Source organism: Magnolia sinica, chromosome 1 (assembly GCF_029962835.1).
Source record: "Magnolia sinica isolate HGM2019 chromosome 1, MsV1, whole genome shotgun sequence".
Classification (NCBI taxonomy): Eukaryota; Viridiplantae; Streptophyta; class Magnoliopsida; order Magnoliales; family Magnoliaceae; genus Magnolia; species Magnolia sinica.
Genome location: NC_080573.1, coordinates 127,815,053 through 127,959,231, shown reverse-complemented (window position 1 = coordinate 127,959,231; position 144,179 = coordinate 127,815,053). Strand labels below are relative to the sequence as shown.

Below are 144,179 nucleotides of genomic sequence, written 5' to 3'. Positions count from 1 at the left end.
AGAGGTATTAAGGCGAGAAAGGTGATCGGCCACAACGTTTTCTACTCCCTTTTTATCTTTAATCTCCAAATCAAATTCTTGGAGTAGAAGAATCCATCGTATCAAGCGGGGCTTAAAATCATTCTTAGAAAGAAGATACTTCAGTGCCGCATGATCTGTATAGATAATGATCTTAGATCCGATCAGGTAGGACCTAAATTTGTCCAAGGCGAACACTACGGCTAAGAGTTCCTTTTCCGTAGTTGAGTAGTTCACTTGGGCAGGATTTAGAGTCCTACTCGCGTAATGAATGACGTAGGGCCTCTTATCTTTTCTCTGGCCTAGGACCACCCCAAGAGCATAATCAGAAGCGTCGCACATAAGCTCAAAAGGAAGGCTCCAGTCGGGTGGCTGCATGATAGGTGCAGTGGTTAACATGCCCTTAAGATTGGTGAAAGCTTCCTGGCATTGCTCAGTCCACTTGTATGGAGCATCCTTTTGAAGAAGATTACATAAAGGACGAGAGAGGAGACTAAGTCCTTTATGAATCGCCTGTAAAATCCTGCGTGTCCTAGGAAGGATCACACGTCTCTGATGTTCTTGGGTGGAGGTAGGTTAGAGATAAGATCGATTTTTGCCTTATCTACCTCGATTCCTTTGGATGAGATGATATGCCCAAGGACAATTCCCTTCTGAACCATGAAATGGCACTTCTCCCAATTAAGTACCAAGTTCTTTTCTTCACATCTCTTCAACACACATTTAAGACTTTCCAAGGACTTACTGAAAGATGGACCGTAAACAGAGAAATCGTCTATGAAGACCTCTAGATATTGCCCCACCATATCAGAAAAGATACTGAGCATACATCGCTGAAAGGTGGCAGGGGCATTACATAGTCCGAATGGCATCCTTCGATAGGCAAAGGTGCCATAGGGACATGTAAATGTGGTCTTTTCCTGGTCTTCAGGGGCTATCTCTATCTGGTTGTAGCCCGAATATCCGTCAAGGAAACTGTAATAGGAATGACCAGCTAACCTTTCCAGGATTTGATCAATGAATGGTAAAGAAAAGTGGTCTTTTCTCGTGACGGTATTTAACTTCCTGTAGTCAATGCACATTCTCCAACCAGTAGTGACTCTAGTTGGCACGAGTTCATTATTAGCATTGGCTATGATGGTGATTCCGGACTTCTTAGGGACCACTTGAGTTGGGCTCACCCATTGACTATCAGATATAGGGTATATGATACCCACGTCCAATAGTTTAAGAACCTCGGCCTTAACCACTTCCTTCATGTTTGGATTTAGTCTACGTTGTGGTTGCCAAGCGGTTTTTGCATTATCCTCAAGATATATGCGGTGAGTACAAATCGAGGGATCGATTCTCTTGAGATCCGCTATCGTCCATCCCAGGGCTCCTTTATGCTCAATGAGAGTAGATATGAGCATACTCTCCTGTTCTTTCTCCAGGTGGGCAGAGATCACCACCGGGTATGTCTCATCTTGACCTAAATAGGCATATTTCAAATCAGAGGGCAAAGGTTTTAGGTCAAGCTTCGGCGGCTTGAGGTTAGATGGTAGAGGCACTACATCGGTTTGTGGTAATTCTTCAAATTGTGGCCTCCACCGGTTACCTTCAAGTACCGGTGCAGTATCAAGCAAAGCGCACGTCTCCCTAAGCATGTCATCATCAAAATCATAGGAGTGGGCCAGGTATGTCTCTAGATGGTCGGAGGATAAGGTCAGAGGTGTCGTATCTTCCACAAAAGAGTCAATCATGTTAATGTCGTGGAAATCGTCATCATCCTCTGCGTTGCTGCCATTATTGAAAAAAATGTTTGACTCCAATGTCAAATTTTCAAAAGACATAGTCATGACACCATTCCTGCAATTGATAATTGCATTTGACGTGGCAAGGAATGGGCGACTAAGAATGACAGGAATCTGAGTGCTCATGTTATTGATGGGTTCGGTGTCCAGGATGATAAAATCTACAGGGTAGTAAAATCTATCAACTTGGACCAACACATCCTCGATTATCCCTCTTGGTACACGAACAGAGCGATCAGCAAGTTGTAGTGTGGTCAGGGTGGGTTTTATCTCACCCAAATCTAACTGTTTGTATACCGAGTAGGGAATCAGATTTACGCTCGCTCCTAAGTCAAGAAGTGCGTGATCAATTCGATGGTTCCCGATTACACATGATATGGTTGGGCTACCGGGATCCTTAAATTTCTGCGGCACGTCTTACTTCAGGATGGCACTCACTTTCTCAGTCAAGAAGATTTTCTTTTAAATAATTTTTCATCTTTTGGTCGTGCATAAGTCTTTCAGAAATTTGGCATATGAAGGAATCTGTTTCACGACATCAAGTAGAGGAATGTTAACTTTCACTTATTTCAACACCTCTAGGATATCCTGAGAGTTAGAGAGAGTTTTGGTGAAACCAACCGTTGGGGGAACGGAGCAACTGGCTTCTCTAGAAGTTCCGGTTCTAATTTTTGTGGGGCATCACTGGATCCATCATTGTTGTCCTCTTCTGGTTCTTAAGGCTTTTCGGGCCTAACCGGAAGAGTTTTATCAATGATCTTTCCACTCCTAAAAGTGGTGATGGATTTAGAGTGCCCCATCTGATTTGAAGAGCTGGGATCATTAATCTCGTACTGCGGTTTAGGATTGGGGAGAGGTTGTGCAGGAAGCATCCTCTTTTCTATAACCGTCATACGAGAATCTATCTTTTGCATAAAATCTGTAATTCCCCGCATTGCCTGAGCCAGCTCTTGAATGGAATTTTGAACCGGTTCCTCTTGAGGTTTCACTTGATTTGGATTTTGATTGAAGAAACCTGGAGGAGTAGCCGTTTGTCCATTCCTCCAACTAAAGTTTGGATGATTTTTCCAGCCAGGATTGTATGTATTGGAGTTAGGTCCAATAAAAGGTCTTTGATAGTTGTTTACAGCATTAGCTTGTTCATTCAACACTCCTCGAAAGGCGGGTATTGTAGGACAATTTTCAGTTGTATGAATGTTGCAATCACAGATGCCGCAAACAATTTCATTAACCTTATCCTTCTTTCTTTCCATGGCCTCAACTTTCCTTATGAGCGTAGTCACTTTACACTTGAGATCATCCTCTTCTTTCAAGAGATATAATCCACCTTTCTCCTTTAATTGAGTCGGCCTAAACGTGGTGTTCGCCATTGGGTAATAGTCCCATGATTGTGTTTTTTCAGCAAGACTATCGAGGTAATCCCATACCTCGTCAACATCTTTATTAATGAACTCTCCATTACACATTGTCTCGACCATTTAGCGCATGGAAGATGTTAGTCCATCGTAGAAAAAATTTGTAATGCGCCACGTTTCAAATCCGTGTTGTGGGCATGAACTGACCAAATCTTTGAACCTTTCTCAACATTGGAAGAATGTCCATCTTCCTTTTAGGCAAAGTTCATGATCGCTTTTCTGAGGGTAATCGTTTTATGATGTGGGAAGAATTTTTTTATGAATTCCCTCTGCATGTCGTTCCATGTGCCAATGGATCTAGGACGCAGTGAATGTAACCACGTCTTAGCTTTCTCTTTTAAGGAAAAAGGAAAGAGTTTCAGCCTAATTGTATCCTCAGATACATTAGGAAAACATAATGTAGCTATAATCTCATCGAACTCTTTCAAGTGTAAATATGGACTTTCTGATTCAAGTCCATGGAATTTGGGAAGGAGTTGAATAACTCCTGGCTTAATGTCCATTTGTCCTGTGTTTTTAGGAAAAATCATGCATGAGGGCGTACTCACTCCCGCCGGTTGTAGATAATCTCATAAAGTACAAGGCGGGAGTGCCTGTTGCACCTCATTCTCCTCTTGGGTATCCTCCACCCTGGGTGGAAGTAGAGGAGGTTGGTCTTCAGCCATAACTTCAGTTAACTCAGGGGATTTCGAGCGGTGTCTAGTCCTGCGATGGATAGTCAACCCCTCAACCAATCCTCCTTCAGTCAAGAGACGTCGAGTGTTGTCACGGGCCCACTTGGGCATGAAACACTCACAGCCCTCAATCAAATTTAAAGCCTAATCCTAAAAAAGGAAAAGAAAATCTAAAAAGAATGAGAGAGAGAGTTGGAAAGAAATTACCAAATTGAAGCCCCTAAGCTAAGGACTAATTTAAGAACTTATGTCAGGATCCTACAAAACAGGAAAACAGGTTAAGTTCTAAAAATAGAATAAAATAAAATAAAAACTTTTAGCCTAAAGTAAGTAAAATCTTAATCCTAACCTAATTCTAAAACTAATTAATTCCAGAAAAACGTAGCCGTCAATCCCCGGCAACGGCACCAAAAACTTGTTCACTCCCCAAGTATAGGGTTGTGATGTAGTAATAAACTCGGTAAGACCAAGGTCGAATCCACAGGGACTGATACCTGTACGTTATCTGAAACCAAGTAGAACTAGAACTAGACTAAGATGTGATCTAAACCAAATAGAATTTAAGGAATAATTGTGGAATAATTATCTAAAACTTAAGAAAATTCAGAGGAAGGAAACTAGGGATTCAGAGGATCCACTTGTAGAGATCAGGGAGATCTTATGCCTGCATCAAGGATTATGGAATTCAAACTGAACTTACTTGATCTGGTTTTCAAGAGATGAAAGGTATATGAATTAGAATGGATTCCATCATCTAACCATGCCCAGGAGACAAAGTCAACAACAGAATTATACTAATTTCCAACCAATCAGATGATTATGAAGGTTAGAAAGGGTACCGCCATCCAACCATGCCCAGGAGACGATGGTGAACAACAGGGCCTCCTGACGTCATAAACATCAAAAGGGAAAAAGAAATATTCAAAACCATTGCAAACCCATTGTAATTTCAATCACAACAGACCATTAAAGACTAAGAAAATATTCCTTCAATAATCAATACAAATCAACTTCAGTTCATGAATTTAAATGAAAAGTAGGAAATAATATCTCCCATCTCGCTACAGGCTTCACCTCTTAGCCCTAGCTAAGAGGTTTAGCCACACATGAATGGGCTGAACAAAGCCAAAGATAATAGAAAAAAGAGAAAGAAAAGAACAAGAGGGAAAGGAAAAATAACCAGCTTCCCTTCCTCCTTTCCACGCTGCCTCACTCTCTCTCTCACGTTCCCGTTTTTCTCCTTCTAATGCTTTCTCCACACGTCTCCAGCAGAACTCCTCCTTGAATGCATTGGAAGGTTTGGATCATCGAATCAGATGATGAAGATGGCCCACTGAATTTGTTGGTGCAGACGCTGCGGAAACAGAGTTTCGTTTCTTGTTCTTTGAAATAGCGGTCTAGTGTGCTGCGAACGCGCACACCCATATGCACGCTCGTACTGGTGTAGGGTCTACAGTGATGTTCATCCACTCCGTCCGTCCATTTTCTCATCTCATTTCAACGGTTGAAACCAAATTTGAAACATATCCGGATAGCAGGTGGGCCCCAGATCAGTAAATTGTGGGCTGATCTGTCCGTTGGGCCACTTCCAGAGGGATCCAATGGATGAAATTTTACGTGTACGGTTAATTCATGGTCCTCAGTCCACGTATGAAGTTTTGACTTGATCAGATGGTGAGAACCCTATGATCTTGTATTCTGGACGTCTTTTAGGCCTGTTTAAGATGAGTAGTTGGACTTTCTTTGAACTCTGACGTGTAAATCCTCGATCGTGGTCCCATGGGGCCCCGTCCAATGTCTTGGTGATGCCTGAGCTTTAAATCCATGCTTTTAGCATCCTTTCCAGTCCGTGCTCGTGAATACGCCCTGCAATCACAAACATGATTAAATCATGCCGTTAAACAATACTATGTTTGTAAATCCTGGCAAAAACTGGGGTCTGATATGCAATATTTGACCCTCAACAACAACATCTCATAATAAACATACAGATGATGCGTATGGGCATGTATATGATGCTATGTTGTCACATACTTATAATCGGTATCAACAATCGGCACCGATAATCGGTTTATATAGTCGGCCTCGACAATCGGAATCGGCCTCGATAATCAGAATTGGCCTGGATAATTGGAATCAGCCTTGACAATCTGAATCGGCCTCGCTAATTAGAATCGACCTCAACAATCAAAATCGACCTCGACAATCGGAATCGGCCTCGATAATCAAAATCGACCTCAATAATCAAAATCGACCTCGATAATCGGAATCGGCCTTGATAAAGGGCCTAAGAGAAGGTCACAATGTGGACATTTAACCATCATTGCCCATCAATGTGGACATTTAACCATCATTGCTCCCAAAGAGTAACCCACATAGAGCCAAACATACAGTGGGCCCATGGCCTCACACAATGGCCCAATATACATTACCATGGGCCTCTCTCAAGGGCCTAATACACCGCACCAATGGGCCTCATATATATCAAGTGGGATGCATCAATGGGCTACACCAATGGGCCTCATATACATCAAGTGGGCCGCATCAACGGGCCGCACCAATAGGTCTAATATACATCAAATGGGCCACATCAACGGGCCGCACCAATGGACCTCATATATATCAATTGGGCCGCATCAACAGGTTGCATCAATGGTCCTCATATACATTAAGTGGGCAGCATAAACGGGCCACACCAATGGGCCTAATATATATCAAATGGGCCACATCAACGAGCTCCACCAATGGGCCTCATATATATCAAGTGGGCCGCATCAACGGGTTGCACCAATGGGCCTCATATACATCAAATGGGTCGCATCAACGGGCCGCACCAATGGGCCTAATATATATCCAATGGGCCACATCAACGAGCCGCACCAATGGACCTCATATATATCATGTGAGCCGCATCAATGGGCTGCACCAATGGGCCTCATATACATCAAGTGGGTCGCATCAATGGGCCGCACCAATGGGCCTAATATACATCAAATGGGCAACATCAACAAGCCACACCTATGAGACTTGTATCCTAGACCATACCATTCTGTAGGCTTCCACGGTCCTCCCGATCGAATTCCAGCGACTCACGATCTGTTATCGACGTTTGCACGTGATCCTGAGTCGTGTCCCATATATCAGAGTCGGCTCAACTCGAAACTTGTACCCTTGTGATCGCGCCATCGTCACGATTTTGAGTCGCGTCTCGCACGTCGAGGCGATACCCAGGCCAGGAGATGTGGGCCCACGTTCAGTTCAAGGAAAACATCGCTCATTGCAAAACCCAAGAGAATGTCTCATCAATCATATCAATCAATCAAGTACCATATCACATCATGTCAAGTACAACACCATCTCCAAAGTCAACTCTCTCTTACAACCCATCCCTTACATGTCAAGTACACATCACCCATCTCTCTCTCTCTTTCTCTTTACATCCCATCCTATCTCTCTCTCATTTTCTCCATTTTCAAGCAAACCCCAAGCAACCCAACGTCCAAGCAAGAGAGCTCCATGAGAGGAGCTTTAGTGTGGCCCACTTCCTACCTTCTCATCTCCCATCTCAACCCTTCATTTTTCATCATCTTCCATCAAGATTGAAGCCAAGGAGTTCGGCGTTTCATTGGACCAAGAAGGAGGCCAATAGGTGGGTGATCCACCGTTGATTTCAATTCTTAGGGCCCACTTGATATGGGACCCACTTGATGTATACATTGTATAATTGAGGGGCCCATAGTGATGGCGTCCCTCCATCTCACCATTTTTCTCTCTCTCTCTCTCCCTTGTATGAATGATGGAGTGTGTGTGTGGCCCACCATGAAGTATATATTTCATCCATGTCGTCCATCTTCGTGGGACCCACCTGATGGAAGTGTTGTACGGAAGGAAGGAAAAACACAATTATCAGCTCTTTCTTAAGCTAGTGGGTCCCACCCACACGTGGGACCCACCTTATATAATGTATGTGTTTTATCCACACCGTCCATCAGGGACGGTGGGATCCCACTGTGGATTACATCCAACACGCTGGACTAATATCGGGTATAAGATTATATATATATCATGCCTGTGAGGTGGCCCCACGTGGGACCCACCAGATGTTTATGTGTGTGTGTGTGTGTATATATATTGTTGTGGGGCCACACCACGTGGGGACCCACCAGATTTTGGAGATGATGTTGATTAGACGGTTTTGATTACCTGATATCAGTCTTTGAAGTTGGACGGCTGACCATTTACCTTTATTCATCATTTTGGTGGACAACAGTTGGATGGTTGGGATCTACCCTCTAGCGGTAGCACGCGGCTGGCCCACCAACACAACAACCATATAGCTGCTGTCTTGACGTCACCTGTTGAGGTGGACCCCACATGCGATGTGTTTCATACCGTCCATCCCTCTGACGTGATGGGCCACGTGCGTGGACCCCTCCCTGATGTTCGTGTTCTGGATCCACACCGCCCAAAGGTGGTGTCCATCATGATGTATGTCTTATCCACGCTGCCAGTAGCTGTGGACCCCACGTGTATATGTGTTGCACCCACGTTGTCAGCAGCTGTGGGGCATACCTGATGTATATGTTCTATCTCACCGTCCATTCACCATCCAATGCTTGGACGGTGCTAATTTGTTGGACCATCTTTGGGTGGTGCTGTGGAACGCACTATGCGGTATTTATTTCATCCACACCATCCATAAGACGGTGCTATACAGTGTTTGGGCGGTACTGCAAACCCACCTTGATTGCATGTATTTTAATTCACACCGCCCATCTGGACGATGTGCTGTGTGGCGTGCACCATGATGTATGTATATCCACATCGTTCATTGCTAGATGTGGGCCCCACCATGTGTATCTGGGTCATCTAGACCGTCCAGATCATGGAGCCTACCTTAATGGATGTGTTTCATTCCATGTCGTCCATCCCTGAGACATGTGACCCACCTGATGTATGCATTCTATTTCCACGCTATCCATTATGATTGTATTTGGGCCTGTGATGAGGCCCATTAGTGTGGCCCGTGGATGCGGTCCACTTGATACATATGAGGCCCAATGGTGCGGCCCATTGATGCGGCCCACTCGTTATATATGAGGCCCATATTTGCAACCTAATGTGATACATATGGCCCATGTTCGAGGCCCAATATGATGTATACCCGACCCATATGATGGGGCCCACCTACATGAATCTGAGGCCCCTTGTGATGTATTTTCGGCCCATATGTGCAGCCCATTGAGTTGTATATGTGGCTCAGGAGTGAGGCCCAGTGTGATGTATATGAGGCCCAGATGGCTAGGCTCGATGTGATGTGTGAGAGGCCCATGCGATGCGGCCCACTTGATGTGTATATATAGCCCTTATGTGAGGCCACGAGCCCACTATATGTTTAGCCCCTATGTGGGCTACTCCTTAGGAGCAATGTTGGTTAAATGTCAACATTAATGGGCAATGATGGTTAAATGTCCTCATTGTGACCTTCCCTTAGGCCGATTGTCGAGGTCGATTCCGATTATCGAGGCCGATGCTAATTATCGAGGCCGATTGTCGAGGCCGATTATCGATTATTGGTGTCCGTTATTAATACTGATTATGAGTATGTGACAGCATAGCATCATGATACATACCCATACGCATCATCTGCATGTTTGTTATAAGAAATGATTGACCATTGTATATGTTATAGTGCCAGTTGTTTACGGGACTCCCTGATAGGCAGAGTTGCCCCACATGCGCATGTGGTATACGCAAGTTTGATGCATGACTGGATGGTATGACTCATGCATCTCGCATTTTGTGATATGACCACCATACGCCCTAGCGACATCAGGGTCGTAGCCTTCACAGGCATACCATGGATGGCCAGATGAGACACTGAAAATCTGTTCTACATGGGGTGCTATAGATATCCCTGGGTGAAAGTCTCAGAACTCTCTTGGTTCCAAAGGTTGCTCCAACGTCTAAACCTAGTAAATGCATGAGCTCATGAGGGCCGTATACTGTTAGGCCACTTCTCCCACTATGTCGTGGTCAGTTGTAAGGGGGTACGGCCTTACCTGTCCGAGAGGAGGGGTTAATGCTAGGCTGAGTCTAACCAGCTCGAGGAATAGGTCCACTATTTACGAGTCGGGCCCGATATTGGCAGGCGAATAGTGAGGTCTCTTCCACCAACCTTGTTGCGCGCGATGGGGCAACAATCTGGTTTGGAGTGTAATAGACCCCAGTGATTCCCCAGAAAGGAACCATACTGATATGTGGACTTATTGAGCAGGAATTACATACTCATTCATTCATTCATTCACTATCCACTCGGGCTGGTGGCACGCAACTATTTGTTACGTATACCTTTGCATCCCAGGATTTTGGTTGGGCACGAGACTAACCTAAGATCAGGAGTTTACCACATTGAGTCTGACTATCCAAATTTAGGTATGTGACTGGTTTGGATAGAAGTCCCTTATGATGGACCCCGTAGCCTGCGATACTGCGTACTATCATCCCGACCTCACACTCCAGCTTGGTCATTTCATTCGCATCACATATTGCATTCGTAGGCATATGGCATTTTAGGTTGTTATGTGTTCTGTACTTATATGGCCTAGACAGACTTAGCAGGATTTACATATTGCATTGTACCATCGGCATCTGATATTTGGATCTCTATGACTCCTCATTTGCATAGCTAATCTGTATTGCGTACTCTGATATTATATGACTCGTGGACTTGTTAGTATTTTCGCTTACTCTATTATCATATGATTCATGATCTTGCCAGTATTTTCGACATTGTATGATTATAGCATTGCTGAATACTTGGCACTTATCTTGTGCACACACTTTCACCACCCTCTAAGCTTTCTATAAGCTTATGCACGATAAATGCGTGCAGGTAGCATTAGGTTACAACAGTGTTGAGCTTGGAGCGTGCAGCTGTCTTCTAGAGCTTTGATTTTTTATATATGTATTTCCTTTTCAGCACTGTATTCAACTGTTTATATTAGTGGATATGTGATGATGATGTTGGCTTTGTGATTTGGGTAAACTTATGGTTATGCTTATTACGAGGTAAATGTACATTAGAAAATCCTCCTTTTAGGATCCCAAGATTGGAATCTGGCGTATGGACGCTGGGAGCCGAGTGGGGTACTACGGAGGCTGTCGGCACCAGATTCGGCGATCAGGAATTTTGTAAGCCCGATTTTCGAGTTTGGGGTGTGACAGCACCAATGGGCCTAATATATATCACATGGGCCATCAAGTGGGACGCATCAACAAGCTGCACCAATGGGCCTCATATACATCAAGTGGGTCGCATCAACGGGCTGCACCAATGGGCCTAATATACATCAAATGGGCCACATCAACGGGCCGCACCAATGGGCCTCATATATATCAAGTGGGCCGCATCACATGGGCTGCACCATTTACACCATTCATTTATATTAGAGATCATTTTAGAGCGTTATCCCAAAAATGAATCATAACGGAAGATTGTCTGGACCATACCGCAAATAATGATGGAGATAATAATTTCCACCCTTTAAAATTCTCAGGGCCCACCATAACGTTATTTTCCATCCAATATATTCATATGGTCATAAAGACCTGAATTAAGAGGAAAAACAAATATCATATTGATCCATAACTTCGATGCTCCCAAAAAGGATTTCAATGGTGGATGTTCAATCTCCACTGATTTTTTTATTATTTTTTTTAAAGCGTGGTCCACCTAATAGACATATTTGTTCTCCAATGGATTACAATGGTAGACGTTCAAACCCACAGAACTTACTATCAGATTACAGCAGCTATTCCTGCTGGGGTCCACGGATGGATGACCCAGATTAAAGACAGATGGGCGGCATGGGATGAAACACATGTATCATGCGGGACCCGCAAAAATTCTGACGATAAAAAAGGTGGACGGCTGGATGATCAGATACATCTAAGCTCGGGTCCACGTCCACCTGGACAGATGGACGGAATGGATATAGAATAAATACATCAAGGTGGGTCCATCCCACACATGCAACACATGTGGGGTGGGCCCCACACAACTAAACTGGATGGACGACGTGTATAAAGCACTTATATCACGATGGGTCACACGTAGCTTGTTGATGTCATCTAAATAGCTGGTGTGAGTTACACCAGCCAATCATCGTCCATACTAGGTGGGTCCCACGTAGGGCCCATCATCATATAAAATATAATATTATATTTTAATAATTATTATTATTGTTATTATTATAATAAAAAAGGGGGAGGGAGGTTTTCTTTCCATCCAGCATCACCAGCTACATGGGGTCCAACAATCTCAGCTGTTAGAAGCTCCATGGCTACACGTCCATTAAGGTGGGGTCCACATACACGTGGCCACCAGCTATATATGACAAGGTGGCCCCACACCAAGGTGCTGAATGACATGGATTCACACGTGCACCATGGTGGCCCACGGACGGCCTAGATAGAATACATGAACCATACATCACAATGGCGGCCACAATACTTGGAAGGGGAGAGAGAGAGAGAGAGAGAGAGAGAGAGAGACGTGAAGGGGAGGGACCCCGCCACAATTGGGCCCTCCCTATACGATGCATACATCAAGAGGGTCCCACAAAAAGTGGGCCCTTTAAAAAAATCAAAATCAACGGTGGATCCCCCACACGTGGCCTCCTTCTTTTGCTCTTTAGACTCCTATGCTCCTTGTCTTTGATCTTGATGGAGGTTGATGAAGAATGGAGGGTTGAGATGGGAGATGAGAGGGTAGGAAAGTGGGCCACACTTGGCTTTAGGAAAGCTTGGACGTTGGGTGCTTTCTCTTGGGAGTGGGAGAATTGTTAGAGAATGTGTGTGTGTGTGAGAGAGAGAGAGAGAGGGGGGAGAGAGAGAGAGAGAGAGAGAGAGAGAGAGAGAGAGGAATGATGGATTGATAAGGAATGGTGGAATGTGTGTTGTAAGGAATAGGGATAGGAAAGTATGGGTTTGGTTGAAATTATGGTAAAAGAGGAATGGGTAGGGAGGGAGAGAGTTGACTAGGGAAAAAGAGGGAATGGGTGCTTGTATTTGTGATAGAGTGAGGTGGTATGGGGATATGAATGATGTACTTGATTGATGTGACAGATCGTAGAGATTCTCTTGAAATTCATAATGAGCGCCGTTTCTTCGGAATGAACGCGGGCCCGCATCTCGTGGTCTGCGTATCGGATCGGCACGCGAGATGCGGCGACGGCGCGGTTGCAAGGGTACAAGTTTCGAGTCAAGTCGACTCCAATATGCATAACTCAGCTTAGGATCACGCGCAAACGTCGAATACAGGTTAAGGGTTGCCAGAATTCGACCGGAAGGACCACGGAAGCCTACGGAACAATACGGGTTAGGATATAGGTCTCACACTAGGCCTCAAGATATAATAGTAGAGAAGGTATTATTTTCACTTTATTCTACTAATAATAGCAATTTTATTCATCAGGGCAGTTGTACCCAAAAGAAAAGGCCCTTTCTTTTCTTTTCTTTTTCCTTTTTCTTTTTTTTTTTTTTTTTTTTTGACAAATGATCAGCCTCTGCCCTTCAGTACTGTAAGCTTGCTATACATTCTTTCCCTCCAGATCACATGCATGGGACATCTGAGTTGTGGATCACATGGTGTAAATTGATTTTGGGTCAGATCGTCTGCAGTAAATTGATTTGAATGGTTTGGCCCACCTGGCTTGTAGAACCTGCTTTTTGCACCAGATGATCTTGGTGGGAAAGAAGGCACAGTACCGTGAGTTTGTGACGCCCTTGGTAGTACGTAAACATTTCTCCATGAGAAGAAGGGGCAATTTTGGAATAATGGGTGTAATCTGGATGGAAAACGATGGAGCGGGCACGTCCGACATTTTTCAATTAACCTAATTTACACAAGTTGTAACGTGATGAGGTCGATTATGGCGGATAATATTCTGAATTCACGGAACTCTCTAGACCCTCTTTATATAGATTTCCCATTTTCATAAGTATGAAAATAGAAATAATTTCTAATAAATTTGAAATAAATTGGCTGATGATAAATAAAAAATGAAATTACAATACTTTAAATAGTGAACTCAAACTTAATACGGAGATTTAGACTCAACTATAAATAGTAAACTTACTATTTATAGAGTGTCACCATTACTATTGGACTTCATGATTTTCAACCAAAAATAATAAGTATCTAATTTAGCCTAACTACGTTATTCTCCAATTCAAAGTATCAAAAGTTATAATTGAATTAAAACTTACTATTTATAGTAAAAATAAAAATAAAATGGAATTTCAACCGTCAATATAATAAAATCTCGCAAATCTGGCATGGGCAGGGTTGGTTAGCTAAATTAGCTTTTCCAGCCCCATATATGATATGTCAAAAAACTTATTTTGATTTGTGAGATGCAACTGTTATAAGGTTCCGATGGTCCTGATCACTTCAACCTCTGATCGGGCCTTCTCTGTTCCATCTTTGCTATGTATATCATTGTGGGACTCACAGAGCACTGCCCAGTAGCACATCCCTACTTCAGCATGCAATCTGCGTCCCTCGTTTAGATGGGCCACACATGGGAGAAGAATGGATAATTTCTTCCACCTCTATACATGGTTTTTCCTGTGTTCGCAGGTGGAGCACACCATGGTTAAAAAGTCCGGAGGTTCATCCCCATATGCGATTTTGAGTGGCCGACGATTAAATAGTCAGGTTGAGAAGATGTTTCACGCCGTTGATTTATTTAAGTGGAATGTAATCCATTGAAAATTTTCTTCAACGAATTGATGTTTAAACTATAAGGATGATCACACCCTTGATCCATAGCTCTAGTGGTACACTGAGTGAAATATACCTCGTGTTGGTCCTGGTATCTACGCTGGGGTGGCTAACATTGATGTGTGAACTGACATTGGGGTGTACTAACAAGCTAACAAATAAAAAAAACACTATTTAAGGATGATCAGAATCATCAATTTAACTTCTCATGCCCCATTTGATATAGCATACGTAATATGGACGGCTCTTATCATCTAGGCTTCTTTGCGAGTGGACCCAGTAGGTGTCCTGAGAAATGAAACACGTAAAACAAACTCCGCTTCTAGAAACCATTATCTTTCAAAGAGGGACCGTGTTTAAATTGACTGGATAATCTCCGGCTGGGGCCCCCATCAGTTCCCTTGCCACGACATTCCACATCAGCATTACATCATGTCCTTATAGACTGTAAGAGTTATATCAGCTCTCAGGGGCATGGTTACCTGGTTACAGAATTCCCTTAACGGTAACCCTAAGCTCTGTAGGGCAAACAAGATTTCTGTATTATCCACTCCGTCTATATATTTCTCTAGCTAATTTTAGGACATGAACTCAAACATCAGATAAATCTAACATTTAAGTGGGCCACGCTATAATAAATAATAGAGATAAAAATATTCACCATTTCAACTTTCATACCGCCTGCCTTAGTGTTTATGCCATCCAGTCCGTTCACAAGTCATTCATATTGGATGAACGTAAAGGACAAATCTGCCATCCATTCGGGTCACAAATCATTCACATCGTATGAAGGGGAAATACAAATATCGCCTGTTCCAAAACTTGTCCCAAAAGAAGGTTTCAATATTTGGCCTTAAATAGCCACTATTTTCAAATAGTGTGGCCCACTTAAATTTTGGATCTTTCTTAAATAAACAGGCCCCACTGTGATGTATGTGTTATATTCACACAGGTTTTTTTGCTAGATTATTTTAGGACTTGAGCTAAAACATGAAAAAATTTTAAAATTCAAGTAAACCATATCACAAGAAATAGCGGGGATTGAACGCATATCATTAAAAACTTCTTAAGGCCCCGGCAGTTTTGGATCAAGCTGATAGTGGTTTTCCATTCATCCCAGTCCGTGTGACCTTGTCAATAGGTTAAAATTGAAAGTAACATGATGGTGGGGCCCACCGAACTTTGCCCCGTCAGCATGGTATGTACATAGGTGCCGATTCCTACCCTAAGCAATTTGAGTCATGTTGACGTCACACATGCATCAAAGTGGCCCCCAGACCCAGAGATCGGAAGCGGATTACGTGGTGTGCCACGCACCGGCGACCTCAGCGGTGTGTTGACGTCATTAATACGTGGACATATCATGACTTATGTGTTATATCCAAACCGTTCGTCCATTTGGTGAGATCATTTTAAGGTTTGAGCGGAAAAATGAGGCAGATATAAATCTCAAATGGACCACACCACATACTGCTGGGTATTGAACATCTACCATTGAAAACTTCTTAGCGTCACAGAATATTTTGATTATTCTGATATTTTTTTTCCCTTCATCCAGATCTGTGTGACCTTATGAACAGGTTGGATGGAAAATAAATATCATGGTGGACCCAAGAAAGTTTCAACGGTGGGAATCACTATCCGCACTGCTTTTTGTGGTGTGGTTTGCTTGAACTTTTGACCAGTCTTATTTTCAGGTTCATGTCCTAAAATGACATGGTGTGGTTTGCTTGGACTTTTGACCAGCCTCATTTTTGGGTCCATGGCCTAAAATGATATCAAAAAATGAACTGTTGGTGTGGATATAACAAACACATGGCCTAAAATGATATGGTGTGGTTTGTTTGGACTTTTGACCAGCCTCATTTTTGGGTCCATGGCCTAAAATGATATCAAAAAATGAACCGATGGTGTAGATATAACAAATACATCATGGTGGGGCCACAGAACTTGGTGACGTCAACACACCACTGAAGTCGGTGGTGTGTGGCACACCACCCAATCCGCTTCACCGGAGATCCATTGCTTTCTGGAGGAATTTTAGGATGATACAGTAAGCCATGGCCTACCATCACCAATAGGCGAGGCATAATCGGCGTACAGCATACGTGGATTTTTGACAAGTGGAGCCCATAGTACGGTAGCTCCACCATAGATTATAAAAACAAAACAAAAAAAAATGTCCCTTTTAGATCGGAAATTTCCAATGGCCAAACGTGAACGGTTGTTGTATCTCTTTCGACATTTTTGATCTTGCCACAGGTCCCATCCAATGAAACATCTTTGATCTTGCACGCTTGTGCCACTTACGCACGTGTATCGCACATCAGTAAAAGGGAATAACCAACTGGGAATAGTCACAGTACTAAATCAACCCACAGCTATATCTCACTGTGGTTAAAATTTTATTGGGATCAGCTCTTATTTGGACGATGATGGGGAGTGGGCCCCACAAAACCCTACCAAGGATTATCTACGCTTTTTCTCATCTAAAACAAAAGAGAAATGACTCTAGAACATATTCCTTCCGCGGCACATGGCTAGGCCCACCGGCATAAAATCATCCGTTTGTTTTGTTTGAAATGTGGGTAGCCTTTGATCTACACCACCAATGAATGTCTCTACTTTCTTTTTACTTTTTTTCTTTTTAAATGAACTGAAAGTAGGCGCCACCAACTCTCTTGGGCTTCAGGCCAGGCCTAAATTCCTAAAAATGACTGGGCTTTCCCACCAAACCTAACTAAATGCATACCAAACGCACCCAAATGCAGGTTCAGGCCTGGGTTCTTAGCTCACATCATGGGTAGAACCGGTGGATTTTTAACAAAAAGGCAGTGGAATTTAAATGTTATTTTCATAAATCTATCTTATATCTAGGATACCCATCTTTGATAAGATCATATTTTTAATTCTCTAAAATCAAGATGAATGGTCCAGATTGTACCTTTGCACAATTGAAATTGCAATGAAATTTTCCTGTTAGTCGACGTCGATCCTCTATCCTAAGAGGTATCCCTCCGATTTGTCTTAATGAGAGGACGGAGCCGTCGTCAATTCTTATAGTAGCAGCCAATGTTTGACCTACACCATGGATGAGAGAAGATAGTAAAAAGGAGGAGAGAAGATTTCTCTCTCCCTCTAAGGTGAACTCAAAGAGGGGATCCCAAGGGCTTTTTTATTGGCTCCTTTGTAATATAGAATCTAGATATTAAGGAGGAAGCAGGGATTGCACCACCCTACAAACTTTTTAAGTATTTTAGAAAGTTTGTCCATCCACCTTTTTTGTATATGTACTTATGCTCTAATCCTTCAACTATCGTGACAATCCTTCAAAGATCTATATTATATGTTGATCAAATAGTAGACTATCATATTATCATTAAGTCCTATGAAAATATCTTTAACAATTAAAATAAAACTTTAACTATTGAAAATTTTTATAAAATCACTTTAAACTTTTTTAAATGTTAGACCCAATTATAAAATCACTTAATGAGTCTTTGATCTAGTAGATTTAATCATGAGCATGTCCTTAAGTTAAATAGGTAATTTCTTATTAACCCATGCAAGAATCAATGAGCTATAGTAGAAGTGCCCAACTACATTCACTTTTAATAGCCTTGCATTGGCCTTCATAAAGAGAGCCAAAGCAATCCAACTAAGATTATCATCCCTTACATACACTTATGTCTAAAGATTAACCATCTTTTTATATAACACAAAGCCTAATGATATTCTAAACTAATGGGTTCCAAACAAGTGACTTGAACTCAATTCACCAATGTAAGTTTTCAATTCAAATGTTTAATAAAATCAAGTATCCATGACACACTTGCACTTCCATTTGGGATAAATGTGAAGGTATACTGATACCAAGTCGGCCATCAATGGTGGAGTTTGTCCATTATGAACTAAGTTGCCTCTTCACATGGTATGACCATATACTTCCCATAGTATGATATTCATAGATATGTCTCAAGTACCTATAATGATCGTGGCACAAAATGGTAATGAGATCCACGGACCACAACTCTCCCAATTCAACAACCTTTATTTCTAATCTCAAATTTTCAAAGATACCTAGAGGAGTCACTCTTCACATAATCTATACTCATGTTTGTTTAAGGTGACACAATATATTTGCTAAGACATTATTTTGTCTACAATGGACACATGGTCATCTATGGTTGAAATCATCATCATCGCATCCACATGAGTGTGCTACACCCAAACGAGCCTAATGTCTCACCCATGCGTGTGCTAAAAAAAATTCCAATGAAGTAACGTTGGTGATATACTACCTAATTTTTCATTTGAATTGGTTTTAGTTACACTCGGATTAATAGGTTGAATTAGTTATTTTCAGATTGAGTGGTTTTTCTGAGGCCTGCGTAAGCAGGATGAAGGTGGGCCAAGCTGGTCCAGGCCCAGCTCCAACCAGCTAGCTCTGAGCAGGATCTGGTCTGAGGCAAAGTCCCACATGATTGGCTAGCTGCGTTTTACTAGAACTGATTAGCCTAGACATGGGCTTGATGATCATAAAGGTTAGCCCAACCAGACCCCAAACCAGATTGGGGATAAGTCAACCCAATTCAGCCAGGTTGGAGGTGATTCATTGTGTCAAATAGGATGGGGTCTGACCAAGTCCGAGTTGATTCGGACTAGTTCCACCGGAACTCGTCTGAGTTTAAAATCATGGCTGGGTCCCACTTGGGCTTGCTTGTAGTTTCTAGGCCAGGCCTTGACCTAGTTGCTTAGATAGTGGGCTGGGTGTGACCTGGGCAGTCTAGTTTGCTCATGGGGTGCTATGGACAAACCTCAGCCCGGCTCGGAATAGCCCATGTACACTGGAGGATCTTCGTGACATATGAGATGAGTTCGGCACACCACAATGGGCACTCAAACCCACGACCTCGGCACACCACAATGGGCACTCAAACCCACGACCTCTACTGTAACACACCCTTTGGTAACTGAACATTAATTCACATCCACACACACCACAACGGGCACTTGAACCCATAACCTCTACAATAATGGGCACCACAGCGAGCACCCCCACACATAGAGCTGGGCATGGGACAAGTCGACTCGGCAAACTCAGACTTGCTCAGACCGAACTCGACCTAAACCGAGTGAGTGAGTCGATCCAAACTGAGTAGACTTCACCCAATCCGAACTCAAACCGAGTCGAGTCCGGGTCATCTAGGAACTCGACTCGACCCGAAATCTAACTCGGTACTGACTTGACCCGAAATCCAACTCAGTACTTACTCGACTCGATCCAAAACCTGACTCGACTCAAATTTAGATAGTATATATATTTTAAAAAATCTAAATCTAATCTAACCTACCCACTGCACTCGACCTAAACTCTCTCACTCCATCCTCCTCCTCTCCCGAGCCTAACAGCCACCCACCACCACCAAACTTGAGCCCTCCGACCGACTCAGTGCTGACTTGACCCGACTCGTCCCTATGATCGGGTCGGACTCGATCAGTTCGGGTTAGTCCAGGCCAGACCCAGACTCAAATTAGGTTGAGCATGTTAGACTCAGTACCGAGTCAGGTTGAGGGTCAGGTCTACTCAAAACTAGGTCAAGTCGGGTCAGCCATAACTCAGTCCAACACGCACACTCTACAAGAATTCATTAGCATGAATCAACAAGAGGTAATTGAACATTATTGCTACTAATGCAAGTGATTAAAAGCTCCCTTTGGTTCCATCATCTTGTAAGCAATGCACCTATCCAAATAAACGATGCTGCCATTGATCATCTAGGACATGGCCACCCATCCTGGCGAATCCCACTATGGCCATGATCACAAGCATTGGATTTGAAACACGCGTAAAGCGGGCTGTTATTGTTCCTGTAGAATCCCTTCCCTGGCAGAAATTGCTTCAAACGGAGTATTAAGGACCATGTAGTGTCTCTCGATATCATGTTCACTGTATTTTATATATATATATATATATATATATATATATATATAGAGAGAGAGAGAGAGAGAGAGAGAGAGAGAGAGAGAGAGTCTTTTGAGATTTACTCTCCTCTGTTTTGAGTTTGACAGTTCTAAAGGCATTTCCTATCTGAAAGCCTAGAATGTGCTATCCCTTATAAATGACTGTTGTATAAAGGAATCCATTGTAGCTTGCAGTATCCCTTTTCGAAAATAGGTGGATCCCCTCACCACGTGGGCTAACACGAGTAAGACCGTCTATTGTTCTTTGATTTCAAATTGTGGCCCACCTAATCAGCAGGATGGCCTGATTTCTGTGTGAGGTGGCATCAGGGTCTGGCCTACATCTTCTGGTACTCATGTTCTAAACAAGTGAGCATGTTGGCAGGAAAAATGATCAGGTACCAGAAATTGTAGTACCTTGCAGAATCCACTTCTGGCCAAAGAAAGATCAATAATCTGCACTCGCTGTTAAAAAAAAAAACAAAAAAACAAAACAAAACAAAACCTCCAATCAAGCAATTAAGATCCTACCATTGGTGTGATTCGTGACCTTGGCCTGTCCACGGTTGCAATGGGCGCCATAAATGTTGGGTGGGCCATTGGACTAAGTTCCAGTCATGCAAAACGGTTAGCGGGCTGGTCTTGAACCAGAAAAGAGGCTCATTCAAGTAAATGGGCTGGGTTTGAACACTACCATACTGACCCATCTATATGCAATAATGATGAGCCGGGCCACATGATATTATCAGGCCCAATTCCAAGGCTAATGATTATTATAACAAGGGTCGTAAATGTTTAGTCCAGTTCTTGGGTTTGGAAAGTTCTGCCCAAGTCAATAGGAACCCTTAGATAAGGGGTTTAGATCACCAAACTATGGGCCCATCTGTGGGAAGCATGAACTGGGCTTGTAAGGACACTTAGTCTGTCCAAATCGTACCGTAAATGGTACGATTTTTCTGATTTTAAAATATACATATAAAAAAACAAATGAAAAAATATAAATAAGAAAAGATTAAAAATTCATTAATCATCCATTTACCTTCAACTTGTACCGAAAAAGTAATACATATCACCGTATTATCAACTTAGAAAATGTAAATGGTATATGTATCATTATCTTAAAGGATTTTTGTCTTTTTTTCTTTGTTTTCTTTTGTTGTCTTTTGAAAAATTTATCTTATAAAATATATAAGAATTCTTTAATAATTTTGTTCTTTTATACCTTTCTTAGTTGTAGAATCGTGTGCATTTCAATTTTGCTGTGAATAGTATTTTGATTTCTTTGTTTTGGGTTCTTGAATATCAAAATCTCCTCTTGCCTCTCTCCCTCTCTCTAAATTGAAAAATTGAGGATATATCCATTAGGAGAGACCTTTTTCATGTTTTATAAGTAGAATAGTACAAAGAAAGGAAAATAAAATTAAAAAATATGAATTTTGAATTTTTTTAAATAATTTTTGGGCCCATTTATGCAATATACGATTATCATACGATTCGATACAATTATCGTACGATTATTTGGAATTTGTGATTTGGGTGTATGATTCAAATGGCACACCCATACGATATGATGATTCATATCGCAAATTGTACTATTCTAATAACACTGGGTCCATCCTTGATTTAGGATGATGATATACATCTCATTCTCAAGTTTCTGGTTTGTATAATATTATGAGCTACTTCTACCCAAGAATGTAGGCGGTATTCGTGGGATGAATCAAAGAAACACATGGAAACCTCTAGTTTTAAACTCCATAGTGGTGGGCCCGTTATTCAATGATCCAGACCATTGATTCGATGCGCCACCATAGATGGACCATAGGATACAGCCATCCAACCCTTGGTCCCCTCTTAGATTGAACATGGGTTGTCCCTGTATTTGTACTTAGGAATCCTTGGCCCTAATACATATATTATGTATAAGTGGAAATGGGGCTCCGTGACTTGTTCATATGTCCACCCATCATGGATAGAGTATGACCCCAAAAATGTTCATTATCTAGCACCACCCATTCATCGTGGGTTCTATTGTGTCGATTCAATCAAACACGAGTGATCAAGGGCATGTATTTAGATTTCATGTGTAATTATGATGCGTGAGCATGCTAGAATCTACTCAAGTCAATGTCATTGAACTGATGGTGTTCCCCCCCGTTGAGTCAGACTGATTAGAGACTAGATGCAGTAATCTAGTGTAATACCTCTAACTTTCAATACTCAAGTATTGAAAGTTCTCGAGTGTTACCATGAAATTTAATTTAATATATACATGTGTATATCACCAATTTAGCTTATCATAAACTTAAATCTATTCTCTAATCTGAATCTGACCATTGGGAATAATTTTCATCCATAAATCAAGTCATCCGACCATTGATTTTTAAGACATGATCATCATAAATCTAAGTATTTTTACTTTTCCATCATAACCAACCGTTCAGTCCACTAATCATCGATAACTAAAGATATCTTACGGTCCACTTTGAGTTTGGACCATCCGATCATACTAAACTAACTACCTAATCTCTACATCCGCTCATACACGTATCGAATCGAGAAGTTGATCCGTTCATCTTGTTCACCAACATGAATATGCTTAACCCACCATCAAAACTACAATACGAGAAATCTACATATGTGAACAAGTTACTTAAATCTAACGGTATACATGTTTTACCTCTTGATCACTCCAAAAACCCATTTTGTGTTCATTCATTTACAAACCTGACTCTAATGACCTGAGATTTTGGTGTACACGCATACATCTGCATGCATGCACACTTGCATTCATCTAAGCATTCACGCATAATCTTTTCATTTATTCATGCAGACATGCGTCCATAAAGTGTGTAAGTTGTGATATGTGTGAATTATTAATTTAGTGGATTAATAATTGAATGGCTTTAGTGTATATATGTATATGCATACATTTACTATATTTAGTCATACACTTAAGATCAATCATTTATTCATTGACCAGCTTAAATCTAACCATAAAACATATACTAAATCCAACCATTCATATGCCGTATAGAGTATGCGATCACCCACTCATCTATCCATTTTTTTAAGATTGTAATTTAATCATTTAAGCCGTTTATCTGAAGATTCACGTATATGATCAATTAAAAATGCATTTTACACATATCTATGTATGAAAGCAACCATACATTAACGTGTATATCAGATTAGAATCTTAATTGTTTGGTTATTTTACCTATATTTTATCATTTAATTATACATCATACCTGGATCCACCAATTGGGTCATCTAAAAATCAAACAAAAATCACTATGATGATTCTCACATTTCTCCAGATAAACTTACTGGAGTACTTCTTACATTAAAATATGATTTAATAAGTTTTAGAGGCCCACAAGTCATATACATATTTTGGTAATAAACTCATAATTTTAAAAGAGTTATAAAACCATGCATGTATCCATACATACAATCGTAAATCCGACGCCCCATATCTTGCAAACGGGTAACTCATTTATAAAATCAATCGTACATCGACTTCTCTGCTCATTGAGGTACCACATGGTCCACTTAAATCTTATTTTCAATACATCACAACCATCCATTCATGTACAGTATAACTCTCTAATGTGACATGTCCTAAACATGTGTAGCATACCCATTTAAATTTTAACATTGTAAAGGGTTAATAACTTGTATTAAATATTATTAATTTTTAATCAGATATAAATATATATTAATTAGTATTAAAATAATTATCACGTGAATATTAGAAATGAAAAAGCATGTGAAAATCATCAGGGGTCACTAATCTAGACCACCCATTACAATGACCAACCCAATAATTTCAAATTGTATAAGTTTTATTACAAGATCAGTCAACCATATATTAATTGGCTTAAACCAACAAAATAAAACCGTTAAATCCATACACAAATCAACATCGTTAAAAGAACTTCTTAATTCGTCATCCACCACCAAAATTCATCCATCAATTTGATCCATCAACCCACCGACCTAATCAACCATCCATTGTACATTAATCACTTTACATATATGTCCATGTATACACTGCTCACACATGCACAACTATGCACATGCATAACCATGCACCACATGTATAATCATGCACATGCACAACCACGCAACACATACATCACTTCCTATCTACAGGTGATGTAATTTTTATAATAAATTAAACTAAATGGTGAGATGCAATTGAAAGGTTACGTTTTATTTTGTTTATTATTATTTTTTTTCACATGCGTATTACGTCTAATGGGACTCCCTAATATAAATAGAGTCATGGATGTAGTCATATACGCATGAGAATGGAAAGTGTGAGAAAAAATAATACAAAAATAAATAAATGAGATGAAAAAAAAAAAAGTTTGGTGAAAATTTTATCAAGGTGGGTGATCCATCTCTAACTAGAAATTTTTATAGTTATTATTATTAAATTTTTTTAATTTTTTATCATTATAGTTAATTGCTTTTGCATTGAATTTTGCAAGAAATTATTATTTATTGTTGATATTTTTATTCATGAAATATTTGGAGAAAAAAATGTTTAATAAAATTAGAGTAAAAAAATATATAAACTAAATTTCTAAACTACCGAGTTTAATACAAAATAATTTTAAAGTATTATAATTATATAGGAATTAAATTTATTTTTTTAAAATCCAAGTTACATTTTAAATTAATTTATTTTGACGTAAATATGTAGGTTGACTCAAGTTATTAATTTTAGAATTTTTTTAGAAATAGTATACCAAAATAATTCATACTAATTAAAATAATGATATGTATAATATAATGTAAAATTTAATAACAACTAAAATTCAAATTTAATAATTTAGTATAACTTATTGGAATTAAATATAAATTGAGTACAATTTTAATTTGGGAATACTGATATACAATTAACTAATCTAAGTTTAAATTTAATTTAAAATTGATTAACTTACTTGTTCATTGGTAATTTAATTAGGTTATGAATTTTAGGATTTATAAAATTAATGTCGATTAGGTAAATTTAAATTTCAAATTTAATTCTAAATAAACAAAAAATAATAATTATTAATTTAAAATTTGACATTTGATAAATTAAATTTTAAATATTCTTCTTCCAAATTAAAAGTCATGGTTATCACTGCTAAAGATCAATTGATTCTTTAACTTATTAATCAAGTTCATGATCCTGATGACAAAACCAAATATATCAAACAAGCCCTTGATTAAGCTTAACAACCGAAGTAAATCGAGAAAATTCTCGCGACAAATCAATGCCTTTCCAAAAAATTGTTGCTAATACATCTATGCATGATGTATATTAGCTTAAAATTACTAAAATCTAAATCATACATTAATTTATTTGGATTTAGAGTTTAGCAAAGATTACTTTTAAGAGTTCCTATGCTTTGCTTATTTATAATTTTATAAAGAAAATTTTTATTTGAATTTAAATAAAATTTAATTTTAATAAATTAATTATTAACTTATATTAAAAAATAATAATTTATAATTTATAATTTAGGATTTTAATGTAATTAAAATAATTACTGAGTTAGTAGTCATTGAACTTTGCAACGACTTATATGCATAATTTGATAATAACGAAGAATATGTGATGTAAGTATGTAGTTTGTAACTAATCTGAAGTAAGTTGCATATTTAATTATTTCAATTTGAATGGATGGTGGTTACTCATATTGTGTACATATTTATTTTTAATTAAAAATAAAGGTTGGAATACGAATGTGCTACCCTGGGGATGTCCCTAAAAGGCATAAATAAGTAGGGCGATTGTGTCTCTTTGGTAAAAGTTCCTAAAACTAGCAAGTAAGGCGATTGTGTCCCTTGTGTGGAAGACCCTAAAGCCAGCAAGTAGGGCGATTGGGTCTCTTGGGTGAGAAACCTTAGAACCCACTAGATCCTTTCGAGTCATTTGTGTATAACGTATGAGTACAATTGTGTATGCGGACATATGCTAGAGGTACAACTGGAGCAGTAGTTTGATCAATTAACGTATGAATGAGTCCCTCACCTCAAGGTACCGGTGCATCGGTTTTAATGCAACATGACCATCCACTTGGGTACGGTGTTGTAAGAGATGATGGTTATTTAATTTTGTTATTTATGAAATTCATGAAAAGTTTAACATTCGAAGCATCTTTACAATTCCAGTATTGCATTTATTTCTTCTTTTAAGATTCGGTACTTTAATTCATGTTTTAAACATTAAATATATTATTTTCATTATTTATACATTTTTTATAGTTATACAAATTTTAGATTTGGTTGGATACGATCCCATGAGGTGTTATGCTCACCCCCACATTAACAGTATTTCAGGGTTCAGAGATTAGTCAGGGGCGAAGTAAATCGACGATCTAACCGTATGTTTGGTTGTAGTGATATTTTTATTTATGTTAGAAAAAAATTGTATAGTGAAAAAAATCAAAAGTGAGTCTAAACATTGTATTTGATGAATATTTGATTTATTATAATGTTATTTTTATTAAACTTGTAGTTGTGAATATTTAAAAAATTTGAATCATAACTTAAGATTCGGAGTCAGGTCTGGCCAACTTAGGCACCGAATTTCGGAGCATGACACTGATCATACATCCACTTACATACATTGTCAGAGTACTAACCATCATGTTTTTATATTTTTGACATGTTATCTGACCATCCATCATGTAGTTTGATATATGTATCTCGCCTTAATTAATAATAATTTTAACTTATTTGGTAAATAAATCTTTATTTGTAATTATTTATATATAAATTATTTTGTAAGAATTGCTTAGAAACATACATATTAATATGTATAATCATTAGATTTCTTAAAACTCTCATATCAGCAATAATTACGTAAATATCATTAACCTAAATCCTTGAATTGTAAATCATATGTTTCTCATAATCCGTTTGATGTGAAATTTTATACAACACGTATGTATTATAAATTAACCATACACGTTAAATTTAAGCTCTTAGATCATTATAAAATTAGCCGAATTGATAAATAAGCCCCATAACTGTTGATTTTGGTGTCAATCGAGTATGGAAAGTTCCTGGATAGTCGTAGTAGGATATTTCATTTCATATGAACGACTTAGATTGCCCATCATATGGACCAACTGTGGAATGTGAGAACCCCACCTTAGTTGGCTTTTCCTTAAGCGCGAAGTTAACCATTTTAGGCTTACCAACTCTTTCTATATCTTGACCTTCCGATTAACTCACTTTATATCGTTAATCACAACTCAAATTTGTACCACACTTTGGCCTCATACAAATACGAGATCATACAAAATTTAGGCTTTGATATATGTTCGTACACCGTTGAATGTTAACCGCCTTAAAGCTAATTCCTTTATTTTGACGCATCAGGTGAAATTTCAGATTTAGACTTTTTCCACTATCGATCAACCACCAATTTTTTTTTTCAATCGTTTGTCTATCCTAACTAAACATTTCTTCCAAATTTAGGTCATGATCATTAAGCGTGGACCGTTAATTGAGATCAAGTCCGTTTTGGCACCCACTATGAGAATTTTCAAGACAAGTCAATCTAAATTTCAAATCACTAGGAAAATCACATACTCTCACCATATTCGACGACCCGACACCGTGAATGAATTATATATAAATAAAGATCGGTAGAAAAGAAAATTTTAACAAACACAATTCAAGTGGGATGTGACACACCCCTGTCACGCCTAGAGGTGTACATGAACCGAGCTAGCTCGGTTAGCTCGCTCAACTTGACTCGAAAAAGCTCGATTCGACTCGGTTCGAAGCTGAGTTTGAGCCGAGTCGAGCCGATTTTTTGAGCTCGAAAATGAGTTCGAGCTGGCCCCAGCTCAACTCGACTCGGATCGAACCTAGCTCGAATTAAACTAGGATCGAACCAGTTCAATGACTCAGTTACTTTGATACTAATGTTGCTCACCAAGTGTTCGAGGAAATGACTCAAAGAAGTGTGGCCGGTGCAAGGAAGATATGTATATGAAACCAACACCCTTTTTTTTCTTGATTTTTATGTTGCTTAGAAGGTGTTTGATCAAATACCTGTAAAACCATTACCGCTGTCTCAAATACAGTGAGATTTTGAAGGTGCAGTCCAAGTGCTTTTGAAAATGTAGCAATGGCGAACTTGGCTCGAACTAGCCCAAGCTATTGACTGAACCGAGCTGAGCTGGCCAGTCAGGCTCGAGGACCGAGCCAAGCTGAGTTCGAGCTGAGGTTAGCTAGTGGCCAAGCTGAGTCAAGCTGAGGTCAACTCGACTCGATTCGACTCGATGTACACCCCTAGTCACGCCAACTCCACTTACAAAATGATACGGATTGCGTCCTACCCTCGCGGGTCTCCAGCCGGGAACAGGTAGGAGCTGTGAGTGGCCACCTTAATGTATAGGTCTTATCCACACCATCCATCCATTTTTTCGTATCACTTTAGAGTATAACCTAAAAATGAGGCAAATCTAAGGCTTAAGTGGACCACACTATAGGAAGCAGCTGTGATAATGATTCTCACCGTTGAAACTTTTTAAAGGCCCACCATGATGTTAATTTTCCATCTAACCTATTCATAAAGTTATATAGACCTGGATGAAGAGAAAACACAAATATCAACTCCATTTAAAACCTATGTGGCCCCCAAGAAGTTTTCAACGGTAAGAATTTAATCCCCATTGTGTAGTCCACTTGAGCCTTGGATTTGACTCATTTCTGAGACTATACGCTAAAATGATACGAAAAAAACGGATGGACGATGTGGAAAAGACCCATACATCACGGTGGCCACTTAAAGCTCATGCACATTTCTAGCTGGAGACGGGCGAGGGTAGGACGTAATCCACGTCCCTTATAAAAGGGGGCATGTGCCCCTTCTCTACTCACAAACCTACGCACACCCACCTTCCCAAACGTCCAAGGAAGAGAGAGAGAGAGAGAGAGAGAGAGAGAGAGAGAGACGTCAAGCCTAGATGCACATTCCTTCTCTTCCATCTCCATACGTGTATTGTCTCTCTTTTGTTCGAGTGATATTGTGATTTAGGTAGAATCCTTCCTACATTGAGATCTACCTATAGTTTGCATCTAGGGCTAAACTAGTGATTCTTTTAAGCTTACACTAATTCGAATTGATTTATATATTATTTGTCTTATTTTTTCATGCTTTCATTTTATTGTCATTTTTCATACAATTGATTGAGACCGTTATGAATTATTTATTCTTGTAAGAATTATGGTTAAGATATGATTTGATTGATAGACCGTTATGAACAAATCATATTACGTAATTCATCTGATACATATGTTGTACCGTCTCGAGGTGTTCACGTAAATCAACAGTAGTGTTGGACACGTCGATAAATCTTTGTAGTAATAGGATGCGGAGCGAGCCAGATTTCTATAAATTATATTCCATAATGTGGTGGTCACTATGTATGATGCGCTACACACACTATGCTATACATGTATTAATGTAGATTGATTGCACAAATCTATACCATTTGTAGTGGTGGAGTACGAGATGTATCGCAACTTTTACTTTGTTATTTTGAGAAATTACTTGAATTACATTAATCTTAAAGGATAACCATCACTATATGTATGACCTTGACCCTCTCTAATCATATAAATGATGCATAGGTTGAAGATATGAGTGATGCATGATCTTCCTCTGAATGACTATGAGTGACGTGGGATTATATTGTTGATGCTCTCATTTTAGTTTATCTTTATTTATGTTTCATACTGCAAATTTGAATATTTGTAATACGCTCCCACTTGAGTGAGCATTAAATAATTAGTTAAACTTTTATAATTAAAATGGAATAAGATTTATAATATGCTCGGTTTCATTCTTATGATTAGATACCTTTGTGAATGTAAGTGGATGTGATCTAAAAATAATAATGTACAATATTGAATATTCAATTATTACATTATTAACACTCAGAATTATCGGGCACGAGTATAAACTCAGGCCGTGAAAATTCGGGGCGCTACATCCAGTTATCCTCTCAACCACCGGTTGTGATCAGCGTTCACACGATTTATGAAAGGGTGAGGTTTAGCTCTTCTGAATGAATTCTTTTTGCCTTGTATCAATGGATGAACTTATTATTTTAATAGTACTTTGGCTTAATAGTTCTTAAAAGAATAGATATGAATAAATAAATAAAATAAGGTTAAACAATATCAATTTCATTAATATTTGGATATATGGCCCATTATAAATGACAAAGTATCAAATAACCAAAGACTTTAAAAAAAAAAACAAATAAATGCTTGAATTGTCTATCGGAACAGACAATCAAAGTGGATGGTCAGCAGAATGTGACCGGATTACTATAATCACCTAAATTGGAACTATAGTAGGAGCCACTAGGTAGTATCGATCTATACTAGAACTAAGCTAGGTTATACTAAGAAAGATAGGCTATGATAATAAAGATAAATTGAAAAGTATATATATACCTGTGTTTGGCGTAGGGCTCCGTGCTCTTCTTTGTGTTATCCTTTTATAAACTTATGAGATGCAGTGACCTTGCATAGTCTTCAGCATCATGAAGGATTAGGACGATCGGTGTGGAAATCTTCTTATTTTTTCACGTTAGCATAGTTTATTACGAGCGGTCATGTGTACAAGAGATATACTCTCGTGTCTTTAGATTGTGCATGAGGGTGTGTCTAGCCGGACCGATCCCATGGGATTTGGTGGGATGGGATCAATTTTAAGGTAATGATGATGGTGTCAGTGGATTGTCTCATGATCCATGGGATTGCTTATATCCCTCGGAAGTTCACCGGGTCTGTTTGGCACGCCCCGCTTATCCTGGGATTTTACCGTCCAATCCATTCAACCAAGGGATAGGATCACTGTTAAGGTAATGATGGTGATGTTAGTGGATTGTCAGTGGATTGTCTTAAGATCCATGGGATTGCTCATATCCCTGGACAAGTGCATCGGATCTGTTTGGCTCGTCATGCCGATCCCAGGATATTGCCGATCCGATCCCTCCTAATCCCACCTAATCCCACATCCAGCGCCCGGCCAAACACGCCCTTAACGAAGTCATCTCGTCTTTGGATTTCCGCATTAGTAAGTTGTCGTGGTCCTTACATCACTTAACTTTGTCATTTCATGAAGAGTTAATTTTGACAGGATTATAATATTTAATGCTAAATAAAGATATAATTTATTATGATCTTGGCATTTAATGTTGTGAGAGATATGGTTTAACGAGACATTTTCTTATTGGAGAGAGTAATTTTGATAAAACTATAGCATTTAATAATGTCCCACGTGCACATTTTTAACTTTTCTTGAAGTCATTTACATCATATATGATATGATTGTCACTTGGCGTCTCCCAGACCGTTTGATTTGAATGCGCAAGATCAGGTGTAAGCAATGCTCTCGGTACACGCGTAAAATTTTGTCTATCATCAAGTCAACACGTGGCGAAATTTTATTTGATCACGTAGCTATGGCAAAAACAAATGCAAACAATTTCCTTCATATCAACTGACAAGATTCCAAAATGGTAGGCCCTCAACGTACAGGTTAATGCAGAGGGGTGAACACGGTTTGGCTAGTGACGCGGCCAGTAAATCTGTGCTCTGTAAGCCACGCCATGATATATGCGTGCCGCCAACTTATTTTCCAGATCATTCTATAGCATGAGCCAAAAATCCACATAGGTCCAAATTTAAAGTGGACAACATCACACATATTGATTGAAGGCCCACCGTTAAAAGCTTTTTGGCCACGGAAGTTTATTAATTTTTAACCTTCATCCCGGTCTGTATGACCTAATACATAGATTGGGTGTTAAATAAACATTAAAGTGGGCCTAAAGAAGATTTTAACGTAGACATTCAATCACCACTGTTTTATGTGGTGCGGTCCACCTGAGATTTAATCTGCCTCATTTTTTAATCAACCAATATAATAATGCGAAAAACTGGATGGACGGCTGTATAAAACAAATACACCATGGTGGCCCCCACAGCACCGACCAGTATTCACCTGGCTACTGGCAGTGTCAGTAGCCAAACCATGTCCCAGCAGGACTGACGTTTTGTTGGATAAAGACGGACAAAAAATTTTGATACTCTGCAGACCGTGGTTGATGATACTCAGGCACTCAGAACTTACTAAAGAATTGTAAATGTGGAATGCAAATAATTCATATGGAACCGTCCAAATTATGTGATCCACTTTAGATGTATTATAAACTGAAATTTAAACTTATTTGACTATCTAACTAACAGATTGTTGGAATTTATTGGACGGTTAAAAATGAAAAATATCCAATGGTTTTATGTCAACAGATAAGTTTCAACCAATCTGATTTTCTAACCGTAACCTATGGACGGTGGGGTCCACAAAAGTTTTGGATCAAGCTGATATCTGTGTTTTTCCTTAGTCCAGGTGTGCGTGACTAAATAAGTTCAAATAAACAGTACGGTATACCTTAGGAACTTTTTAACGGCGGGCGTTCAAAGATCACTAATTACTGTGGTATGGTTCACTTGTGATTTGAACCTGCTTCATTTTTGGCAAATGCCATAGAATGATACGGAACTACTGATCGACGACGTGGATAAACAATACAGAAATCAAGGTGTGCCATACGGCCAGGGAAACACGGGAAAGGATTGGCTACTCCCCCTGACACCAGCCAAATGGCTGATGGTCGGTGCTCTGTGCGCCCCACCATGATGTATGTGTTTCATCCATGCCGTTCATCTATTTTTAAAGAATATTCTACAGTACGAAACAAAAAATGAGATATGTACCGATCTCAAGTGGACCACGTTACAGGAAAAAGTGTTGAATGAGTGTCGATCATTAAAAAAAATTTGGTCGCCATAAAAGTTTTGGATCAAGCTGATTTTTGTTTTTTCCCTTCATCTGGGCCTGTATGACCAAATCAGCAGATTGGATGTCAAAAAAAAAATACAGTGGACCTTAGGAGGATTTTAATGGTGGATATCTAATCACTATTGTTTTCATGTGGTGTGGACCACCTGAGATTTATGTACCTCTAATTTTTGGGAAAAAGCACTAAAATGATCTTTAAAAATGGATGAATGGAATGGATGAAACACATACATCATGGTAGGGCCCACAGAGCACCGACCACCAGCCACGGGGCTGGTGGCAGGGGGGGTAGCCAATCCGTTTCCGGGAAACACCACTGCCATGTTACCCGATTATCCCCGCTCCCGACGAGAATTGACAGCCACTGCGATGTTACGGTCCTACGGACGCGGATTGCGTCCTACGCCCGCCCGTCTTTAGCCACGGACGGTCAGTTCCTTGGGCGGGCCCTCTGTGATCTATCGGTTTATCCACGCCGTCTATCTCTCCTATCAGATCATTTTAAGGCATAAGTACAAAAATTCGGCAGAACGCTCAAGTAGACTACACCACATATAGCTCTTGCATTTAATACAAGCGACATTTAATGCTTTGTGCATTAAATGCAACCCGAGATTATCAGTTGGTGTGGTCCATTTTAGCGTTGAATCTGGCTCATTTTTGTGCACAAACCTTAAAATGATCCGAGAGGAGGGATGGACGGCGTGGATAAACGGATAGATTACAGTGGGCCCACCCACAAAACTAACCGTGTTTGTTTGTGATAAATCCAACCCGTTCATCTATTATTAGATATAATGTCAGGGCGTGAGCCCAAAATGAGGCATGTCCAAAACTAATAGTGGACGGAATTGGTACAGGCAGAGGCTATGTGGGATCCACCATGATATATGGACTTTATCCAAACCGTTGATCCATTTTTTCGGATCATTTTTCTGGTATAATTTAAAAAATGAGGCAGATTCAAGCCTCAAGTGGACCAATCATTGGGGATTAAACGCCTATGTTAAAACCTTCTATGGGGACACAAAAGCTTTGAATCGAGCTGACAGTTGTTCCCTTCATTTCATCCAGGACTATGTAACCTTACGAGCAGAAAATAAACATCTCGGTGGGCCTAGAAAGGTTTCAATGGTGGGAGTCATTATCATCGCTGCTTCCTGTGTTGTGGTCCACTTGAGCCTTTCACCAGACTCATTTTTGGAATCATAATTTAAAATGTTCTTTAAAAATGGATTAACGGCGTGGATGAAACCCACACATCACGGTACGCAATCCGCTTCCGTCCTTTGTGCATTGACTAGTGTCCTGACTCATCCATTTCATTCAACGGGGGCCGATGGTTCGGTGATCAAGACCGTTGATATGATGGAACTTACCGTAGATGGTGTATTCCCTAAACATTTTCCTGATTGCATTATTCTATCCATCCTATCTCTGGCTGTTTCCTAACCGCTTTCCTCATGACCCTTGATCCAACGGTTACGATCTCATAACCAATGATATTTCTTAGGAATCAGCCATTTATCGCTGGTCCTTTCATATCAACGGTTGAGATCCCAGAACCACGAGCCCTGTTCACTACTCTTGGACGAAGTAGGGATGCACAGAATGAGGGACTCAACACAACATGCGCACGTTAGACCTTTCCCTTCTTTTTGAGTTCTGATTGCGCCACGAAGAGCAGCGACGTAGTACCGTAAATGGTAATACATTCAAAACGGACCTCTCTCTCTCTCTCTCTCTCTCTCTCTCAACTCGACAAACGCAGAAGCTCGCGAGAGGTCTTTCAAGGTATAAGGATTCTTCTGTTCCTTTGATATTCGAGCCCTCCTTTTTTGATTTTCAATCCATCCTTCATATACACATACAAGAAAGAAAGAAAGAAAGAAAAAAGAAAAAAGGAAAAAAGGAATCAGGTTTTCCTTATTCCCTTTTACGGGATTTTTGGATTTCTCTATCCGGGGCAAGTCCTTAAAAAAAACCCTTCCCCACGAATTCGCGATTACACCTCTTACTCCGTGTATACGCTTTCTTGTATTGTTTTGGAAATGGCTCGCCTTCGTCCCAGGCCAAAGCAGCCTCCCCTTTTCTCGCAGTCCGAGGTAATTATCTCTTCCCTTTGCCGCGATTTCTCTATTATCTTCGTTGTTTTCTCCTTTTGTGTCATTCGGCATTTGCTTTTTTTTTTTTTTTTTCCTGTTTTTCTTGTATCTGAATTATGGTTTTTAAATTTTTTTTTTTTAATTTTATTATTTTTTAAAATGGTGTTGTTAATTACCATTATGCATTCTAGAAATTGGCTTCGTGAGAAGATGGAAGTCCCAAATATTGAAACTTTTATACAAACCTAAATGTAAGAAAAGTTTCTAGGCATGTGAGTTTCTAGAGATCCTGCATTTCAACATTAAGGTCTCTGGTTCGAACCCAGCTAACCTGTTATTAACAAAAAAAATAAAAAAATAAAAAATAAAATCTATTGGCATATACTGAAATTCATTCCTTTTCCATATGTGTTAAAACAAACAGGTCAATGTGGTTTTTTCCACACATTTCCTTTTCCTCAAATGTGATGTTTGGTTTTCCATATCTATGTTTTGATTTCCAAAGAATTCAAACTGGCCCAGGTAAACACTACTTTCATTTGATGAGAAACTACCTAAAGTTTCTATAAACTCAAGAAATAACAATCTTATTTCATCTGTACAAACCCAGTTAAGATAAATTCTCACCCTAAATACTCGCTATGACAGTAATTTCCCAAATTTTAAAAAAACTTGAAAACACTTTGAGAATTCAGTTTAATTGCAATCCAATGCTAAAAAGATAGCAGAGGAAGTATAGTGACATGTGAATGAAATATACATGGATGCATTGTGTTTTGAAAGCTCAATGGTAGTCTGACAATTCATTTGTCCTAGTCAGCCCATTGTCTACTTTGGTAGCGCTATTGAGTTTAAAGTCTTTCTTGTAGGTCGGTCCATGTTCTGACATTTTGAGAAACAATTTAGGCCAAAAAGATGTTAAAAGAGTCAGGGTATGTTGAGCTCTTACGTTGGGCGATTCTTAGTGGTGCGGTTCTAGAAGAAGATCTTCTTTCATTAGTGTCGTTTTATTTATTAAAAAAGCAAAGGAAAAAGAGGCAAGAGGAAAGGGAAGCGTGGTTTGAGGAGGGATTGAATCCCCACTACAGAAAATTACCTCAAAATGCCATCTTTGGCTAAAGAAATCCGATGTTTTTTTATTTATTTACACAAGGACTTGGTTAAAGGCATTCCCTATGGTCATGTAAAGGTCATGGCTCTTATCCAGGCATGGTAGAATCTTGACTCCCTCTAACAAAGGAAGAACCTTGGCTATGGTAGAATCTTTGGTGCCCATAAGGCTCTTCGTAGGCAAGTTTTACTTGACCTCAAGAGAACTAAGAAAACCTCAAATGTTGGTTGGATGTGGATCACTGAGGGAGAAAATCCTCACACTTAATTTGGTTGCCCCGTCAAGGGGCTCCTTCATACTTTTAAATGCCTTTGAAAGGCAATTGTCTTTCGTGTTAACCACCCACCGATCTATCTAGCTAGGATACTGAGTTACTTATACATGGTTGGGTATCATCATTGACACAATACAGCACTGATACCTAAAGCCATGTATAGAACACCAATACTTGTGGGGTTGAATGGAAAAAGAAGCTTTATTCCTCTTGGTGCACCTCATAGGTCCCATTACCATTAGCCGAACATGATGCTACAGGATTGTTCTTTTCCTCAAGAAGTATGATTAGGTCCTTCATTAGGTGCATTATGCTTGAGAAATTAATAACCTCATTTTATATCTTTCACACTAGCCACTGTTTAGGAATTCGTCTTCTCCTGGTTTTTCACATTTATTGCTAAGATACCATTGGCTTGTTTGCTTTTCTGACAGATTGAGCAGATGGAAAAGTTGTTTCCAGAAGTAGAGGAAGAATCTTTGAATCAAAATTTCTACCAAAAGCTTGCAGAGAAACTCAAGTGAGCTCCATCCTTTGGCTTATCAAGCTATAGTTGATATGCCCAGCCATTTTCTTAGGGCCTGAATATAAATCTAATACGTGTAATTACAATGAAGTGTGCTAGGATGGCAATGGGGCAGGCTAGGACTGGGCCAGGGTTGGTCCTAGCTTGACATGGTCCCTTTAACCCTAGCCCTGGCCCTAATCAGGCCTAAAAGGCCATGGCCCTAGCCCTACGGGGTTGGGTCAGCCTGATAGATCAACTAGAGCAAAATAAGACTGATGCACTCATTTGGTGGGCCGCAAACATACACTGATTCAAACCATCAGTTCATTGATTTTAATGGTGTAGTTTGCCCAATCAGTAGAGAATCCTGTTCTTCACACCATTTGATTATTACATGACACACCTCTAAAAAAGTGATTTTTACGTTGTGCCTGCATTTTGTTCAACTATGATGTTGTACACAATGGAATATTTATTATGTGATGAACCTGACCTTCCATCCAAGCACTACCATGAATGACCCTTGGTAGGAAACTACACCATTGCTGAACTGCTCAAATATTGGGGCCCACAATAAGAGATTGGTCATATTCCCAAATCAAATTGATTAGACAACACTGACTTTTGATCATTAGGCACTTGTATGTTGAATTCATATCATTGCCATCCATTGGATGTCCACCAGTCAGTGGTTAGGATCTTGCTATCAACTTAAGTGGGACCAAAGTTTTAAATAGCTACGCTATGTAGAGTGTTGCTTATGTTGTGGCGTAGCTTAGCCTTAATGCTACATAGCTAATAAAAATAGCTTAAGTCGCATGTTGCCTACGCTACATGATAATTTGCATATACTACGCTACACGCTATGTAGCTCACACGAGAAGTTATTTTTCACTACAACATTGAAGTCAATTCATGTTTTCAATTATATGTTACATTTTTCTATTATCAATAGAAAATAATTAATCTTTTTTTTTTTTTTTTTGGTTTTGAAAGGCAACAATTTTGCATTCAAAAGAGATAGGATACAAAAAGAACAGAAGAACAGAAAAAACAGAAAAAAGGCTCCGCTGAGATAGTGGAAACCTCTAAACATCAAGGAAAATAAAATCAACATCCCTTAAGGCGTCAACGTAGGTGGCCCATTCAATCACCAAGCGTTTAGCTTTGGCAGCTACAGCCTCTGCAGAGCTTGAGCAATTCCTAAAGCATCTATCATTTCTTTCTACCCACACGGACCACCATATAGCGAGGATAACCATTCTCCATATTTGAGTCTTCTTTTTCCCTATTCTGATGCCATGCCACGCTTTGAGAAGGAGATCCACCGAACCCGAAATGCACCAAAAAATTTGAAACCGATGAGCAAATTCAGTCCAGATATGTGAAATAAAGGAACAATGAAGAAGAAAATGATTTACCGATTCCGCATTCTTCATACAACAAAGGCAGATATTGGGAAGTATCATCCCTCTTTTCCCCAAGTTTTCAATAGTTAGAATCTTCTTGTTAGCAACCAACCATCCGAAGGCCACTATCTTTGGGGGAGCTGAATAATACCAAACATGAGCAGAAGATTGGTCAGCGGTGGAATTCTGGGAGGGGAGAATCTGATTATAGAAAGATTTTACTATGAAGATAGAGGACTTCTCCAGTCTCCAAATAATTCTGTTAGCAGTCTTTTGATTTGGGTTGGATTTATAGATGCAATCCAGCAGATTCACTAAGTCAGGGATCTCCCAGTCTTCAAGATTTCTTTAGCAACATAAATTCCATTCCGTCTTGCCATCATTGATAGAGTAACAGTCGGTGACGAAAATGTCTTGATTAGGGGCCAGTTGAAATATAGACGGAAAGATATCTTTGAGAGGTTTTTCTCCCACCCAGGAATCCTTCCGAAATTTGATTCTATCGCCTTTGCCTAGCTCGAAACCAACACCTTTGAGGATCTCATTTTTAAGATGGAGAATACCCTTCCAAATGGCCGAGGCCCTATAAGCTGACGAATTATTTGTCCACCAACCTCCTGCCGAACTACCATATTTGCTTTTGATGATATTATTCCAAAGGCTGACACTTTTCGATCCTAATCTCCAAATCCACTTCTCGAGGAGGGCCCTATTCATGAGCTTTAGGTCTTTTATACCTGCTCCACCCTCTCTTAAATGCTTACAAACCTGATTCCAATCCACAAGATGAAATCTCTTCTTATCCTCTTTACCATGCCATAAGAAGTCGCGTCTAAGTTTGTCTATAGAAGCCAAAATAGAAGACGGACATCTATATAATGACATAAAATACAGAGGGAGGTTGGAGAGGGCGGACTTGATAAGAGTTAAGCAACCACCTAGCGATAAAAAGCAGTATTGCCATTTAGCAAGGAATTTCTCAAACCTGTGAATAACCTTATTCCAAACCGATTTAGGAGGCGAGCCTATGCAAAGCGGGAGGCCTACATAAGAAGTCGGGAAAGAATTTGAAGAACAGCCAAAGTGAGTTACAAAAGCAAAATCTCTTCTTCCTTTAAGTTAACCCCATATGTTTTGGATTTGCCCATATTGACTCTCAGACCAGAAACCAACTCAATGTAGTGGATTGTAGTGTTGGGTTTGTCCATCTTGGCTGGGTTTGCATCAGAAAAGATCAGAATATCGTCTGCGAACTAAACATGCGAAATCGCAGTGCGCAGGTTGTCCATCTTGGTTGGGTTTGCATCTTTCCAATGCTTTTAATAAAATAGTATAAGTAACAGTAGTAAATAAGTTTCATTACTCTTTCTTTACCTTTATACTTAATCATTGAACATTCTTATTACTTTAGGTTGTGTATGGTTGCACCAAACATTATGAAATTTTGTTAAATTCCAATATTACTTGGTCCAATTTGGTGCAGAATATCATGAAATTGGTACAACCAAGTACAACCTTAATTAAAATTTAGAAGTAGCATGTAGCATTTGCTACACCCTATGTAGTTTATGCCTCACGCGTTGGATGGGTGAATGCTACGCTGCAAGCTATTCTCTATTTAAAACGCTGAGTGGGACAAACTATTTAGAAGGATTAGATTTCATGTACATGCCACACGTGCAGTCGAGAAGGCCCCCACAATGGCCAAATTCACTCCACACATGTGGCCCACCTGATGACTGGACCAACTTGATTTTAACACCCACTGATCTTCATGGTGGGGCCCACCTTTAAGAAGGGAAAAAAAGATGTGTGAAACATCTACATTGTGCTAATCTTGAGGGCTATGAGAAGCTACAATGAAAAGAAAAAGAAAGGAGAGAGAGAGAGAGAGAGAGAGAGAGAGAGAGAGAGAGAGAGATGCTTAGGGTCTATTGAAACCCTAACCCCCCACTCTTATTTATCATAGTAAAAATGTGAATGGGGCCTATGGGCCTTATTCAATTATTAACCTTTCAACACTCCCCCTCAAGTTGGAACATCCTTATGAGGCCCAACTTGGAATAGTCAATATAATCAAATCTAAGAAAGAGAGAAATTCTTCTCTAACATATCAAATCTAAGAAAGAAATTCTTCTCTCACAAGATGGAAAGAAGAAGAGGAGGAAGTGAGGAGCGTACTTTTGCCAGAATTTCAAAGATGGCCCGTGATTAGACATGAGTGACAAGAGAAGTAGAAGATAGCATGAAGACAGAGATTGAAGTGTAGTAGAAAGTTAGATCTTTGAAGAACAATAATGGCTTGTTAATAGGGAGAGGAAGAGATGAAGAAGACGAATGGATGATTGCTTACTGGGAGTTATTTGATACTTTGTGGAGTATGATGGTTGATGCATGTGCACTCTTAAATTTTAAGTGTCATGCATTGACCCATGTTGAAGCTTCCAATTCATGCAGCCCACCATAGATAGGTTGTAAACTGAAAATCTTATTGGTTGAGGGATCCTACCATTGGTAGCCATATGATTTTTCCCATAAATCTGGACCATTCAGTATTTTATTTTTAACCACCCATTAGATAACCATTATTTAGTTGGTTACGATTGCTTATCAATGTGATTTTAGATGTATGCTCCATTAACGTTAGAACCTGGCAGGGTATGGGCGAGCAGCCAGCACCATGGATTTGCTCCCTATAGGTGTCGGTTCGACTCCCCTCCCTGGCATTACCCGGTGCATGTGGTTGCGGGTGATTGCGTGCATCCGTAGGGAATGGTCTTGCCTAAAAAATGGGGTGGGCACACCCTGCGTTGTAAAAAAAAAAACAACTTTCGGACCCACAATTTAGATGGTTTGGATAGCTGTATGTCAATCTGACGAGTGAAATTGCCTGATTTTTTAGACAAAAGGTAAACAAATTATTGCAAATCTCATGGATCAGATTTGTCACGCACGTTCCATATTGGAATGTGCGTAGGCATGTGGACGGGAAAGGCACCACACATCTAAATTCACTTTATTGTCTTTGGAAATCCGTTTCTCATAAACAATCCAGAAGATGGTTGAACGATCCTACTATTGGCCACAAGTCCACAAATGTATTGTTGCCCATTTCTCACCTGTCCAAATTAGGAGACTTTGTTGTATTTGGGCAGTCGGGCCCTACTTAACAATTTATTGTTATAATTAGTGATAATAGGACCAACAAGCTGGGCTGGGCCGGGATATTCACCATTGGCTTGTTCCCGGCCCTCAGGCCAAGTTTAGGGGCCCAGGCTCTGGCCCTATGGGGCTGGGCCACAATGGTCCATTCCCACTTCTAAAGTATTTTTAGTGTCTGAAATGTCATTTTATTGTCTTGGGACTGTTGTTGCAGTCTTGCTTCAGGTCGGGCTGGAAAAACTGCTATACAGTGGAAACAGGTTAGTTTTTTCCTAGGCTCTAGTGTTGTTTGAATTTGAACTGTTTCACCATCTCTTCTGTTCTTGTTGCCGTGATGTTAGGTACAAAGCTGGTTCCAGAGAAAGCAGCAACAAGCCAGTGCAACCAAAGTTACTTCCTCACCCATTGTTTCAAAAGAATTGGCCATTCATCCAGATGCATGTGTTTCAAACAATGCACCTGAAAGTTCTTCTGACATGCCTAAAGGTGATTGTGTATTAAGACTCATTCACCATCTGCTCTGGTGTAATGCTGGGACTGGGACATTTTAACAATGCTGATGCTACTCTACTTACTGCATATCTACTGGCACTTGGTTTTTCTTCTTGTGCTTATTCACCTTTTTTTTTTTTTGGGTGGACTGCTTTTGCATGAATGATGTTACATCTCAAGCTGTCTCTCTCTGGGCGTCTCCCTTCTTTTTTCCCCTTTTTGTTTTATCCTAATGTTATTCGACTTTGCTGTTTGAATAAATATATGTTGCACCCTCTATTATTGCTTCTACCTTTAGTAATTGGCCAAGACCCTCAAGTTCATTCTATAGCTGAATAGTGGAAGTCTGTTTTATTTCAGGTTCAACGTCATGCTGAAGATTCCCTGACATTTTATTTCTCCTTCACTTCATACATTTTATCTGATTCCTGCTCTGTCTAAAATCAAGCATTTCCATGACATCATCATCATCATCATCTAAGCCTTATCCCAAATCATTGGGGTCGGCTACATGATCCCTATTCTGCCATTCCATTCTTTCAAGGACCTTATCCTTAATTAAACCATAACTCATCAAATATTTTCTTACCACCTTTACCCACATCCTTATTGGGCCTTCCTCATGCCCTTTTATAGCCTTCAACGTGAACCAACTCACTCCTTACCGATGTAGTTCTTGGTCTCCAATGCACATGGCCAAACCAACTAAGTCGACTTTCCCTCATCTTATTACCTATTAGGGCTACTCCTAAGTTCCCTTGAATGCATTCATTTCTAGTTATATCCTTGTTTTGCCAATCATCCATCTCAACATCCTTAATTCCTTATTTCAGCTACAGTCATCCTATGACTGAACACAGTTTTCCTTGACTGCCCAACATTTTGTTCCATAAAGCATGTTCGTCTTACAGCTACCCTATAAAATCTCCACTTCAGTTTGATTGGCTTGTGAAGATCATGTAACACTCTAGAGGCACCTCTCCGCTTTATCCACCAAGCTCTAGCTTACGAGCAGCGTCCTTTTGAATCTCTTCATTCTCATGAATTTCTGACCCAATATATCATAAATGGTAATCTTCGAGTACTTCTTGGCCATTGGCCTTAAACCAATTGCATTCCATATACTTTTTTTGTCCGGCAAATTTTGAAACCTTTAGATTCTAAAACAATCCTGCCATAGTTTTAGCGTTGCATTTGCCCCATCCCTTATCTTGTCAATCAAAACTATGTGATATGCAAACAGCAGACACCATGAGACCTCTTCAAATAATTGCTTAGTCAACTCCTCCATAACCGGCCAAAAAGATGTGGGCACACGTTGACCCTTGGTGTATGCCTATCATAATTAGAAATTCACTTCTCTCCACTAGTAGTCATCACATTAGTTACCTCTCCCTTGTCCAAGTCCTTAATAAATCAATATATCCTTGTGAGATTCTGTTTCCCAACACCCACCCGATTATCTCTATTGGGACCCTATCTTTCTTAAGCTTCTTTAAGTCAATGAAGACCATAAGGAGATCCTTTCTTCCCTTCCTTTTCTCAGGAATCCTGACATGGCATATTCGCATGCCATCTGACCATTGGAACAGACCATGGTACTCTTAAACTTATATAACATCTATATTACTTCTAGATTATTAATGGCTGGGGATGCTTGATGTTCTTTGCAATATCTTTTGCCACATTATGAATGAAACGAACTTCTAATTAAGGTTGTCAATATACACTAAACATTACAACCCGGCAGTATTAATACTCGATTTGGACACAGGTGAGAAGGGCCCAGATGTATCAGAGTTAGAGTTTGAGGCTAGATCATCAAAAGATGGAGCATGGTAAGCATGTGTGTAGTGCATAGACAAGATTTTGTTCCTGTAGCGATTCTGTCTGTAATTCTTGAAATTTTCAAAGTTGAATGCATTACAATCAGTGATTATTTATTTCTGCTTGAAAACTTTTAACATGACCCATTTTCTATTCAACTTGGATGAATCAACTTATGTGTTGCTCCCAGCATGCCAATGCATATGGCACACCACGCACATACTAAAAAGTGTCTCGACATAACTAGACATACCCAAAAACTTTATCTGCAGAATATAAAAATTGCTAAATGAGGGAGAGAGAAATTGCTAAATGAGAGAGAGAGAGAGAGAGAGAGAGAGAGAGAGAGAGAGAGAGCATTTGTTTCGATTTAAGGCAGTTTGGCTGTTCCTAATAGCATGGTCAACATGCACGACAAGTCTGTCTGACTGCTCCTACTTCAAATCACACTTTGGACCTACTTCCTAGCTTTTCGTACTTGCTAAACATTTTGAAACAGACGCTCCCTATCCTGCACTAGAACCTGCTGCCACTTTGCTTCACGCTTCATGCAACTATGATCTGACTCAGGTGTTAGACACAATTTTTGAATTTTTTCAGAAAATGGAGTGTCCTTCTTACATACTTCACCATCAAATGTATGAAGTTTGACTTTCATTCTGAAGCTGGGATCTGCTTCCTTATCATCATGGATTCCTTAGAAACCTTTAGCTTTTATTTTTAGTAGCATATCATCCATTCATTTGAGGTTCTGAAACTAGTTTTAGGTTCTATCTGAGAGAATCAGTCCAGATTTTATTCACAGAAAGATCAGTTTGAAGTTTTAACCCGTTTTAATCTTGATTTTTGAACAGAAATAGAATACTTTCTTTTTAGAATGGTGAATATATACAATACTTGTTCTTTATGTTTTCTTATATTGTTGTGGCCTGTAATTATTTTCCTGTGGTGTTCCTTGTCTATATGCTAGCATCATTCAGCATCTACTTTTTGTACTCATACCTTGATGGTAGCAATTTTTTTCCTATTTCTGTGCTATGCCATGGTATAAAAAAATCACCATTATCACTATAGCTTTGCGCTCTTTACAAATCCTGTTATGTCATAAGTTGGCCAAGGCCTTATGTTCAGTAAGTGAAAAATTCTTCATATCCCTTCATGATCTCCATCCAAGTCCTTTTAGGTCTTCCTCCCATCCTCCTTTCAGGCCCTTCAACCCTAAGGGCATATTTGGATATAATGAATCCATGCAGAAATTGTTTTCCACTCACAAGACAGTTGAGCTGTTTGGGTATGTGGATTCCACAAAGTAGTCATTAATCTTAATCGCCAAAATTCTCTGGCACAAGAAAAGAGGTGACTTTTATCAAATGAATCTGAGGATTCCACTTTCTATTGTAACAAGCACCCCATTTTTGGAATCCAATATTCTACAGCAACCAGGAAAAATATCATTGGCTGATTGTTAGGTTTTTCTTTTCTTATCCGTGGACTCCTCATTTCCAACATGCACTAATTAAAGTGGCCATGTTTGGTTTTCTTAGCACATTTGCAGGATCCTTCTAACTAGGTGCTGCTCCCGCTAGGCATTGCGCTTCAAACTCGCACTCATGTCCCACTTCCTACCTATATGCAAATCCATTTTATCCCGCCCTCTTAGTCATTTCATCTCCAATTGGGGGACTAATAGGTTGTTTCGAATGATATCATCCTTCATCATATCTTTCTTACTTACTGAGTTAGAAAAAAAAGAAAAAGAAAAAAAAAGAAGGAAATCTTTGTAGTCTTCCTACACATCCATCTCAATACCCTCGGCTCTACAAGGAAAGTAGGAAACCTTTTTGTTTCTTTTAATAAAATTCACATTATCTTAAAAAAAGAGAAAAAAAAAAAAAAAACTCAGCTCTACAATGTTCATCCTCAGTTGCTGCTGTCTCTTAATTGCCCAACATTCTTCTTCTTCTTTTTTTCATATACAGTAGGTATCAGAGAAACTTTTTGGATAAAAATGGCATCAATGACGTTGATTCTTGTGCAAGACATAACTCCATTAAGTTACAGTATTACAAATTGCACTCAGTAATTTACAAGATATCATGTTGCACATATCACTGTCACAAAAGCTGATACAAATCCCTTCTGCCATCATGAATTGTTCCTGAATCCTACGAAATAACATATGCTCCCCTTAGTAGTAGTTGCAAGCATTGGTATGAAGCACCGCTTACCCTTTTTGTCCTTGAAAGGAATTTAATGTTTCGACCTTTGAGAAGAACACTGCTTTTTTGTTGTTGTTATAAGCGCTATCATGCGTGCATCCTTTTCCCCATTTTCTAGAGTATGCCGTCTTTTTTTCTTCATTTTATTTCAGACAAGGTTAATTTTCTATCTCAATAAGACATTTTTAGCTGCATCCTTAGTCTCAAGTTCTTTACTTCCACACTCATCTCTCTTCTTCTAAGGTTTCAACCAATTCCTATTGGCACACTTTCTTTTGATGTACTTCTTAAAAAAAAAAAAAAAACACCAACAACAACACTTTGATGTGTCAACTACTTCCTGTACTAGTACATTTTATATAAGTTTCATGACCAATTCAACCAGCAAGGTTGAATGTTATCTCAAAATCTTCTAACAATGTCATTTAAAATAAAAAATAAAAAATTAGGTACACTTTAAATGGAATAACTTAAAATTTTGGAGATAAATGAACATTCCCAATTGTTCCGTATGGTCACCTGGAAACATTTCTATGTCACGCATCTATATTTTTTGAAGTCAACAACCTTACTAACTTATTGTCAGCCTCTAGTTGCTAATCGAAGGAGACCTTTTATTCTCCATCAGCAAGAGTGATATTAAATACTACCCAATGTTTTCAAATCACATATGGCATGGCTTCTTCTTTTTTTTTTTTGAAAAAAAGAGGGAAAAATCAAAAAAAATCTTTAAAAAAATAGGAAAAAGTTGCCTAATTAGTACATGTGATTGGATTGGATTATTTTATTTATTTCATTATAGTTTGAGTCTTTCATTAAGTTATATATTTAATTACTTATATTCATTGTTGTCAAATGTGATCGCATATGCGCATACTATGGATTGAATCGCATATGCCATGATGGCATAAGTGATCCTGGCAAGTATGACATGACATACTTTTATATGCGACCAATATGTGATTGCATATGCGAGTATGCGATTGTATATTTCCCAATAGCCAGAGCGGAAGCAATTTTTTTATATTATCTATTTATTCTATTTGGAGAACTTTTGCCTATAAATATGCACTCATATCCCCTTCATTTTCACCGTTCTTTACTTCAAAGCTCGAAATATCTTACTCTAATCTCTCTATAACTATTTCAAGTATGTTTATTTTTTGTATTTTGTAAGTTGTGCTTACTTTATGTAAATTAAGTTGTAAGTTATAACTTGTAAGTTGTTTCAAGTTATCCATTTATCCGTACAATTTCTTTGTTCGACGTTTTTAATAATTAATTCTCTTTTAATGTAGCTTATTGATTGTTTTGTTAAAATTTATATAATATAATATAAATAATTAAATATATAACTTAATGAAACACTCAAACTATAATGAATAAGTAAAATAACCCAATCCAATCATGTGTACTAATTAGGCAATTTTTTAATTTTTTTAAAAAGAATTTTTAGAATTTTTTTATTTTTTATTTTTTCCCTTTTCCAATTTTTTATTATTAAAAAAAATGCCATGGCATATGCGATTATGCGATCGCATATGCGAATAGCATATGCTGATCACATATGCGATTTGATATCATTGCTTATATTATATTCATATAAATTTTAACAAAACAATCAACAAGCTATATTAAAAGAGAATTAATTATTAAAAACTTCAAATATAGAAATTTTATTGATAAATGGATAACTTGAAACTACTCACAAGTTACAACTTCCAACTTAATTTATATAAAAAAAAAAGCTCAACTTACAAAATATAAAAAATAAACATACTTGAAATAGTTGTAGAGAGATTAGAGTAAGAGAGAAATAGATGTGAGAGAGAGAGAGAGAGAGAGAGAGAGAGAGAGAGAGAGAGAGTTAAACAATAGTGAAAATGGAGGGGATATGAGTGCCTATTTATAGACAAAAGTGTATCAAATTATCAAAAAAGAAAAATAAATAAAAATTAAAAAATTTGACCGTTGGGAAACATGCGATTGCATACTCGCATAGGCAACGCATATTGGTCGCATATTAAAGTATGCAATGGCATACTTGCCAGGATCGCGTATGCCATTATGGCATATGCGATCTGATCCACAGTATGCACATATGCGATTGCATTTGACAACAATGATACTACCCATCCTCTTTGTTGGTAATAACTACGTTCAATGGCTGAATTTATTGTTTTCCTTGATAAATTTGGACATGGCTTCATCTTCCTTTCCTGCAGTCCCTCTGTCCATTGCCTTTTGTTCTATTCCTTTCAATCTCCGGGTGCCATATTGACACCTTTTCAGATAGTCAATACATTTTTTAATTCCTATTCCCAGCACCTCAAATTGGGAATTTGTGGTTCTATATAAGTTGGAATTTAAATATTCAAGAGAAGCCTGTATTTGGTGGTTTGATTTTATGTATTTAGTTACTTTTCATACTTACATCGTGACATTCATGTCTAAACTTTCTTGTTCTTCCCCTAACTTTGCAGGTATGATGTTGCAACATTTCTCACACACAGAATTCTTAGTTCTGGCGAACCTGTAAGGAGTCTTTTATCATTTTCTCATGCATTTCTTTTTCTTTATTTTGAGCTCAGGGTGACTTGTCTTGATTTGAGTGATTATTAGCGGCTAACAGTCTTTTGTCTTTAATGGCACTAACTACTCAATCCTAGATTTGCATCTTGCACAGATTGGTTCTTAAGCTACTTCGTAGTTGTCTTCCAAGCACTTGCTATCTTGGTGAAGCTAGTCTTTTTGCATTTCACTTGCACATTATATTTTTGAGTTAAACTATCCAATTTTTTATTTACGGGTAGCTTAAGCATTTGATCTTAGAGCTTGGAGAGTTTCTGTTGCATCCTGCCCAAAAATGAGTATCATCTTTCTCTAAATTGGTGAGACCGGTGATTTGAATCTCATTATCTGTAGACAAAGCATCCTAGAAATTCCATTCAAAAGTGCCACATGTTGGACACTTTAAGTGAGACATTCAGACATATTCTCCATGTAGTTTTCTTTGCATCTTTTCAATTTTTTCATTGTGTAAAATTCTTATGTCAAACCGAAGATTTCTTGCTCCTCACCCTCAAGCTTACCTCCATTCTCTTGCTGTTGAAGACACTATTCATGTGGACTTCTCTAACACTCTAGGTTTAAGTTCAGTTTTTTTTCATATAGCTACATAGCCCATGTAAAAAGAAGAAAAAAAAAAAAATCACGTCTTTCTTTTTGTTTTTTTTTTTGCTTTTGTTTATTGTTGGGGTTCTCCTAATCTTTATTACAGCAACTCAGCAAGTAATGTTCATTAAATTATTGCTATTATTCTTAAGATGACTATTACATGATTTTTAAATTTTTAAATTTTTTGTTCATGAATCAGTTATTTTGTTTAGTTTAGAGTCTTTAGACTTCTAAATAGGTTGATTAAAATTATTGAGTGTTCTTTCTAAATTTCTTTTGATTTTCTATCCTACAAAAAAGTCTTTGATTTCTCTGTTTTCATTGTTTTCATTTATGTTTACTTAAATAATAATAATAATAATAATAATAATAATAATTTGCTTATTTATTAAAAAAATAGTTAATTTTGTTTGTGCCCTTTTGTGCGCTTTGGGCTGCTCATGCAAGAGAATGGAGTACCTCTGTGGTGAATAGTCATGCTAGGAACCCAAGGAGAGAGAATGACAATGCTAATACATGAGCATTATTATACATTGCAAACACCCTGCTAAAAAACAGGTTTTCTTTTACATAGGTGTTGGGTTTCCACTTTTGCTGCCCCATCTATACCTTGGCAGGCCATGTGGATGGAGGCTTGTTCCTAGGCCTGGTACAATGGGGCAAAAGGAAAGAAAAAGTAAACTACGAACAACATGCCAAGGAACAGCTCTCTCCAGTGATCCTTCATGGCTGAGGCGTGTATTCTTAGTGGCTGAAGGAAATGCTCATGGGACTACTCCCAAAGAGGATCATAGTAGTGACACTTAAAAGTTGGGTTGTTGAATTCCTACCTGTACAGTTAATGCTCATGATATTTACAGGCAGTCCCACTACCGCTTCATACCTATTTATACTTTTTTTGGAACAGACGGTTCCCTGCTCTTGCATCCAAATCTATTGCTGCTTTGCTTCCTCCTTCATACAACTATAGTTTGATCAAATGAAGATTTTTAGAGTTTCATGTTGGACACCTTTAGGGCACTTTATAATCATGGTTTGGGATAAGTCACAATGAGTTCGAAGGCTTTCTGCATTTCAGCTTCAAGGTTCTCTAGCTGAGTCAAATAACATTTGCAATCCATGTATGAGAAATTTGGAATGGAAACGTGGACACATAAAAACACTTTTGGGGCGGTAAATTTAGGGGCCGTTTGGGAAAGGAAAATGGTTGTTCAATTTGCACATATCCATTAAAAGCATAATTGATCCACCCTTTTCCTCATTTTAGTTTTAATCAATAGGACTCTTTTCCTTTTCTTTTCTGATCATCGGATCAAACTACTGCACATAGCTGGCAATGTTGGAGTAATGAGATCCCACAGCCATTCCTACACCAGGTTGGTGATCTAAATGTATTATTCGGTCCGTACGCCCATATCAAATGGCGGCAGTCACAAATCTAGGGCATTTGGATACGTTGGAAATTTGAACTGGAGAAATGGCTTTACATTTTAGTAGAGACTCCAATGTAGTTGGAGTATTCATCTGAATCATCTCATCATTTCCTATTCTCAGAGTCATTGGGTATTTCCCTCCACATCCTGCATGATATAGCCTTGTGGGGGCAACTGAGCTAGAATGTTCAAAATTAGTGGCAATGTTTTCCGCTCTGCAGTAACCATCCATCATTCCAAACAGTTACCTCCTTTTGCTTGCTAATCTGCCATGGTGATAGTTTCTCCACTTCTATTAGTTATTTGTATGTGTTGATAATACTATATGACACTCAATCGGAAGAAACAGTTCGTTAAACCCAGTCAGAGACCAGGTGGGCCTGCCTTTCAGTAACCTAATCTTTTGATAGTGGGCCATGGGATGGCCCATGCCCACTCTGCCCTATCAGATGATCATAGCCATTGAATGTAAGCAGACAAACATGACCAGTGTTCCACGTTCGAAGGGATCCAATTTGTTAGGATCATCCATGGTGGATAGTTCTGCTTCCACCCATCACAGGTCCACTGTATGAGCCATTTGGATGGCAAAAAAGCAGGGCCCAATGTGTAGTTTATTGGGCCAAGCTAATGCTTGATAAAACATTGTATTTCCTCTTTCCCTGTGGTATTTACATGGAACTTTTCCATTGGTTGCATGTGATTAGAAGACGATACTATTAACAAGTTTTCAATGGATATTATTTGTGATTTACTGCTTCCTCTCTGCATGTCTTGTTCTTGAAAGGGTAATTGCAAGCTGTTTAATGCAGATATTATTCCATGAATCTCATGTTTCTATTTCAGGAAGTGCGTGTAAGGTACGTCGGTTTTGGTGCCGAGGAGGATGAGTGGGTGAACATCAAAAAGGCTGTCAGGGAGCGCTCCCTTCCACTGGAGCCTTCTGAATGTCGGAAAGTTAACACAGGAGATCTTGTCCTTTGCTTCCGGGTAAATTGCCCTCGGGATTGTGAACCATCATTTCTGCTTCTTGCTTGCTGCCATCTAGATGCCTTATCACATGCATCTCATTGGGCTATTTCAGGAGAGAAGGGATAATGCCCGCTATTTCGATGCCCATGTTTTGGAAATCCAAAGGAGACTGCACGACATAAGGGGTTGCAGGTGTCTCTTTCTGGTTCGCTATGACCATGATCATACTGAGGTATGCAATTACATACACACAAACAGCACAGCTTCCTTGTTTCTCGTGCACAGTTGCAGATGGTTCTTTTGCATATTCTCATCTGCTGATTATAGAAATGACCCAGCTAAATGTTCTCATTCAAGTGAGACTGAAGTCTCGGCACAGCACATGTCAGCCAGTGTTTTAAATAGCAAATAGTGTGTAGTGTAGCATTCACTCGAAGCGTGAGGCATAAGCTACATAGCGTGTAGTGTAAGCTGTATGCTACTCCTAGATTTTTAATCAAGGCTGTGCTTGGTTGCACCAAGTCATTATATTTTGCACCAAATTAGACTGATAAACAATGGAATTTAACAAAATTTCATTATAGTTGGTGCAACCAAAAGCAACCTCAAGTAATAGGGAAGGCAATAATTAAAAATTAAAGGTAAAAAGAGCAACAAAACTGATTTAATATTGTTTCTTATATTATTTTACTAGAAGCATTGAAAAGATTAACTAATTTTTATTGAAAATAGAAAATGTAACCAATCATCGAAAACATTAATTGATTTTTATCTTATAGTGAAAAATAACTTGTAATGTGAGCTACATAGTGTGTAGCATATGCAAATTATCATGTAACATAAAGACTTAAAGCTATTTTCTTGAGTTATGTAGCATTAAGGTATGCTACGTAGCATAAGCTACACACTACGTAGTGTAGCTATTTAAAACACTGATGTCAATGTGACCTATGTATCCAAGATCTAGGCCATACATCATCTGGGGCCACCATGAACATCTCCTTGCCCAGAAATCAGGATGGTACACTCATCAGTTGTAATGCACATGAATGAAGGCAGAAAACCAGCCTTATTTTTGGGTGGCCTGTGCCTGATGAACGGACTGTCTTGAACGTGTGCCACAAAGAACCATTTCTTGTTTGCGTTACTCTGCATTAAAAAAATGGTTGATGTCAGCTCATTCTTCATCATTTCTCCCAAACTTTCTTGCAATCAACCTTTTCACTTGACGCCTCTCTCTGCTCCTGCCAATTCTAGGAGAAAGTCAATTTGAGAAGAATATGCCGTCGCCCATCATATTAATCCCTCAGGCCATGCTTAATTTTGTGTTTTACTTCAGCTGGGGGAGGGGAGACACGAGAACTGCAATTTGGTTGTAAATGTTCATCAGAATTATGAGGAAAGGTCAGTTCCACTCTATCAGTTCTGTTGCAGGGAATGTGCCTATGTTACTGTCGGGAACGATGAACAAGTATATATAACAAGCATGTCATTTTGGGTAATTAATGTCATCCTCTTTTCCGACATGGATTATTTATTTATTTTTTTCTTTTTCTTTTTCTTTTTCCCTTTTTTAAAGCTTTGTTCATTACAGACCACTGGACCAGTTCATGGGATCTATGGGTCTGGTAACATAGATTCTAAAATTTTGGCCCTATTGGCTGTCAGGCTGGATTGGGTGAAGCTAAATTGTGGGCTGGTTTGGGTTGGGTCGGACCAACTTTGGTTGGTGAAATCGTTGTGTAATAGTGTGTAATAGCTGTGTATGCGTATGTATTACACCCCGTTAATATGAATGTAGAAATTTATTGGCAGACCAGCATTGGGCTTTGACAAGCTTTTAATGGGGCTAGAGGTTGGGATAAAATTCTGGGGCCAATTTGAGCTCAGCATTAATTCACCAAACTGTCAGTTTATTGGGCCTTTTGATTCCAGGAACAAGCCTCCATTAACATGAATGGGCCTGCTTTCAGCTCAGGTAGGGTCTCAGTGGAAAGTATTGCCTAAAAAAAGAGGCGTGTGTTAAAAACCTTTTCTTTTCTTTTTCCTTTGTTTTTTTTTTTCCTAAACAGCCATAAAAATGAACAGCCCGGATGTAACTCATCTCGTGTGATGACCTGACATCTGACGGGCCAGTCAGGCCCACTGCTTCATACCCTCACACCCGTCTTACTAGCGATGTTAAAAAGGAGAGACGAAGAGATTGGGAACGCCCCCAGAGAATCTGAACCCAATCTGCCCAAGCAGTAGGGCTCAATCCTTCTGTGGCAGAGTCAATGGGCGCCACCAAAATAGAACTGGCTCTCCTTTGTGTTCCCCTTTGAGATTCCCTTTTCAATCCTGTAAATCTTCACATTCCGGCACAAAGTTCACATGCTTGTTTGAGATGGTTGTTGGTGGTTTGGTGGTACATACATAAGAGATCTGGGCCAATCATCAGGTATGACCCACTGCAAACATGCTTTGGGTCCAAAAGCAGAGGCTGTACTCATCGGATATTATACTAGTGCTGAGTTTGCATAACTGCCTTCCTGTTATGGCCCCTCTATTCACAAAACCGGCTTGATGGAGCATGCTGTGCCAATGTAGTGTTGTGCTAGATCCCTGCCGTTCGTCAGGTAATCCCCACCAGGGGTATGTGCCTGGGCCCAAAAGTCAAGCCAGTCCATATGTTAGGTGTAACACCTTTAGCGAAAAAAAAAAAAAAAGAAGAGCTTTTGGTCCATGCTCGACGTGCACATTACCCACCTAATGAGTGGAGCCTGGACCCATGAGCATTGAGGGGCTGCATAAAGAACATCCTACAACCTGCAGAAATGCCCACGAGCACGTCTCTTGAGTAAGGATGTGCGATTGCAGACAGACTTTCGGTTCGGCTGATTATGCTGGTGAGTGTACCTGTTGGACAGGTAGGACATCATACATGCCATTCGGGCCCACAATGCTTCGCCATTTTTTGTGAGAAAAATGTGGAGTTTCTGGTACATTTCCCACATCGGAAATTAACTTATTGGCAAGAGGCAGGTTAAATCAGAAATCTTGGAAAACACTCTTTTCTTGTTTTATTTCTTTCATTGAAGACGCGCTAATTACTGTTTGGGACTTTGTAATGTAGCCTTGCTTGAGTTTTGGGCAAGTGAATATTAAGAGCAGACTGCACACATGCACCTTAGAGATGAGCAACCCTGCTAGTTTTACTAGTATTATGTTTTCTTCCTTGTTTGGAGAGGAGGAACTGCGTGTTTTCATGGGTATTTTGGTCAAATTCCATATGTGGGGCGTTACAGTGGGTCTATATTCAGAGACACCTCTGGCCCACCTGACGAGTTGACATTCTGGAATTTTGAGCAGAGGGTAGGTTGACAGCGCCCACCACCTGACGATGAGCGGACATTCTTGATTTTTGGGAGTTAGGATGCTCTCATTGCACACCATCTGACGAGTGCTTCCAATCACTCCTCACAGCAAGCATCTCTTTTCGCTTGGGTTTGATAGAATCCATTTTCCAGCCTTATTCGTTCCTCAGTGGGCTCTGAGATGGACATCATGGCCTTGCAGAAAAGAGATGGTCAATAGCATTTAATAGCATTGTAATTCAGGGTGTGTTTGAGAATATGAAAATTGATAGACCCAAATTTATTTCCATCCAGAACTGAATAGTCCACTCACTTTTGGATGCCATCTTACTGTAGGGAGCAGACGAAGAAACCTGATAGCCTACCTAATGCAGTTTCCACCCTGCAGGCAGAACACCAAACATACTGCTAACGCATGCACTCGGTGATCAAACCAATCTGGCAGTCAATGACACTAGTAGGCATTATAAGTGAAATAAGGAATGACCGACTGCAGGGGAGATTCACATCCAGGGGTTGTTAATCCCTCCCATGCCAACCATCACCAACGGCCTTAATCAAGACAATCACCCCCTCCTCCCTTTGCCGACACGAGAATGGGAACATATACCCTCTTCTTCATCAAACAATATGTTCCATGAATGCAGATATTTGCAGTATCGGCCAACCTCCAGCTACTGGGAACTGGCAAGGGGAGAAATTATCGATGCAATAGCAACGCATGCTAGGGAATATAGCCAACTCAAATACGCACAACCTTTTGATTTAAGGAAGATAAAATAGTAAGATGCCAATGGGAATATAACTAAACAGCCAAACAATCTAAAAACAGAAAAGTGTTGTTTTTCAGTATAACCAGCTATAAATGACATAGCGTTCCTGATAGAAAATGACGGACTCAGTAAAACAAAGTTATTCAACTTCTTGTTTCCCAGATAAGTTCCAAAAGAAGTCCTGTTCTGGTGGTGTCATCTACCAAAAAGGGCCCTCTCTGCTGTGTGCCCCTCTACTATCAATGTGATAAGTGACGGAGTCGTAACTCTTGAGTTGAGCCAGGACGTTGTTTCATTCTCATAATGCGAGTGAGTGCACTGCAAGACCGGATGACATTGCTCCCTCGCCTTGCAGTGGCAGCACATGACTCACTTTTGAGATTAGTCAGTCAGAAGGGTAGACAAAAATGCGCTATGGCTCAAAAGAAAGGCATGGTCCATTAGGACAATGGCCAATCCTAAAACCGGTGGTGGAAGGAAAATGTTACTGGGATGGCCTCACCCCCACCTCTCCCAATCATGATTTGATTGAACTTCCAAATGCACCTTTATCAGTTCAAAATCACTTTCAATCAGGATATTTGTTGCCCAAAAGTAATGGGTAATTTTTATCCCTTGCAAATTTTAGCAATGAAAATTTACAGGGGAAGTTAAAATATATTTCGCAAAAATTGCTTTTTTGTCAAAATATAATTTGATAAACTTGAGCCAATGATCGCCTGTTTACATTTCGGCATTAAAAATATGCAATGCTTCTATCTTGAATGCAAAAGAACTCAATAGATAATCATCACCCACTGCTTTGACTGAAGCTTCCTTTCTTTTTGAATCCTTTTTTTTCTAGCAAACTTTTTTTTTATAAAAAAATTAACATTAATTAGCACACTGTAATTTCAAAACGAAGCACCTTATTTCCATTGAACCTAATATGTGACATGGGAGTTCAGTTAAAAACTGCCAACAAAAATCAATTATCCTCTTAAGATGGTGGAGACTCCAATGAGGGCCACATACAGAATGCCTTTACAGTATTTGTTTTTTGATAACAATGGTCATGTTCTATGGTGTGCAAAAATGTAAAATAGCCTTGGTAAACACACATATCGATCAGTGTTTCTTTTCTCTCTCTCTCTCTCTCTCTCTCTCTCTCTCTCTCTCTCTCTCTCTCTCTCTCCTCCCCTTCTCATTTGCACATTAATTTCAGTTATATAAGAATGAAAAATAATAGATACAAGCCTGCCACAAGGTGGAAAAAATTATGCGGATGCCAAAAAGAAGCATGAGAAGAAAAATCCTCTCATAAAGAGATGTAGCATTGTTATGGATACCTGTCGGGACTATCAAACACAAGATGTGGCTTCGAGCAGGTGACTGTCAGCATCTCATGGTAATTTGGACTCACCAAGCCCCATTGATGCGGCTAGTTCTTTAGAAGCAAAGTTGTCTGCTTGTTCCTATGAATTACAAAAGGCAGCCATCACAAGTTACTAGTATGCTTTGTATGTCAGGATGCACAATGTCAGTATGCATGCATGTCTGCACTGATCATATAGAGTTAGCACGTTTCCAGGGGTCCTTTAGTCAGAATCTAAATTCAAGAGGTATTAGCGCGATCTAATCTGTCTTTGCATGTTTTGAGTCTAAATGGTGGTAACAATGTCTCTTTGTGCATGTTAGGTTGGTAGGAATCGTGTCTAGGTTGCGCAAGTATCATGTACATAAGTAGGTCACAGGAAGAAGCTGAAACACCCAGTTCTTGGATGAAGAAGAGAGGCACAGTCACCTAGTTTACTTGGGTGTGTTTGGTTGTCTTGAGAAGGATATGCCTGCAGTTAATTGCCACCCAAAACTGATAGTCCAAGTTGATTTTAGCAGAAAAGAGGATGCCCTTCTAACGCAATTTCCATCTCTGTACCCGCTTTAAACACTGCTGAATCAATCAGGGGTAGCCTCACTCACCCCATACCCAACCCAATCTTGGCTTTGGTGTGCTTCTAAATACACACTTTGATAGTTTATTGCTCTGAATGAGTGCTAACGCACAAAATCAGCATTGATGGAATTTCAGCTAGGATACAACATCACCCTGCATTGAACAAATTGAGTTCGTTCCAGATAATGGAATCAAATTGATGGACATCCAAGGTCTGCTCACATGACTTCAAGACGTTTTACTCTAGTCAGGCAACAGTAACTAAACGGTCATTGGAGAGGGCAGTTTGCTCCCACCTTTTCGTAGACAGCACAGCATCTTGTTTGGAGAGAGGTCTCCAGAGTCCAGAATGCGAGCATGATTGCTCAACGATTATTTTGTTTGAGGGAAGGTGTTACTGCTGGCAAATAGATCTCTTAAAGAGTATGGGCAGATGAATAAACACCCCTTGACACCCTGATTAGGATCAAAGTGACTTTGGAATCTGAGGTTGTCAAGATGCTTTTAGATATCCTGGGATCCCTCCTTGGCATGAAAAGAAATCAAAAAACAAAAGGTAATTGGGTTCAGGCAGTGAAAAATGAGGGAAGTGTATCAGAACTTGGAAATGTTAATTTCACAAATGTCTAGATTGACACCTGTTTAAGAAAATGACGACACCGCATCCTGGTTAACAGATGCCTTCTACAGTGTATAAGAAAAAAAAAATTGCAAATGCTTTTTCTTTGGTGGTGGAGAAGACAACAAAGGAAAATCAATCTGAGAGGAAATTCAGGAGACATAAGCTGAAAAGGAGGAGAGCAGGTAACTCTGTCTTTAGTCTCATTTTTTCGGTAGGCGGCTGTAGAGGCTGACAGTAACAGGTGAGGGATCCTCGGTCTCAAATCATTGGAGAAGAATACAGAAGCTGGAGTGAAGTGTCTGGAAGTGGAGACTTCTAGAGGCTGGCCAGCATCGTGGAAGGAATTATTGTTTGCGTAATCTCCCTCCCTCCTCACTAAGGTAAACAAGGTTTCACATTTGGGAGAAAACAACCCTGCTAATATTTTTTCCATGTAAGAGATGGCACTTAACCCTTTGGCTAAGGTCACAGTTAATAGGACAAACTTGGGGAGGGAATTGGGAGGATCCCACTTTGGTACATTGCCTCAGGATAGTTTGGACACATTCCTTGAATTCAATTTCATGGCCTGGGGTGGCTAGCCCCAATTGCTACTGTTGGAAGTAAAATGCTCATCAAGTCAAATGCTTTGATGAGATTGATATTACAGCAAAGCCCCCTCAAAACCCTACCTGATCAATCAAACTCCAACAAGGGATATATGCTTTTTGTGAGACACTAACGGTTTTGCATTTGTTGATTGTCCATTTGAACTGGAATTGTGGGAGTCAAGGTATTCTAAAATGGTTACGTAACGGCCGTTATGTAACGGTAACAGTGGTAACTGTTACGCATGATGGGAAAAATGGCCTGTAACGGTCCATTATGGGGCCGGAACATTCTTCCTTTAAAAAAAAAAAAGAAAAAAAGGTCGGAACGGCTTTCACAACTAGTATCGTAGCAGTAACCTTTATGGAATACCTTGGTACTGGGTGTAGATGTGTAAACGTCCAAACCTAATGGTTTCATCTTCAGTGATGCAAAAACAGGAGACAAAAAATCATTTTTTGCTTGAGCAAGTTCTTCCATGTGATGGCTTGTGAGCGGGTGCAAGCAAACAAGATCTCTTCGTTAGTGGTGGATGGTCAAAGGATTAAAGGGAAGTCAAAGATCTGCGAAACCATAGTCCAATTCTATAAAGATCTTTTGTCTAAGGATAGGGGACTTAGGCTGGCTCTCGATAACTTGCATTTTGAATCAATGTAGATAGAAGAGGCAGATTCGTTAGAGCAAGCTTTTTTAGAAGAAGAAATTAAGAAAGCAATGGCAGAATTGGGCAATGATAAGGTACCAGGGCTAGATGGTTTTCCGATAGCATTTTATAAAAAAATTTGGGAGTGTGAAGCGAGATGTAATTGGCTTCATGCAAGAGTTTTTTGAGGACTTAATCGTGATGCAATTAGGGGTTACATTTATAGCAATGATCCCCAAAAAGGAAGGAGCTGAATATTTGAAAGACTCCCCTGGGGATCGGGGGTCCATACAAGATATTAGCAAAGGTGTTGGCATTAAGATTCAGGAAAGTGTTGGGAACTGTTATTTTAGAGTCTCAAGGGGCTTTTGTGGATGGAAGACGAGTTGTCGATTGCTCTCTCTTGGCCAATGAATGTGTCGACTCTTATTATAGAAAAGGGGAGTAAGGCATGGAATGTAAGCTTGATGTTGAAAAAGCATATGATCACGTTGATTGGACATTTCTAGACTATATGTTGGGTACACTGCAGTGTGGACCAAAGTGGCGCCTTGGAAACATGCCCGTGTCAGATCGGCAAAATTTGCCATATTGGTGAATGGATCACCAAAAGGTTTTTTTGCTGCTTCCCATGGGTTGCGTCAAGGCGATCATTTGTCTCCTTTCCTCTTCGTCACAATATTGGAGGCTCTTAGTAAAATGATAGACAAAGGAATTCAGGTTGAATTGGTTAAAGGCTTTAGGGGTGGATAACACGAACTTTTAGATTTCTCACATTCAGTAAGTGGACGATACCCTTTTGTTGTGTAAGGTGGATGACTTCTTCATGAAAAGTCTCTACTTGATTATAGTAAGTTTTGAGGTGGTTTCTAGTTTGAAAGTCAATATATCCAAAAGTGAGATTTTAGGGGTAGGCAAATCCAAAGAAAAAGTTTGAGACTTTGCGAAGGTACTTGGTTGCAAGGAAGCTTCCTTTCCAACAACATACTTGGGTTTACCGTTATATATAGGGAGACTGGCGAAGCACATATCCGACAAAGTTATAGAAAGATGCGAAAGAAAGAGACGTCTAAGTGGAAGTCTGGGTACTTATCAATGGGTGGGAGGATGGTTATGGTAAAACTTCTATGTTAGATATCCCGGTGTATTTTATGTCTCTCTTCAAATGTCCAAAATCTATTATAAATTCCTTGGAGATATGAATGGATTTTTTTTTTAATTTTTATTTTATTTTTTATTGTGGGAATGGTTGGAAGATAAACATAAACTCCACCTTGTGAAATGGGATAAAGTGTACAAACCAACAGTCCAAGGAGGAGTGGAAATTCTAAAGTTAGAAGAGATGAATCTAGCTCTGTTGGGAAAATGGGTTTGAAGATTTGGGTTGGAGGGAGAAGCTAGATGGAAGGAAGTTATGTCGAAAAAATATGGGGTAGAGGAAGGGGGGTGGTGGACTAAGGCTTCATCATTGTATCAATCTTCTTATTTGTGGAAATCGATAGCGTCCCCAAAAGAGAGAGTGAGAGGGAATAGGCTTTCATTTGGGGGATGGTAAGATAATTAGATTTTGGGAGGATAGGTGGGTGGGAGATGTGAGGTTGGGTGAGAGGTTTCCATTATTAGCAGGGTTAGCTAGGGAAGATGGGGAGAAGGTGATTAATTGTTACTTAGGAAGGGGCGAGGAGGTAATTTGGGTCCTTATCTTTAGAAGAAATACGTCAGATGGAGAGATCGAAGAGTTGGTTCAATTGCTTGAGTTGTTAGCAAAGTTTTCTCTGGTCTTAACAAAGGTGGATTCCATAAAGTGGTTAGAGGATAAGTTAGGCTCATTCTCAATTAGGTCCTATCGGTTTTTTTGTGCGGGTGAGGAAAACTATGAGGTATCTTCAACGGCCTTCCTTTGGCATTATGGTGCTCCTTTGAAGGTTGCAGCTTTCGGATAGTTAGTAGGGAGGAATAGAGTGCTAACGATAGACAATCTACATAAGAGGAGGATGATCCTCCCAAACGTTTGCTTGTTGTGTTTCAAAGAAGCGTAGTCTGTAGATCACTTCTTCATTCATTGCATAATTGCCAGGGAGGTTTGAGATCATTTTCTTCAATTCTTCAGGGTTCTATGGATGTTTCCAAACACAATGGAGGAACTTCTCATTGCTTGGCACGACGAGGGAATAGGGAAATAAGGGAAAAGGAGGTGGCGATTAAGCTTATTAGCGAGTCTATGGGCTTTATGGTGGGAAAGAAATGAGTGATGCTTCAGAAACAAAATGAGTGGAGTAGTGCAAGTTTTCAGACGGGCTATTCTTAATGTGAAGGAGTGGGCAAAAGCGTAGATTTCAGTCTCCTCGTCATGTCCCCTTTGAGGGGCGTTTTTATTGTTGTAGTTGGATTTTTGTATATTTGTATAGCTTCAAGGTGTCCCGTATCGGTATCGGTTGGCGTAACGGTGACCTCCAAAACCGATACGGATACGGGGGCGTAACGGTGATACGGGGGCGTAACGGCCCGTAACGGTGCAAAATTTTTTTTTTGTCAAAAAAATATGAAAAAATATGGATTAAATCCGGAATATTCTAAGCATTCCAAATATGCATTCATTTATAAATTGGAACATGTTTATGGTGGTGTAACGGTCCACTCTTTGGTGAGAAGTTGTATCGGACTATCTGATAAATTTATGAACCAGATAACCTGAATTTGACTACAAAATTCATATATTTAATTTTCTAACTATCTACTATCAATGATAGATATATTAGAATGAATGTAATATGAAAATATCTTACATTTAGGTGTTTGCAATTATTTTTGAGGGCCAAAATTCATGCGTAAATAGAAAAAAATATATAAAAAAAATATAAAATGGCACCCCAAATATGTAAAATGCACATTAACATGTTCTACTATGATTAACACATCATATGACATCATTAAAACAGCAAAAGAATCATTAAAAAATGATTTTTCGAATTTTCAAAAAAAGGGCCGAAATAAATGCGTAAATAGAAAAAAATATAAAAAAAATATAAAATGGCACCCCAAATATGTAAATTGCACATTAACATGTTCTACTATGATTAACACATCATATGACATCATTAAAACAGCAAAAGAATCATTAAAAAATGATTTTTCGAATTTTCAAAAAAAGTTCGTTCATGGACTTAGTCATTTTCGCTCCTTTTGTACATGTGAGGCTTGTACATAATGTGTAAAGACTTAAAAGAGTACAATAGAAGCATGTACAGTTAGTTAGAGATCTCTGGAAGTTTATAGTGCTTTATAAAGGGTTCTTGTAACCAGTGTTCGAGTTGTCGGTATCGCTACAAGTTTCTCTGGCCAGAGATAAAGATATAATATCGTTATCGCCGATAATATCGCCGATAACCGGAAATGCAAGAAAAAATGGGGAAACATGGAGAAAATGATGGAATTTTTCAGTGAAACTTTAGGACATAATGAATACACATATTTACATATTCAGGAATAAAAAAATTGCAAAAAAAATACATTACATAATAAGTTTTCATTTAATGGGACAAAAAAAGCATGCAATGCCATAAAAAATCACTTTAATAACAACTAAAATGAGTTTATATATTACCAATGAAGTTGACATACAGTAATTAAGACATGTAAAAGTGAATGAACTCAAAGATGCCAAATCAAGGATGGATTGGATTATCCAATCAGTGTGGTTTTTTGCATGATAGAGATGTACGTCACAAATCCACTCCTACCATCTGTTTTGAAAGGCCACAATAAGATAATGTTCTAAAAGTTGGCCAGATCCAAAAATCTGGTGGTGGGCCATACCATTGTTTTTAATGGTGGCCATTTAATCACCACTGTTTCCCTTAGTGTGGTCCACCTGAGATGCAAATCTGTCTCATTTTGGACTCATGCCTTAAAATTATCTATCAAAATAAATGGACGACATTGATAAAATATTTATCATTATGATGGCCCCACAGAGCATATTCAAATCTTTGGTGGACGACTTTTACATAAGAAACAGTGGTGATAGACCATTAAAATCTTCTCATGGATTACAGAAGTTTTGGACCAACCTAATATTTGTTCTTTTTTATATAAAGGTTTACGAGACCTTACCAAAGGGTTGGATGACAAATAAACATTACAAAAACATAAAAACATTAATGTAGGCTCAAAGAAGTTTTTAATGGTGGAGGTTCAACCACCACTCTTTCTTAAAATATGGCCCAGCTTAGATATCGATCTGCTTCTTTTTTTGGGCTAGTGTCTTATAATAATCTGAAAAAACCTATGGACGGCGTATATAAAAAACAAATACATCAATGTGGGCCCTGCCGTGAGAGACACACCACTGTTTGTAAAGCCCCGTAATTGCACCGAAGGGAGCTTTTGTCTTGGCTGGTGTACCAAGCATCTGGGTGTATTGACGTTAGCAAGTTTTATGGGTCCCATCATGAGGTATGTGTTATATCCAAACCATCCATTCATTTTATGAGCTCGTATTAAGGCTTGAGCTGAAAAATAAGATAGATATAAAGATCAAGTGGACCACACCGCAAAAAGCAGTGGGGGATTGAACGTATACCATTGAAACCTTTTTTGGGGTCACATAAGTTTTGGATCAATATTATGTGTTTTTCCTCTTATTCCAGGTACTTTTGACCTTATGAAAAGATTGAATTGAAAATAAACTTTATGGTGGCCCTACAAATGTTTTAACGGTGAAAATCATTACCCACTGCTATATCTGGTGTGGTTCATTTGAGATTTGGCTATGATTTATTTTTTGATTCATGGTCTAAAATGATTTTGAAAAATGAATGAACGGTATGGATGTAATAAATACATCATTTTGGGGCCCATTAACTTTGATAACCTTTGAACCGTTCGTACAACTCGGAGCTCGAGGAGCTCCAGCGCTGGTCGTCGCATGACACGTACCCACGCGGCAGTCCACTTGCTTTCCTTTACTGAAGTGACGTCAGCAAGTTATGTGGGCCCCACTATGATGTATGTGTTGTATCCACACCGTCCATCCATTTTGAGATATCATTTTAGGGCATGAGCCAAGGAATGAGGGAGATAAAAATCTGTAACGGACCCCACCACAGAAAGTAGTGGGGAGAGTGATTCCCACCGTTGAAACTATCCTACGGCCCACCATAATGTTTATTTGAAATCCAACCCGTTCAAAAGTTAAAAAATACCTGAAATAAGGGAAAACATAAATATCAGCTTGATCTAAAGCTTTTTTGGCCTTTAGAAGTTTTTAATGGTGGACGTCACTGTTCCCACAGTTTTCTGTGCTGGGGCCCAATGGATCTTTGGATTTAACTCATTCTTTGGATATTGCCCTAAAATGATCTCTCCAAATGGAGGGAAGGCGTGGATACAAAACATACATCATGACGGGGCCCACGGAACTTGGTGACGTCACTTCAGTAGCTAGTCTCGCTACTCAACCTGTCAGTAGCTAATCCACGCCCCTTTCTTCTCATCTTCCACGAAAGCCTTCCATTGTTTTTTCCGCCTAAAAAAAATTCCGAATATCTTTCCCCAAATTTCTCTCCTTTTCAAATCCCCACCCAAATCCCCTCCAACCTCGCCGAAATTGGGTTTCTTCCAAACCTATTCTTTTCAGAGAAAAAAAAAAAAGAAGAAATTTCTTATCTCTAAAAATCCGGCGCTATCAACCGTGATTGGCCCACCAAATCCATCCGAAAGCCACTCCGGCGAGTAGATTTTGAGAAAAAAATGGTAAGAGATTTTTTTTTCTATATCTGTTTTTTTTTTTTTTAAAAATAATAGGGAGAGTTGTCGCTGATAATTATTTTTTTCCCGATAAAATCGAAAATATCGCCGATATTTCGTCGACATTAGGAAGAGAAACGAATTTTTGGTGTTTCGGTGTCGCTGGTCCAGCGACACCGATAATATCGGCGATATTATCGATTTTTCGTCGACAATGGAAACACTGCTTGTAACTAGATGAGTGTAGAATAGTCTGGAAGAATTCTAGAGTGTTCTTGACCATTGGATGAACACTTGCTTCATCCTATCAATTGACAATAGAAGCATGTAGAGTTGGTTAGAGATCTCTAGAAGTTTATAGAGCTTTGTATAGGGTTTTTGTAACTAGATGAGTGTAGAATAGTCTTGAAGAATTCTAGAATGTTCCCAAGACTATAAATAAGTTACCCCTCACTTTGGAGATTGTAAGCATTTGAGCTATTGAGATACGGAAGTGTCTTTGCTTTCACTCACTCTTCTCTGCTTTCTTTTTTCCCAAGTAGCATGGACAACACTTGGGTGATTGGCTGACTTGTTCACAATGGGGTTGTGAGTACGGGTGTTATACGGTGTAAGCTTGGGGCAGCATTCAGGCTGTGACATCATATGCTTTCGCTTTCAATACTACAAGAAAGATTAACAGTTGTGACTTGTGAGAGCTCTCTGGTTGGTCATATCAAACTATACTATAATGGAAGCAGTAGGTGTAACCTATGTCATGCCAGGTTTTTTGGGGCCTTTACATGATGAAAACAGAAATTTGGGAGTGGTGTTATATTGGAGAGTTGGATTGAGTTGGTTGCTAGCGAAATGGATGTGATGATGGTGGCAGCAGATGCCATCCAGACCAAGGTGTCCCGTATCGGTATCGGTTGGCGTAACAGCGCCCTTCGAAACCGGTACGGATACGGGGGCGTAATGGCCCGTAACGGCGCTTTTTTTTTTTGCCAAAAAGATATCAAAAAATATGGATTAAATCCGGAATATTCTAAGCATTCCAAATATGCATTCATTTATAAATTGGAACATGTTTATGGTGGTGTAACGGTCCACTCTTTGGTGAGAAGTTGTATCGGACTGTTTGATTAATTTTTTAACCAGGTAACTTGAATTTGACTACAAAATTCATATATTTAATTTTCTAAATATGTAATTTATATACTTAACAACTTAATATCATTTCTCCCAATAATTCTTTAAAAAAATGAAATTAAATTCAGGTAGATGGCGTTGCCAATTTAGGGCTGACTTGGAGGACCAATCTATTCTCCAAATCAGCATCAAATTCAATTTATTGTCATTATCCCACTTATAAATTGGTGGACATTTATTGGATAGTGAATCATAAAAATAAAAATAAAAAATCAAAAGGCCCTATTTTAAAAAATAAAAGTCTACAAATTAACAATTAAAACTATTCAAACAATTTGATTTTGGCATTGTGAGTTAGCAATTGCAGTCCATAATTTAATTGCCAAATTTTAAGTTAATATATGTCTCGTGTACAATTTTTTAAGGCTTGAATTAGGAGGGACTTGGATTGTAAAGTGCAGCACACGTGTCAAAGTTTTTTGGGCCCCACCCGTGATGAATGTATTATATCCACACCGTCCATCCATTTTGCCAAATAATTTTAGGGCATGAGCCCAAAAATGAGGCACATCCAAAGCTCAGGTGGACTGCACCATAAGAAACAACAATTATTAAACGTTCACCATTAAAAATTTATTGGGGGCTAGAAAAGTTTTAGATCAAGCTGACATGTGTGTTTTCCCTTCATCCACGTCAGTGTGACCCAATTAATAGGTTAGATTGAAAATAAACATTACAGTGGACCTTAAGAAATTTTTAATGGTGAGCATTCTATAACCACTATTTCCTATGGTGTGGTCCACCTGAGATTTGGATATTACTAATTTTTTGGATCCTAACCTAAAATGACGTGGCAAAATGGATGGACGATATGGATAAAATATATACATCATGGTGGGGCCCCCTCGGGTTTGATCAGATTGGATGGAAAATAAACGTTACCGTGCGCCCTACGAATTGTTTAACCGTGAAAATCATTATCTTCGATGCTATTTTCGGTGTGGTCCAGATGATCTCTGGATATAATTCATTTTTTGGGTGGTGCTCTAAAATGATCTCTGAAAATAGATGAACGGTGTAGATGTAATAAATACATCACTGTGGAGCCCATATAACTTTGATCTCCTTTGAACCGTTCATACAACTCGGAGCTCAAGGAGTGTCAGCGCTCGTCTTTGCGTGACACGTACCTACAGCAGCTAGCTGCTGCAAATAAAAAAAAAATGGGGAGAGGGAAACCGAAAAGAAAAAAAGAGGGAAAGAAGAGAGAAAAGAAAAAAGAGGGAAAGGGGGAAAGAAGAGATTGAGAGAGAGAGAGAGAGGAAGAAGAAGAAGAAGAGGAAGAAGCCGTAGCCGCAGCTGCCCAAGAAGAATAAGAAGAAGAAGAAGAAAAGAAAGGAAAAAAGGTAAGTTTTTTTTTTGTTTTTTGTTTTTTTTTGTTTTTTTTTTTTTTCAGGGCCCGTAACAAACGTTACGGGTCCGTAACGTTTTTTATGGCCCGTAACGGCCGTTACAGTCACAGAATTCCGTAACGGCCGTTTCAACCCCGTATCGCGTAACGAGTCCCACCGTTACCGTTACGGCCGATACGTAACCGATTTGGGATACCTTGATCCAGACTGGCCTAAAGATCTGTTCTAGTCTTCTAGACTTCTAGTGCCTGTCTACATATTTGGACCGAAAGGACCCACAATTTCACTCTCCAGGCTAAATCGCCTTATCCCCTTGAAATTTAAGCCACTTTCTTTTATGAAATTTTGATTTCCTAACTAGTTTCAATGTGCCCAACATTATTCATAGAGAAGCAAATTCCAGAGCAGATCAATTGCAAATTATGGCTTTTGCAGGATAAACATGTCTCAATTAACTACAGTTTCATAGTTACACCCTTTTTACCTGCACTTGGACCAATTTAACATTGTGTCCATTTGATTCCTTATTTTGATGCATTGTTTCTAGTGCCGATGAAAAGAAAAGGAAGAAAATGGCATCCATCCACAAGCATCAGAATAACATTGAGGGGTGCAAGAACAAATTATAGTTTATTAAAAAGAAAACAATAATAAATAAAAAAAAAAAAAAAACTAAACTGCTTTCTTTCTTTCTTCTTCCTTTTTTGTTTTGTTTTTGTTTAGAGAGAGAGAGAGAGAGAGAGAGAGAGAGAGAGTTGCTTTCTTTCTTTCTTTTTGGTAACGAGTTGTTTTCATGAAAACCAACAATTTATGCTACAATAGATAATCCTTTGCAAGATGCATACCTGTAGACGATGTAGCAAATACATCAAGAAGAGGTGTACAAATACCTGCAGATGAGTGCACAAAGGTACCATGTACTTCAGAGCATTTCAAAAATATGCCATTCTTGAAATTATATTGGTCAGGAAAACATACAACCAAGAGGAGATACTGACCAGGTAGAAGAGTAAGATCATTCGAGCAATCGGATATTGCCAGAGAAATCTAGTGGCACGAACAGCCCCTGAATCTAAAAGCTTTGCTGCTCTTTGCAACTGCAAGAAATAATTGTCAGCACAGCACAATAGGCATTGGGATGGGGAGGGAGAGGATTAATAGGAAGAGGGAAAGATACCTGCATTCTTGCTCCAGCAATATGGCGGTGGTGCAAGGGAAGAGGCCTGCAATTTATACTTTTTATTAGAAAACACTAGTGCTTTTGTTGACTGCATAGAAAAAGAAATGAGAAATAGAGTTGCAAAGTGAAATGAATGATAGATTTCACAGATGTTCTCAGAATTCTATTGCATATCAATTAAAAGCAAAGTTACCCTCTATCTGATGGGGACATCATGTGCACATGCACGCCCCCCACCCTATGCATGTACTCAAGGAGGAGAAAGGCCCCACTATCGATCTGGATCGACGACGAGATCTATGGAGGACCTCTTAGCTAGGAGGTTTTGCTATGGATCATTGGAGTGGACCCAATCATCATGTGGATCCCACCATTGGATCTCATGATCGGGGCCCACTACCCTAGATGATCTAGGATTTTGAGTTTTGGTTATTATTGCTATTAGAAATATCATGAACGGTTTTGATTGCGTTGATTAGTTGTTATTTTTGTTACTTCGTCTCTAAGTTTTAGTGTGCGCACATGGTGCGGCTTTTGGGGTTTAGGGTTTTCTTATAAATAGGCAACCCCATGTAAGTTTTTGGTCATTGAAGCTTGTGAATAAAATTCTGTGTTTTTTTCTTCTCTATCCCTCTGAATTGAAGAAGCTAATTGGGTGTAAAACCCTCCCTTCCTCGAAGGGCTAACTACCATGGTGCGAAGCCACAACTATCCCAAATCATCCCCATCTCTTCCACCCCATATCCACCATTTTCCACAACACTCCATTCTTCAGATTTATCATTTTTTGTACCCAATTTTTCCACTACAGTAGATATCCAAATTCTGGCCCACCAGAGAGGTTGAAACTTTGGCGAAGCACCACACACAAATCAAAAGGCGGATCGTCGCGAAACTTGGTGTGAGAGTGGGCCTACCCTGGCCGACCACACCCAAGGAGTCCATTTCTAGTTTCGTGGGCCCCACACACGTGCGGTCAGACAGCCACGTATGTGCGTTCAGGTGGGCCTGCTGCCCACACGCAGAATCCTTCTCAGGTTCTTCTCTCTCCTCTATTTCTCTCCTCTCTTGCCTTAAATCCTAAATCCTAACCTTAGAAAATCCCAGATTCTAAGTATTTCCAACTTTTGCAAACCCTAGGTTTTCTCCTATTTGAAACATGGTGAATCTCTTGGATTGGGGAACAGTCCTTTGCAGGATTGGATGAATCTACACTCCATTGGGTATTGTTTGGTTTATAATTCTACTTGATCCAGCCCTAAATGTGGGTAGGCTTGGAACCCCGTAAATTCCCCTTGTTGAATGTTTGAACGTATGTGAGAAGTGATTTTTTTTTATTTTTTTTTGTGATTGTTTAGAAATTGGTATGATCTAAAGCTTGAAATATTGCACCTCATATTTAATTTCATGTCCTGCATCACCATCCCTCCCTCTTTGCATGTGTGGATAGGGAGCTGATACTCACACCTTTTTATTTGATGCATACACCCTTTTTTCTATTTTTAGAGTTAGAATAGGAATAGACGTGTACTATTCTAACACTAAAGCCAAAAATGGGTGCACCAGTGTATGCATAAGATAGATAGGGTGTAAAACTGTAAATTCCATTTTACTCTTGATGTTCTTGTATGCTAAATATGATGTTGAGATGGTAAAATTGAAGGCATGTAAACAATTTTTTCCCCAGAAAAAAAGTGTTAGATATTCCATGATTTTTTAGCTAGAAAATATGTTGGTTTGAAACTTTTTAAACTAATGCTTTCCAGAATATTTGTACGTTCATCTACCTTTCCTCATGTATTAGAAGAAACTCTTCAGAAATTAGACCCTAAGTAGGGCAGTGAATGGAGGCAAGAAATAAGATTTCGCCTACCACCACCAGTGAGACCACACTGTAAACAGGGAATATTACTATACAATACAACCATTTATTTCTTTTGCAGTATAGCTCTATCATCATTACTAATTTATGTACAACAGAATTATTCTTAACATTGTAACATTCCCTTCACATTGTACAGACCTATTAGACATTTGAACAGTCTTTTTCTTTTATAATTGGAAAGAAAATTAACATTTGAAGCTTTTACCAAATAAGCGACACTATCTTCTAATGTAATGGGTGATCAGGAGCATCTAATCCCTTGATAAGCTACAACAGATACGTATATTTTAGTTTTAAGTGTTACTTGTTCCTGTATTGGAAGTATATTTTGTCATGACATACAACTGTTTACAACTAAGTACTATAAATTATGCATTACCTCATAAAATTTTGGAAGTTATAAACAATTATATGACTGTAATAACTTAGTTCATAAGCATTAGAAGAGCATGAATTTCACCTCTTAAGGAATATAAACAGTTAAGTAGCTTGCGCACAAACTAAAATACAATTATATGAAGAAAATGAAGCATAAAGGGAGCTTGCAAGGTGAAGAAAACACCACGTGCAGAGAGAAGATAGAAAACACATGTTGAATTGAAGTAGAGTCATCATACTCGAGTGCCTTCAAATCAGTGTCTTCTTCCCAATATGATGATGACCGACGGGAAACTCTACTACTTTCTGCTTCAACCTGCCAGAAATAAATGCATTTGTGCAATAAGCAATCATGAATCTTACATCATAATAAGGGTTGGAATTTGATAACTACTAAAAAACCAAGGATAAATGTGTGCTACAGTTTCAATAACTAAAAGAAAAATCCATGCCTCTTGAAGACGCTTTGTCTCTTTCTCCAACTGGAACTCTGCTGCAGCTTTTTCACTAGCCATGGCTTCTAGTTGTGTTTGCTTGTGGTACTGAATCATGGAACAATTATATGATTGCACCTAAGCATAACGGTTAACTATCACAAGATGGCTGGATGGATGCAGTGGTAGTTTTGAGAATGTAATACCAATAAATCAGTCAGTTCGCGGTATCGCTTCTCTAGTTCCATATGTTCCTGTAGATGTTTTTCATACACTATAAAGAATTAATTATCAGAACAACTAATGATATTATTCATAAACTTAAAGGGTGTGCATTTTTATAATAGAGAACAATCAAATAACCATGGGCCCATGTTCTATCTTCATCCTTAGTGTTCTTTTTCTTTTCTTTTTTGAATTGACAAATTTATTGAATCAAGGATATGAGTATATCAGATAAGCTGAGCCTGACACATGTGACCCTCTTGTCAGACATATATCAACTCACTACAATACAATACACAAAGAAAACAAAAGAAAGAAAGAAAAACTACAAAAAAACTAAGCCCTAGACAACAATTATACGGATACAAGCTCTCCCAAGTCCAACTCCTCAAAAGATCAACCTTGAAATTCCTGCTCTGGTAGCATCCAACTTATAATCAAATAGTGAATCCTTCTTTTGATGCTTTCAACAGATGACCTATTGTTGAAAATTCTTGAGTTTCTCTCCTACCATAAACCCCATAAGACCCCAAACAAGCAGCACATCCTCCACAAGGCTTCTTTTCGTCCCTTGAACAGCCCATCGAGCCATTCAATCACCACACTTTCCTATAGGATTGTTGAAAGACCATGCCACCTTGAATAGGGAGTGAGGAAAAAAAAATCCCACACTTTCATAGCCATCTGGCAATGAAAGAAAAGATGATTAATTGATATTTCATTTTTCTTGCACATGATGCATGTACTGGGGAATGCCATCTTCCGTTTCTTTAGGCTATAACACATAAGAATCTTACTTACAGTGGCAACCCAAGCAAACGGTTTGGGTGGGGGGGCAAGTGCTCTCCAGACCCTTGCGCATGGCAGACATATCCTGTCCCTTGTTGTCAGCACCTTATAAAAGGACTTATCCAAGAAGTTGCCGTTAGAGGACGACCTCTAAACTTTTCCATCTATCAATAATAGGTCGATTTGAACATCATGCAACTTTCCATGCAGATAAGCAAACAGCCTCAATTCCTCGCTGGGAAGATTCCTCCTCATCTTGATATTCCACACAACTCCCGCCGCCACCTCGAAGCAATCATGGAATCATGGAACTTTGCGTCTCTGTTAATGGCTAGCTCAAAATAATTCCTTGAAAGACACCACAAACGTTAATAATCTAACCATGTGTCCCTCCATAAACAAATTCTAAACCTTTACCAACTAGAAGCCGGATGCCTTTCCCAAAAAAAATTTCCCCACCATGTTCACTAATCCCTTATTCTCACTATCATACCCTCATCGGCTCTTTCCCATTTTGCATATATCTTTCCACCGCACCCAAGGAAACTCTTGATCTAACACTCATGCTCGGAAACCATTCTCTCTCCAATAAGCCATACTTCGCTACTATGCAATGTTTTTGTTGTTGGCGAGAAATTGATATTATCGCCGATAATATCTGTGTTGCAAACCCCAAAAATTTGTTTCTCTTCCTATTGTCAACGAAATATTGGCGATATTGTTGATGTTATCGAAAAACTATTTACCATCGAAATTTTCATGTAGCCACCTACCACCAATGCACTGTAGACACTAAACATGGGCCACATCAACAGACTGTAGCCAACTACCATGAAAATTTCGATAAAATAGGCAAAAAAAAAAAAAAAAATCGTTGGTTTTGGTAACATTTCTCCAAAAAATTCCAAATAAATATAGAAAAAAACTCTTTTACCTTTTTTCACAAGATCTACCTGAGAGAGTGGCTTTTGGTTGGATTTAGTGGGTCAATCGCGGTCAAGAATGCAATCTTTTCAGAGGTAAGAAAAACCTTTAAAAAAAAAAATCTTTTTTCCTTCAAAGAGAATAGATTTGAAAGGAAACCGGATTTCAGCGAGGTTTTGGGGATTTGGGTTGGGATTTGAAAAGGAAAATAAATTTCGGAGAGGTTTTCGGGATTTTTTTTACAAGAGTATGGGATCTAAAATAGTCGTCATCGTTGCGGGTTTTTTAAAGAAGACGAGAGAGAGAAGAAAAACAAAAGTTTTCTCGGTCAGGTTAAGTTAACAGAATGGATTAGGTGCGATCCCGGGTTCACCGAAGACGGTGGGGCCCACATTGATGCATGTATTGTATATCCATGCCGTCCATACGTTTTTCCAGATCATTCTAGGGCATGAGCCCAAAAATGAAGCTAATTGAAAACTCAGGTGGACCATACTCTAAGAAACAGTGGTGGGTTGAACCTCCTCCACCATTAAAAACTTCCTAGAGCCCACGGTAATGTTTCTTTAATGTTTATTTGTCGTCCAACCTGTTGATAAGGTCACATTAACCTAGATAAAGGGGGGAAAAAAAAAACAATTATCAGATTGATCCAAAACTTTTGTGACCCATGATAAGGTTTAATGGTCAATCACCACTATTTCCTATGGTATGGTCCACCTGAGATTTGAATCTACTTTATTTTTGGGCTCATGCCCTAAAATGATTTGTAAAAATGGATGGACGGCTTGGATATACAATAAATACATCAAGGTAAGCCCCACCGTAAGTGTTGCGCTATCTTAGGTTGGGCTAGGGCCATACCTAATCCGCTCCCCTAACCAGTGATGTGGGTGGGAGTCTGTACGGCCCACTTCGATGTATGCATTGCATATCCACATCGTCCATCTGTTTTTACAACTTTTTTGGGCATGGTCCCAAAAATGAAGCAGTTACAAATTTCAAGCGGACCACACCACAAGAAACACTGGTCATTGAACACCCACCATTAAAAGCTTCCTATGGTGTTTCAAAACAAAAAACTTCCTAGGGTCCACCATAATGTTTATTGACCATCCAAGCCATTGATAAGTTCATACATACTTGGATGAAAGGATATATATTCAGCTTGATCCAAATTTTTTTGTGGCCCACAAAAGGTTTTTAATGGTCAATGACCATTCTTTCGTGTGGAGTGGTCCACGTCCACTTGAAATTGGTATCTGCTTCATTTTTGGGACCATCCCGTAAAATAAGCTGGCAAAATAGATAGACGACGTGGATATAATGCATACATCGAGGTGCGCCCTACAATTAGGATCCCACCTGCATAATTGGTTCTGATTGTAGCCAAGTTGCACTCCTTATGGACCAACTTTACGAGGACCTAGGACATCCTGTCGATGGGGCCCACCGTGATGTTTGTGAGAAATCCACTCCGTCCATCCATTTTTCCAAACCATGTTAGGGCATGAACCAAAAATCAGGTAGATCCAAAGCTCAAGTGGACTGCACAACATGTGGGCTGCACGACATGAAACGGTGACTATTAAACATCCGCCAATGAAACATTCTTGGGGCCACAAAAGTTTTGGCCCATTTGGATGGGGCTAATAATTTTGTGTTTTTAGTTCATCCCAGTAGGAATGACCCTATAAATGGTATGGATGGGATATAAACATCATGGTGGACCCTAGGTTGGTTTCAATAGTAGGCATTTTCCTACCCACTTTTTCCTGTCATGTGGTCCACTTGAATTTTGGATATGATTGATTTTTAGGCTCACGCCCTCACATGATCTAGATAAACAGATGGATGAAGTGGATTTCTCACAAACATCATAGTGGGCCCCACTAGAGGTGTACACGAGTCGAGTCGAGCTTTGACCAGCTCGTGCCCGACTTGGACTGCTCGAGTCTCAGCTCGTGCTCGTGCTCAGCTCAGCTCGGCCTTCGAGCTTGGAACAGTAGCTCGTGCTCGGCTCAGCCGAGTTCGAGCCGAGTTTTCGAGTTGGTGCGGCCATGCAAGGTCGTGCAGGTCGAGCGTATTTTGGGGTCCCAAATCACAAGATTTTGACAACATTGCCCTAAACATATATTGGGGTTGCAAATTAGGTAATTCGTCCCCAAAACATTTTATAATCACTTTGAGGAATCTAAATGAAAGGAAGATGAAAGAGTATTGGATAGAGAGAGAGACCTCAGTTTGTGAATGGACATTGGATTTATGAGTGCCATTGAGTAGCTTCACATCTCGGTCATAAGAATTTGTAAGAATAGAAATAGTCCTGCGCAGAAGATTTTTCCAGAGTAGAAAAATTGCAGAAACACCGTGGCTATTGAAATACTCAACTATTTCTTCGTGATACTTCAGGACACCCTGCACTGACCATGCAAAGATAAAATCCTGATTCTTTCCCATAGAGGTATTTTTCTTTCCTATAGAGCAGGGAGATCGGACAGCCGTGCGTCGATGCGGCCGTGTGGGTAAGAGAGGATGACAGAGAGAGAGAGAGAGGAAGGAAGGTCAGCTTCGCCGAATTGAGAGAGAGGGAGGAAGAGAGGGTTAGGGCCTAGGGTTCGTGCGAGCGAGATGTTTCTTGAAAACGGGTAGGGTAGGGTTTTTTTTTTTTTTTGAGAGGGTATATATACCCTGTACCGAGTTGAGCCGAGTCGAACTGAGTTGAGCTGAGTTCGAGCAGTATTCAAGTCGAGTCGAGTCGAGCTAGGGCAAGATAGAACTTGGCTCGAACTTGTTTTGAGCTCCAAAAATTAGCTCGACTTGGTTCGAACTCAGCCTCGATCCGAGTCGAGTCAAGCTTTTTCGAGTCGAGTCGAGTGAGCTACCGAGCTAACTCTGCTCGTGTACAACTCTAGGCCCCGCCTAGCTTCTAATGGTAAAAAGGCCTATTTACCCTTATTCAGAGAAACTAGAAAATTTAAAAGAGGAGTTTTATTATACTCTGACTACAATTGACTCTTGATGCACATGTACTAAAAAATTGTACATGTGACATATATTTATTAAAAAGTAGTTGACTGGAATGAGCAGCCCTCACTAGCCATATCATTATCCCAATGACAGATTTATTAAACAATCCCATTTCATGGATGCTTGTTTATGAAAATAGGACAATTGGATTTTATTTTATTTTTTCATTTTAACCGTCCCATAAATGTCCACCAATCTCATACTCCGACAATAAGATAAGATAAACTTTGGGTCCACTCAAATAATTACATTGAGTACCATACTACTTGTGTGTCACACGTGCAATTTCTAAGTGCATGTGTATCATCCGTGTCACACACTCACACTTTACCACCGGAAGTGGATCCAAAGATGTGGGTGGGACCCTAACCGTGGGGCCCACCTCGATGTATGCGTTGTATATCTATGTTGTCCATCCTTTTTGCCAACTCATTTTAGGGCATGAGCCCAAAAACGAAGCAGATACAAAATCTCAGGTGGACCAGACCAAAGGTTGAACACCTACCATTAAAAACTTCCTAGGGTCCACCATAATGTTTATTTGTCATTCGACATGTTGATAAGGTCTGCGACATGGATGAAGGGAAAACACAAATATTTGTTTGATCCAAATCTTTTGTGGCCCACAAAAAGTTTGTAATGGTCATTCACCACTGTTTCTTGTAGTCATTCACTTCATGTGGGGATAAGCAGAAAGGTGTGTTTTGATTTCATTGTTGAAATGTTTTGATCATTCTTGATGGATATCAATGGTAAAATCTTTTAGCAATCCACCACTTGTGCTTGTATTGGATTTTGATCAAGGATGGACACCACAGATAGTGGAAGGATTTTAGTCGATTTGGGTACATTGATAAACAAGATTGTAGACTTTTGACGATGTAGGGTATATATACCGGAGTCTGTAAGGGTGTGGAGCATCAAATTGGTGTTTCACATGAAACCCTAAACACCTTTTCATAAATACATCATATCTCCACAACGGAGGGCCTTGGACATTCTCCCTCTTGAATGTCACCTAGAGAGAGAGAGAGAGAGAGAGAGAGAGAAGAGGAGAAGAATAAGAAGAGGGTCTCATCTCTTCTCCTACCATCTCATCCCACGTGGTCCACCCTGGTGGACACAACTCTCACTTTCTCCCTTATATGACCTAGTATAAGGGAGAAAGTGAGAGTTGTGTCCACTAGGGTGGACCACGTGTGATGAGATGAAAGGAGAGGAGAGGAGCTCCTCCTCCTCCTCCTCCTCTCTCTCTCTCTCTCTCTCTCTCTCTCTCTCTCTAGGTGACATTCAAGAGGGAGAATGTCCTAGGCCCTCCGTTGTGGAGATAAGATCTATTTATAAAAAGGAGTTTAGGGTTTCATTTGAAACACCAATATGGTGCAGACTCCGGTATATACCCTACATCATCAAAAGTCTATAATTCATCAAAAGTCTATAATCTTGTTTATCAATGTACCCAAATTGACCAAAATCCTTCCACTATCTGTGGTGTCCATCCTTGGCCAAAATCCCATACAAGCAGAAGTGGTGGATCACTAAAAGATTTTACCATTGATATCTATCAAGTATGATAAAAACATTTTAACAATGAAATCAAAATATCTAAGGGTTGAAAACATTAGAAAAACCTTTTGAAAACATTTAAGAGCACTGGTTAGCTCTAAAACACTTGATGGATGATCCGTTCAACAAGATCTATCCACAACCAAGTCCTAGAAAGAGTGGTGGATCCCATGTCTATGCATGTAAGGCTTCTGCTACATCCTAATGTGTGCACCTAGAAACACGCGTATGTTGGCCACCAATGTAACCTCAAAAAGTGTGTCAAGGCCCATAACACTAGGACCATAAAGTCCTTCCATGACCTCCTGTCTAAGGATTGGTCAAAAGTAACACAAGATCAAGCCAATCCAATCCAAAGCATGATCTATCTCTCGGTTAGGAGACGCTGCAATCCACCAAGCGAATGTCCAATCAACCCCAAGATAGGTACTCGTAAACCAAGTGAACAATCACACTCTCATGTGGGGAAGCACGATGGCAACAAGATGCCTAATGGTGGAGATTAATCCATCCCAAGTCATCATTGGTTCCACACACATGATAACCGCAAAACTAATCCTGAGTTGCACAAACACAATGAAGTGGTTATGGTATTTAGGGTACTTGAGAACCATGGAGACAACTATCCCTTAGTCATGGTGGCCAATGTGTCCACTTCATTATTTCCCCATGGATCCACAAGAGAGATTCTATAAGGAACCCTATAACCTGCAAAACATATTCAATACAAGAGTTCTACACATAATTGATGATGACAAAGCAAAATAATATTCCATTCAACTAAGTGTGTGTGTGTGTGTGTGTGTGTGCCTAAAAGATGATTCATTTTTCAAGTATAAGCATGTTCAAACAAGTTATTAATTATACAAAAGCCAATCCACATATATAAAGCAAATCAAATCATCATCACATCAACAACTGTCTAAGCAAACCACTTTAATTAATAATGTCTAATTGAAACCACAACTCACAAGTATGAAAAGAAATTAAAATCCCGTGGGTTAATAGTATTTAGTACAAAATACAAAATACAATCATCATTTATAAATATATAAAAACATAGTGTACGCTACAACCCCTATAGTGTACACTATAGGGGATTTACGCTATTTGTTAATGCTATGTTGCATCATAGCTACGCTATGGATGCTATTTGAAACACTTGTATATATAAACAAGATCCATCAACATGAAACCAATTGGCTTCCTAGGGCACACATATCTAACACCATCTAGATAACTTTCTTTCTAATTCAGTAATTAGATTCAAGAAAGAAGCAAAATTCAGCTTTCATCCCAGTGATAGCCCTAAATATGTGCACAAAAGAATCATGTGATTGCATCCCATCCCTGCTTGCCAAATGCTTGCTTGCTTCCTCCTCTATGGCCACCCCCACCATAAAACTTTTTCTAATGTTTACCTGAAGACCCATTGATACTGCTTCAAAACATCCAAGGATACTTCTCATATTATTGACCCATTTCATCGATGCCTCACATAACAAAAGAGTGTCATCCACAAATTGAAGACACGAAATTTCCATTTCCGCAAAAAATAATAATAATAATAATCAACCACTATCTCATGCCCTCGATATAAGCAGACTTAAACCTTCATCCACTATCGAGAAGAGAAGAAGGGATAGCGGACCTCCCTGTCGCTTGTTTGTACACGCGAAGAAACCAGCCAGGGAAACATTCACCAAAATCGAGAAGGTTTATGTCTAAGGAAAATGGAAACCTTGGCATTTCACGTTTATCTCTAAGGTCTTTACCTTCTTCTTTGAACATCATGTTTAATCATGTGATTAGCAAAACAATATTAGTTCTCTATCTTCAAAAAAAGAAAAAGTAATCTTGCAAATAAAGGAGTATATCGCTTAAATCTTTGTATTGTGGAGCTTCTTCCCCTCTTGTAATTCTACACTTTCTTTTTTTAACAAAGTAACCCTGGTATCTATAGGAGAACCAAAGGATCCTTTTTTTTTCCCCCCCGAATACTCTGATCAGTATGAAGGATTTTATATCTATTTATTAATAAAAATAAACATAAAATTCGTTTAAATTCAACAAAAACTACATTAAATAAAAAGGGCAGGACATTGATTGAGAAAGAGGGAAGAATCCCCAATACAAGTAGCCAATTTTGACACCCTCTTTACTAGAATATCAGAATTCTCATCACCTTCTCTAAAAGTATGAAACTAACAAGATGCTTCCCCTAGATCTAAGTCCTGGAACAAAGAAATCCTCCATGGTTCAGCTTCCATGCAAGTTGCTATTTGATCACATTTTGAGAACTTTCTTCCACAATTTGATATATTATGTTTTAAAGGTTTCAAGTTTGTATGACATTATTTCCAACACTGGCATATGTCTGCTTTCAAGTTAGTTGGATTCGGGCAGACAAGACCATGCACACATATCCTCTATACAAATGTAAAATGGTGCCATTTCTTCAAGCAAGCCATGTTTCCCTTGAATAGCCATGTATCAAGAGAAGGCTCTTTTTTATCAGCGTATCAAGACAAGGCTGTTTCTCCACATGCTGAATAGAAGCACACATGAATGAAAGAAATGCCTGAATAAAACCACAAGAAATTGACCTGCCGTGAATAATGCTCAGCATCCCTTTTCATGCCAGCCATCTCAACCCTTATTTTCTGTACCTCAGCCTGCCAAGTATAACAATGGAGATTCTAAGCAATACAAAATTGTCCTGCTTCTGTAAATTATGGCATAAGTCTGATTTATATGAACATGGATAAAAACATTAGAATGAGACCCACAACATGAATTGTTTAAATTGCAAATTAACAAACTATACCGATAACAGCAACTCTCCAAGTTATATACCGTTGGTGCTTGCAGAATGAAAGACTTGATGATCTTGCTTCCACAATCTTTCAGTTTCAAGAAATATATAATCTTGAAATGTTTGCCTAAGAACTAAGAAACTTGCCTCCAACGAAGAAAGCTTGCTCTCTGCATCTCTTTGACCTAGGCGTGCCCGCTCTACTTCTTCCTGCCATGCCTGCATCTGGATATTTGATACTTAAAGGTAAATGAGAGAACAACAAAGTGGGCTTCTACGAGTTAATAAATTCCTCAAGGAAAACAGAGGCAACAGGTGAAAAGAACTAAGAGGCTGATTTTCATAAAATACAGTGCCCAGAGCAACTTTTAAACATGACAACAACAACATGAAAACAATAGTAAACCTCAATATTTATGAACATCGAAATGTCTTTCAGTACTTTCTAAAGAAATAACACAATGATGTTGCGTTTGACAGACATAGTTTCAATTGTTTGAATAATGCAGAGGATTCCTCAGTTCTAGCACATATAAATGAATGGATATTTGGGTTTCACACTTAAAATTTTGGTAACAATATTTAACCAGTCCCAACCATCTAGAATATTTTATTGTTTCACCTGAAGGGATTGATTCGCTTCTTCAGGAGATCTCTTCTGTCCACGACGAGCACGTGCTTCCATGTCATGTAGCTCTTGATTTAAAGATGCGCATTCCACCTGATAAGATGTAAGGATGATTATGCTCAACAGCTTGAAATATTACCTCTTGCGCTATATATAAAATATATTTGTGTGTGTCAGAGAAATGCTAACACACAACTGAGTGTACGTCCAATTATTTGGCATGTGGGACCCACCATGGTGTTGGGCCACACCAAGGGAAACAGTTGGGAAAGGAATGCCCACCCTCCATTTTTACAGTGCCCACCATGATGTGTACGGGTTGGGAGAGGGATGCCCACCATTGATTTTAATAGGATCCACCATTATGTATATGTGCACTCCACTTCAACCATCATATGATTCAAAACATGTTAGCCCCAGTGCTCAAAAATCAGGCTGGTCAGATATTAAGGTGAGCCACACCAAGGGAAACAGTTTGGAGGATGGGCAGCCCCTCGTACACTATTCCCGATCATGTGCCCACCTGAATCATGGATGTGGCTGATTTTTGGGCCTTGCGCCTAAAATGGGCGGACACATCTGATGATCGGAGTGGATATCACATACACGTCACAGTAGGGCCCACCCGAACCCATCCCCACTTTGCTCGCACATAAGGTCCCCTGCAGGACTACTCACAGGAGAATTTTCCCATACCCACCCACCCACCCACCCACACAGACAGGGGCCATCCTTACCTCAAGCAATGCCAACTTTTGCTCTAGTTCTGTCACCTTTAATGTCCTTTCATCCATTGTTCTCTGAAAATGCATTTCTTTGTCAAAAATCAACCAATGGGTAGAAAATTATGCATGAAAATTGGAGTGAAGAAAATTGCATAACTACCACTACAGTGATATGCTCTATTATCACAACAATCTAGAATTGAGTTTGGTTAACAAACAAGGAAAGTGATCTTTCAAGAAAGAAAGAAAGAAAGAAAAAAAAAAAAGTTTTTAAATAGCCACAGCAAAGTGGCATAGCTATAGTGCTGCGTAGCACACCAAAACAATGTAAATCCATTGTAGTGTATGCTATTTTGGGCATGCAGCATATGGTGTAGGGCCATATGTAGCGTATGGTATAGTGGATGTCCATTTGAAAGTTTAAAAACTTTAAGTGATTCTAAGGCTTTTATGTCTGTTAAGCAGACATTGGAAAATGGCGCTGACTTATCCTCGAACATGGCACCGATGTACAACATTCCAGACCATCCAAACTATGGTTCCTATTGTGGATAGAGCATATCCCTGGAAACATACATATCAGGCAATCATGACCATCTGATCTGAACAACTGTACCAAGTGCACAATTGAAGAGTTGCAACCATTTCTAAATGGAATAAATCTAACACAGTACGCTAACCACATAAAACTAAAGATTTTTCAATTTTCCTCTTTCAAAAGCCCTATTCCACTTCCTAACGTTGTGTTCCTTCAACGAAAAGCTTTGTTCCCTCTTCTGAAATCCCTCTTTCAATTCTCTCAATCCACACAACAATTGAAGACAAAATTTAGCCCATCAATTGGCCCTAAGAGAAGATCACTTGGATAATTTTGAGGAGCATTAGAGCCCAAACAGAGGAGAAGATCAATTTCCCCCTTTTCATGTCTGTACAGCTGTGGAGCTCAGGTTTTTGGTTTTTCTTATTGATATAAAGCTCAAGAGAGGTATATTCCTACCTTTATCTCTGTTAATGAATTTCATTTCGTTTTAGATGTAGATTTTAGGGTATTTTTTGGCCCTTTTCCCCTTTTTTCTCTTTTTGGGAGGGCAGTCCTTGTGCATCATTGTAGAATAAGTTTGTTCCACAACACTTTTTTGCTTGGGGCCTACTGTGGTGTGTATGGTCCGGTCCATCATGTGGGCCACCACATTACAATGGTGGGTTTTGGGTGCTTGTGCATTGTTTTCCATGGTGTGAACCACATGGTGATTGGATAGGCCTGATTTTCTATGGTGGCTGTCCATTGTTTTTTATGGCATGATTTGACACCCAACTTGTCCAATAGGGTTTATCCAACCATTGTGTGGACCACTGTGCTACATTGGAGGTTCTCAGGTGGCTATCCACTGTTTTTTTTGTGGTGTGGCCACCTGTTGATTGGAAAGGCTTGATTTTGGGGCATCCCATAATCACAGTTGGGTTCACTTGATATGTAGGTTGAATGGCATACACAGCACATTGGCCCCGGGACCAAAGAACTAAGACCTAGTAAAAAAAGAGATCTCCTCTTTGAGGGCATTTGCAACTTTTGAGAATCACCTTCCACACCCCAAAGGTTCTATAGTAGCAATTCCAAGCCGTGAACCGTCCACCACTATCCTCACCATATTTACAAGACACCTTGTTCCACAGGTCGTTCCTTTCCTCTTCGAATCTCCACTTCCACTATGCTAGAAGGGCTAGGTTGAATAAATTAAGCAATCTAGTTCTTAGACCACCCTTCTCCTTCAATATGCGCACCTCTCCCCATCCCACTAAATGGAATTTCTTCTTATCTTCTGCTCCTCTGCATAGAAAGTCCCTTTGGATCCTTTTAATCTGACGCTTGATGAGCATTGAAGAAGAGCCATATAATTGAGCAACATGTTGCAGAGAGTTGCTTTAATCAACATTATGCGCCCCCAAAAGATAAATGCTTACTCTTCTATTTAGATACCTTCCTCTGAATTCTTTTCAATACTGCATCCCAAAGATGCTTTGCCGGATTCCTGATAGATAGGGATAAATCAAGGTAGTACAACTGGAGCTTTCCTGACTTGCACCTGAACAAGTTGGCGAGTTCCTCTATCTGCTTCGTTAAGTTTCCCAACTAGCAACTTGCCTTTTTGAATGTTTTATCTTTTGGCAGGAAACCGTCTCAAAGCATTGCAGCGCTTTGCACAAATTATCCACTTGAATCTGATCAGCCCTGACATCTGCAAACTGCAGATGGGTCACCTAGAAGCTTGCATTGTCCACATAGAAACCCTAAATGAGCCCTACTTCTGAAACTCTTTCCAACATTTTGTTAAGTGCCTCCTCACCACTATAATAAAAAGGGAGAGGGTCACCTTACCTCAACCCTCAGGAGCTTTTTTTAAAGAAGTCTTTTGGAGATGTATTCACTTGAACCAAGAAATGCGCCAATCCCATACATTCCATCACCTATCTTTGGCATTTGTAACCAAACCCCAACCTCTTCAACATGTAGCAAACAATATTCAATCAACATTGTTGTAAGCCTTTTCCATATCTAACTTACGAATTATCTATTTAACAACCGGAAGGTGGTGCATGAGAGATTTTTAGTATTTTATTATTTATTATTTATTATTATTTTGATGGATTATTTTATTTTGCTGTTTTATTATTATTATTATTATTATTTATTTTTTTATTTTTTTTAAAAGGTGACGAAGATATATTAGATAAACGATTGAAAGAACAAGAGGAAGGAGGGGATCTCCAGCTGAGATGGCAGGAGAAAAATGGCCACCAAAGCTAAACAAAGAAAACAAAAAACCACAGAAAAGCAAGAGGAAAAAAAAAAACAGCAACAAGAACATATTAAGAAAAGGGATGAAGTAGGCCCCAGACTGCTAAGAAGTGCTGAACTCTCAATGATAGTAGACTCTGGGGATTTAGATATTCCAAGGAAACATCTCCCGTTTCTTTCTTCCCACACCAACCACCAGACAGCCAACAGACCCATTCTCCAAGCTATCGACTTCTGCTTTCCCAAATTAGGACCTAGCCAAGCATTTATCGGACCAACTGTGGAGGAAGGAAAGCACCACGACATCTTGAAGGAACTGAGAAGGGCTGACCAAACTTGACCAATGAATGGCAATGAACAAATAAATGGTCAACCAATTCCTCATCCGCCATGCAGTAGAGACAGATATTGGTGATGTACATACCCCTCTTCCTTAAATTTTCAACAGTTAAGACTTTCTTCTTCCCCACTAACCAACCAAAGGCTGAAATCTTTGGAGGCACTTTGAACTTCCAGATTTTTCCCAACATTTGGGAGTTCTTCCCTGAACAGGAAGCAGCTATTGAGTGATAAAGGGATTTGACCCAGAATGAATTGGATTTGTCGCCTCTCCACAGGAGTCTGTCCTTTTGAGCTAAGACAGGGTGAATGCTGGAAATACGACTGAGGAGGTCTGCAAATTCTTCAATCTCCCAATCCTGCAAGTTTCTTCTGCAGATGATGTTCCAGGCACCAATGTCCCCCGGACAAGATTAACAATCAGCCACCATTATTATTATTATTATTATTATTTTTTGAGAGAGAGAGAGAGAGATGACAGAGATTTTATTACAAAGAGATCAGAGCAGGAAGGAATTACCAATAAACAAAGCCTCACAGTTTAGACCATCTATAGCAAGAGCATCCGCAATCTTATAAACATCTCTCCTCACATGGCCAAGCAAAATGCTTAAACTAGAGGCGATAAGGCTGATCTGATTAAATGCAAAATTAAGCTTCCTAGGCTCAGAGTTAGGCAGAAGGCCCATGAAAGAACATTCTTAGATTCACATTATATGACCACCTCCCCAGAAAATCTCCTGGAGCAAATACTGAAAGCCTCTGTAAAGGCCTTGGCCTCATACTCGACAACCTCCCCATAACTTGAGGACATCACCTGGGTTTCCCGTAAAAGAGCCAGTGAAGTTAAGTTTTCCAGACACTACCAGGCAGATATTTCCATTGATGAATAATCAACGCATGGAAAGGATTGCTATAACAGTCATCACATCTTTAAAGAAGTCAGACACAGAAATCGCTCTAAAATCAATTTTCTTTTGTTAGGCCTGACTTTCTGACACCACTTGATGAGAGAAAACTATTGATAATGTAGATCCTTTTCAAGTAGTATCCCATTCCTGCTTCTAAGGAAATCTAATGCTAAATTGAACCAGATTTCTTAGTTCTTATAATTTCAGAAAATAGATGAAATGTAGGAAATAAAGTTGCGAAGGCACCATAGTTTTCAACTATATGTAACAAGGATGCAAAAAGACTAGCGTCCTTAGCTATTTTTTATTGAAAAGGTATATCCATAAATCACATCCATCTAGAGTTCCAGTATTTGAGCATATATATACTGGACGACCCATGAAGCAATTCATATCAAACTATATGCACAATGTTCTGTCTAGAATGTCGTTATTTTTTCACGATTTAGTGGTGTATCAATGATACCTTCGCTGTTGATATCATACAGCCAGGGTCAAGAACAGGTACATATCAGTCAATATGTAGTGTGGGCTACAATTTCAAGCCCTTTCTATACTAAATACTTCCCAAATAAAATAAAGAGCAATTGTGAATTCATAGGCTTGTATTCTTCACTGGAATGCAAATTCTAAAAAATATCTTCAACCATGAACATAGAAAACACCACAGAGAAAATTCACAAGAAAAAAAAAAATCACTTACATTTATTGATAAATAACAAAAACTTATACCACTCAGTCAAATCAGAGCAAAAAATTACATCACAGAAAGTCAAAGAATCATTAACATTTTCAACAAGTTGACAACAAATATCTTAGCAGTATGAATTTTTCACTAACAACATCATTTCCCAAAAACTTTTGTGCTTGAAATATATAGCCAGGAAAGCATGATAAAATAAAATCACTTAGTAAGAATCCCAAGTTCAACCTATAAACATCTTCAATCCTCACCTACCTGGACCCTTGCAAGAGCCGTGGATGCCTCTACAGCTCTATGTTCCAGTTCTACTTGTCTTTCCATTGCAGCCTGTTTATTGGAAGAAAAGTAACCAAGCAGGAAAATAGGAAAAGAAGGGAGGGAGGGGGGAGAGGGGAATATTGAACCTAATAGCCTTAGAAAAGCACCATTTTAGTAGCATTGTGTGCTGCACGCTCTTCTTCTGCCCTGCGATCTGCAGCAGAGAGCTCTTCACGTAAAGCCTGGTAAATTAGATGTAGATGTCATCCTCATAATCACACGGTAAAGAGAACAGATATAAAATGAAGAGCTAAAACGCTTTAGATCGGAAATGTTGCTCAAAAGATCTGATAAACCTACCTGCATCATTCGTGTCTCTGTCAATTCCCGGCTTCTCATAATTGACTCCATGTTTGCCTGGTAAGAAATATGACAGTATTGTCATAAAAGCCACATATATTTAAAAACTTTCGAGCCATATTCATTGAATTAAAAAGAGTCGCTTGGGTCCAAAATAGCTGGGACAAGGCTATGATGATGGTGGCAATGACAACGATGATGATGATGATGATGCTGCTGATTTGCTCGTGTTGCTGAGTGCTCATGTTCAGTAGAAAATTTTAGTTTGTCATTGATGAGAAAAAGTGTGTATGAACTCAGAAAGAGGAATATCCACCTGTAGGGGCAGTTTACACAAGGTTCTGCCATTTCTTGTAAAGCATAAGGTTGTGGATTTACCGAGCAGATACAATGTCCATGTTGAGTGTTCAATGTGTCAATATCAGCCAATGCTACCTTTTTTTATAGAGGCATTAGTCATACCATCATTATCACAGGTCCAATAAGAAACCAGGGGTATCAACAATAACATCATTGATATGCATATATTGCACTATTGATATTATCACTGATCTATCAGTGACAAGTATGTGCTATAAATGCATAACATCAATCAATACTTGCAATATCAACAAAGCAGCAATATTGCTTTCATGAAAAATAAAATAAAAAATCCAGAAATTAAAATAAAATAAAATAAAATAAAAAGTTTTTTTTTGTTGTCTAAACTTTTTTGGGGGGTTGTGTTTCTTGTGTGCAAAACACGAATTTGGTGGAGAAATCTTGATCCGAGAGAAGATTTGTCCGGAACCCTAAAAGTGAGAAAATTTTGTTTAGATTCATTTTTTTAAACTGATCAGCAGCAAAGGAGAAATCCATATCTAATGAATGAATTTCATGCACTGATATGGATTTCAAGCAAGAATACATGTTGATTTCTTGTGTTTTGCTGCATGTATTGTGTGACATTTGAATGATAAGAACTCGTTTTGGATATAATTGCATCACTTATGGCCGACAACCATAGTTGTCTCCTGAAGTCTCCTAAACAAAGGAAAACTATTATCCATAGTTTTTTAGGGCCTGTTTGATTTCTACGTTACAACGTAAATACATTGTAAATAGCTATCATTACTTACACTTGTATTTCCTCCTCTTATCCCAAAGTTGATGTCGACAGGTTGAAAATTTTGGTGCAAAACAGAGGTGGGAAGAAATTTGGGGCGCAAGAATTGTAGGGCCCACCATGATATATAGATCATATCCATGCCGTCCATCTGTTCTGCCAGCTCATTTTAGGTCATGAGCCCAAAAATGAGGCAGATCTAAAGCTCAAATGAACCACAACAAATTAAACCATGGGAATTGAACGCCTATTGTTGATAATTGCTTTGGGGCCACAGAAATTTTAGATAAAGCTAATTTTTATGTTTTGCCTTTATCCATGTCCGTATGATCTTATGAACAGGTCGGATGACAAGTAAACATCAGTGTGGGCTCTAGGAAGATATTAACTTTCAATGGTTGAGGTCCGTTATAACCATTGTTTAATGTTCCATTTGAGTTGTGAATTTGCCTCATTTTTGGACGCAGACCCTAAAATGAGCTTGTGGAATGGATGGATGGCATGGATGTAACGTATTCATCAGGGTGGGCCCCACATTTTTGTGTGTGTAGAAATACATAAAATTCAATTAAAATTCTCACGATTTTCAAGGCGGTAATTTCTCAGAAATGGTAAAAAGTAATAATGACCCATTTACAAGGCATTTACCAGTAATTAAGAAAATCAAACAGGCCCTTAATGTTTTAAGTTCTAAGTGCATATCATGTGTGTTTTAACATCTCCTGAAGTTTCACTAAAAAAAAATTCCACCATTTTCCTAAAGTTTCCCCAATATTTCCCTCTTAAGGCAATACATTATGCAATACGTGATATTTCCCAATGTTTCTGATGACATTTCCGTGTCCCAAGGGTGTGATATATAGTGTGATACTGATACTTCCAGCACTATCCATGTCAAGGAATATATGAGAAGCACTCTAGATTGTCCAAAATATGTTACAAACCAGTCCAAGAGACGCCAATACCACTGAAGGCTAAGCCTCAATATATTGTGTAGTGCTGTGGAGTCTTCAATGAGCATATGAAACTTGCCAGGAGATGTTTCAAAACTCATATTTATCATCAAAAGTCCAATCTTTGGAAAGGCAATGGATCTATGCATATCTCTCACTTGGTTTTTGAACCTGTGCAGGTTCTGGAATCTAACACAGGCAGGATCTACATTGTATCTGAAACTTAATTCTGAAATCTGAATCAGAATTATGAAATCTGCAACCAGAAATATGCAGTCAAAAACTAGAATCATAACCTGCGCAGTTATCAGATCTAATGCCATGGTTCCTAAGATCACTTCAGTCTATCTACCTTTACTAACAATGATTGATTGTGGCCAAAAATCCCTTGCAAAATACTTGTAAAGAAGAAAGTTCAAAATAATACATCCCCAGAGGATGTCGATCTTGTCAAAAATGTCGATAATTTATCGAGCACCATTCTGTCTCTTCAATCTATAATATCTATCATTACTCCTTCCAGGCAACAAATTTAGGAGGGTAACTGACATCATTGACTAAGCAATTGCCCAGATACCATCAATTATGCAACGGTGTTCGATGGGCCAATCTGTGTAGAGATTTTCTCAGATCTGGATCTTGAGAATGCAACAAAACAATAACTACAAGATGAAGAAAGTGATAGGGTTATGAGAATGATCCCTATAACCCACTAGTCAAAACTCATGATCAGTCTCCAGCACTCTCTTCCATTATAGGCAACACATGCTATAAACTACGAAAAACTCCAAAGCTGATTTATTTTTTTTTTAATATTAAAAAATAGACTAAAAGATGTTTCCATGCATAATGATCTTAAATAAACCTTTCACAAATAAGAGAAATACCTAAGGGTCTATTTTGGTAGGAGGTCAACTTAATCCTGATTTTGGTAGGGTCCATGCCCTCCACACTGGATTCGCTATGCTAAAGCGGCACTTTCCTCCACATATATGCAATTACATAAGTTATAGCCAATGTTTAAAATATCGACGATATTGGTTGATATATCCCACGATACATCTTTTATCCCACCTGTGCAATACGAAACGGACAAGTAATGCCGACATATCCCACATGTTCGATCTGGTGCACATTTTCAATTTTCGATCCCTTTTTTTTTTGAAATTATGTTAAATCAGTGTCAAATGGTTATAAATCCATTGGTTCTTCATGTTTTGAATGAAAAATCATGGAGTTTGAGCTTTGATTTCTATATCCATTGGTTCTTCATGTTTTCCGTGTTTTTTTTCAAAATTTTCCTTCAACCAGCTATCAATTAAGACTAATTTCAAAGTGTTTAGGAGTATTTGATGAAATGATCATCACATACACTCTAATTCGAAATTTGAGTGTAGGTGGTCCAATTTGGGGAAAATTGGGGAAATTCAAAATTTCCCCAATTTCTCCCAAATTGCTTGCAATGTTGCACTCCAAACATGAAATCAAGCATGTATGAGGGCTGATCTACTAAAGTCTTTGTTAAATTTTGGAAAATAAAAATCATTTTTTAATTAAAAATTATTATTATTATTTTTTTTAATTCCTCTTCAACCCGCTATCAATTGAGACTAATTTCGAAGTATTTATGAATGTTTGATGAAATGATCATCGCATACACTCTAAATGTTATGCATTCAATTTGAATATAGTTGTATTAGTTTAGTTAGACAACACATAGCTTAGGAACCTATACAAAGGAAACCTATTATGAGCACTTTTTTTTTGAGATGTTATGATTTAAAGGTGTATATTAAGATCTTTTTTAACAATCCCTGAAGTTTCATTAAAAAATCAACCATTTTCCCAATATTTCCCTATGTTTCCCAAAAAGTACGATAAATTACCTGATACAAACGATACATCCCATGCGATAACCGACACGTATCTATATACCAAGGATGTGATACGTAACATGATATCGATATTTTGAACGCTGGTTATAGCAAAAACTTAAAATGCTGCTAATTGCAATTATGTGGAAGAAACCGCCACTTTAGTGTGGCGAATCTAATGTAGAGAGCATGAGACCCACCAAAATTGGGATTAGAATTAATCCTGATTATGCAGGATCCCTTACCAAAAGGACCCTCATATAATACTAAACATCCATTACTTTTAATCCTTCCCACTTATTTATATAAAACATTAGATATGACCAAAACTGCCAATTCCCATCACGACCACATTTGACTTTTTGTAAATTGGCCATGACTCAGCTGAGACAATATGGGAATTGTATTATCTATGGCTTGTTTGAAAGCTAACTCAATAGGCTTTCTAACAAAATCGATTTTGTGTAGTTCTTCTAATACCATTTGATGCCCAAAAAGTGGTTTACCCTTTAAAAATAAAAAATAAAAATAAAAAAAATAAAGTGACAGAAACACTAACGAAAAACTGGTTCAACTAATTCTCACTCTAATAAGTGACATGCTTAGTGTTTATCTGGTCCAAACTGGACATCAAGACGGCTGATCACTTGATCTTCTATCAATCTAGACCCTCAAAGTGGTCCAGATCTTCAAGATGGACAGTTGGAAAATTCAAGTCCTTGATCAAGACCCTTTGATGGGCAAAATATTCAATCGGACGGTGTGTGCATTCATCTGACTATATCAATCAGTTACTCCACGTAACCAAAAAAGCAAGGAGTTTTGATCAGGTACATGAAACTCCCCACTGAAGTCCTCCAAATCCTCACACAGTTGCCCTACTATTACCATAAAATACTTGAAATAGCCCCCAACTTATGATGCCTTTTGAGGTCAAAAATCAAATATGGATATTAACGGCATTCCATCTAACTGGATCGACTGATCAAATGAAAAATCCATCCACCTCCCCAACCAAAGAAATGTATAGAAAGTTTTCTCCTTGTACTGCTCGAGAAAGTGTGACCAAGGTGTTCTGTAACGGTAACAATGGCAGAAACGGCCACCATTGTTGCCTTTACGATACGGGTCGTAAAGGCTGTTACAGACCCCGTAATGGCGGTTACAGTCTCTTTTTTTTCTTTTTTTCTTTTTTTTTTTTTTTTTAAATATAAAAAATCCCGAAAAATCTGTATCTGCCCCATAATGTTGATTAAAAAGTATGGAAAACTTGTATCTGCCCCAACGGTTGTTACAGCCCCCGTAACGGCATTTACGGTCTCTCCTTTTTTCTTTTTTCTTTTTTATATAAAAATCCTGAAAAACCTGTATTTACCCCATAATGTTGATTAAAAAGTATGGAGAACTTGTATCTGCCCCATAACAGACAATTACAGAGCTGTTATGGCCTTTATAGGGACTTAACGTGCTGTTAACAGCAATTATGGGTCATTTTTTCCATAACGGCTGTTACAGCCATTATGACCCCGTAACGTGTAACAGTTGCCACCGTTACCTTTATGTAACGGCCTTTATAGCACACCATGAGTGTGACTCAATGTGTATAGTGGCAAATGGATCCATAAATCATCAACTATATTAGGATTTGAGGTGTCTTCTTTTTTCTTTCTTTTTATTCTTCCTTTTTTTCTTTCTTTTTTCTTCCTTCTTGGAAAAAGAGAAAAGAAAAGAAATATCATATACACTCATAACTCAAGTTGGGTATTTCTCAAAGAGATCAAAGGGAAATCCTTAGACATTTATTAAGTCGTCTCTGTCGTCTCTAACCTTTTTTACTCGCCTCATCTAGAATGTATTTTGCTTCATCATTCTGAGCTAGCTTTTACAACTACTGAAATGTTGTTTCCTTTTTTCTAAGATCAATTGAAAATGGTGTTTCCTTGTTTTGGTATCCCATATCCTTTTAAATCATTGGGTTTAGACATTACTCCGGTGACCTTAATTGTGTCAAAGTGGAAACAGCCAATGTTCGAGTTGTCAGTATCGCTACAAGTTTCGCTGGCCAGAGATAAAGATATAATATCGTTATCGCCGATAACCGGAAATGAGGAGAAAAATGCGAAAACATAGAGATAACGGTGAAATTTTTTAATGAAACTTCAGGACATGCCTAAATACACATATTTGCATATTTAAAAATTAAAAATTTGTAAAAAAAAAAAAATGCATAAAATAATAATTTTTCATTTAATGGGGCCCAAAAAAATATACATTTTCATAAGAAATTACTCTAATAATAACCAAAATAAATTTATCTAAGTTTCAAGTTGACCACACCATATGAAACAGTAGGAATAATGATTTCCACCATTGAAATCTTCATAGGGCCCAGTGATGTTTATTTGTCATCCAAATTGTTCATAAGATCACATGGACATGGATGAATAAAAAACAGAAATATCAGGTTGACAAAACTTTTGCGGCCCCCAAGAATTTTCAATGGTAAACATTCAATTCACACAGTTTCATGTGGTCCACCTAAGCTTTGGATATGCTTCATTTTTTGGCTTGTGCCTTAAACCATCTAATAAAATGGATGGATAGCGTGGATCAAATACGTAAATTACGGTGGGCCCACTGAGTTTACTCAGTACGCAATCCACTTCCGTTCTAGCGCAGTTGGATTGGCTGGTGTACCTCACACCAGCTATTGATGTCAGCAAGTTCCATCGGTCTAATCATGAGGTATGTGTTATATCCAAACCGTTCACCCATTTGAAGAGCTCGTCTTAAGGCTTTGGACAAAAAATAAGACAAATATAACTATCAAGTGGACCACACTGCAAAAACCAATGGGGGATTGAACGTCTACCATTGAAACCCTTTTTGGGGTCACAGAAGTTTTGGATCAATATAAAAATTATTTTTCCTCTTCATTCAAATATTTGTGTTTTTATGAACAGATTGGATGCAAAATAAACGTTACGGTGGGCTCTACAAATTGTTTAACGGTGAAAATCATTATCTCCACCGCTATATATGGTGTGGTCCATATAATCTTTGGATATGATTCATTTTGTGGATAATGCTCTAAAATGAACTCTAAAAATAGATGAACGGTGTAGATATAATAAATACATCACTGTAGGGCCAACGTAACTTTGATCTCCTTTGAACTGTTTGTACAACTCGGAGCTCGAGGAGCGTCAATGCTCGTCTTCGCACGACACGTACCTACAGCAGCTATATAGCTGGTGTGAGGTACACCAGCCAATCCGCTTCTGGTGGATCCCTAACGGTGGGACCCATTATGAAGTATGTACCTTACATATGCACCGTCCATCATATATGACAGCTTATTTTAGTGCGTGATCTGAAAAATGAACCAGATTCAAATCTTCAATGGACCACACCATAGGAAACTATGTGAATTGAACTCATATCATTAAAAACTTCTTGGTGGCCACAGAAATTTTGAATCAAACTGATATTTATTTTAACCCTTCATCCATGTCTTTTTATATTTACAAAAAGGTTTGATGACAAATAAACATCACTGTGGACCTAAGAAGTTTTCAACGGTGAAAAACATTATTCTCATTATTTCCTGTGGTGTGGTCCACTGGAGCTGTGGATATGCTTTAATTTTGGGATTTACCCCTAAAACGAACTAGAAAATGAATGGACAGCGTGGATAAATCACATACACTCACGGTGGGCCCAGAGAGTTTATTCAGTACGCTGAAGCGCACCATGCGCCCGGTCTGCTTCAGAAGTTCTGAAGCATAAAAGGGGAAAAAGAGAGAGAGAGAGAGAGAGAGAGAGAGAGAGGGGATTTTGTCTGCGAAGAGGGGATTTCGGCGAAAAGGGGAGATTTTCGACTGAGGATTTCAAAATCCTATCCCAATCTCCCAAAATCCTTGATTTTTCGCCGAAATCATGTATTTGTGACATCATCTTCCAATCGAACAAAGAAAAGGGAAATTTTCATATTTCTTTACCTCTGTCGAAGACGAGAGCTGTCGATTGCTACCCACGAGATTCTTTTCTTCCGAGTTCCGATCAACCATCAACCAGGTATTACCGAAATCAAAGGTGTTTTTTTTGGATTTTTTTCGCTTTTTACCTATTTTGTCGCAAAAAATCCAAAATTGTCGACGATATCGCCGATATTTCGTTGATAATCGAGAGAGAAACGAAAAATGGGGGTTTCGGTGTCGCTGACCAGCGACACCGATATTATCGGCGACATTATCGACATTTCGTCGACAATGCGAACACTGGAAACAGCATACCTTTTGCTATTTCTTTTTATTGAAGAATCATACAAATGGCTTATTCCCCTATGATACACTTTTGATCTCTCTTTTCTTTCCTTTTTTTCTTTTTTTTGCTTTTGGATTTGAAACTCATTCCAATGTGAGATTTTCTATATTGAAGATAAAGTTACAAAGTTGTTCCAACTTATTGACTAGGAGGCCATCACACTTCTAGTAGATAAATCCCGATCCACGAAACCTTAGATGAAGAAAGTATGCAGCAAAACGATGGCAGTATCGATAATATCGGTCAATGTATCGCATGATATCATCTACGCATCACATAGTATCACTGATACCACAATGTAACATGATATATCGGTCATTTTCTCTTCATATCAACGATATCTGTCGATGTCAACAGGAACTGAACGCATTTCTTCAAAAAACCCCTTCTAGCTCATTCATTTTCCATTTTCTTTCAATCTTCCCCCTTCTAAACAAATTCTAGATGGCTTTCGGTCTATCCGAAGAAAAACATAGATTTCAAAGCGGAATCAAGATTTTTCCGGATTTGGGGCCAATTCTCATTTGGTGAGTGCAATGTTGTTAAATGCGACCACATATTCGCATATGTGAATTCCTATATGCGATCGCATATGCTAAATGTGCAAGGATATGCGATCGCATATCTGCCAACTGTTGACACATTTTATTTTATTTTTGCAAAAAATGGAACTTTAGTAAGTAGTGTAACTTGTAATTGTAAGTTGTGTAACTATATTATTGAACGTAACTTAGTATTAGTGAAACTAAGTTGTTACTTATTGTAGTGTAATTAAGTTGTAACTTGTAACTTGTAAGTAGTATTAGTGTTATAGTGTATAAATAATAAACATTAAGATGTAACTTCAAAATTGTATTTATCCAATAAATAGCTTATTGATTGTCTTGTTACTTAACTATATTCTTGAATGTTGAATTTGATGTACTTCATTCATTTTTTTCACAAGTCACAAATTAATTTTATATATGTAAAATTACTATATTAGTTATCTATTGACTTAGGGAAGTTTCTCCCAAGTTCTTATATTTTTCTACATTTTGTTCCAATTTTTCCTCTTTTTTTTTTCATATATATATATATATATATATATATATATATATATATATATATATATATATATATATATATATATATATATATATATGTGCGACTGCATATGCAATTGTGTGATCGCATATGCGCACAGGCATATGCGATTGCACAAAACCGCATGTGGTTTGACAACATTGGGTGAGTGTTTTTGCATTTCAATCCTTTTTTATTCTGTAAATCATACAAAATCAATGTGAAAAGGTTAGAAATTCTTGATTCTTCATGTTTTGCATGAAAAATTAAGGATTTAACTTTCAATTTCCAAATTTGAAGGTAGGTGGTCCGATTTGGGGGAGATCGGGGAAAACTCAAAATTTCCTCAAATTCTCCCAAATTGGTTACAATCTTACATTTTAAATACGAAATCAAACATGTATGAGGCCTTATCTACTAATTTATTAAACTTTTACGATTTTTTGGAAAAAAAATTAATAAAAAAAATAATTAAAAGATATTTTTTCAAATTTTCACTTCAAGTAGTGGTCAATTGAGTCCAATTTCACAGTATTTAAGAGTATTTGATGAAATCTTCGATATACACTCTAATTTCGAAATCTGAGGGTAGGCGATATGATTTAGGGGAAATTGGGGGAAATTCAAAGTTTTCCCAAATTCTCTCAAATTGGTTGCAATCTTACACTCCAAAGACAAAATCAAACATCCATCAAGCCTGGTCTATTAACTCATTAAGTTTTTGTGATTTTTCGAAAAATAAATAAATAAAAATAATTAAAATATAATTTGTTTTCAAAATTTCACTTTTAACAGCAGTCAATTTAGTCCAATTTCACAGTATTTAAGAGTGTTTGATAAAATCATCATTACATACACTCTACTTTCGAATTTCGAGGATAGGTGGTCTGATTTGGGAGAAATTGGAAAAAAAATCAAAATTTTTCCCAAATTGGTTTTGTAATCATAAGGCCTATTCGGATTCATGAAAAGCATGAGAAAGGAAATAGTGTTTCTTGAGAAACCTTATTTCCAAGAAATTGTAGGAAAGGAAATATTATTTCTCTCATTTGCTTTCCAACAAGATTTTCATAGAAATTTGAAATTTATTTTCAAGTTTGTTGTTTGGCGAAATAAAAAATTTTCTTGAAATTTTTGTAGGTAGTCACTAATACGTGTCAGAGTAGCACATGTGGCACATTTGGGATGCTTAGAGATGAATAGTGGCACATGTGGCATACACAGCACACGTGAGCACTTAAAGCTTAATCGCGGCACATGTGGTACATGTGAGGTATTTGAAGTTGTACGGTGGCACATGTGGCACAAGACATGCATTGACACATTTGACATGTGGGCATTAAAGCTAAATGATAGTACTTGTGCACATTGGCACCATTCACACATGGCATATTTAGGGATTGAAGATGGACAGTGGCACATTGGCACACGTGGGGCGCTTAGCATATGTGGGGCACATGTAAGATGAATGGTGGTACATGTGGAAGAATAACACATGTAGGGTGCAAGAGAAGATGGACGGTGACACATGTGGCACATTAGCACATGTAGGGCTCTTTACACGTGGGGAACAAGAGAAGATGGATGGTGGCACATGTGGTATACTGGCACGTGTGCAGCATGACCGAAGATGGACAATGTCTCATTTGGCACATTGGCACATGTGAGGTAATTGAACATGGATAATGGCGCATTGGGGCTTACCCTTGAGAAACTCATTTTCCTTCCATCGTGGGAAAATGTGTTTCTTAGGGACTAAGGTAGGAAAATAAATTTATTATTATTCAACAAAGATAGAAAGTGGGAAATGATGCTTCCCACAATTTCCCACAAAGGAAGCCTTAACAAATAAAGGAAAGCGAGTTTCATGGGAAACACCATTTCCTTTCTCATGCTTTCCATGAATCCAAACAGGACCTTACACTCCAAACACGAAATCAAACATGTACGAGGCCCAATCTACTAATTCATATATTTTTCGAAAAAAACATATATTTTTAATTGAAAAATAATAATAAAATTATTTTTTTTAAAAAAAATTCAAAATTTCTTTTGTATTAGCTATCAATTGACTGCATATTTTTAGCATTTAAAGGTGGTTGATGATTTTTTAATAATATAATTATAAATTTATTTTAAAAGTAATTAATAAATATCAAAACCTTGCCTTTACTAACACAACGTTCTTTTGCAAGCAAAAATGTCAGGAGAAAAGAGCCGGGAGATAGCCTAATATTGGATGGAGATATAGCCGGCCCATTCCCAATAATCGATTCGGGAGTGTTTGTAATTTATGTGGTCACATGCTGAAAAGTGGAGGGGTAACCCGCTTAAAGGAACATTTAGCGAGAGGGTATCGTAACGTTGTAGACTGCCCCTAAGTGCCCATAAGATGTGAGAGTATAAATGTGGGCTTTATTGAAAAAAATGTGAGGATAAGAGACGACCGAGCTGTACGAGAGAGGGATAAGGAGATTAGGGAGTTAAGGCGGGCACCATATGCAGGTGAGGATGTAGTGGATCTCGATGAGGAAGACAGTCTTGATTACAGATGCGTAGTTGAAGAGTCCATACGAGACCAGTGGGACATGGATCAACAGAGGCAGTGAGAAGCAAGTAGGCTTAGATTTGAGGGGTCTACGCATGAGCGTGGTGAGAAGAGTGGAGCAAGATGGAGTGGGCTAGGGGGTAGCGGAGCAAAAGGGAGTTTTTTTTTTTTTTTTTTTTTTGGGGGACTGGTTTTTTAGGATAAGGGGTATGAGCCTTATCATTAGCATACAGGTACCAGATCTACATTCAGATCCGATGATGTACAAAGACACGGGTGGGATAGAAAAGAAACTAAATGAAATGTTTAGTGGAGGGGAGGTGAGGAAGAAGGTGGAGAAGTTCATAACAAAGTTTTTTTAATCTATAATCACATCTCCGCGAATGTCGCAACGAGCCCACACTTAACGAATATGACAAATGAAGTGCAATGTGGAAGAATGTGTGGTGTCACCCACACCTCATGAGATAATGGGAAAATACTTGGATGATGAGTATGCAGAGATGAAGCGTTATGTGAATGAATATCATTAGTCATGGGAGATGTATGGTTGTACCATGTTCTGTGATGGTTGGATCGGACTAACAAGGATGTCAGTTATAAATTTAATGGCCTACTGCAAGGGACGGATAGTGTTTCTAAAATCCACAAATGCCAGTAATTAGATTAAAAATCCAAATTACATATACAAACTGATGCATAATGTCATGAAAAATGTTGGAAGGAAGAACATCGTGTAGTTTGTTACAGACAATGGGAGTGCATTTGCGAGGGGTGAAATGATATAACAAAGAAGTACAATATGTATTAGACCTAGGGGTGTACATTAAGTCGATCCGAGTCAAGCTGGCCTCGGCTTGACTCGGCTCGGCCACTAGCTGACCTCAGCTCGGTCATCAAGCCTGACTGGCTAGCTCGGCTCGACTCGGTTCGGTCAGCAGTTCGAGCCAAGTTCAAGCCAAGATCGAGCCGAGTTCGCCATTGCAGCATTTTCACAAACATCTTGATAGCATCTTCAAAATCTCACTGTATTTGAGACAGCAGCAATGGTTTTATAGGTATTTTATCAAACACCTTCTAAGCAACATAAAAATCAAGAAAAAAAGGGTGTTGGTTTCATATACATACCTTCCTTGCCACCAGCCATACTTCTTTGAGTCATTTCATCAAACACTTGGTGAGCAACATCAATATCAAAGTAACCGAGTCACCGAACTGGTTCAATTCAAGCTGGGTTCGATCCGAGTCGAGTCGAGCTGGGGCCAGCTCGAATTCATTTACAAGCTCAAAAAATCAACTCAACTCAGCTCGAACTCAGCTTCGAACCGAGTCAAATCGAGCTTTTTCGAGTCGAGTCGAGCTAGCTTGGTTTGAGTACACCCCTAATTAGACCCCTTGCGCAGCCGATTGCAAATATCCCATGTTGGAGGTGATCGGAGATAGACCTTCAGTGAAGGTCGTTATTACTGATGTCGGTGCATCATAGCCTTTTAGATAAAACAACACATGGTTGCCATCAGAGATGCGAGTGAGATGTGGTGGGGATATAGTATGTCCCGGGGCAATGCAGATCGTCACAAATTATATCGCCATAAATAGCATCCTCAAACACAGGCAGGGACTACGAGAGCTTTTCAGCCCTAGGGAATATGCAAATTGGAGTCATAGTAGGAAAAGAGTATCTTGGAGAATTGAGGAACTTATGTTGAACAACGCATTCTCGGAGCACATGCGCAATGTGGTGGCTATTCTCGAGCCTACGTATGTAATGTTGAGGACGGTCGATAATGAGACATCCATCGATGGGATCGTTGTATGCGTTTATACAGTAGATGAAAGATGTCATCCAAGCTAAAGCACCCGAGGCATATAAATGGGTGCATACAATAATCGACGATCGTTTGAAAAAAGACTCTTTCTTACCAACTTCATCAGGCAGGTAAGTAGTAATATGATTAATTTTTTTTCTTTTACATGCTTCAATACTTTGCTAGTTCTTTGCATAGCATGTATAGGAGCTATTTTATTGTACCGATGTGTAAATATTTGCATCATGTTAGGTTTAAGCATACTTCCCGAATCCCAAGTACCAATACAGCCAGAAAGTCTACGAAGATAATACATTGAAGAACGTTGTACATGATGTGTATATTAAGTTATTCCCCCACTCTTCGGAGAAACGCGCCTTTGGTAATGAGGTAAGTATGTTCTGCACTAAGTTATTCCACCCCTTACCTTCTCTCTAGCTTCATCTTAACCAGTTCATACTTACCCTTATTGTTAAATGCCATCAACAGATTATCAGATTCCGCGATACTGTTGGGATATTCAGATGTGAGGCCGCGGTGAGGTCAAGGACTCAAATGATGGCATGTGAGTTGTTGCATTAGTTACCTCTTAGAGCTTAAAGTTAGTTTTCATATTATTTTAGTAAATGTGAAACTAATGAAAAAGTTATCTATTTCACAGGTGAATGGTGGGCCATGTAGGGGAGTGATTGTAAGTTTTTACAGTGGTTGGTTGTCCGTGTGCTCGCACAAGCGGTGTCCTCCTCACCTTATGAAAGGAATTGGAGCACATTCTCCCTCATTCATACAAATAAGCGCAACGGATTGGGGTACGAGAGGCTTCAGAAGCTAGTGTATTGCCACTGCAACGTGAAGCTATAAGAGAAGCTGCTTAGCATAGAAGAAAGAAGAAAGGCGCAAGAGTGCCCATTTTACCTGATGACGATCAGACAACATGCATATGCTAAAGAGGATGAGGACGACACACTTTATGAGTGGGTTACGTCAGATGACTTAGATACTTCCGATGGGCGACCATAACCGCATGTAGCGGCAGAAGCAAAATCACGAGGGATTGATGTTGACGCACATGTGGAGTAGGCTAGATCTCCTTATGAAGCTTTCGACTCATTGACGAGGAGTACAAAGGGCAACCTATGGCAGTCACTATCACACGAGTCACGTGGTGGCGAGACCTTATCCAACAATGAGACCGAAACAGAGAGCGATGCGGGTGATGGGTTTGGTGATGAGGATGATGACAATGATGGTGAAGGTGATGGTGACTCAAGCGATAGTAGCAACGACGATGCCAGTGACAGCGATAGTGCGGCTCAGTTTGGTAGTCTCAGAGGCCTCTTTGCCTTTCACTGAGGTGAAGAATTTTGATCATACCACACAGGACCCTGACTATGGTTCTCGTCTAAAAGAATCACAACCCCATCTTATCTACATAAGACATACAAGCATCAAAGGCTACATGAGAAAAACAGACCCAGAAGTTTTCAGGCTAGTGCAGATTGGAGAGAGCTAAATGTAGGAGTCTGACAAATTAGATTGATGTAGAGAACTCAAATTGATAATGTGAGGATAAGAAACCTGCAATGATGAAAGATTTCCTTCAGAGACAGCAGCCTGCTTCTTCAGTGCATCCAATGAACTGACAAGAGCCTCAATTTCTGAATTTTTCACTGCCAAAGTGTCGGCCATATCTGATTCAACTTTGATAACTGCAGTTTTGGAAATGGACAAGTCTTGTTGTAGCTGCTTTATACGAGCCTCATATGAATTACTCCGTTCTCTCTGTTATCATTGCAGTTTTAAGTAGTAAATGAGACCGTTGTTTAAACACCTTGATATGCTTATCTGACATAGGAATAATACAATTCACCTCGGCAACAAGAAGTTCCTCCAACTGTGCATTTTCAGATTTGTATTCTTGAAGGCGTGATGAAAGTCCAGCACAAACCTGCAAATGATTAGAACCAGAATTATTAAGTATGCCGAAGTTACAGAAGCTGACACATAATGATAAAATACGTGGCATATCACTTTTCTTTTTTTCTTTTTCTTTTTTTTTTTTCTTTTTTTGAATGGTATAGCATATTCTAAAACTGTAAAAAACATAATATCTGGTAAGGAACCCTTTCTTTTTTCTTCCTGTTGAACAGGTTAAAAATCCCACTATAGTCGTGGTAGTGTGTGTGTGTGTATGCATATTTCAAATAGGATTCTTGTAGAAAAATCCAATAGAGTTACTGCATCTGTGTGTGTGCGTGTGTAGAGAGAGAGAGAGAGAGAGAGAGAGAGAGAGAGAGAGAGAGATTTTCTCCTAGGAAACAGTTCTCATGAGAACCCTTTGAGAACTCATCTCACATGATGTGTGCACAAAATCTGAACCATCCACTAGATGATTCACCTCATGAAACCCCTAGTGCCCAAAAGCCAGCCTGATTCAAAAATCAAGTGGGCCATAGCAACATGGGAAGGAATTTTAAGATTAGAGTTCAACTAGATCAATGCAAGTTCTTGATGAATTTTAAGATCTAATATTGAACAATAGTCATTAAAAAAATAATAATAATAATAATAATAAATTTAAAAATAATAATAATAATAATAATAATACCTACGCAAAAATCCATCTACACCACTTTGGTTGGGGTTTGGATGATTCATACATGTTACAGGCGTGAATACAGTCAGCAGACTTGTGCTGGCTATATTGTAGTTCTGTTAGAAACAATTTTCCACTCATCCAAGCATAGATACCATATGCCACAGCTTCAAGCATTTAAACAATTAATATATCACATCCACCGGAGATTCGTTGCCGGTGGGTTACATGCAAATCAGTCACATGCACGAAGCACTAGCAGACTGAGAAAACTATAGTTCTACATAATGAGCATGGATAAAAGCTTGAAATTGAGAATAAATAAATATTGATAAATATCATCTGTTCCAGGTTACTGGAATGACTTCAAATCTTACCCTCGCTAACCTTGCCTCTTTTGATTGACCAGTAGAAATTGCACTTTTGAGCAGACCCTGAGCCTGCCAAACAGCTAAAGGGACTAAGTCAATGATATAAACCAATAAAACGAACAAAATGGAAAGATATGTAAAGTGAGATAGGGTGTTTTTAAAAATAGAACATAATTACCTCATCAAGTTGGTCTAGCATTCTCATGGGAGACGTATCAGTTTTATGCTCCTCTAGCTTCTTCAGATTTGGAGGAGGTTCTTGCAAGGCCTCCACATCTTTCCCTTTTAGATCTCCATGACTGTGGGTTTCTATTTCTACCATTCTGGATTCAGATCTCTCTGGGTCAATTTTCAGTGAAAAATCCTCATCTGCCAACTCGACTTTTGGGTCACCATCAGAAGGAATTGGATGATGTCCATTGACAGACTTGACTAAGTTTGCTGATGGTGAAGAAGAGGACCTTTCAGGCCTGTCATTGGTCTTCTCAATGGCAACATCACCATTTATAGAGGTAGTGACAGCTTCATCATCATTGTCAGTAGCTGAGACTTCCATTGGAATATCAGCTTCATGTTTGCTGACCTCATTCGGAAGAGTCTCAGACAAAGACAGGCTTGACACTGCTGTATCTTTATTGACATCAGATGGGGGGTCTGTGCTTGCTTGGGCTAAGTTACTGGGCATGGCCCCGGCATTTTCAGAGGGGGGATCCACATTTTTATCAGCTGTCACATTTGATGCTGATGCTTGAGTGCTAGTTTGCCCTCGTTCAGTATCGCTTGTTTTTGGAGGTTCAGTACTGGGTCTCGAGTGATCCTGTAAAAGAAATACACCTGACATTGTGAGATCAATACTGCAGTTCAAGCTGCTGCACAAAATGCATACGCGTATTCAATACAAAAGAAATGGATGTGCTGGTCAAAGACCTTTGATTTTGTCTTCCTGGCTTGAACTTCTTCCCCATTGGATGCTAATTGGTTGCCAAAAGAAAAGAAAAGAAAAAGTCAGCAGCACACTCAGTGGTCACCCACACCCCAACCACCACACCCCCACACCCCCACCCCCCCCCCCCGTTTCATCTTACCAGCATGGAGAATTGGAACTGAAGTGATGCTTGGAGTTAAATACCTGGTGGTGGCTGTGAGTCCTGTTGCTCATCTGCCAACTCACTGACAACAAGCTTTGCTCTTCGATCAACAACTTCCAGTAAATCTGGTCACAGCCAATAAATAATTTTAGGTTCTTGAAATAAGCATCTTGTCCAAATTGTATCTCACATTTAGGGTGTATTTTGATGCTCAGTCAAACTGGAGTGCATTTATTGGTTTAATAAATGTAAGACTTATCTGCCTTATCAATTATTAGAAATTATTAAGTAAATCATGAATGCCTTTCTTATTGGGTAAATCATGTCTATAGGATTGTATTAAAGATCTTGATGAAAACTTACAACAGCTTGCCAAACAAGGGCTAAGAGAAACAAAGAAGTCATGATTTTTTTTATATTAACACAGACTCTAGAAGGCTCGAACTTGAAAATTCAGGTTTTTGTTGAAATTTGAGCATAGGTTTGTGCTATTAAAAACCAGGAATGTTGATGTCTCCAACTTCATGGGGGATTTGTTGGTCCCCAACTTCATGGGGATGTTAACACCTAGAAGTGTCCACAAAGCTTTAAATTTGCATGTGAGACAATTGACCATCGAGCCTGACTGTCCATTAATTTGGTTCCACTACGGGCAAACCATGTTGTAAATACAACGATCGGGTGATCCTAACACTTTTGAGTGTTAGCCATTTTGTTATAGCTGTCCATTTTTTTATGAGAGATATGGGTGGTTAGCATCATCTAACCAAAGTGCTTCTTCGGAATCATAACTATCGGAAGATGTTTCACAATGATTATTTGACCCTTTTTCTGTACTTGATCTTGACTGTCCAATTTTCATGCTATTGAATCATTGATTGCATGGTTAGGATCATCGATCTGGACAATCCCTTCATTCAGTAATTGGTACTGCTAGGGGCAGGTCATGGTGAACAAATGACACTAATCGGATGATCCCAACCTATTGAATGTTGACCATTTTATTATAACATTCCATTTTCTGAGCCATAGATTGGATGGTTAGCATCATCCAACCAACGTGCTTCTTTGGAATCATAAGCAACCCATGGTGAGGGTTATTGAATATATGTTTCAAATATGATTTGGCCTATTTTGTTGATCCACTCAACCTTGACTTTCCAATTTTCATGCTATTGATTGGAAGCTTACGATCATTAACTTGGACAGTCCATTCATTCAATACGACCAAGGGCAGGCCATTATATAGAAATTACACCAATTAGGATGATCCTAAACCTTTAAATGTTGGCTATTTTATTCTAGGAGTCCATTTTACAAGTCATAGATCGGATGATTAACATCATGTAACCAAAGTGCTTCTTTGGAATCATAAGCAATCCATAGAGTGGCCTATTGAATAGATGCTTCTAGATGATAATTTTACCTATTTTTGTTCCTCTATTCTATCTTGACCAGTGCTTTAAATAGTGAATAACATGTAGCATAGCGCTCACTCGCTTGAAGCGTGAGGCAAAAGCTACATGCTACTTCTAGGTTTTTAAAAGGTTGCGCTTGGTTGCACCAAATATCATGAAATATCATGATATCTGGTGCAACCAAATACAACCTAAAATAACAGGAAAAACAGGGCAAAGATTAATTATAAAGAAAAAGAAAGAGATAACTGATTTAATACTATGACTTTTATTATTTTACTAAAATTGATGAAAAGATTAACTATTTTTTATTGAAAAGTAGACAAATGCAACAAATCATTGAAAGCATTAATTAATTTTTTGCTTTAGTAAAAAATAACTTGCAGTGTAAGCTGTACAGCATGTAGTATATGTAAATTAGCATGTAGTATAGGCCATATGTGACTTAAGCTACTTTCATGAGCTACGTAGCGTTAAGGCTAAGCTACACTACGTAGCGTAAGCTACATGCTACATAGCGTAAGCTATTTAAAACATTGATCTTAACTATCCATTTTGATGCTATTGATCGGAATGTTAGTATCATTGGATAGTTATGTTCTTTTTTTCTTTTTGCACCATGGCCCACCAGTTGTGTCTAGAATGAGTGGACAGTCCAGATTGATGATAGGATGTTCCCTGTATCAGTTAAAAGCTTTGAAGAGGTTGCTGACATTCGCGTGAAGGGATGGGCACATTAGCATTCCACTATAAAAATTATAGTGCAAAAAAGTTTACTTAAACATATTTAGAAACACCCTTCACGTTGTTTGGCAACAAAAAAAAGTAACTTCTTTCCAATGTGAAATGTACAAAATAACTTTGGAGCTCCATAGTAAAAAAAATTCCAAATTCTTCTGAAAGTCGAGCTCTTTGCCTAGTTTAGCTTTTGAAAACAATTGAAAAGTATCACTTATTCCCTCCCTTTGTTCAACCTGAACACCAGTTTGTAAATGCTTTAGATGTATATACGGTTCTAAAGGAAGAAACATGCTGGCAGGATTGGGAAATGGCATACTATAAAGAACGTATGTTTTACATTAACAAACCACCTGTGCCTAAAATCACATATTATCTTAGTGCAGCTCAGGGATAGATTCTTTAAAGACCCCCAAAGAATCACCTATTTCTTCAGTTCAGCTCAACCCAGCCACCAGCTTAAATGCTTTAGATGTAGATAAGGAAGAAAGGTGATAGGATTTTGAAATGAGACAATCAATAATCTATGTTTTACATTAGAGAGAGAGAGAGAGAGAGAGAGAGAGAGAGAGAGAGAGAGAGATAATGATGATAGATTTACATAATAGCTCTACCAATGGGTTAAACCTAGAGAATCCATCGTTGCATTCAAATGAGAAATGTGGCACGGTAGTCTACAATCAGGACCATTCATCGGGCAGGTCCTACTGTGGATCGACCCAAGAATCTCGCTGTCACAAGCATCTAATCAGGATCAACAAACTGACAGTTGGAAAGAACACAGGAAATGAACACAAAAAATGCCCCAAAAATTGGGCAGGTAGGATCATCAGAACCACATGATTTACGACAGTGATCCATCTTCATCCACGAATGTACTCACTGGACGGTCTGAATCATGGACTCAGTTTATATGACCAATTCATCTAATCCATTTATGCTGCATTTGGAAGTTCTGATATTTCGAAGCATTAAATATTCTTTCCGCCGTGAATCAATATCAAGAACATTTCAGATCCGACCTGAAACATTCCCAATACCAACTCAGCGAGTGGAAGGCTGAAAAACAGAAGCCCGTATGATGCAGTTCCCATCATTTCCTGGGCTTACAGGAACTTGAAGCCGAAACAGATTGTTATTATCTCTTCCCACCAAAATCTCAATCAAGGGTACATCCAAACACGCCCTTAAAACCAGAATTCAATATCGAAATCCGAAGAACCGATCGAAATTCAGAAAAGAACCCTAGGGATCAACAGAATTAACGGAAATGCCATCGGTTACAGCGAAAGAGAGAATCAGATGAGGGGAAAAAGAGAGTGGGAAGATGAGATCCGTACCTTCTGCGACTTTGAGCCAAGAAGCCATTTCATCTGATTCGTTGCAGTTTTAAGAGCGGAAGTTGCTTTTGTCATTGAGATTTATAGAGAGTGATGCTTTCAACATACGTTAGTTGGGGAGGGAAATTTCTGAAATGCCCTTTTACTGTGAAACGGCTACGGTCGAGGTAATGGGATGTTGGCGCATGTGCAATGCGTGTGAGTCAATCTGGACCGTACAAATTTGTTATGGATGGATTACAGCCCAGAACACATGATGATGGAATGATCGTTTCCGTTCAGGTAGTCGGAATCGGATGGATGGTTGAAAGGGAGGAATTGCAAGGGTGGTTTCTTGCATTGGAAAGGCACCATGGTTTTGGTGATATGAGCCGTTGATATGGTGACCACACCTCAAAATGCTTTTAGATGTTTTAGCCATAATTTCACGTGATTTCAGATGGTGTTGGCCACCTGAGTTCTGGATATGACAGATTTTTTGGATTTCCCATTGCCTAGAGGGACACCAAATGCGTAGTGTTATGTCCACACGCATCCCGGTGGGGTAGTCCGGCGTGAGTTTGTTTTAGGGTACGTTTGGTAAAGAATTTAAAAAAATTAATTAATTAATTAATTTAAGCACCGGATCTATTATGTACTGAATTTTAAGCTACGATCAGGGCTGAAATGCTTGTTTTAAACTATGAAATTTAGTACTAAATCTAAATATAATTGGATAAATTTACCAAATTGCTTTTAAGTTGGCCCATGTCCTTACATGATTTGAAAACGCGATTAGATGAGATGGATTTCTCATAAACATTACTGTGGGACTCACCTAGTTAGCGTCCTTCTAAAGCCGGAGTGGATTAAGTGTTACCATGATAACATCATACTATGGGGCCTACCTTGAGGTACGTCTTGTATATCCATATGATCATTTTAGGATGTCATCATGAAATAAAGATGATCTTTACACCATAGGGATTGAATTTTCATAGTTTAAAATTTCCTGGCTGCAACAAAAGTTTTTGAGAGCCCCGCAGTCGCAACAATACCCACTATCTTGTAACTTGGGTAACACCTAATGCAAGGAGAGAGTGGGGCTCCACGTCATGTTTGTGAGAAATCCACCTCATTCATGCACTTTTCCAAATCATTTTAAGACATAGGACCAAAATGAGGTAGATCCAAAACTCAAGTGAGCCGAATGATAGGAAATAGTGAAGATTAAAAGTACAATATTGAAATATTTGTAGGGCCACATAAGTTTTAGATCAGGCTAATAATTTTGAGATTTTAATTCATTCAAGTAGAAATGACCTTATAAACAGTATGGATGGCACAAAAACATCGAGGTGGACCCCAAGGAGATTCCAACTGTAGGTATTATTTCCTGTCATGCGGCTCAGCTGAGTTTTGGATATTTTTGTCTCATATCCTAAAATGATATAGAAATATGGATGGATGGGGTGGATTTCTCACAAACATCACATTAGGCCCCACCTAACTTTCCATCACAGGAACGGCAAAGGCTTTGGAAAGAAATCCATGTGCAAAGCAAAATTAGATTGCCTACCCGTGTACTTGAGTCCATACCATTCATACATTTTGTCATATTATTTTAGGTCATGAGCCCAAAAATGTGGCAGACCTAGAGCTAAAGTGGACCACACCATAGAAACTAATGTAGATTGAACGCCTACAATTGAAAACTTCTCAAGGGCCACAAAAGTTTTGGATCAAGGTGATATTTGTGTTTCCCTTCATCCAGGTCTACATGACCTTATGAATAGGTTGGATGACAAGAAAATATCATGGTGGGCCCTAGGAAGTTTTTAACAATGAGCATCATTGTCCCCACAACTTTTCATGGTGCGGTCCACTTGAACTTTGGGTTTGCCTTATTTTTTGGCTCATGCCCTAAAATGATGTGGCAAAATGGATGGACGTGGTGGATATAACACATACATCATGATGATCCCAAAGAACTTTGCCATGTCCACATAACAACTACACAATTAGTCTGAAAAGCTTTCACTGAAAGTTACTTCAAAAAGGGTAAAGTTGTCACATAGAAAAAATGTTTTAACTTAAAATCACTTACCGCATTTCATCAAAATCACTTGCTACTTTCGGCGCATATACCACCCTTAAATTAATTTCCATTAATGACTTTTTTTTAAATGTGTTAAATAAACACCCAAAATAGCATATTAAGTGACTAAAATTTAATTTTAAGATTTTATAAATTATAGATGATCTTTACTTAATAGGTAAACCTTATTGATAATTCTTTAGTCTTAGGAATCTAATTGGAATATGCTAAATAAGGTTAGAAAAGGTTCAAAACTACTGTGAAAACATACGCTCAAAACAACAAACTTCGAGTGGTGTTTGATCCCATCGAGCAAACCTCGAGGGGCCTTTGATGGCATCGAAGGGAAGTCAAATATGTTAAGCAAGAAATTCACATTTTATCTAATTTTTTTTATGACATCTAAGTCTCATTCGATGGCATCAAAACTTACTTCGATAGCATCGGAGATCACTTGATGACATTAAAAAGAAAGTTAGATATGTCTAGCAAGAATTGATCATTTAATTTGATTTTCTCGATGGCATCGAAGTCTTCTTTGATGGCTTTGAAGACTACTTGATAACATTGAAAGGTAACTCAAATGTGTTCAGTAAGAAATATATCATATTATCTTATTTTCTCGATGGCATCGAGGTACCTTTGAAAAGGGCGAGCTCCAAGTCCTAAAGGGGGAGGGTGAATAGGACTACTCCAAATAAAAAATAAAATGCGGAAAGATAACACAAATAGCAGCAATATAAAGCAACCTCAAAGGCACAAGTATTGAGAGGTTGATACAAATGTTGTTCTAAGGATAACCTTACACAAAAAACCAATGGCTTATTGTAAGACAACCTGATTTTTAGAACGTTTGTGAGTATCAAAAACTCAAACTGAAACAGAAGCAAAAAGAAATAAACCTAGCTATTACAACATTCACTACAAAAGCATAAAATAGATTGCAGCATTCACACACATTAACAAATATAATCATCCAACACAACTCCAAGAATTATAGTGGTTCGTGTGTGTACACCAACTGTTCGAAAACAACCACACAACTACTCCACGCCCAATATCCACACCCACGGGATATTGGCTTTCACTTAGAAAGAAAGTTTTTTAAGGTTCACCTTAAAACCTTTACAATTATTTTTCAATGGGCTATCACAATTAAAAACCCTACATTGAGATTTTCCTAGCTGATCTGAGTCAAAACCACAAATAGAGATTTTCCTGGCTGAATCTCACAAACCAAAAATTCAAAAAATAAAATCAATACTTATATGAAGAAAGATCTCCGATGTAACCGGTAGAACTGCTTCTCTGTAAATGCTAATGTTTAATGTTTAATCTCACAGAAGAAGGGGTTCTAGGTCTAAATGTATTTTAAATTAAATTCAACCTTAGACTACTTGGATTCAATTTCTTGGATCTCACAAAGGGTTAAATCAAATTCCCTTTATAAATCAAATAGAATGGAATCAAGAGATCAAGAAATTAAATAAACTAAAAGGCTATTAAAATAAACTTTAAATACCTCACAATAGTGGAGACTTATCTCTCAGAGTGGCGGCTTGAATTGGATTGGAATGAATGAAAAATTCTGAGAAATGTCTACTATTTATAAGCTGCAAATCGGTTTACTTGACTGGTCCTGGGTTCGGCTCGACTAGTTCTAACCAAACGAATTTTCAAATTTTCTGGCGCGATCGGATAAAACATACCCTCAATTGGTTGAGTGGCTTGCTCGACTGGTCAAGTGGCCAGCTCGACTCGTCGAGTGAATAAAAATCGCATTGCTAGAGTTCGAGTCGAGTCATACTCGACTGGTCGAACGAGTCTCCACGACCGGTCAAACAGGGTACTCGACTGATCGAAGACCTAACAGAAAATTCTGAAAATTTGAATTTAAATCTAGACTGGTCGAGAAAAAACCTTGGACTGGTCGAACCAGTGCCTGGACTAGTCGAACTAAGACTATGACTAGTCGAAGTAAAGCCTAAATTAAGTATAATGACCCGACTTAAATATGCAATGCTAATGATCTAATCCTAAGGTCTTTCTAGGGTCATGTATAGCTTAAATGTAAGTACTGAAATTGAACCATCGGTCGTTTCGGTAGATAGGACACTTTGAAGTATATAAAACTTGACCTTGAATTCTTGAACTTGTCTCGAACTTGTGTCTTAAGACTTGAGCAAATGTACTTGAACTTGTTCTTGTGACTTGAGCTTGAAGTAGTGTACTTGAGCTTTAACATAAGCTTGAAGATTGAAAAAATAATGCACTTAAACTTGAGTACCTCAACTTGATGAACTTCAATTTATTGTTGTAGTTGAACATGCATACTTGTAGCATATATAACGTTGATGTAGATAACACCCTGCTCTTCTTCAAATAAAGACAAACTTCCCATCAATTTGAACTTGAAAGTTAACTTTCCATCTATCAAAACAAGTCAACCATGCTGAAGTGTTTTGGCACAACAAAAATTGACAACTCAGGGTGCTAGATTTGCAACATAGGACTTACAACCCTCCGATGGTGTCAAAGGTAACTTTGATGAGATAGATAGAGTCGTTATCTGTCCATTTTCTGACCGTTGGAACTCGAACTTTTTATAAAGATATTCAGTTCTTGGGCATTTGGATGGATTTATGGTGTAGTAGAAGCTTAGATAATTCCATGACCACATCCTTCATCCCAAGCCTATAAACCAAAGAGTTCTAAGTCATCTTTCTTGATATTAACACTCTAATGGTGATTCTAACCTCCACCTTAAAGATTTGCTTGAACTCCTCCATTTTCTATAGATTAGGCTCAACTTCTATAGGCATACCATTGTCTAAATCCTTTAAAGGACCTATCTAGGTGAATTTCCTAAGAAATACAACTTTTAATTAGTTGTAAGAGATTCAACCAACTTCCTATCACCTTGATCACCTCAAAGGAGCATACATGTAAGGTATTTGACTTAAAGTGGAGCCTTGGTAAAGCATCGACATCATGATTGGAGGAGCAAAATGGAGTTGATTGAAGCACACAATCAAGCTACCCAAGAAAGTGCTACAAAAAGGGCTCAATCCGATAAGTAAGTTATCAAGTGTAAGAGACTGTATACTCTCTTTTCTTATGTAGGATTTAAGATAAGAGTTTGTAAACTCAACTAGGTTCTTGTGTGAGACCTTAGCTCTTGTGTAAGACATTGACTCTTGTGTAAGGTCTAAATTAAGTCTTTGTGTAAGCCACTGGACACGGGTGTATATATGTTAGTCTCCGTGAAAGCCTTCAATAGGAGTAAAAGTAGGTCCTTAGACTAGGACCATGGTTGTTGGTTAGCCTACAAAAAACCAACTAAAGTCTCTTGTGAGAACCTCCGACGGGAGTATACGTTAGTAGGTTCTTATGTAGAATAAAGGTTTGTGGCAAACCTATAAAAAACCATATAAAGTCTCTTACGGGAGCCTTTCCTTGTGTAATATTGTAAATGTTAAAGGTTAACCTGATTTAAAACCTCCTATAGTGAAATCAGGTACACTCATTGGTTGAATACGTTCGCCGGGAGTGGAGTAAGGAAATCAAGCCACTATACATGATTGTGTTTGGGATTGTTATTTGTGTACTTGTTTAATTATACTTATGTTATTGAATATGTAATTATATATATGCATGATTAGATGAATGCTAGGAGTTGATATGTAGTACATCCCATACATACATTACACTATCATGTTTATAGACTAGTATCTTAATTGGTATATCATTTGTAGTCTATGTGATTGGATCCTTTATTGGCTTGGGAGCTTCAGAATTAATTGCATTGCTTGGCTTAATTCACATATTAGCTTAAGTAGAAAATTGGGATTTTAAAAGATAAAAATTTTATGTGGTCCTAATAAACCCCTCCCTATGACAGCCCTTCATTCCTTAGCTTTACCAAGCTTTCGCACGCGAAGTTGTGTTAAGGCAAATTTTCACTTTTTCTGCATGATCTAGACTAGTCTCTGAGAATTAGTCCAGACATGTCCTGATGGAGATGTAAACTGAAAGATTTATCTAAAATCGTTCATAGGTTATAAAGATGTGTTTATGTAATTTTCAGGCGGGTCATCCATCATATGATATAAAATTTGATAGACGGTGGATCTTTTGAATTAGGTCCCGAAACTAAAAACGTACTACTCAATTAGACTAACTAGTCATTATTTGAAATTTTATCGCGATCGGGTCCCTAAAAATAGATTTTCTAAGGTTCAAGTTCTTGTATGTACATATAAACAATGGGAAACTTTGAGAAAATCAATGGTACGTATGTAATCATTGGCATTGGACTCTAGGGTGTAAAAACACTCTTAAGCATATTATAATCGTGATGTAAGATTCATATTTGTTGATGACCGGGTGTAAAGGGCTTAAATTGTATCCATTATATATTCCATAATGATGTAATGGTCTATATCCAAAATTTAATGGTTGGATAACTTATTTTGTCCACGTGGAATATTTTCAATAGTTGGATCGAAGAGTAATTGAGTGTATTATGGTTTAAGAGCAACAAGAGTATACTTGAGTGTAAACTTACGTGCTTGCGTGTGTAGGTATACACCAAAATCTTAGGTCATTATAAATACATACACAAGTTGATCTAATCCAGACATGATAGGTTTCCTAATTAATTATCTTGAATTGATCCTCTAATGTAAATATTTAATGGGTCTAATAATAAGATCCATATTCACGAATACTCTTATTCATGTGTGGAGTAGGCCAAAAGCATTAATTTGTCACTGAGCTCGATGTTAGAAACCTTCTATCCCAACTTGTTATCGGTCCCCCTGACATAAGATGATTACATAAGAATACCACAAGTTCATCTTCAAACTTGCTATGTGTTCATGGAATAATATGGTGTTGAGATTCATAGACACTACCTTAGCTAGTGGTTGATGGTGTGTAAAATTAAGTTTTGAATGACAACAATGGAGACTCTCTTTTAACCCATGTTCATATATACACTTAAAGTAGACCCACATAATAATTATGACATTAATAACAAATATTATTAAAAGTAAAAGGGAAATTTTATAAAATAGTTATAAGATTAGCTTACTTTTCTGGGGCAAAATGTTGGGCTGCTAAGGAATAACATGTCTTAGGATGAGTGTAGCAAAAATAAGAATATTAAGATGGCTGAGTTGCAGAATGAGGAGTGAATGCATTAGGTGGAACTTAGTAGAACCAATAGGTAATAAGACAAGAAAAATAATACTTAAATGCGTATAGTTTGATTATGTGCAATAGAGACGAAGAATGGCCTTGGTAGAAGGAGTGAGTTGGTTTAAGTTAAAGGCTCTAAAAGGACAATGCGAAGGCCCAAAAGGCTATGTATAGATGTAGTAAGAAAAGACTTGATGATATACAACAAAACTAAAGGTCTAGCCCTTATTAAGTATAATGGTTGAACATGATTCATGTAGCTGATGCCAATGAATTGATATAAGCCTTGAATAATAATGATGGATGACATGTTCACATAGAACCCATGGTCATCATCATCAACGGACTACATCAACAATATCAATAGCCAATATCATTATTTCTCAATGGACAAGATTTACATAGACTTTTTAGGACATACAAGACTAACAATCCGATCCACAAGGACAATTGTCAATCTTTTAGTCATATTCATATTATCAAAATCGCTCTGCATGGTAACAAGGTGAATGAGTCAATGGTTTGGATCACCAAACCATAACCCGTATATACAAAATTGGATGTCAAAATTGTCCCATGGGTATGATGGTTGGCCATGCTCCATTTGCAATTAAGAATCCAAATAAATTGGATTTATTGCTAGAACTCAATGAAGGGTAAATTTACACGATTATTTGCCTCTAGTCTGAGTTAGTGTTATGATGGATCTTAACCTAAATTTTGAAAGTTTTTTTTTTCAAGGGGAATATGTATCGGTATTATATATAAGGTGGTCAGGTGTGTGGGCTTCTCTGTGTTGTTGCTTGTGTAAGCATGAGTAGTATAGGGGTTCATTATGATGTTTGTGTTATATACATCATCTGTATGACTTTCGCTAACTCATGCTAGGACATGAGCAAAAAATTAGTCAAATTTAAAACACAAGTGGGCCACACGGTAAGAAACAATAAGAATTGAATGATACCATTAAAACTTCTTTGGAGCCACAAATTTTTTGGAACAAGTTGATATTTGTATTTTTCCTTATCTAGATGGTGTTGGTGATTTCTAAAAGACATGTAAGTATAACTTTAAAAAAATTCCTAAACTTGCACAAACCTGGGTGATCTTACCTTGAACCTTTGTCCCATTAATCGCATGACAATTGCCGATGTCGATTCTCAAATGAATGAGATCACTCTCCTATCTATCCCAACAAAGAGAGAGAATAGATAGCCTATAGGCTCACTATAGGCTGAACATGCGCATATTCTTTTCTCATTTTCTCTTTCTATTCTCATTCCAAACGTCCAAGGATGGTGTCTAAATTCTCTCTTACTTTCTTTCGTTGGGATACAATCTATTTACAAGGAGTTAGCATTTCTAAGGGGTGCAACTGTTATGGTACTCCTTGCCCCTATAGACTTCAATATGCTTAATATTATCAAAAGTATGTAATCATATTTATCCACATACCCAAATTGAGCAAAATCTCTCTGCTACTAGTGATATCCACTCATAATCCCAGGTTGTATTGATAGCTAGATCTCAATATCCTAAGCATAGGATATTCATCAAGTCTAATAAAATCATTTTCAATGTCGAAACAAGAGACCAATGGTTAAAACTATTGATAAAACATTCTAAAACCTCTTAATCATTGTTACCAATTGGAAACTAACTTGATGGATGATCTGATCACTAAGATCTAAATCACTAAAAATCCAAGTGAACTAGTAGATCCCTTGTTGAAGCATGCGAGCTTTAGTTGCATCTCAATCCATGTGCTTAGCCACACTTGTATATTAGTAACTAATAACCTAGTGAGATAACACTATGACCATGAAGTCCCAACATGACTTCATGTTTAAAGATTAATTAAAGCTAGTATATGATTGAGTTAATTTAATTTAGACATAACGAGTTTCTGAGTTCATAATTGATGCAATCCTATAATGCAGGTGTTCAATCAGGCCTAAACACGATAACCCACAAGCATAGTGAACACTCTCTCCCATGTAGTAGAGGGCAAGGCACCAAAACCTGACAATAGAAATTGTCCATCCTAACTCATCGTTGGTTCCCAATTCACAAGACGATTACTAAACATGATCATGGATTGCCCAATCTTATTACATTGGTCATGGACATTTAGGATACATCACATTAGCAAAACAAAGTTAGAAGATTACACTGAAAAGCACTGCAAGGAAGAAAAAAGGAGAGCAGATTGGTGACTGATCCTTCCTTTTGATCTCCTGTTGCTATTAATGTTAGGACCATCGAGTTGGTTTTATATTGATTGAATTCTTCAACTAGTTGTGTTTCTCCAATTGTCCTTATTTTCAATTTATGTTTGTTCCTATCTATTCCTTCCTCACCACCCGTGGAGAATGTACACAACCGAAAGAAAGTGAAGGCGGTCAACATCCTCATTGATTCACTTTGGAACTCTCTCTCTCTCTCCCTCTCCATCTTGATGATTCTATATCACTTTTGCATCAAATCCTTTCTCATTTCGGGTCTCATTCCCACTTATTCATATCACCGAATGAAAGAAGAACATATCACATAATCATAAGCAGTTGAAATTTCTCATTCATGAATTATGTCATGCATGGCATATACCAATCATAAGTAGTCATATGGATCCACGATCACAGTCAGGTGTGAATCACATTATGAATGGTTGGAGTATAAACATTATAGTAGGCCACAATAAGGTTTCAAGAGTGGGTGTTTCCATCCCTGCAGTTTCATGTAATGTGGCTCACTTGATTTATGGATCTATTTAAAATTTGGAATTATGTTCTAACATGAAAATTTGAAACTAATGGACGGAGTGGATATCACATGTACTGAACTGTATAGATGTCAGGATTAAAGCTTTCTGGTGCACTCTCTTTTGAATACCTACTACATGTAAAATGTTATATTTCTTACCAACAGCCCGTCTAGCTCAGTTGGTAGAGCGCAAGGCTCTTAACCTTGTGGTCGTGGGTTCGAGCCCCACGGTGGGCGTTTGTATTTTTTTTTCAATCTTCTCATTTTTTCCAATAATTAATTATTTATTATTATTATTATTTTTTTCCAATATAATTTTTTTCAATCTTTTCATTTTTTCCAATATATATTCTGTGCACGTGACATCCACTCGGGCATATCCAAAACATAAGTGGGCCATGTTAGGGAATGAACGCCCACCGTTTAAATCTTAGTGAGTGTAAAAGCTGTTATACTCCATCTCTCCCGGACGGTGCGACCCTGCACTCAGCGATGGGGTGGTACGCTGACCGTGAGGTCCACCTCGATGCATGCGTTGTATATCCACGCCGTGTCGTGGTCCACCTGAGTTTTGTATATGCTTAGCTTTTGGGCTCACTCAGTAAAATGAGTGCCAAACGGATGGACGGCGTAGATAAACATAGAACCATGCATCGAGGTGGGCCCACGGTCAGGTACCACCCACATCGCTGGTTCCGGGTCGCAGCTAAAGCCAGTCGCTTCAGACATATGTTCCACGCTCGCATATTGGTATGTGTCCTCACACGTGGATGGCCACACCACGAGAAACAACAGTAGGGAATGAACGTCCACCGTTGAAACCTCAGTGGCCCCAAAAGTTGTTATATGCCGTTCATCTCAGACACGCGTTCGATACTCACATATTGGATGTGTGCTCACACGTGGATGGGACCGCTTGTAATGCACGTTCTCCCAAGTGGACAGCACTACATATTTCATGGAAGAATCAGACGGTTAATATGAATGTATGGCTCCGATATTTGGTCCATGCTCCATCCGTCTATGGCCCACAATTTAGATTGTCTGGATTGATGCACGTGTACAACATCTGTCCATCTTCGGCTAGTCATGTACCGGCTTCGGCTTGAAACTAAGCCTGTAGATGTGATTGGGCCTTAATTTCAGGCCCGTTAAAAATAGAGCAGTTCTGGGCGAGTTTTTAAAATTTTCTGTGTTGAGGTCCAATCTAAAATCATTTCCGTGATGCCTTGTTTTGATATGGGCTAAGCCTCACGTCAATGCAGGACTATTACATGCGATGCCTGGACTTGATTTTCAGGTCCATCATGTATGTGTGACTGTTTCCAATTGCATGTTTTCATGCTTCATTTCTCCATTCTCATTCATTTTGAAGGAACTGTTAAACACTCTGCTCTGCAATATGTCAACAGGTGGGATTGGAATTCCATTTGATATCTAGCTCATCTTGCTGTGGCCTAATCTTTGATTCTCAAGACCCAGATATCACTATAGGCATATCTATACATGCAATGTGGCAACTCAAAGCCATACTATTCCATCGGTCAAATAATCAGATTACCAATATTAAGTTACCCAGGTTGCAATGGGTCCATTTGCTGGGTCTTCAGGTGATGGATCTGTTTAGGATATGTTTGGACTGTGCGGATGTCAGCCTGAGCCCAACCAAGTTACTAAACGGGCCAATTACTTTACACCAAACCCAACCCACGAACCGTCACTATTTTGCCAGAGTGGATCCCTAAAATTTATCTAGCCCAGGCCCTGACCCGACCCGACCCGACCTGATAAATGGAAGGGGTGGGTTAGACTGCTCATGACCCAACTCAGGTTTTAGAATGAATATATGCGGCTAAAGGAAAGCCCTTTAAGGCCCAATTTGTGGATAGGCATCGTTTAATGCATCATACATATAAGATATTATTTAGTGCTATTGCTGTCAATTCAATCAAATAAAGTTGGTCACACGTGTGAGCAAGGGCTTAAATTGGTTGTTCGTGTAAGTGTGACATGCGCAGGCAAGCATGTCAGTTAACTTGACTCAAAAGTTTTGATTAAATCGCTGGTGTCCCTCATATTGAGGTGGATAAATTGAAAACTGAAGTAAGATCCATTTATCCTCTCAACCACTAGGTTGCGCTCTGTTTAAGTAATAAGTGAAAGAGTAGGGGTTAGCCTTTTCGAATGAGTTCTTTTTACCTTATAACCATAGATGTCAATCTACAGACTTAAAAGGCTTTTTCTTTTACCAACCTATAGGTTTGTATGTCTCTCAAATAACGGATAGACAAAAAACAGCTAAATGATATCAATTTTATTGATATTTAAATATATGATCCTTTACAATAGACATGGTAATAACCAATCAAAGAAATAAAAAATAAATACCTAATATATTTATTGGAATAGATGATCGAGGCGGGTGGTTAGTAGGATATGACCAAATTAGTTTAATCAACCAAAGTTAAAACTCAATTAATTATAATCCTACAATTTAAGGTTGAGGATATTTAATTCTACTCTTAAGATTGTCGGTAGCATTTCGTACATACACACACGTCACGAGGATTGAAATGCGAAGGCTTGTGAAATTGGAAGACTCCGCAAGACTTGTGATAACCTGAAAACCAATCTACATTTGGTGAGCCATGCAGGTGTGCAAAACGACAGTGATTGCCATTTCAACCATCCTAGGCCTTATTTGATCAGAATATATATGGACCTTGTTGGATGAAGGGCTAGTAATCAACTTCAGTACAAAACTACATTGTGCCAGTCCCAGACTCATATTAAAAACATCTATGGTTGGAAACGAGCCATTCTGGGCTTTGACTGGTCTAATTTTTACGGTCTTAAAAATAGGTATGGGCTGGCCTGTCAGTAATTCGGCCTTCACTTCCAGACGCAAGATGGACCTCCTTCCGGGCTAGTTCTGGTCTTTAAATGAAAACTTTGAAAAGCCCAGGAACAGGCCCTGCCCATTTATAAACGGTGTTTCAAAATCACTCGGGTCCAAGCTCGATCACCACAAACCCGACAAGCTGGCCCCACCCATTGCCAGCCTCAACAAGATGGGACCCATCTATGAAACCATCGACTCAGCTCCGCACGGTCCCATGATGATACCGGCAAGTCCATAGTTTCACCTTTTGGTACAACTGCAGATACTGTATTAGGCTTCTTTTAAGTACATGACAGCTAAAAATCAGTTTTTGACATTTTCCTTTTCCAGCAGGAAATAGACGTGTCAGGACGTTATTTCGTCGTCCACTAGCTACAATACTCTTTTTTATAGGTACTGTTATATCTATTTGGTTAGGTACTGGAGCAACATTACCTATTGATAAATATCTAACTTTTGGTCTTTTTAAAATTGATTTAATAGGGAAACTTGATGTGCGGCTAAGATTTCTCCAACACCAGTGTTAAAATCTTGCTTATGAAACCGTAGTTCAAGAACTTGAAAACTCGACTCGACTCGGTATGTAGCTACCCGGGTCAGGTTGACTCGAAGACTCGGCAGTGATTTTTCTTGACTCAACTTGATATTTAATAATTATGTTAATATTATTTATAAATATTTTAATTTTTAAATACTCATTTATAGATAAAGTCTGAAGAGTAATGATCTAGTGGGCTATTTGTATGAAAACCTTTCCATTTAGCTGCTTGCATTTGAACGTATGGTAAAGCCCACTTCATACCTTTCATTTAAAAAAAATACTCATTTATGATAAAGCCCACTTCATACCTTTCATTTAAAAAAAATGCAAGCCTCCTCGAGCGAGCTGACTTGCTTTGAGCTGCACTGAGTCGAGTTGAGTTAACCGAGTCACTGAGTTGACTTGTTGAGTCATATAAAATCAAGGCCGAGTCACTCTTGCAGCCGAGTCAGGTGACCCACTTGAAATCTATTGAGTCGAGTTGACTCGGCTATGTTTCAAATTGTTTTCTTCCGGCATTGTAAGAGTCGGCCTCAGAAGCTCACTTCTAGAGAAAATAGGGCGAAGCTCTTTCTTCCTTAATGACAGGGTAAAGGATAAAATCATAAATAATAAATAACTAAGAAAATGATAATTAAAAGCCGTCACCCAAACAGTAGTTCCTCATATGTTATTTGATGAACTTATTTTCTTGGCCACATGATTTTCTTAAACAAATGAGTCTTCTAGGCAGTGTATCTTATTAAGAAAGTGAGAGCAATGTGGTTTGGCAATAACTCAAAAGTCGCTTAACATGTTGTGTAAAGTCAGGCAACGGAAGGAAAGTAAGATTCTCCTTCCTAAAGCATCTGATTTTTTCATACAAAAACTATCTCCTTTCATATAAAAATATTTTATCCTTCTCATTGGCTCATTTTTCTAATAAAATGAGGCCACATCTAGCTTATATTAATCAAACAATTAAAGCATGGAGTAGGACTAGCTTTGCCATGTGTCCTTCGAGTAGTCACAAGTTAACCTTGTGGCTTTTCGCCTATGCCTATGGTTTTGAAACCACTGATTTATTGGACCATGACAAGCAGGGCGGTTGTGCAAAAGAACATATTGGTCCAAAGATATTACCATCTTAGATTTTTTTTTTTTTTTTTTTTTTTGTTTGGTTGTTAGCACACTCTACTGCCAGTTCACACTTCAGTGTTAGCCACCCCCCACTAGGGAATCGAAACCATGACCTCAGTGTTGAAAAGAGGTATCTTTCACTCAGTCTACCACTTGAGCCATGGAATAGGGTGTACCATCTTAGATATTTGATCACCGTGGGTTTAGCCCATTAAATGCAAGGTTTAAAATGGGCACATCAAGTACTCATCATTCATCTATCATTCATCCATATGGCCTTGTATTGCCATGTATATCGGCCAATACAGCTGTATGATTATATCAATCATGCATGGATGGCATATATATGTACTGATTTTGGACAATATATAATTCAAAATTTGACGAAATGTGGACCATTTGCTCACGCTTGTCATCATACCAAAAACTAAAAAATACAAGAAAATGTAATTTGAAATATTGATAATTACTTGTATTTTATTGAGTGTGGAATCTTGAATTTATATATGAAGAATGACTTCAATATAAAATGATATAGTAAATAGGAAATTTGACAAAAAATAAAAATATACGAGGAAATGATTTATTTTCCTCATATTTATAGATATGATATCATGATATTCTTCCCAATAATTATAAAATTACTTCTTTAAACCTTCTCTTTTCATATTTATTTTCTACTGGTGTTGTTAAGAATGATTTTCTTTTCTTGTTAACTGAACCATTGAACCTTTTAGTTCCAAGAAAAACTTTGATACACCGGCAAAGTGTGATGGATAATACACTGGCACTTAGAACTCGTTTAGAAATTGCACGTGGCATGCAAATTTACGTGTACCATGAACTGAATTTGACACTTATTTCATTATCTAACTATCGGATTGGGGAACATTTAACCAATGGTCCTGTTTCACCAAACGAGTGGCTACAAATAAGAGCTCAAGGTTATCCAACTAAATATATTTTTGGGTCTGTGACGCAGAAATACTGGTTTCATAATGTAGTCTATTCGACAGTTGACGCATGCCACGAGTATGATTTAATAGTGCCAGCGTATCAAGCCTCATACACTCCTGAGTATCTAATAACTTCCCTTTTCTCCACTGCCTCTCTCAACGCACAACACATGTGAGCTAGCCACGCCAATACCATCCAAGTCATGTGAGTCGACATGTCCAATGGTTGTCGGTAGCATTTCGTACGTGCACACGATATTGCATGCACTTTCCTTGTGGAAGATCTCTGTCTGAAAGCACACGTGCCAACTGTGAATTATTTGCGGCACCGACATGAAATAAACTTAATTACCTGCTCTATATTAATATTACGTAACATGACACGTGGCATACCAGTCCCAAATGGCACCATACCATGATGCCACGTGACAGTAAATCCTTCAATACATGTCATGCTGTAGAAATTCTTATGAAAATCCGTATATCTAAGGACAAAACGGACTACAACTTAATTCTCAAGTAAACAATAAATGAATAAGGTTTATAGACAAGAAAAAAATCAATCAACATACATGTTGTATTATATTAAGAGAGAGAGAGAAGTCTGTCCACATGAACATTCTATTCCTCTCTATACAAGATAAACACCAATCAATACAAACATTATATTATTTGAGAGAGAGAGAGAGAGAGACTTTTCTAGACACCCTACAATAATTGAGCACTAACGAGAACTCCACCCTTCCATCAACTCTTTAATAAGGTCGTTTTCTGCCCTAGCTTTTTTCCATGAGGTCTTAAGTTCATCTGGTTGGATCATAAGTTACGGTCCAACTGGTATATGACATCCAACTTTTTATGTGCATGTGACATCTAATCCGTCCAATAATTTGGATTCTCAATGAAGGTTAACTTATCCAAAAATCAGCCACATCCACTCATTGAGTGGACCAAACTTGTATTTTTCATTTTATCAATGGCTAGATATTGTTTTCTGTGGTGTGGCCTTCTTAATGAGTAGATGTATTTTGTATGGTAATCTTATTGTCAGGCCGACCTACTGGAAAGATTGGATTTTGCATCACTTAAGGTTACTTAGTGGGCCAACCATAACTTGTGGTCCAGCTGGTTGTACTTGGGACCTTCTCTTTTCCCATGGCCTCCTTTGCCGAATGCTATTATTTTAGTTCAATCCCATTGATAAGTATACACAGCTACTACACAATAATCAGCCCAAATGCTTAAATTCAAGTCAATCTAAAAGGTCTACACGTTAAGTTATCATACAATGCTTTGTACAACAGTTCCTATCAGGGTTTTCAATTTGAACAGGGTGCGGTGGATGGTCCACTGATCCTGATCATTGATATTATGACACGACGTGGATGGCCCATGCATTAAAATCTCCAAGGCTGGAAAGTCTTATCCATCGAGTTCCTAGTCCTTTTTCATTGAATGTGGACTGTTGCTGTATTTCTTTCTTAGCCGTCTATTTTCTAGCAAGGGTTGGGAATTTCCATGTAGAACGTTCTCCTAGATTATCTCCTGAAAGTAGATATATAAGCATGGATTATGTACAAGCTTGAGGAGTGACCTTGTTAATTTGAATTTTCATTGTAAGTTATAACACAAGGATGTAAATCCATGCAGGATCAGTTGGAATTTTTGGCGCGACCTCTAGCTCCGTTTCATCTTTCATGCACATGAAAATTACTAGTGGCGAATATCTTGTAAGGCTTCTTTTGGACGGGGATCCTTCGAAAGCGTGAGTAAGCCCAATCACAGTTTTAGCAGGCGCCATAGGGGGTTGGTTTGTGATACTGGCAACATCCAGGCCAAAATTTCCACACCTTTAAATGTCAAATGGCCCACCAGCCAAGCATTCAGTGGCTCAAATTTTCACGGAATTGCAAGTAGCGATCCAAGCGTTCGATGGCTCAAATTTTCACGGAATTGCAAGCATACCGTTATCTTTGACCTTAGAGATGCTGATTAATCTTCTCAGGACCAATGGCCTATATGATCAGCCCCACCATGGGGTGTACTGTGTTAAATTAGCATAGAAGACAAGTTCCTTTGTTCATTTTGTTTAACTTTGGAGATACGTTTCACTTGATATTAATATTAAACTTTTTATGATTTTTTTTTTTTTTTAAATCCAACGATATTAAAACAATGTGAAATTGTTCTCTTATTAAAACTAGCATTCCTATGAAGCTAAAATTATATAATCATTCTACATTTGAATGGATTATAATTGATTTATTGCAAGGCTATGATGAAATTAAGGGATACGCTTTTTTCTGCTATAATATTTAGTTGAAATTGATAATAGGATTAGAAATAATAGATGGCTAGCATTACTTAGGGTTTCCTTTTCTTTAAAGAAGAGTCTATGAATACATGTATAATCACAAATTTATTTAATAGAGATGATTGATTGTAATTTCTTAAAAGAAAAACTGCTCCTTAGGTTTTAGCATGCTGATTTATTTATGCTTGGTCATGTCGAGCAGCGAGCAGATTTAATGTAATCATGTTTTTGTCAATCTAGTCTTGAGCCACTCACCAATGTTAGGGGGGCTTCGGCTCCTGCACTTTGCACGTTGAATCTAATGGATGCTTCTGCACCCGCGCTCTCCACTACGGGGCGCTGTTTTGGGAAACAGGCTGCATCATTTTGATATAATGCATGCAGGGAGCCATATTATAGCTATCATGTGGACCTTATCCCCACAAAAAGATGACACACATGTGGTCAATTTAGCCATTTATTGTTTTGGATTTTCAAAAATCCATCAATTTTTATTTTATTTTATTTTATTTAATTAACCTAAATATTACTTAATGACCATTAGCACTCAATGTCAGTTTATACAGGGTGTACCAGTGAAGAACCGCACAAGTCCGGCTAATCATGTAACGTCTCGTCCAACCAGAACAGTGTACTAAGGCGTCCTCGTAGGATTTGCCGCAGGACCGTTCGTTTAAACTACTCATGGTTTGGTGCCATAACTAAATTAAGTTAGGATTAACCCATTAGAGTAGACCAGTCGGGTTGTGATTGGGCCAAGTGCGGGCCGTCAAGCCAAATGACCATTTATACTTGGCAGCAGCCCATGCAGGCTATACCGCGACATGGGAAGGTCAGAAAATTATAAAAATTGAGGGGAGCATAGATCTCACTGGGCTTGGGGACCATCGCGGACCACGGACCCAGTGGACACCCAGAAGTGTAATCTGGCACTTGCCAGATGCGCCCCACCAATGCCAAAATTGAAATCTGGCACGTGCAAATAAAACTGAAATGTAAGGCATTTCAACCATCAGATTTCTTTATAATTTACGATGAGGGTCTAATGTATTTTTCTACACCCGCCCACAAAATCTGGGTCCCGATCGTGGCATGGTGACCGTTAATCGCGAATCAGACTCGTGCGACCAAACCCCATATCTGATCATCCCAAAATTTTGCATGGCCCTTCATCGGGCCATGGAGCACCTATCCTATAAGTTTCATGGTCAGAGGGCCACCAGAACTACCCCGGTTATCCAAACAAGCTCTATATCGCTCGTTGGTGGACCACTAGTTCCAAAACTATAGAATGATGTCCGTCTCATTGGGCTTGACGTCCATCGCGGGAATCGGACCTGGGTACTGCCCAGAACCGGTCAACTTGAGCCAAAGGACGGGTGCATGAGAAGTGTAAATACCCTAAAGGAAGGAGTTGAAACTTAAGTGAATTGAGTCATCCACTCTTATGCAAAGTTGAGGATTTCGGACGGTCGGTTTGCAACCAAACTTTGCCTGTGGAGTAAGGATATTTTCCTGCTCATATCCGTATAGCCGCGTCCCCGATCGACCATCGGTGACCGTTGAACAGACTTCTTATCATATCTGTCGATCGGTGCATCCAAATGGCGGGCCGATCATATCCATACATAGATCATCATTAGGGCTAGCTATCCTATGATGTATATTGACTTGTACACCTCATAGTGGGCCCTAGAGGCTAGAAAGACCTTCTCATAGGTCTAGTATAGTGAAAACCCATCCCTTAGGGCCATTTACACCAAACCTGAGACTATATAAAGGCCTTATTTGGGGCACCCCCTCCCCCATACGAATTTGTCCTAGAAAAGGAAGGAGAGAAGAGAGAAAAGGGAGAAGAGAAAGAGGAGAAAGGAGGAGAAAGAGAGAGGGAGAGTGAAGGTGGACCCTAGATCGAGGTGGGGCCCAAAGAATCAAACCACACAACTCCCTACCTCTTCTCCAAGAAGAATCCCTCCTCTACAACCACACATTCGCTCCGTTAATCATCTAGGTAAAAACCCTCAACCCTTTTCTTGAAAACCTTGAGTTGAGGAAGGATTTGCTTGAAACTCTAACATGCAAATGGTTGTTTTAGGGATTCCGGCCGTCCGACTCCAAAAGCCCTCATTCCTAGGCCGTTTTCCAAGCCTCCAACTATCCATAGGTGCAGACTATTATCCTTAGGTGACCTAGCACCAATTATAGTTGAAGTTTAATGATTTTGTTTGCTTGGTGTATTGTATGGAATGACATATTGTTGGAATTGTATGAATTGTATGTTTATTTCTTTTTGATGTTAATCTTGCCTCTCTCATAATCTAGTATATGGATGATTACATGCTCATGTATGGTTGATTTCTTCTTCTCATATGTGTTGCTTCATCTTGTGTATGATTTATTGCTCTTGTACATATGATTTCTCAACATGGAGGAAGTGTTAACTTCCTCACTAACCCACACCACACACCTACACTTTATTCATGATATTAATAGTTGCTTGTTAGAGAAATTTGAATTGTATGTTGAGCAACATGAAAACATGGTATTGAATATGCTTGATGTTACATTGGTAATTGACATGCTATGAGTCACTATTCCTACCCTTGGGTTGGTCAGGAACATGAGGAGAGCGAAGGTGGTTTCGTTGGTAGGACCACCTTGAGGCTAAACCCATGGGTTTGGGCGAGTATGTGTGGGCGGCAGTAGTTAGGCTACATGGGTCGCTTGTACCCGATGTCGTTCCGCCACATACTTACCTGGGCTCGTGCGGTTTAGTTCACTGGCTGACCCACCTGACTGTTAACCATGTTTGCTCACATATGTATGGAAACTGGAACACCCTACCACCATTGTAGCCTATCGATACCGGATGGAATATTGATCCACAGTCTCGTGAGCCGGGCATGGTGGAATGAGACACTATGTCCGAGCTGTCGGCCTACGCTCTGGTGACGCGCCTCCCGTGGGGATGAGAAAAACCCCGACGGGGTCAAGGATTGCGGGGTCTCGGCCTCACACATTGGGGGGTCTTGGCCTCGCATTTGATACGTGAGGTGTATCAGATTCCCAAATCTGCTGGATGAATTGACTTAACTAAGAACCCGGTTAACATCATCATTGCATGGCATTAGCTAGGTTGGCGACTCGGCAGTCGATGTCGCACTGAGGGAGTGTTGGCATTGGTGATCGTTAGATGTTGTCGCACGAGGGAGCGTTGTGGTGAGGGCATACATCATATCATCCTGCATCCATGCACATTAACAAGACTAGATAGATATTTATGATTGATTGCTTTTCATTAAATTCTTATTATAATTGATGCTTGTTGTGACTTAAGACTAATAGCACCCACTGAGTTGATCACTCACTCCCACTCTGGGACGGTGTTTTAAAACACCAACCAGACCCGTTCATAGATGCAGGTGATACAGATTTCATGGAGCCTGGCGATGCGAATCTTGAGGAGGAGGACGAGTTCCCTTACTTCTAGTTGATGAGCGGGTCCTCATCGGACCTGTAGATGAGTTGTTGGATCGCTGCGCAGAGGGCTCAGCTTTATTCCTTTTTGACATATTATTCTTTTGTGATTTTGTTGGGTGACACCATATGTGACCCTTTATATTTTTCTTGGTCATGTATATGTGTGTATATATATATGTATGCTAGTTCTCTTTCATTTCAGTCGGCAGGTGCATTTGTGCTTCATGTTCCAGGAACTCCAGGCTGCGCATTTAAACATAGATTAATCGCATATTAATGAAAACCGATTACAAGTGACCCCGGGAACTCGGGAGTCGAGCGTATGCACGACCCCCGATTTTCAGGGTGTTACATTGATAGTTATAATGAATAGACATAGCTAACACGGGTTTTGGTTACAGAGGTATGTTGGGAAAGTCGTAACAGTTCTAGGATATTCGGAACTGGAACCGAACCGTTAGCACCCTAGAACCAAACTGGAACCGAATCGTTAAAACTAGTTCAGTTCCGGATCGGTTCTACGGTTCTGGGCTTTTTATAATCCAACCCAATTGCATGTTTAATTTTATTATCTAGCCCATATCCATTCATGTTGTGGTCCATTTGATGAATGGTTTGGATATTGTATAAGGTGTGCAAAAATACATTTATAAAAATAATCAAATGGTGCATTATAAACCATAAATCATGAGTAAACAATCAAAGAGTTCTTGGTTCGGTTCCAAGTTTAGTTCCACAGTTCGGTTTGGTTCCACATACTCCCAAATCGAGAATCGATCCGATGTAACTAGTTCTTTGATTTTTTGAATCGGAACCGGTGCACTCTAGAACCGGACCAAACTGGACCGTATGGTCGGTTCCGGTTCGGTTCCATGGTTCTACCGGTTCGATGTGCACCCTTAAATTCTCGATCTACCAACTATGTTATTAAGCCAGCATTTATGGTGAATATAGTTTGTTAGACTAACTCACGTAGGGAAGGATGTGTTGAGGTCGAGCACTGTCTTCCTCAGATGGATAACTACTCTGAATCCACTCCTCACAGAGATACTTGGAATTCAAGAGGTGAAGAGGAAAATAAAAAATAATTTTTAGAAATTCCAAAATAAATAATTGATGCTAAAAAACGAGCTTACAACTCTTTAAATAATGTTATGAACCCTAGGGAGAAGTTTCAGGATCAAAATACAACTAAAACTCCAAAAAATCTTGACTTAATATATATAATTAGTAAACTTACTATTTATAGACGGTCATGATTTCCACTAGACCTCATAGTTTTCGGCCGAAAATGATAAGTGTCCTATTTGGCTCAACCATGCTATTCTTCTAATTTTTCTAAGAACTTTTCATGTTGGACACAACTCCTAAAGCCCAACGGATGAAGAGTTACAATCAAACCAAAACTTACAATAAATAGTAAAAATGAAATTAATATTGATTTTTTACCGTCGATCTTATTGAATCTCGCAAATTTGGCGTGGGCAATCTAGCGTAACGGGGTTAGGTGGCTAAAGTAGTTTCTCCTACCCAAAATCATATATGGCACATTCGGTAACTCACTTCGGTTTGTGAGATATGTCCATTTTAAGGTTTTGACCGTCCGGATCACTTATGTCACCGACTAGGTCTTTTTCGGTCCATCTTGGCCATGAAATTGTCCGCAACCCACTCTACATCAGTAATTACCCATTTTCTCATACGAGTGTGATTTGCCGCTTTTAATGGACCAATATTACTTTTAATACATGACATATTTAAACTATACAATACCTGAATGTTCCAAATCTATGATTGTGCCGCTTGACATAGTAGCCATGATGCAGGGCTGCATTCAATGAAAATCCTCGGGAATATTTGCATACTAAGGCACTTTCTTTCACTCCGTTACAAATTTGAAAATTAAAAAAGAAAAAAGAAAAAAAAAAGCTGAAAATTGTGATTAAGCAAAAGGAAATGAGGTTTATTAGAATACATTTGGCCTTTAGCCTCAGAATCTAGGCCATTTTCCAATGATCCACACCGTTCATATATATACGAGCCTTACTTTGTATGGTGGAAAAACAATAACTAAAGTTTTAAATTGGATTACCTCAACATTTTGCTAATTTAGACTTTAATTTGCTCAGAACATCAACAAGGATCATAACCTTGAATATTGAATGTGAGAAGTAATTTCAGACAACGGCAGCTTATGAGATCTCTATCACATGGACAGTTTAAGTAATTGAAAGACACTAGAATCCAAAAGCTACAGTGTGGGGACCTATTCCATCAAACCTCGAGTCAAACTCTGCTCTAGCAAGCAAACATGACGTCGAAGGGCGTGGGCTTGTCAAGATGAGTCGGGATCCTCTTTTATCAGGTCAACAAAGAATTCCTGTTACCCTAATGGTTTGGCGTTGCTCTAGCAAGCAAACCTGACGTGGAAGGGCGTGGGCTTGTCAAGATTGGGAATTCTCCCATTTTTATGGGATTTGCTGTCCAAACCAAGCCAAGCATACATAGTCCTACATGCGATATGAGTCATTTCCCAAAGTGGAAGTTACGTGTTGATATGTATCCTATATGCATTCGGTGCTGATCACGTGTGTGGTGGGGGCATGAATAGATGTATAATTCACGTGTGAGGCCTGTGGAATTTATGTATGTCACTGTATATTAAAATTTTAAATGTATGGTTGGTTAAAGATAAAATGGCAGCCGTCAAATTCCGCTTGAGACAGTGTAGTGTGTAAGAATGTACCACGGTTGGATCCCTGTCGGTATTACTTTGTAATACCTTAGTGGTTTGGATAAATAATAATAATAAAAAAAAGGTCAGCAGTTGAATTCAGCTTGAGAAAATAGATGGCTCAGATCTTCGATAGTGTGACTTTTTCATTGGAACCATGGACGGGGCCACGATGTATGGGTTTTATCCAAATCATTTATACATTTTATCATGTCATTTTAGAATACAAGCTCAAGAACGAGGTAGATGCAAGGCTTAAGTGGATCACACAGCTGGAAGCAGTGGTGCTAGTGACACCATCGTTGAAACCTTTCTACAGCTCACCGGGATGGTCAATTGCCATAATCTGTTCGTAAGGTCATATAGAGCTAGGCGTAGCGGGATCGTTAATTGCCATAATCTGTTCGTAAGGTTATATAGAGCTAGACGTAGGGAAAACACCAATATCATGTTGATCCGAAACTTCTATTGCCCTTAAAAAGTTTTCAATTGTAGGTTTTTAATCTCCAAGGTGTGGCCCACTTGATCCTTGGAACTGCCTCATTTTTTATCTTGTACCTGAAATGATATGTCAAAATAAATGGACGGTGTGGATAAAGCCCATATGTCATGCACGGTGGCCCTCAAGGCCCCGGTCTGTTTTCCATGGTAATGCTCAAAACGTCTCCATGTTCGCCGATCTTACCTATATAAAATTTCGTTATTTTACTGATTGCTTTAGAATATTTTCATCCAGGAGTTTCGTTGTGCATGGAACATACATAGTAGGTCCGTATTATTAATGACTTAGATCACTCGACAATATCTTTACTCATACAAACTAAAACTAGAAGAAACTTTATGAATATTTTATCTTTATATATTGTAAGTGTATTTTTATTCGGAACATATATGAAGCTAACTTCCAAAGTTGATTTTCTAGGCTGAGTTCTTTGCTAGATAGTCCCATCTCCGAAACTGAGATTGATACCTAAGGCCGAGTTCAGAGTGATTTTTCAGCCCTCAATCAATCCAAATATGTTCATCTGATCCATTCAATTTTACCAGAAATGTTCACATCAAAGTTGTGTAGTAAATTAAATACATGTTTCTTTCTTGCAAGGTATAATTGTTTATGACATAAATCAACGGTTAGCTACTGGTGCATGGCCCACCTAACAAGTGCAGTTGATACTAATGTCACGACCCATTTCTATGGCTTAGTCGTTCCACTGAAGCCACGTAGGTTAAAATCCACATACACCGTCGCATGTGAGCATTTTCTCGTCTTTTGATATACGAATACGAGTGGACATCACGAGGGCCAATCCTTGGCTATCTAAAACCGTTGGATGCATGGATTTTTATAAACGGCTAATAAGAGATTTTCCTACACAATGGATGATGGGTCAGATGAGATGACTATGAACTTGCAATCAGAGCGTTTATTTTAAGCGACAACTGGTTACCTATTCTATTAAAGAGACAACTGGTTACCTATTCCATTAATATCTTTCCGTCTGGCGCGGAGTTATTTAGAGACACCACCAATGTCTCCCAACTGTCAGGCAATGAACTAAGCAATAACAAAGTCTGCAATTCATCATCCAGGACCATCTTCATAGCGGAGAGCTGGTTAACTATATTGCTGACCTCATTCATGTGCTCGACCACAGAACCACCATCTTTGAACTTGAAATTCACAAGTCGTCTTATCAAAAAGATTTTATTACCGGTTGTCTTCCTCTCATACAGCTCTTCCAATTTCAGCTATAGGCTAGCAGATGAGGTCTCCGTAGACACATGGTAGAACACAATCATCTAGCCATTGTCTAATAAACCCCACCGCCTTCCAGTCCATCTTCTTCCAATCATCATCAGACATATCCTTAGATTTTGCTGATATGCCTAAAATTGGAGAATATATGTCCTTGCAATAAAACAAGTCCTCCATCTTAGCCTTCTATATGGTCCAGTTAGAACCATTGAAGTTGATCATCCTTGATGAGTCACCTTCCATAATTCAAAACTGATCCCACTCCGTTCAATGAACCTGGCTTTGATACCACTTTGTTGGGGGCCTTGCACAAAACCTTAGGATCTAGCCTCCCAAACAAACCAGAATTATGGGATAATAAAGCAATGAAAAATAATCAAAGCATAAACCACACAACACGAGATTTTTACGTGGAAAACCCTCAAAGAGGTAAAAACCACGGGACCTTGTCCAGATCAACAATCCACTATAAAGTAGAACGTTACAATCTTCTTCACTCACGCAGGAGTAGATAAACAATAAAAGAATAAAAGAAAAACTAGAGAGATCTCACCGATCATGAGGACATAGAAGCACTGAGACGTCGACTCCATTCCACAAGCTTCCTCTCTCTCTCTCTCTCTCTCTCTCTTCTCACTCTCTCACCTTTGATGACCCTAAATCTTTTAGCAAACCCTTGCAAAGCTTTAAGAGACCCTTTTGCATTGCTTAGAAAAGCCCTAGGCACCCCTATTTATAGTTTAAGAAACTCCCTTCCGCACCTTGTTGCGAAAGACCTCAGATTTTCGTAGTCCGTACAAGATTCAGACTCAAATCTGTGTAAGCTCGACTGGTCGAGCCGAGTCCTAAATCGGTCGATAGGCCCACTCGACTGGTCGAGCACCTCCCTCGACTGGTTGAGTACTATGGAAAAAATAAACCCAAAGTCGCTGGAGTTTGAATCGAGCCAGGGCTAGACTGGTCGAGCACTACCCTCGACTAGTCGAGCCAGGCTCACGATCGGTCGAGCCAGGGAGGAAATCCCATCACTTTGCTAGAGAGTCCCGTATCCGAAGCTGAGATTGATACCCAAGGTCGAGAGTTCAGAGTGATTTTTCAGCCATCAATCAATCCAAATGTGTTCATATGATCCATTCAATTTTACAAAAAATGTTCACATCAAAGTTGTGCAGTAAAATACTGGTTTCTTTCTTGCAAGGTATAATTGTTTATAACATAAATCACCGGTTAGCCGTTGGTGCATGGCCCACCTAACAAGTGTAGTTGATACTAATGTCACGACCCATTTCTATGGCTTAGTCGTTCCACTGAAGCCATGTAGGTTAAAATCCACATACACTGTCGCATGTGAGCATTTTCTCGTCTTTTGATATATACGAATATGAGCGGACATCATGAGGGCCAATCCTTGGCTATCTTTAACCGTTGGATGCATGGATTTTTATAAACGGCTGATAAGAGATTTTCCTACACAATGGATGATGGGTCAGATGAGATGGCTATGAACTTGCAATCAGAGCGTTTATTTTAAGCGACAACTGGTTACCTATTCCATTAAAGAGACAACTGGTTACCTATTCCATTGATATCTTTCTGTCTGGCGCGGAGTTATTTAGAGAGACCACCAATGTCTCCCAACTGTCAGGTAATGAACTAAGTAATAGCAAAGCCTGCAATTCATCATCCAGGACCATCTTCATAGCGGAGAGTTGGTTCACTATATTGCTGACCTCATTCATGTGCTCGGCCATAGAACCACCATCTTTGAACTTATTAGGAAGATTTTATTACCGGTTGTCTTCCTCTCATACAGCTCTTCCAATTTCAGTTATAGGCTAGCAGATGAGGTCTCCGTAGACACATGATAGAACACAATCATCCAGCCATTGTCTAATAAACTCCACCGCCTTCCGGTCCATCTTCTTCCAATCATCATCGGACATATCCTTGGATTTTGCTGATATGCCTAAAATTGGAGAACATAAGTCCTTGCAATAAAGCAAGTCCTCCATCTTAGCCTTCCATATGGTTCAGTTAGAACCATTGAGGCTGATCATCCTTGATGAGTCACCTTCCATAATTCAAAACTGATCCCACTCCGTTCAATAAACCTGGCTTTGATACCACTTTGTTGGGGGCCTTGTACAAAACCTTAGGATCTAGCCTCTTAAACAAACCAGAATTATGGGATAATAAAGCAATGAAAAATAATCAAAGCATAAATCACACAACACAAGAGATTTTTACGTGAAAAACCCTCAAAGAGGTAAAACCACGGGACCTCGTCCAGATCAACAATCCACTATGAAGTAGAACGTTACAACCTTCTTCACTCACGCAGGAGTGGATAAACAATAAGAGAATAAAAGAAAAACTAGAGAGATCTCACCGATCACGAGGACGTAGAAGCACTGAGACGTCGACTCCCTTCCACAAGCTTCCTCTCTCTCTCTCTCTCTATTCTCACTCTCTCACCTTTGATAACCCTAAATCCTTTAGCAAACCTTTGCAAAGTTTTAGGAGACCCTTTTGCATTGCTTAGAAAAGCCATAGGCACACATATTTAAAGTTTAGGAAACTCCCTTCCGCACATTGTTGCGAAAGACCTCAAATTTTCGCAGTCCGCACAAGATTCGGACTCAAATCTGTGTAAGCTCGATTGGTCGAGTCGAGTCCTAAACCGGTCGATCAGCCCACTCGACTGGTCAAGTATCATGAAAAAAATAAATCCAAAGTCGCTGGAGTTTGAGTCGAGCCAGGGCTGGATTGGTCGAGCACCACCCTCGACCGATCGAGTCAGGCTCACGACCGGTTGAGCCAGGGAGGAAATCCCATCACTTTGCTAGAGAGTCCCATATCCGAAGCTGAGATTGATACCCACGGTCGAGAGTTCAGAGTGAATTTTCAGCCCTCAATCAATCCAAATGTGTTCATATGATCCATTCAAATTTACCAAAAATGTTCACATCAAAGTTGTGTAGTAAAATACTGGTTTCTTTCTTGCAAGGTATAATTGTTTATAACATAAATCAATGGTCAGCTGCTGGTGCATGGCCCACCTAACAAGTGCAGTTGATGCTAATGTCACGGCCCATTTCTATGGCTTAGTCGTTCCACTGAAGCCACGTAGGTTAAAATCCACGTACACCGTCGCCTGTGAGCATTTTCTCATCTTTTGATATACGAATACGAGCGGACAACACGAGGGCCAATCCTTGGCTATCTTTAACCGTTGGATGCATGGATTTTTATAAACGGCTGATAGGAGATTTTCCTACACAATGGATGATGGGTCAGATGAGATGGCTATGAACTTGCAAACAGAGCGTTTATTTTAAGCTCTGGCTCATCTAAGATGTGGTTCAGCAATTGGATGAGGTGTGTGTGTCTGTCATCAGTTCTCCATCAGATTTCGATAGATCGGCCTTTCTAATGTGGCCCATCATTTGTATGGTTCTGATTTAGTGCAAATATATACACCGTTGGAATCTTGGCGGAGCGGGGTAAGACAGACCATGGTTCTCTTTGATCATTCCACGCCATCTAATATTTTAGACTTATGAAGCAATCGTGCCAGCACTAGATCAGAACAAAACAGAAACGAGATTTCGTATGCAGAATATGTGAGGCTTGCTTCAAAACCGGGGAAGTTGAAAGGCCGACACGTGGCCACTTTTGCTTTTCCTGTCGTTCGCTCCAATTGCCTTTTTTTCCACTTTCCTTTGTGCGTTTCTTGTGTTTTTTTAACCCACTCGCACCACTCCGGACATGCACTTTAAACGCACAACACGTGTCATGATGATTTTTTTTGAGAAATCCGAACGGTTCAAGAGGTGAGTCCACTATTAATATGATACTATTTATAATATAAGATTCTCCAAATATATAAGAGGAATGTGGACCGTTAGCATTTTATTTAAGAGCATTCCTTCAATCATTCTTGGTTAGTCCACATGATGAGTGGACCAGACTGATTTTTCGATATAATCTTCTTTATGGTGGGACCCCCTTAGCCATCATCATGTCTGAGAGACATACCAGGTCGGCACATCTCCTCCGTGTAATGGTGCATGTGGATTGGTACGTGTGGGACGAGCAAAAGCTCCAAAAAATCAAATAATTGAGGTATTAATATTATATAATCCTCGGCCAAGAGTATCTACAGTCCCTAAGCTTCTTATTAATAGATATGGGGCCCATGGTTCAGTGATCCAGGCCATTGATATGGTGGGTTCCATCGTGGATGGCTCATGCACCAAATATTCACAGAATGATAAGAAATCTTTGGCCTTTTCTGTTTCAATATAGACCGGTACTGTATTTTCTTCCTTCGCCACGTATAGAAAGTGAAGCATCTACAGGCTCTCCACCCCCACTGATGATTTCATATGAATCCCAGAGCAGAATTTTACGAACCCGAATCGCGAGGATAGTGCAGAAACACAAGCGCCCAGATGTCGCGTACACAGCGCGGTTGGCCCAGCTGACTCGGGTGCTGTAAGTGCTTCCCTGCTATACGGGTTATGGCGCGGGTCGCGGATTGGCCGGTGTTCCCTGCACCGGCCGGTTAGCCGCTGGAAGAGCTCTGTGGGCCCCACTATGATGCGTGTGTCTTATCCACACCGTCCATCCATTTTGCTAGCTTATTTTAGTGTATGAGACCAAATGAGGCAGACCCAAAGGTCAAGGGGACTACACCAAAGAAACAGTGGAGATTGAGCGCTTGGTGTAGAAAACTTCTGGGAGCCACGGAAGTTTGTTCAAGCTGATATTCGAGCTTTCATTTCATGACTCCGTGAAAAAGCTAGATGACAAATAAACATTGAGGTGGCCCCCAAGAAGTTTTCAATATCAGACGTTAAGCTTCACTGTTTCCTATAGTGTGGTTCACTTGAGCTTTGGGTCCGCCTCAATTCAGAGCTCATGGACGGAGGACTGTGTGAATAAAATACACAGTGAGATCTATAGAGCTTTTACTCCAGCTAGCCGGCTGGTGCCGGGTCACCAGCTAATCCTCGTCCTAGGACGGTACACTTTCGATTCATGAGAGGTTTTTATTTTATTTTTTAAAAAAATAATATTTTCTTCAGGTGCGCGTGTGGCACCTTTAAATAATATCCAACAAAAATCAGGTCAAATCGCTAGAGATCCAATTCAAATGGATTGTGATTTGTGAAATTTCTTTGTTACGTTGAAAAGACTTTCTAGTACAATAAAAAAGAGAGAATTGAAATATCAAAAAATGAAAATTTCTGCGTAGTGAAAAATAATGGAATTAACGGTCACGTATTGTACCATTAAAAAACTAGCAATTATCCTATTTCCCCGATTAAAAAAAAAAAAGAAAGCGTCCACAGCTCATATATTAGGATTGTTACCATTGAAAAACTAGCAATTATCCTATTTCCCAGATAAAAAAAAAAGAAAGAAAGCGTCCACAGCTCATATATTAGCTCATATATTAGGATTGTTCCAATAAAATCGTATTTAGCACTGCGTCTGGATTCCAAAACATACTATATTTATCAAGCGTCGTATACTACTTGAGTACCATCTATCTCATTCGTTTGTTGAAGTCCTTCGTATGGTACGATTTCTTGAGTTTTCTCTCCTGCACGTGTGGACTCTCCCTTTCTCATGCACACACGTACGCACTTGACCTCACGTGCATGACTAGTGACTTCCATACGAGTGGAAGCATAGGTATACTTCATGACGTGGACAGTGATCCGTCCTGCCCGTATCGGTGGGGCACATGGTTTGTTGATTCAGACCATCGATCTAATAACCTACAATAACAAACCAACGGTTTCTATTACTGAACCATATGGGCCCCGCGTTTCAGAAAAATCTCGTAGTTTCTTTGTCTTTTTAGCAACATTCACCATCCGAATTTAAGTCCAACGTATGAACCGTCTAGATCAATCAACCATGGCCCACTTCTATAGAGTAGGTGCTTCAAGATCAGACAAACCAGACCACCTGTCCGATCAACGTACTTTTGTCACTTTCAAATGCAAAAGCGTTTGCAAATTGGTTTCAACCGTTCATTAAGAAGACAGTGACGATCTCCCACATGTGCGACGAGAAAACACGTGTATCCTGGGATTTCACATTTTCCAGAAGAACAACCAAAGCAAGGATGAGAAGAATTGCGTAACGGTGGAAGCTTTAAAACGCAAAGTACAAAACCCGAAACGTTACAGAAGAAATCGAAAACAGTCGAAAATCCGAAACTTTCTGATTTACAACAAAGCAAAACCCTTCAACATTCCTCATATCGTCGTTATTTAATAAACAAATATTGACAACAAACTACCATCACGAATCACACCCGCCGGAATCTGACCCACAAGCGGTTAGTATGTTAGTATCCGGCCATCATCATCTCGTGGTAACGGGCATCCATGGCAGCCTTCTTCTTCTGCATCCTTAACTGCTCATAAAACCTCTCTATAAACTCCTCCGCCTCCTTATCCACGCGGGAGTCCACGTCAGCCGGGTCCTTGATCGGGAAGGGCGAGTCGGTGACCCGCAGCTGCCGCACCATCGGGCTCTTTCCGAAACCCGGGAGGAACGGAGCGGGCGAGACGCCGGCCGATATATCGGAATTGAGGATCTCGAGCGCCTTGTGGAGGACAGTAATGTCGTCTTCGATGGGAGTTGGGTGGATGCAGGAGAAGTAGTGGTGGTTATGGTGGTTTTGAAAGGAATGGTGGTGGGACTTACGTTTGCTGAGGTGGAAGGGGAAGGCGGGGCTGTTGCTGCAGCTGAACTCGTACTCTCGGGGGGCGAAGAAGGAGGAAGATGCGTGGGCGTTGGAGGATCGGCAGCTGAAGTTAGAGTGGTGATGGAACATGAGATTGCCGATGGCCTTCTTTCCTGCAATCTTGCCACGTTTCATCATGAGGTGGAGATCCACCATTAATTTGCTCTTCGAGATGCCCTTGCGGAGCATGAAGAAGAGGACTCTTACGATATGCCACAAGCGCTTCGTCAGCACTGGGGGGCCTGCTTCCATTTTTTCTCTCTCGGGAGGGGGTTTTCGGTAATTTTGTTTCTTAGAGGGAGTTTTGGGTACTTTTATTTTTTAGAGAGAGAGAGAGAGAGAGAGATCTTGAGAAAAAAAGAGCAAGCGAAGGAGAGGTATTTAAAGGGCAGGTTTGGGAGACGACGCAAGAAAAGAAAAATGATTAAATTAAAATTGGGGAGAGAGAAAAAGGTCCCGACGGAAATGTTTTTTTTTATAATTTGTAGAAATTACCAGAAAGCCTTAGGTTTTGGAGACGAGAAGAATTCTGATACTCTGGCAGAGTGTGATGAGCAATACGCAGGCCGTTAGAGATTAAGTAAAAATTTGCATAAGTGGTTCAGTAGAAAATCAAATCAAACCGTCCAAATTATGGGCCCCATTTTAGATGTTTCATGAACCGATTACGCTTATTTCGTATCTGGATATTGAACTCTTAAAACTTAAAATATCCGATTGTTCTGTTTCATCCCAAACAAGTGTTTACAAATCGGAGGTTAGAAATGCTCAACCTCTATGATTTTAGGAATTTAACTTGGATACTGTTGGTTCCAGAATTTGGACGGTTTATTTTGACTCAACACATAGCACGTATACATTTTTTTGAGTGCCTGTGTATCAAGTTCATTTGCTGACAGAGTATATCAAAGAACTCCCCTGGAAGCTTAGCTAGTTAGCTTCAATGATTTGAGATATTTGCATCGTGAAATGTCGAAAATGCCCATCCTTAATCCCAGGAATCATAAATGTGTAAAGATATTAAAGCTCGTGTACGGCGTACAAAGAGAAGATGCAGTGCAGGCTTTCACCCGGGTTACTTTCCACGCACTACATGTGACAGGAGTTACGGTGAATCAAGACCATCCATCTACAGGCCGCTGTTCAGAAACTACATTGATCACAGAATCTTAACCATTGCTCGTTTTTGAAGGAGTTGACTGAATGGACAGACTCTTCGAATCGGAAGTAGTGAACTCTATATGGAAGCCACATTGAGGTGTAAGATTCGACGTCTAGGATCTTCTGATACGGGAGATTGTTCGAGAATGGTCCATACATGATGGAGACAGTCAGATCAATGGCTAATGGCTTGGATAGATCGATCATGGAGCTAAAATCTTTAAATTGAGTCTGGAAGAGGGAACTTTCTTTGAAAAACGAATAGGAAACGAGCTTCTAATTAATTTAGCCCTTCATTGTAAAAGTTATTGAAACTATATTCAAATAAACCCTCGAATGGACGGCTATGACGGTCTCTTGTGGGCCCCATCATTTAATGGAGTTCCAAGAAATCATTCAACACCTTAGATTGTCTTGCCTAAATCGCCACTAATGTTCTCCAGCATGCGTTGCCCTATTTACGTCCGCAGGCTGAGATGGTCTATAGATTGGAACCGCCCGTCTGCATTCGGCCCTTCACTAGCTGTAGATGAATTCACAGAAGAATCTAAAGAGACATTCTACTCCTTAAATCAACGGTCAGATCATCTCTGAAACATGATTATGGTCTAAGGGCTTGTGCACGCTGGCACAGAGAAGATGGACAGTTCAAATCGTCGGGCCATCCCAGCTGGGCCACACATGCTGGCGATTCTGAGTCGCGACAGGGGCAAGATGAACTCTTTCCCGCCAGTTTATTCCCTACGTAGAAAATCAGCACGGGATGCGTATTTTGGTAATCC

At 39.0% G+C, this 144,179-nt stretch overlaps 3 protein-coding genes, 1 long non-coding RNA gene and 2 other non-coding genes across 8 annotated transcripts; 4 read left to right on the top strand and 2 right to left on the bottom strand.

Moving 5' to 3' along the window:
• The first annotated feature begins 3,347 nt into the window (after positions 1 to 3,347).
• Positions 3,348 to 3,453, top strand: LOC131223383 (small nucleolar RNA R71). Its single transcript, XR_009160416.1, has one exon. It is a non-coding gene; the product is annotated as a small nucleolar RNA R71 (small nucleolar RNA).
• Positions 3,454 to 35,192: 31,739 nt separating this feature from the next.
• Positions 35,193 to 53,764, top strand: LOC131258095 (protein SAWADEE HOMEODOMAIN HOMOLOG 1). 3 transcript variants are annotated; one of them, XM_058259163.1, is made up of 10 exons: positions 35,206 to 35,345; positions 35,623 to 35,656; positions 37,476 to 37,561; positions 42,335 to 42,380; positions 42,462 to 42,606; positions 44,387 to 44,450; positions 49,142 to 49,193; positions 52,115 to 52,258; positions 52,353 to 52,472; positions 53,498 to 53,764. In XM_058259163.1, the coding sequence occupies exons 3-10, from the start codon at positions 37,485 to 37,487 to the stop codon at positions 53,540 to 53,542; spliced, it is 693 nt and encodes a 230-aa protein (XP_058115146.1). In that variant the 5' UTR covers positions 35,206 to 35,345; positions 35,623 to 35,656; positions 37,476 to 37,484; the 3' UTR covers positions 53,543 to 53,764. The 3 variants fall into 3 exon arrangements, with proteins under 3 accessions (XP_058115153.1, XP_058115146.1, XP_058115140.1); XM_058259170.1 differs by lacking the exon at positions 35,623 to 35,656 and having other exon boundaries at positions 35,193 to 35,345; XM_058259157.1 differs by having other exon boundaries at positions 35,227 to 35,656.
• A 3,785-nt stretch (positions 53,765 to 57,549) lies between these two features.
• On the bottom strand, positions 57,550 to 109,776 carry LOC131258083 (golgin candidate 1-like). Its single transcript, XM_058259142.1, has 21 exons — positions 109,624 to 109,776; positions 106,169 to 106,252; positions 105,967 to 106,010; positions 105,218 to 105,856; positions 105,046 to 105,108; positions 103,943 to 104,020; positions 103,651 to 103,854; positions 88,394 to 88,450; positions 88,201 to 88,275; positions 88,031 to 88,102; positions 83,038 to 83,100; positions 82,295 to 82,393; positions 81,820 to 81,897; positions 81,464 to 81,532; positions 72,530 to 72,577; positions 72,342 to 72,431; positions 72,129 to 72,205; positions 69,624 to 69,669; positions 69,445 to 69,543; positions 69,292 to 69,336; positions 57,550 to 57,823 (listed from the first exon to the last, which is right to left on the bottom strand). Exons 1-21 carry the CDS (start codon positions 109,649 to 109,651, stop codon positions 57,752 to 57,754), a joined length of 2,130 nt encoding a protein of 709 aa, XP_058115125.1. The 5' UTR covers positions 109,652 to 109,776; the 3' UTR covers positions 57,550 to 57,751.
• Positions 101,898 to 102,873, top strand: LOC131258088 (uncharacterized). Its single transcript, XR_009177865.1, has 4 exons — positions 101,898 to 102,203; positions 102,325 to 102,462; positions 102,562 to 102,637; positions 102,734 to 102,873. It is a non-coding gene; the product is annotated as an uncharacterized LOC131258088 (long non-coding RNA).
• Positions 109,777 to 119,829: 10,053 nt separating the features above from the next.
• Positions 119,830 to 119,902, top strand: TRNAK-CUU (transfer RNA lysine (anticodon CUU)). The gene has a single exon. It is a non-coding gene; the product is annotated as a tRNA-Lys (tRNA).
• Positions 119,903 to 141,834: 21,932 nt separating this feature from the next.
• On the bottom strand, positions 141,835 to 142,488 carry LOC131249334 (uncharacterized). The gene has a single exon (XM_058250021.1). The coding sequence runs from the start codon at positions 142,486 to 142,488 to the stop codon at positions 141,835 to 141,837; it is 654 nt and encodes a 217-aa protein (XP_058106004.1).
• Positions 142,489 to 144,179: the final 1,691 nt, after the last annotated feature.

Bases quoted from the DNA above. Each gene is read 5' to 3' on its own strand.
- LOC131258095 (XM_058259157.1), top strand. From the start codon at position 35,603: ATGGCTCGCCTTCGTCCCAGGCCAAAGCAGCCTCCCCTTTTCTCGCAG. The intron at 42,381-42,461 runs GTTAGTTTTTTC...CCGTGATGTTAG, and splicing joins CTGCTATACAGTGGAAACAG to GTACAAAGCTGGTTCCAGAG. The intron at 42,607-44,386 runs GTGATTGTGTAT...ATTTGGACACAG, and splicing joins TTCTTCTGACATGCCTAAAG to GTGAGAAGGGCCCAGATGTA.
- LOC131258083 (XM_058259142.1), bottom strand. From the start codon at position 109,651: ATGGCTTCTTGGCTCAAAGTCGCAGAAG. The intron at 81,898-82,294 runs GTGAAACAATAA...TCAAATATCCAG, and splicing joins AAGCGAATCAATCCCTTCAG to ATGCAGGCATGGCAGGAAGA. The intron at 69,670-72,128 runs GTATGATGACTC...TATAAATTGCAG, and splicing joins ACTGATTTGAAGGCACTCGA to GCCTCTTCCCTTGCACCACC.
- LOC131249334 (XM_058250021.1), bottom strand. From the start codon at position 142,488: ATGGAAGCAGGCCCCCCAGTGCTGACGAAGCGCTTGTGGCATATCGTA.